Source organism: Heterodontus francisci, chromosome 1, assembly GCF_036365525.1.
Source record: "Heterodontus francisci isolate sHetFra1 chromosome 1, sHetFra1.hap1, whole genome shotgun sequence".
NCBI classification, from domain to species: domain Eukaryota; kingdom Metazoa; phylum Chordata; class Chondrichthyes; order Heterodontiformes; family Heterodontidae; genus Heterodontus; species Heterodontus francisci.
Genome location: NC_090371.1, coordinates 43244678 through 43388856, shown reverse-complemented (window position 1 = coordinate 43388856; position 144179 = coordinate 43244678).

The window sequence follows — 144179 nt, the reverse complement described above, 5'->3', positions numbered from 1 at the left end:
TGTACTGTAAATCTGTTTAATCTCAGACTGGAGAACTCCTCAGCCCTTTCCTTACTAAGTGTGCAGCTACAAAAGAAACCAGCCAGGGAATGAGATAGTCTCTTTATACTGTCTTTTTGATGTAATCATGAAACTGGCATCTGGTACAGTCCGCTTTTCTTTTTTTCCAATTGTGAAAAGTTTTGAATTCTCTTCTCTGAATGCATCTGGCTCGAAGGATCAGCCCATTGGGGGTAGAAGGATGAATCTGGCTGAAGTTTAGTGTAAATAGGCCATCAGCTCCCACATCAGCCTCCTTGTTGGCCAGCCTGACATTGTCTGCATCAGATGACTAATAATTCATTTTCAATAGCGTTCGCCTATTCCATGTCATCATGAGAAAAACAGCGCTACTCTGTGATGTCAGCATACAGAAGAGGTACAAAGGCCGTGCAGTAATGCACGTGTGTGGCACAGAATGCGATGAGCTGAATGGAAGTGGAGACACCCCATGCAGAGATCTTGTCATGTAAATGGGAAACATTTTGCCAGAAGGAGCCAGTGCAAACAATGTAATCGAGTGCACTGGAGACGTCAAAGGCATTTGCTCAGCTCGAAAACACATTAGTTTGGGGACCTGATGAACTTAGTACTGCTGAATGGTTTCTTTTGCTGGGATATTTCAATTCAGATAAAATGCCATTAATTTCAGTGTTCGTTATTGCTTGTGCTCATGCCACAAGTATTTGATTTCATATATTGATAGTTATTGGAAAGCTAAGCACATCCTAACCCAAAGCATATTCTTTTAGTTACTATAATGATGGGAATTTGATTTTTTTCCTTTCTTTTAAAGAAATGCCTTTACAACAAAAAATTTACAACTTCAAAAGAATTCCGACCCACCCTCTTAACTAAAATCTGAATGTTCATTTTCTTAATAGGCTGGCATCTGTTTGTTTATAGATTTGCATTTGATTAACCTGTGCGCTTTGATACAGGTCACTGTTCCCATGGGCTGTCAATTCTGTGAAGGACAAATCTATTCGAAATGGAAGCCACTGCACTTCACCAGGCTGATCCTTCCCATCAGAGCGAGAATCTGGTTGCTATGGCACTTGCCCTTATTACATGAATCACGTGAAACTTTCCCTTTTATTACTGGTCCTCATTGGGCTGCAGCCTGGAATTTGGGAGTCTCCCAAGACCCCTCACATTTAGACACCCCACAAATGTGGCACAGCAATATTTACTCTGATTAATAAAATGCAATGCAATAATAAAAGATCAAAGTTAAGATTTTATTGGACAATTTTAACAGTTGAGGCAAGGAAGTGAGAGATTTATTCAGATGGGCCAGCGTGGGTGAGAATGGTTTACTTTGGAATTTCACCAGTCAATCTACAAGCATTCTGCTCACAGGACAGTGCCAGAAATAAGTTTTGATTGACACCAGCCCCCCCCCCCCCCCCCCCCCCCACCCACCAGTCTAAAATCACAGGAGTGCTGCATACAATTGTTGTAATCTGTGATGCCAGTGTTAAGCTGAGCTCACTGGCCAGATGTACCAGGGGATCACAGCCACATTTACCTTTGATTTTCTGATCAGCCTATTGGAGGTGGTACACTGGCTTGGACACCACTCACTCTGTTCCCATAAGGAGGTAGTGAGATATTGTTCCTGTGAGAAAGAATGAAGCACAAGAGCCCTAAGTGTTGGCACGGAATGAAAGTTAATGCCTTACAACAAAAAGGAGTGTAATATATTACAGTTTGTCATGTCCATTTTAAGAGATATTGGGGGTAATGTTATGGTTCTTGCAAGAGCAGCTTTGGTGGTGTGCAGAGTGATTTAATCAGGCGTGAGATTTTTTTCCGGATTTCTGATGGCGGGTTTTTTGTATTGCAATTAAGTCAGCTGCTTGTTTGTGGTGGTCTGGGGCTTCCCCCGCGCCGTGGCAGATTGCAGCTTTGCATTCATTTCTGTACCATGTCTACTCATTACCCTACACTTAGTAAAATTTAAGTCCTACCTGCCAGATTATGTTAGCAGCAATACGTAACTTCCTGTACTTGCAACGTCAGCAGTCCCATAAGAAATTAGCTCAAAAATAGCTAGTTTTACAGCATCTTGCAGCACACATGATTTATGGACATGTGGCTCATGGTGCTTCAGAGTGACAGGGAGGTCATGTTGGAGTTGGACAGAACTTTGGTAAGACCACAGCTGGAGTACTGTGTGCAATTCTGGTCGCCACATTATAGGAAGGATGTGATTGCATTGGAGGGGGTGCAGAGGCGATTCACCAGGATGTTGCCTGGGATGGAACATTTAAGCTATGAAGAGAGGTTGGATAGGCTTGGGTTGTTTTCACTGGAGCAGAGAAGACTGAGGGGTGATCTGATCGAGGTGTACAAGATTATGAGGGGCATGGACAGGGTGAATAGGGAGCAGCAGTTCCCCTTAGGGTCAGTTACAAGGGGTCACAAGTTTAAGGTGAGGGGTGGGAGGTTTAAGGGGGACTTGAGGAAGAACTTTTTTACCCAGAGGGTGGTGACGGTCTGGAATGCCCTGCCTGGGAGGGTGGTAGATGCAGGTTGCCTCATATCCTTTAAAAAGTACCTGGTTGAGCACTTGGCACGTCATAACATTCAAGGCTATGGGCCAAGTGCTGGCAAATGGGATTAGGTAGACAGGTCAGGTGTTTTAATGCATCGGTGCAGACTCGATGGGCCGAAGGGCCTCTTCTGCACTGTATTATTCTGTGATTCTGTGATTCTGTGTGATTCTGTGACAGTGGGTTCCACCAATGAAAGTCTGTCCCTGCTGCATGATCGCGCGTGTCTCCTGCGCCAGTTGTTGCACCATTAACTTGCATGTAAAATTACATGCAAAACGGGAAAAAGGGCAGAAGCGGAAGTTCCACCAACTTCCGGTTCCACTGTCGGAAATGCAGCAGAGCTCATAAAATCCTGGTTATCACATTATATTGGCACGCTGGGAGCAAAGTCCCTTTCTCTACCATCTAATTTAGCAAATAAAAGAGTTTCTTTGTTATGTGTAATTTCTGGATGCAGGTTTAACACACTGGAAGACAGGCTCAGTGTGCAGTCAGATGTGTGATGGGTTTGATAGAGATTTCTTTGCCAGCTGTTTATCAGAGTTCCCAGCTGCTGTAGAGAGACAACTCCACATTTTAACTTTAAAGGAACCTGTGCCGGCGTTTGAAAAGTAAGTTTTAGCATTACTGCATTGGCTTTGTACCTTTTCTGTGTGCTGACATTTAATTTGAATCCTTTTTTTATGGATACAACCTGCCTCCCCACCCCTTCCCAGGTGAAGTAGTTACCCCTGTTGATCTATGCGATATTACAGCTCTGTGTGAAGAAAGTTCAACATTAAAGGTAAAGGCGATTAACCTGGAACAGAACCTACAAGCAGAAAGCATGTTCAATGCTCATAGAAGGTGAAACAAGATTCTCCTGTGATGTATATCTTTGCTTGCTTGGAACATTAGGAATGTTTGACCTATCATTAGTTAGGGAAACATTTCACTTATCCCCACATTTCAGACAACTCCTCAATGTTTAGCACCACCTTCCCCACCAACACTGCACCCCCTCCTTTACCATTACCATTTATTGGTTTAGGATATTTTGGGTCTAAAGGGATCAAAGGGTATGGGACGAAAGCAGGAACAGGTTACTGAGTTGGATGATCAGTCATGATCATAACGAATGGCGGAGCAGGCTCGAAGGGCCGAATGGCCTACTCCCACTCCTATTTTCTATGTTTCTATGTTTCTATATTTAGCTAAGAATTTGTCACATCTTTTATTATTTTTGCACTTGAAGAAGTACTAATTAAAATTTTGAAAATTAAGTGAAATTTGTGCATCGATCTTCACTTTTAATAAATCTGATTATTGATACTAAAATTCTCGTCGGGATTTCACAGGACTCAGCGGGAAAGGGAAGGTGGAACTGGAAGGTGTTGGCGAAGGCAGTGCTACTCCGACTCCCGTTCCCATTGGAATCTTGCGCTGGCGGGCCAATTAGCGGCCGGCAGGCAGTGTGGCCGACCACTTTTAGCAGGCTTGAGGCGACGGCTGCGTTGTCAGCTGATGCGGAAGGAAGTGCTGGAGCTTTTTAAAAGGCCCACCAGCACCCGAGCCCTGAATCAAACTGTGGCCAGCTGGAAGCCTGCGATCAGCGACCATCCTCTTCATCCAGCAACCAGACCCCTTCAGCCTGAGACCACCCGCTTCAACCCTCAAACAGACCCCTTCAGCCTCAGCCAAAGACTTGCATCAGCATGCATGATGCCCGTGCCATCTGAGCCCTGCCACTATAATGGGGCACCCTTCCGGTGGGTGCTGAAAGTCTACCCAGCCCACACACCCCGCTCTTCAGGCCACTCTCCCTGACAGTAGGAATAACCCCCCAAGGGGGCCTCGACCCCAAATAAATGGTTACCCTATGCCTTCCTTTCAATAAAAGTAAAAAGGCTCTCTGCACAGGTGCCAAATGCAGCAACACCAAAAGCTACCGCTATGTTGCCACCCTTTAAAAGCTGCCAAGGCTCTGACCCCCTGCACTACTCAAAAAATCAGAGGGGCCATAAAATCAGTTTCAATTACCTGCTTAATCATCTAAATTACTTTTTAATAGCTCGTTTTCAAAATGAGAGCCGAGTCCCCACGTAACTTAACTTCTGCCGTTCGTGAAATTGCATCCTGGTGTGATGAGGTTGGGGGTTCAACTTAATGCCATCTCTCTGCACCCTCGCCTCCATCATGGTCCATTTTTTCCCAGTAAAATCTTGACCTCTGTTACTGCAGGAGATTGGAGGAATCCTGCGGAACATTGGAAATCACTGCAGAGGTTCCACTCATGTTACTGTATCTCACCTCAGCACAGATTATTTTATAGAATATGTATAAAGAAGAGTGTGCAAAGCAATAATGAATAGAGATAATGTCATAAACAGGACATTATTTCAAACTTCATGTCATTTTCTTTTTGCTGGCACTGGCCTTCAGACCAGCCAATGACAAACAGAAGCCTCGACCCACTTGGTTCAAACTGTTGCGCTGTTGTATCCCATGATTTCAAGCTGCAGTGATACTAGGTTTTTATTTTACTGCACCTTACAATGAGAAAGCGCACAAGTGTATGGTTCATTATAGTGGATGGAATATTTTACGGTTCTTTTTGGTTCAAGTCAGGAATCTGCACCAACCACCATGTGATTTTCTAAAGACAGCAAAGATTACTGCATCACATGACAACATGGGGACAGAAAAGTAATTAAGCATAGGAGCATGACCAGGCTGTTTAGATCGTTGAGTGTGTTCTTCCATTTTGTTAGGCATGGCAGCTGAACAATAATATAAAAGATTTCAGATGTATCATGCACTGTCTGCAGTCTTGGGTGTCTATTTTCTTTCAAGCAAAGGTTTATTAGATTATGGAGTGCATTAGCACTATTGGCTTTTAGACCTGATTCAATCTCAGTATTTGCAAGGGAGTTAGATAAACAGTTGAAAGAAAAAAATGACAGAAGAGTGAGAGAATATCATTATTGCTGCAATAGCGCAGGTACAGTGAGCCAAAGTGGCCTCCTTCTGTTCTTACATGTCAATGATTCCTTGTTTATATGACATGTGTCAGGAAGAATCCAAGGCCAAACTTCTGCATAGCCATTATATATTATAATATCTTACATTGTAGTGAGTGTCAATTCTGCTGTGTATGGAAAGCATACTTACTGGAGATAATGTGAAATAGGCCCCAGTCTAAATCAGGGGAATTATCCTCAGTGTCCCAGCCAACATTTATCACTCAACCAACAGGACTGAAACAACTTATATGGTCAATTGTACATTCTTGTTTGTGGGATCTTGCTGTGTACAAATTGGTTGCCAAGATTCCTACATTACAACAGTGACTCCACTTCAAAACGTACTTCATTGGCTGTAAAACGATGGGGACATCCTGAGGTCATGGTAGGTGCTATATAAATGCAAGTCTTTATTTTCTTTTACTGTTTACTGCAAATTTGCATAATTCGCTACAAATCAAGTCCACTCAGAGGATCTGTAGCATTGGTTTTTTTGCTTTCTTGTTCCTTAATTAGCTTCTAGCAATATTCAGCAAACCACACACACCCCTCCCCCTCCAATATCCACCCCACACTCAGTATGCATGACATCAACTATTAGCAAACCATTTTAGTACCACAATAGTGGGACATATGCTACATAATTCCTCATGGATTTATCCTTGGTTTTACTGGCAGTGATATGCTGCTGGCCGGTGTTCAGTTTTGTCCCCATCAAAGGTTTTGGTTTTATGCCAATACAATCCCCAGCATGGTTGAAAAGAAAGTCCTGATATACACCCTCCTTTCTTGAATATTACTGCTTAAAGGCACTGTTTTGAACATTTTACACAGACTTTAGCCGTGGTAACATAAAACTGTAAGGCTTAACAATTAGGAAGTAATGGATGAGAAGCTCTGTATGGGTATCATCTGTTTGAATACCCAGTGTTTAAATTGCAGAAAAGGATTAAAGTAGATTTTGCTGTTATCATATGTCACAAATTGTGTGTTATTTTTCTTTTTCTCGCAACTTTTCTACCTCTACCTTTGAAAGCATTGGTCTCCTTAATGCAGTGGATTATTGAGCTGGGAAAATCGTCTGGTGCTACATTCAGGTCATTATTTAGGTGTGAGCCTTGACAGTGAGTAACGAGAGGCGAGTCCACCATGAAAGACATCACAGCTAAACCCAATCCTGACCTCAGTGAGCGCATAGGGGAGGTGGTGGTGTAGTGATAATGTCACTGGACTAGTAATCCAGAGTACCAGGCTAATGGCCCAAGGACACAGGTTCAAATCCCATTGAAACAGCTGGTGGAATTTAAATACAATTAATTAATTTAAAAAATCTGGAATTGTCTCAGTAATAGTGCCATGAAAATATCATCAATTGTTGTAAACACCCATCTGATTCACTCATGTCCTTTAGGGAAGGAAACCTGCTGTCCTTACCTGGTCTGGCCTACATGTGACCCCAGACCCACAGCAATGTGGTTGACTCTTAAGTGCCCTCTAAAAAGGCCTAGCAAGTCACTCAGTTGTCAAGGGCCTTGCCAGTGATGCCCACATCCTATGAAAGAATGAAAACAAATGCACACACTTCTTAAAAATCTAGGTTGCTGTATGTACATCGGGAGCAGGAACTGTGACCTCCCTTCCCAAACCCATAGATGCTGTGGCTAACTGTGCTGCCTCTACTGCTGGCCTGACTGAGATCAGCAAACTCAACACAGCCTGAAGTTAAAACTGGAACCTTTATTCTTGAATGTTGAGACATAAAGGATTGTATTGCCACTGAGATTCTCTCACTCATCCCCTATAACTTAGGTGGAAAAGCTGAGAAACCCACAGAAATTAGCCACCCCAAATCTTAACCTCTAATGTCCTCATTGCTGCTTGCCTATTCCAGGATTTAAGCTTGTAATCTAGGCTGACACTTCAATGCAGTTCTGATGGAGCTGCTGTCTTTTGGATCAGATTTTAAAGTGAGGGCCTATTTCCATGTATTCTGAGCTGGGTCTCATGGACAAGATGCGGGTGTCATGGTAGATCGGAAAGAAAAGGTTATGGCAAGGAGGAAAACTTGGTTACTATGTAATTATGGTATTGACACTGCAGGAATAATTCATTAACACTTGTGAAGTGGTTTGGCATGTCATGAGGATGTGATAAATTACTATATAAGGCCTTCTGTGCTATATGATTCGAGAATAAATTCAAGTTATTTTACTTTTGATTTGTATTAGATGCTAAAGCTTAAGAGGAGAGGAGATACAGTTTGGTTACATCACAAAGACAAAACCCCAGCTTGATTGTATGATTTCACATTAAGCACTAATATAACTATACAGTACATTGTTTATTCATAATACCCCAATGTTCAACTTCATGGTATGATTACAGTGTTGACCTCTAACGTGCATTCATCTCATAGCCCAGAAACCTTTGGGATAATATTTACTTTCAACATAAATCATTACTTACACTGAGTCATTTATCTTGCTTAATTGATATATATATATATAAAAATCTCTCAAGATGACACCGTCTCCTTGACATCTAGCTGGTTGACCCATGAATGGCAGAGTGGCCTGCCGTCAGCCACATGCAATTACAGCAATCGGAGTTAAATTGTAAATGCACAAAGAGAGATTTTTCCCTCCCCGCCGCCCCCCCCCCCCCCACCCCGCACCACCACCCCGCCTTTGACATTCCTTATTGATGCTGTCCATTTTAACTCCCAACAGAAGCAGAGCCCATCAAAGTGGCCTTTGTGCTAGAAAAACAGTTTATTATTCTCCAGCAAACATCATCATTTAGCTGAAGCAGCAGGAGTTGAAAGGCTTCAAGCTAGGAGAACCAGATGTATTTGGGCTTCTGTCAGGCAATTTCATCGCACCACCTGATCTATAGCAACAGACTGAAAAGGGTCACTCATATTCAAGTAGAATACACTTGCAGGAGAGCCACAAATCATTTGAGTAAAATGTTCTGCAGAATGTGGGTTATTGATATTCTGGGCTCATTTGTCTAAACTGTATATTCATTAAATAAACCAGCAATGGTCCAGATAGGTTTACACTTTAAAACAGACTGGTATGTGCATTAGATGCATTAAAAGGGAGAAAGCATGGTGTTTTAATTCAGAGTACTCTAATAATGTTGATCCAAATGGAAAGGCATAGTGCAAATGTGGCTTGTGTTTTAAGCAGAGGAGGCTATGCGGCCAAACCTTTTCGTCAGCAACATTCTTTTTTCAGTCTAATTTTCTTTTCTCCTTTTTGTTTCTTCCTATAACACTCCCTTATCACTGTGCACGCCGTGTGATGGGTAAATGGAACCTGTTCACTGTAAGCAGGTTGTGATCCCTGCACCAAGTTTTTAAGAGGTGTTTATTGCCAGCTTATGGACAGGAATGCTGCGTGAGATTCAATTTCACAACATATTAGGTACTTAGGGTGAATTTGCTCAGAGCTTCTCACAATTTCGCTGCCACAGTTTTATGTTCCACTTGCCTCAAAGTTATGGATCTGTGGATCTGATTAATTAGGGTGCTATTGTGAGTTGATATTCACAGTCCATTGAGGTGACAGGCCAAGCTGAAGTCAGTGAATTCCCTACCAGAGAGGAAACTTAGTCCTAGGTCTTTTCAAGCACCTTCAATTACCCAGTGCCAAACCCGGGAGTCTTTATGACCCCTACTCGTCCACAGATGGTGTGCAGTGCAAGGCAAACAAGAAGAGGAAATTTTAACTGCCTACCAGGCTTCATGTTGACTGGGTTGGGCAAATTTATGTCAGGTATGGAGATTTGGAAATATAAAATTCTAGTCAATCCATATCTGGGGTTCAAAAATTCTGACTCACTGCTCTGCTTCTGGAAGTATGGCAGAGGGGGTGTCCAATGGCAGAGGGGTAGTTAACTGATAGAACGGCCAGTAGAATGGTAGAAGAGGTAGTACAGTTGCAAAGGGGGGAGTCTAATGCTAGATGGAGAGTCCAAGTCACTTACTTCAGTGGACATTGATTCCATCCCGAATCCTAAGGGTGGGTTTTTTAATAGTTGGGGTGGGCAGCTTGCTATGTAGGATCGTAGGATGGGAACCCTGGCACTGCCGATAAGAGGCAGCAAGAGGCACTTGAAGGCCAAAGACTTAAATTTTAAAATGTTTATTTTCCCCATTAAAAAAGGGGCTTAGGGGCAGCACAGTGGTGCAGTGGTTAGCACTGCAGCCTCACAGCTCCAGCGACCTGGGTTCGGTTCTGGGTATTGCCTGTGCGGGGTTTGCAAGTTCTCCTTGTGACTGCGTGGGTTTCCACCGGGTGCTCTGGTTTCCTCCCACAGCCAAAGGCTTGCAGGTTGATAGGTAAATTGGCCATTGTAAATTGCCCCTAGTGTAGGTAGGTGGAAGGAGAATTGAGGGAAGGTGGGGATGTGGTAGGGAATATGGGATTAATGTAGGATTAGTATAAATGGGTGGTTGATGGTGGGCCGAAGGGCCTGTTTCAGTGCTGTATCTCTCTATGACTAGTACAAGCATATATTGCATTCCAATGTGGGACGGGATCAAACGTAGGATCTGTTTACCCTAAATCTGTGGGTGGAAGCAGCAGTGCACAGGGCCAGCCAAGTCCTTGGGTAGATAAGTGATGAATTTGGCACTGGAGAGGAGAGCAAAACTCCAACAATTAAGCTAAAGGATTTCACAGTCACATCTTTGAGAGAGTGTTCTTCTGTCTAGTTTACCAAACACGCTGTGTTTTGTAAACTACTACAAATTTGCAGCTCCTTAAAATAAAGACAAATAGTTGAAAGCTGGAGAAAATCCTCAACAGTAATACCAAAATTTCTGAAGAAGGGTCACTGACCTGAAATGTTAACTCTGCTTCTCTCCCCACAGATGCTGCCAGACCTGCTGAGTATTTCCAGCATTTCTTGTTTTTATTTCAGATTTTCAGCATCTGCAGTATTTTGCTTTTATATCAAAATTTCTTTGTTATCCTAGGGGAACTATATAAATGTAAGTTGTAAATTTTTATGGTGCATTGATGGTACGTTATTATCATCTGGTCATTACCAAACTGCTCTTTATAGGAGCTTGCTGTGCACAACTTGGCTGCCAAGTTTCCTATATATGACAGTGACTACACTTCAAAAGTACATCATCAGTCGTGAAGGCTTTTGGGACATCCCTGAGGTTGTGAAAGGCGCTATATAAATGCAAGTTCCTTTCTTGTTTTCTTTTTTCTTATTATTGCTGTCACAAAACCATTAAATGGTGGTGCGAACAAGGATGCAATTTTTTGGCATTGCTTCTTAATGTGCTGTATTTTTTGACTCATTTTTAAAGCAGGCAGCAGTTCTGAGCCTTGCACCAACTGATGGTAGCGAACTACCTCCTCAAATACCACTCTGTGCTGGCCACTGGAGAACTGTGGATTAAGTGAAGAATGTCCTGCCGACTTTCCCTCTCCATGTGACCAGCGCACAGGCTTCAGAAAGGCTCTGTCCTATTATCACCATTTGATGTGGTTCCCCTGCCACTGCAATCTTTAAAACCACAACACTGCAGATAGATCTTACTCATCGGCAAAATGTATAGTGGGCAACACTCACTTAATTAGAACCATCATTTGAATGAATTTCCTCTGCAGCCCTTTGCCATTGCTGGTGGAATTGTAAGACGACTCTTGGGATGAGTGGGCTTTCTAGACCTATTATCCATAATAGATAATGAGATTTCTACCTAACTACATAAAAGAGGGAGGGATAATGAAAAGCCAGCTAGCCCTTCTGGGTGGGTCCCTTTGGCATTTAAAGGGTAGCTAGAATTAATATAGATTAGTAATTAATCTGTCAATTGTCAGAATTAATAACAAAATATGATTTATACTCATATGATTGATACTGCCTAGTATAATCTTTTTTATAAGCAGCCTAAACTTTTACAAATACTAGTGCAATCAATTCAGAGTGCAGTAGATACAGAACAACTGAAAATGTTGGCAGCTATTTATGGATTAATTGGGTTCCTGATATACTCGCATCTCCTCCTGTCTCCCATGTCAGCACCCACTTCCCACGAAAACAGAAAATAGGACATGCTCTTTACTCCGACTTCAGCTAGAATGGTCTACTTTATTTTATTGGCTGTTTATTTAAGGCAGATTACCGTATTAATATATGGAAATACATACTAGCTCTGTTAGCTACTTCTAATTATGACACTATTACAGCAGCCACTCCAATGCTATAACTACATAGCTTTTCCAAAAGATGAAATTAGGTAGTCAGAAGGTTAATGGGTATGAAGATGGCGGGCTGAATGAAGTGAGGAGTTTGATGTAGCCCCGCTGTGAATGATTTTCACAGTCTTTTATTTCACAGACCTCCCTCCACAGTTTTGACCCTGGTCATTGACTTGGCAACCAGAAATGCAAGGCAGTTAAAATCACATTATAGCTCACTCAGGCTTTCCCATTGAATGTCATGGACTGAACTGCAAAAACGCATCTAACTATAATATGACCTGTGATTTAAAAAAAAAATTAAAGCTGTAAAACTTCTAAATAGCTGGCAGCAAAATTCAACTTCAACACAAGCCCAAAGCCAGGTGGTGGATTGGACATGCACCCTGGCCCATTTTCCTTTCCCGTTGACTTTGACACCTGGGGAATTTTAAGTCTTGGGTCTTCTCACCTGCCTGTTGATGGTCAGCTGTTGCCTGAAACAGGTAGAAAGTGGCAGTTGGCCAGCAGTTGGGGATGGAAGTTGCGGGGAGCGGGGGTCTTGGGAAGGTCTTGCAGTAGGGAAGGGGCTGCATCTTTCCTTCTGAAGCCTGTAGGAAAACTCTTGCTCCTCCTGGCCCCACAAAGGAAAGAGTCCGCTTATCCAGGAGGGTTCTTTGTCCTTCCTGACACTTGCCAACCCCCTGCACCTGCTGGGAAAGGAAGCCTAGTGGTTTTCTCGCTCAGGCCCTGGTTAAAATACAATCAGGGTCACTTTGACGTAATAGAACAACAATTTGCATCTATTTATGAACTTCATGCCAGCTTCCAGAAGGCACTTACACCATCTAATTGCAATTAAAATGGTGGTCAACAGGTCTCTCGTGGCTTCGGGGCAGCTAGGCTGGATGCCCCATTTTAAAGCTTCCTCTGCCCCATTCCTACTGGTACGTCATTGGCTGTGAAGCACTTTGAGATGTTGTCACGAACACGTGCTATGCCTAAAGATGATTTTTTAATCCAATGGCTGGATACCTGAATTCAAATTTCAGAAAAGGTGACTGCTAGCAGATAAAATGGCCACTGAAATTTGCATCAAATCCCTACATTCCAATGCATCGAGTGGGAGTCGAATTGTCTGGCCTGTCTCCTCCAGAACAATGACCTGGAAAGTTTGGAGTCTCTCACCTGGCCAGTCTCCATCAACAAGACACTTATAGGCAATCTTGGAATATTAAGAGATGAGCCACTCAAAAGCAATCATTTGAACAATGGGACTTCGATTGAGAGCAGGAAATTCCTAGACATGAACTAATAAAATTGCAAGAGGAAATACATACTGAGCCAATATATGACAGACCCACCATCTGTGTGTTTTAAGCTGGCTTTTCTGTCTCTGCAGCAAACAGGCAACTAGACACTGATCAGTAAAGACCGAAGTGGGGTCTCTCCTCTCTCTCTCTCTCTCTCCAGTCCACCTGGCAAGTTTCAAACCCTGCCTGCCAGCCATAATCACCTAAGCCGATCTCTGCAGATGACGTTGACCCCGTGAAGGAACTCATCCACATCACTGTTTCCAGGAGAACTACCGAATGTGCTAGCCACGTCTACAAGCTGGAAGCCTCAGGACCACCGAGTTCAGCCGAAAGACAACCAAGTCATCAAACTCCACAGACTGTATACCCCTTTTTGTTGCTTCAAACTCTAATCTGACCAACCTATCCTTCCTCATTCTGTAACCTACTTGTGTGTGTGTGTGACCCTCTAGTGTATGTGTGAACGTTGGAGTGGGTTTATTATTTCACTAGATCGGTTTAAGTACAATAAAGCTAACATCTTTCTTTGTTAAACTCTAGAAAACCTGTCCAATTGGTTGTTTTATGATCACAGCATGTAAATAGTAAAACATTCACTGAATTGGCAAGCATATCCACTTTAGAAAAAGATAAATGCTGTTGCGGTCAAGTAAGGAGAGAAACAAGAGGGAAGCCCTTCGACCCCTCCTCACCTGATTGTAACAATATGCTGTGGATGTGAAAGGCACTAGATAAATGTGACTTGTTTCCTCCTTCCTTTCTTACTTGCTTTCTTGCTTCTGATGGAATTCAAATCATAACCAGCACATCACTCTATATGTAGGGTTGCAACTCTGGTTGGATATATTCCTGGAGGATTCATCACATAACCTCCTGCCTCTACTCCTCCAGCCTATTCAAACATCCACTTGCCCTATTGCCAATATTTTTATAATTAATAAACATAAGTGTTCAAAACAGGATGTGTAAAACATACATTTTTTAAGACCTCTTTGATTTTTCTGCTATGTTGCTCGCAGCATTGTCCAGAAGATTAATCTTTCATTCCTGGAGACTAGAGAATAATCCTGGAGGGTTGGCAACCCCTGGATGGCCATACAGAGAAGAAATCAATAATGAACTGCTCTCAGGTGAGACGCTAAATTGAGGTCCCGTCTACTCTCACAAGTGGATGTAAAAGGTCCACTGGCATTATTTGAAGAACAGTAGGGGAGTTCTTCTGGTGTTTTAGCCAATATTTGTCCCCCAAGTAACACCACTGAAACAAATGATCTTGCTATTCATCTCATTCTGTCTGAGGAACTGTGCTATACGAAAATTCACTGCCATGTTTGCCTACATTACCACAGTGACTACACTTCAGAAGTATTTCATTGATTCTGAAATGCTTTGGGATGTCATGAGGATATGAAAGATGATATATAAGTGCAATTTCTTTCAATATATAGCAACACTGTCCATGTGTTTGTGCAGATCTTCTCGATGTAGCAAAATCATATAAACACACACTGAAGCTGTGGATTTAAGATTTTGCTAAACATACCAAGCAGTGGAAATCTTCACAGCTACATTTACAATGCGGTCAGATGAATTCTCACCCCAGATTGAAAATAAGAACAAACATAAACATACTGAAAGTAATTGGCGGCCAGACAGCAAAGCTGCAGTCAGATGAAGTTAGAGAACTGAGACACAATGAGCAGGCAGGATGAATGTGTGATGAAATGATTGAATAATGCTGTGCAGCAAGTATCCACTTGTATGCAATTGTCAATCCAATTCTTACATTTTGTTTTTTACCTTTCTCTTTTAATGCGTAGCAATTACCTTCAGGCACCAGACCTTCTTCAGGACCTTTTGAAGTCCATGCTGTGAATGTAACCTGGGGGCCCTGTAGAATCATCAGAGCTCTAGAGTGACAGGCCTGAGAAAAAAGTACTACATTTAATGTCTCCCTTTAGCTATGTTACTGCACCCCTCCTCCCGCCCCCAGGCTAGGCCTGAAAAATATAACAAACAAATATTGATTGTATGTACTTTTCTGAAATTCAGTGTATTCGTTAATGGAGCACACACTGGGAAAGACTGGCAGAAATTGTAGATTAACAGTATCCTATATGTTTTTTTGTTCGAATTTGAATTTGCCTTCATTCAATGCTTGCAAGCAGGAAAATATGCTGACCTTGAAATCGCTTTGTTAAATACTGCTATTTTAGCAGCGATGTTAACTCATTTATTTTAACATTGCCACTAAAATGATGGAGAGAAGAATTACAGATAACATTTGTTACGCATTTGTCTAATATCCTGCCGATAGTTTTGGAGTGAAGAATGGAGTGAAACAGAGTTGTGTTCTAGCCCCCACTCTGTTTGGCATCTTTTTCTCCATGCTCTTGACCTTCGCCTTCCCTTCAGATGTGGAAGGAGTCTGCTTGCGCACTAGGTCAGACAGCAAGCTCTACAATCTAGCAAGGTTGAAAGCAAAGACAAAAACACATCATGTCCTGATCAGAGAACTCCTCCACACTGATGATGCTGCACTAGTCGCTCACACGGAAACTCAGCTATGAAGACTCATGGGCTGTCTCTCCCGTGCCTGTAATTTGTTCTCCTTGACCATAAGCATCAAGAAAACCGTGGTCATGGGTCATGTGTTGCATCTCTGCCCCTGATCGCACTAAATAACATGCCACTGGAAGTGGTTAGCAAATTCTGCAACCTTGGGTCCACAGTGATAAACAATCTGTCCCTTGATGTAGAGCTCGATACAAGCATAGGGAAAGCAGCTACCACCTTTGGCTGATATGTGAAACACACATGGGATAACACCAAGCTGACCTTTAGGACCAAGCTGATGGTTTATAAGACCTATGCCTGTGCTGGGACGAGGGAGCAGTACCTCAGGACATGCGCGATGCCAATATCATCACCCTGTATAAAAACAAAGGTGACCGCGGTGACTGCAACAACTACCGTGGAATCTCCCTGCTCAGCATAGTGGGGAAAGTCTTTGCTCGAGTCGCTCCAAACAGGCTCCAGAAGCTGGCCGAGCGCATCTACCCTGAGGCACAGTGTGGCTTTCGTGCAGAGAGATCGACCGTTGACATGCTGTTCTCCCTTCGTCAGATACAGGAGAAATGCCGCGAACAACAGATGCCCCTCTATATTGCTTTCATTGATCTCACCAAAGCCTTTGACCTCGTCAGCAGACGTGGTCTCTTCAGACTACTAGAAAAGATTGGATGTCCACCAAAGCTACTAAGTATCATCACCTCATTCCATGACAATATGAAAGGCACAATTCAACATGGTGGCTCCTTATCAGACCCCTTTCCTATCCTGAGTGGCGTGAAACAGGGCTGTGTTCTCGCACCCACACTTTTTGGGATTTTCTTCTCCCTGCTGCTTTCACATGCGTTCAAGTCCTCTGAAGAAGGAATTTTCCTCCACACAAGATCAGGAGGCAGGTTGTTCAACCTTGCCCGTCTAAGAGCGAAGTCCAAAGTACGGAAAGTCCTCATCAGGGAACTCCTCTTTGCTGACGATGCTGTTTTAACATCTCACACTGAAGAGTGCCTGCAGAGTCTCATCGACAGGTTTGCGGCTGCCTGCAATGAATTTGGCATAACCATCAGCCTCAAGAAAATGAACATCATGGGGCAGGACGTCAGAAATGCTCCATCCATCAATATTGGCGACCACGCTCTGGAAGTGGTTCAAGAGTTCACCTACCTAGGCTCAACTGTCACCAGTAACCTGTCTCTAGATGCAGAAATCAACAAGCGCATGGGAAAGGCTTCCACTGCTATGTCCAGACTGGCCAAGAGAGTGTGGGAAAATGGCGCACTGACACGGAACACAAAAGTCCGAGTGTATCAAGCCTGTGTCCTCAGTACCTTGCTCTATGGCAGCGAGGCCTGGACAACGTATGTCAGCCAAGAGCGACGTCTCAATTCATTCCATCTTCGCTGCCTCTGGAGAATCCTTGGCATCAGGTGGCAGGACCGTATCTCCAACACAGAAGTCCTCGAGGCGGCCAACATCCCCAGCTTATACACACTACTGAGTCAGCGGCGCTTGAGATGGCTTGGCCATGTGAGCCGCATGGAAGATGGCAGGATCCCCAAAGACACATTGTACAGCGAGCTCGCCACTGGTATCAGACCTACCGGCCGTCCATGTCTCCGCTTTAAAGACGTCTGCAAACGCGACATGAAGTCCTGTGACATTGATCACAAGTCGTGGGAGTCAGTTGCCAGCGCTCGCCAGAGCTGGCGGGCAGCCATAAAGGCGGGGCTAAAGTGTGGCGAGTCGAAGAGACTTAGCAGTTGGCAGGAAAAAAGACAGAGGCGCAAGGGGAGAGCCAACTGTGTAACAGCCCCGACAAACAAATTTTTCTGCAGCACCTGTGGAAGAGCCTGTCACTCTAGAATTGGCCTTTATAGCCACTCCAGGCGCTGCTCCACACACCACTGACCACCTCCAGGCGCTTACCCATTGTCTCTCGAGATAAGGAGGCCAAAGAAGAGAAGAAGAAGATTCTCAGCACCTTGCTGTATGGCTGTGAAACGTGGGCGACTTACAGATACCAGGAAAAGAAGCTCAATAATTTCCATCTTTGCAGTCTGCGATGCATTATGGGTATATCCTGGCAGGACCAAACTGTACTTGTGGCAGTCCTCTCAAAGGCAGAGTTCCCAGGTGTGTCGGCACTAATCAAACAGAAGTGGCTTCAGTAGATTGGACACGTCCTCAGGATGGAAGACGGTCGCATACCCCAAGGACCTTCTGTGTGGTGAGGTAGCTGGGGCCTGATAACCAATGGGGTGCCCAAAGCTCTGCTTCAAGGATGCTTGCAAATGTAACATGAAGGATCTAATTGTCGACCAATGCACCTGGGAGTCACTGGATGACGAATGAGGGAAATGGCGACACATCCTGTGGACTGATGTGCACTACCACAATGACCAGTTACTACAGCAGCTTGGCAACAGGCGCCACCATCAAAAACAACAACTCACAACATCACTTGGGAGCTTCATGTGCAGCATGTGACAGAACCTGCCTCTCGAGGATCAGCCTTCACAGCCATCAGCAAAGGTGCACCAAGAGAAGACACTCCACTTAAATGGATTGTTTGTTGCATGTCCATCATCTTTTGTAGATGGAAGAATGCCAACCAGCCATTATTCCACAGTGTCATTTCAAGGTAGAGCTTTCTTTAGTGCAAAATAGCATCCCAATGTGACCTTGTAGAATCCACAGAAGTTGTACTGTTCCCATTAGCCACAATTGGCAATGACTGTAGACATGTCAATCTCTGGAAAAGGGGCTGGATGACTTGAACCTGGTTCAAACTGAATGCAAATTCCCTAAACAAGTGATGTGGCAAGTCCATTTAAACCGTATCAACCACATTGCCCTCATCAACCCTCTCTGTTACCTCATCAAAAAACTCAGTCAAATTAGTTAAACATGAGACATGGGAAGAAGAGGCATTTTCCTGACATCAGTCCAATTTACAATTTTTGCACTGGAATGAATGTGCCCTATTTGCACAGCCGATAATGAAGTTCTATGCCTGGCTCCCCGACCCAATCCTGTGAAACTGTTTTCCCACAGCCATGGTCAGGTAGGTGTGCCATGGAGAAATGGTGGCAGGATGTATCACCATCAAATTAATATTTAAACAAAGCTCCTGCCTGTTTGAGGCAAGTTATCTGAGGCCAATGTGATATAAAGTGGATGGGGATCTGACATAATGGATATCTGCCCACTTTCCAATCAGACAAAGTCAATTGGAAAATCCTCAATAAGACCATGTTGGTAACCTGATGGGTACAGCCAATATGCCAACCGCTGGTCAGCCTGGCAAGTCTTCTTTCATGCAATGCCACTGAAAGCAGTCCATACTGCGATTGGGATGGTTCCGAGAAATCATCTAACATTACAAATAGTCAGACATCCTTATTTTATCATAATGCCATCCAATCTGCTATCCTTTAGAAATAAATACCTCAGCCTGCATTTATCATCTGCTAAGTGAGGCGTGTTCATGCTATCTCCATGTGCAGATGGAGCTGAGCACCTCTCGTGCAGCAAAACCTGTCTGACTTTTATCAATTGGACCTCTTCTCTTCTTGCAAAGATGGAGGAGACACTCCTGAGAAGCCCATTGGTGCCAGTAATGTTTCGATCAGCAGCAAAGGATCGGTCACATTGACACAAATTACTATTATAAAGGCATTCCTTTTCTGGAATGTTCTGTCTGAAAGGGAGGTAGAAGCAGTTTCAATAATAACTTTCAAAAAGGAATTGGAGAAATACTTGATTGGTGGAAATTTCCAGGGCTATGGGAAAACAGCAGGGGAGTGGAACTAATCGCATAGCTCTTTCAAAGAGCCAGCACAGGCCTGATGGCCCGAATGGTCTTCTTCTGTGCTGTGTCATTCTGTAATTCAGTGGTTCTTAGTCTTTCTTTAGAGGCTCATGAGAACCTTAGTGTCAACAATGGGTAAGAAATGAACTGTTTAGAACCACCAGTACAGCACAGGAATGAAAGAAAACAACTTTATTTCATTCCTGACAGTATTGACAGTATTTTGCAGGCTGGCCTGCTTGAGAGCAAAAGCTGGTGTGTATGTGTATGTGTGCGTATTGCATTTTACTTACCGTCTTGTTGGTATTGAATGGATCCACGTGTGTGAAAGAAATGACTGAAATGCATTTAAGTTAAGATTACTATGTCCTTTCCATAACCTGCTTCACGCTTATTATTACTTAGCAACCCTGGATGTCCATCCCACATTGGTGCAATTTAAAAGTTATATCCTGCACACCAATGTGAAATGGCATTCACAATGATCCTACCCACTCTGTCTGTTTTCAGGTGAATTCTTTTACGTGAGCATCCCCGCCCACGGGAAAGTGAATGTGATATAAAGTGGATGGAGATCTTGCAGAACAGATTTCTGCCAATTTTTCCAATCGGGCAATGTCAATCAGAAAATCCCCACTAAAGCTTTTAACCCTCCAGCCTTTTCATGAAGATAATCATTTACTGTTTACACTGACAAAGGAAAAAGAGATTTAGCACCTGCTCCTTCCTACTAACTCTATCAATGTGGGAGCAGAGGAGGGAGAGGTCAAAAGAGTAAAGGTGACAGTTCATACATAGCTCCAGACTTTTTCCCAGCCCCCTGCTTCAGCTCCTCTTTTAGTTATTGTTTACTCACTGAAACTTTCACTGAAACTGAAAACCATCTGCTCTTAAGACTCAAGAGCAGGGATTCTAGCCCAATGCTAGAAGACAGGACACTCAGAATTTCGTCATCCCTTCAGAAAAATGAATCTGCCTCAGTGTATCAATTTTATTAATGCTGCAATAAAAGTTATTTCACCTGTCTGCTTGGAAGGAGAGCAAAGAAAATTTCTCATCTGTGAAGGACAAAGTTATTGTCACATCCTGTGGCTTTTATTCATATGTCAACCGTTTCCAATCCAGGATGATTCCTGAATGAAATTTCATGAGGCTGTCAACACTGGACAGAATGTAAAGCAAGGATACCAACTCTGGTTGGACATATCCCTGGAGGTGTCATCACATGACATCTTACCTGTAACTACCCAGCCTAATCATACAGCTTTCTTCATTGTCTCTAACATTTTTAGAAATAATATATGTTCTAAGCAGATGAAAAAAAACACTTCATTTTTTAATCCCTCTGATTTTACTCCTTGGCTGATTGCAGCAATGTCCTGGAGATTAATCTTCAATTCCTGGAAACTCCGGGGCAATCCTTATTGTTGGCAGCCCAAATGAAGGGTGAGATTTCCAATATATATTACTGACTACCTGGGTGTGATAGTGTAGTGGTAATGGTACTAGACTAGCAACACTAGAGATTGTGAGCTCCCATCCCAGCATGGCAAATTGTGAGCTTGAATTCAATAATTCTGGTAATTTGTGGGCTAGAATCAGAAAAATGGCCATGGAAGCCATCAGAATGTTATTAAAGTCCAAAAGACCTGCTAATATCCTGCAGGGAACGGAACCTGCCACCCCTACACATGACACTGGCCCCATACTATGCAGTGTCAGCTGTGGTTCAGTTGCTAGCATTCTCAGTTCTGAGTCAGAAGGTTGTGGAGGGTTCAAGTCTCACTCTAAGGGCTGGATTTTGTGTGGCCCCCTGAGGCGGGCCACAGGAGGACCCGTCGCCAAGCGATCTTCTCGGGTGGAATAGGCCAATGACGACCTTCTGCCTATAGTTTTACCAGCGGTAGGGGGGGCCTCCGCCGCGTGGGGAGGACACCTTGCAACATAAGGCGCCCTCCCTGCAGGCTTGTGGGGCGGTCCCTCCTTTGTGGGAAAGTTGTGGCCCACAGAGGATGCCCACCGGGAACAACCTTACTCGCCAGGAACACACCACCAGTGGACTGCATGACCACCCCCCCTTGCCAGGGTCTTCTGGACTGGCCCCAGCAACCCTACCTCACCTACCCCTGTTCTGGGGTTCCAGCACTGGGCCTGGGTCCAAGGCCTTTGCAGTACTGGCAGTGGCCACCATTCCCGGTGGTGCTGCTGATGCTGTTTAAGCTGCCGGCCCTCTAATTGGCCAGCAGCTCATGGAGGCGGGATCCCCATCTTGAAAGGAATGGGGATCCCAGCTCGTGATTCTTTGAATTAATAAGACTGGAGGATCGCTCCAGGATTGGGTGACGGGTGGGAGGGGTGGGGTGGCAGGGGGTGTGCGCGAAAAGGCAGAGATGGTGTTGCTCCCACCTTTTTGGCCCAGTACTGGGAGCCCCACCTCCTATACAAGTGTTGAGCACAAAAAGCAAGGCTAACACTCGGTGCCGTGCTGAGGGAATGCTGCACTGTCAAAAGTGCTGTCTTTCAGATGAGGTGTCAGGTGGATGTAAAAGATCCCAGCACGCTATTTCAAAGAACAATAGGGGAGTTATCCCTGATGTTCTGGCCAATATTTATTCCTCAATCAACCTCACAAAAACAGATTATCTGGTCATTATCACATTACTGTTCTAGGAACTTACACAAATTGGCTGCTGTGGTTCCTACATTACAACAGTGATGACACTTCAGAAGTACTTCCTTGGCTGTAAAAAACTTTCGGACATCCTGAGGTCATGAAAGACACTATATAAATGGAAGTCTTTCTTTTTTCTTTTAGTGGACAGTTAATGCCCTCTCAAGTGACCTGGAAAGCCACTCAGTTGTATACACAATCACGACAAAGCAGAAAGACAGCAAACGCCCTCTCATTAGAATGCCTTCTTGGGGCAAACAAGGATGGGCATCAAATGTGGCCTTGCCAGCCTTTCCCACACTCCTGTGGCAAATTAAAAATAAAATCAGAATCCTTACTCCAGCAAGAATTAGTAACTTCAACAATCACGACAGAACAGAAGAAATAGAAGGAGGAATAGGCCAAATGACCCCTCAAGCATTCTCCACCATTCAATAAGATCATAGGTGATCTTCTAATCCGGCTCTACTTTCCCTCCCTATCCCCATCTACCTCGATCGCCTCCAAAGTTTGCAGTACCAAAGACGATTTTCCCATTCCCAACTTTGCGAGCTTGTTTCATTTAATTTATTTCACTGCAACTGATGGCTCCAAAATTCACTGCAGCTACTTCACAATATGAGTCATGATAGTCACCCTCCAAAAATAGAAACACGGAAAGTTCAAGGCTGCAGATGATCAATACTGATAGGGCGTGATCCATGCTGGATGTATGGCACCAGCCTGAAACCTCAAGCATTGAACCCCCTGTAACTTGTGGGGCGACACAGTGGCGCAGTGGTTAGCACTGCAGCCTCACGGCTGCAGGGACCCGGGTTCGATTCTGGGTACTGCCTGTGTGGAGTTTGCAAATTCTCCCTGTGTCTGCGTGGGTTTTCCCCGGGTGCTCCGGTTTCCTCCCACAAGCCAAAAGACTTGCAGGTTGGTAGGTAAATTGACCATTATAAATTGTCACTAGTATAGGTAGGTGGTAGGGAAATATAGGGACAGGTGGGGATGTGGTAGGAATATGGGATTAGTGCAGGATTAGTATAAATGGGTGGTTGATGGTCGGTACTGACTCGGTGGGCCGAAGGGCCTGTTTCAGTGCTGTATCTCTAATCTAATCTAACTCCTGGACTGATTTAATAATTAGAGCATGTTTCTGGCTTTGGAATTGCCTCTGAATCAGTGCTTGCATGTTGGGGGTAGCAAGCTGCTGTAGGATTATTAGAGAGGGCACAGAGCTTCCTACTTTGGAGATTCTGACTTTGAAATCACAGGATTATAGAAGAACAAAGAACAAAGAACAGTACAGCACAGGAAAAGGCCATTCGGCCCTCCAAGCCTGCGCCGATCTTGATGCCTGTCTAAACTAAAACCTTCTGCAACTCTGGGGACCGTATCCCTCTATTCCCATCCTATTTATGTATTTGTCAAGATGCCTCTTAAACGTCGTATTTCGTACCTGCTTCCACCACCTCCCCCGGCAGCAAGTTCCAGGCACTCACCACCCTCTGTGGAAAGAACTTGCCTCGCACATCCCCTCTAAACTTTGCCCCTTGCACCTTAAACCTATGTCCCCTAGTAACTGACTCTTCCACCCTGGGTAAAAGCTTCTGACTATCCACTGTGTCCATGCCACTCATAACTTTGTAAACCTCTATCATGTCGCCCCTCCACCTCCGTTGTTCCAGTGAAAATAATCCGGGTTTATCCAACCTCTCCTCATAGCTAATGCCCTCCAGACCAGGCAACATCCTGGTAAACCTCTTCTGTACCCTGTCCAAAGCCTCCCCGTCCTTCTGGTCGTGTGGCGACCAGAATTGCACGCAATATTCTAAGTGTGGCCTAACTAAAGTTCTGTACAGCTGCAGCATGACTTGCCAATTTTTGTACTCTTTGCCCCGACAGATGAAGGCAAGCATGCCGTATGCCTTCTTGACTAACTTATCCACCTGCGTTGCCACTTTCAGTGACCTGTGGACCTGTACGCCCAGATCCCTCTGCCTGTCAATACTCCTAAGCGTTATGCCATTTACTGTATACTTCCCACCTGTATTAGATCTTCCAAAATGCATTACCTCACATTTGTCTGGATTAAACTCCATCTGCCATTTCTCCGCCCAAGTCTCCAACCGATCTATATCCTGCTGTATCCTCTGACAATCCTCATCACTATCCGCAACTCCACCAACTTTTGTGTCGTCTGCAAACTTACTAATCAGACCAGCTACATTTTCCTCCAAATCATTTATATATACTACAAACAGCAAAGGTCCCAGCACTGATCCCTGCGGAACACCACTAGTCACATCCCTCCATTCAGAAAAACATCCATCCACTGTTACCCTCTGTCTTCTATGACCGAGCCAGTTTTTATGACATGGAAGGAGGCCATTTGGCTCATCGTGTCTGCGCTGGCTGACAAGTAGCATCCAGCCGAATCCCACTTTCCAGCTTTTGGTCTGTAGCTTTGCAGGTTATGGCACTTGCAGTGCGTATCCAAGTACTTTTTAAATGTTATCTGGGTTTCTGCCTCTACCACCCTTTCAGGCAGTGAGTTCCAGATCCCCATCACCCTCTGGATGAAAAAAATTCCCCTCGAATCTCCTTTAAACCTCCTACCTCTTACCCTAAATCTATGTGCCCTGGTTATGGACCCCTCAACCAAGGGGAATAGGGCCTTCCTATCGACTTTGTCTGGACCCCTTAGAATTTTATACATTTCAGTTAGGTCTCCCCTCAGCCTTCTCTATTCCAAAGAAAATAACCCCAGCCTATCCAATCTTGCCTCATAACTAAAATTCTCCAGTCCAGGCAACATCCTCATAAATCTCCTCTCTACCCTCTCCAATGCAATCACATCCTTTCAATAGTGCAGTGACCAGAACTGCATGCAGTTCTCCAGCTGTGGCCTAACTAGTGTTATACAGTTCCGGCATAACCTCCCAGCTCTTTTTCTGTGCCTTGGCTAATAAAGGTAAGTATCTTGTATGCCTTCTTGACCACCTTATTTACTTGCCCAGCCACCTTCAGGGATCTGTGGACATGTACTCCAAGGTCCCTCTGCACCTCTATACTTCTCAGCATCCAACCATTTATTGTGAATGCCCTTGCCTTGTTAGCCTTCCCCATTGAGTGCTGCTAAAGGAGGTTCGGGAAAGGAACCTTTTTGCCTTTTTTGCAATGAACAGATGCAGGGAACAAGGAGAGTTACTTAGGCGTGGTGAACTATTTAGACTGGACAATGAGTGCCAATTTAACCATTCCACAAACAGCTATTTACTGCTGCTAAATGTTCAATGATCTCATCAGTTCAGGTAAGGTAAAAGGAGTTAGCCACACCTCTTAAGAATACACTGGAGCAAGCAAAACAGCCGGTTACAATAGTAATCCCCTCGTCAGAATATGTTAAACTTCTTGAATTCCCCACCATCTATGTCCATGAGGTATCATCATGCCTTTTACAGACCCAGCCTTTACCTGGAAGTATTCAATCATTCACATCCTTACATGCATTCAGCCTACAAGAGCCTTACAAAGAATTTAATATCCTGATGCATTCACTTGTCATCACACTAATTATGAGGCTGTATGCTGATGCTGAGTTTCACTGTGTGTTATTGGAACAAAAGGTAATTTTTACTTTTTGCATTCTCCTGTAAGGAGAAGACAGTTTGTAATAGCTGGGAGAGATCAGCAGTAGGCGGGTTCCTCCCACGTTCTTCAGGTGCTGTGTGACTAGCCTGGAATTCCTTCCTTGAACTGCCTCTTCTTACAAAAGTCAAAGATGCAAGAGAATTTCCTATCTGAAACCCACTGTGCCCTATCTGAGATGGTGAACAGAGGATGGGTAAAGAACAGACCTACCACAAATGGCTTGCTACTCTTTTTGGCAACATTATAAGCCTCTTCCTTGATCTAATACTATCTTTAACTCCTCTTGTTAGCCACGGTTGGACCACTTTTTCTGTGGTTTTTTTTGTGCCTTAAAAGAATGTATATTTGTTGCAAATTATGCTCGTCTACCATCATATTGTATGATTGAACACATGGCTGGAGAACTGGTGTAGGAGGGAGGGCATCAGATTTCTGGCAGACCAGGGGCGGGGGGGCGGGTGGTGGTGGTTAGTGTATTGGTGGGTGGCCAGCACTTCAGGCAGGCTTCGTGGCCTCCATAGTGTGGCCTGGCTGCAAAAGCCATTTTTTAATTTCAACTTTGAAAACGTTGGAGACAGGGCGCCGCCATTTTGAAATGCTCTCTCCCTCACTTACCTGCCATTGCATCCTGCTGCCCCTTTCAAGTTGGTAGGTCTCTAATTGGATGGCGAGTCCACCCTCTGGCCATTATCTGGGGGATGATCAAATTGAGTGACTGTTTCCCATTTAAGCTTGATAGCAGGCTTCAGGAGCCCGCAGGGAAAATCCTGTCCTGGGATTGTTTCCTATACTCCTTGATCTTTCGATGTTCAAAATTCTCCTCAAAACCCACTTATTTGACTAAGCCGTGAGTTATTTTGCTAACTCTTCCCCTAAGTTTTACTTGGTCTGCCTGTGAAGATCCTTGAGAATCTTTGCTTCATTAAAAGTGCAAGATGTTTCAGTTTTTAACCTCTATGTTTATCTTTAGTGATTTTGCACCTGCACACTCTATGGTTTCCAAATTATTTCCTCATGCCTCTTCCATCCTTGGGGTGGAAATTTGTCTGGATCCATTGTTGGGTTCTAGAGTCTTTTGGATGAGACGTTAAAACGAGGCCCCTACTGCCCTCTCAAATGGATGTAAAAGATCACATGGCATTACTTTGAACAAGAGCTGGGGATAACTCCCCAGTGCCCCGGCCAATATTAATCCCTCAGTCAACATCACTAAAATACAGATTATCTAGTGATTCTCTTTGTGGGAGCTTGCTGTATATAAATTGGCTGATGTGTTTTCCTACATTACAACAGTGATTACATGTTAAGAAGCACTTCATTGGCTCTAATGTGCTTTGGAATGTCATGAGGTCATGAAAGACACGATATAACTGCAAGTTTTTCTTTCTTTCAATTGTGCTGGTTTTTCTAGGAAGCGAAATTGGGTCAGAGCTTCTCATTGTCATTAAATGTGAGAAATTAGAAAAATAACAGTGAAGGATAAATAGAATCTACAATTCCAATTTTTAGGAAATAAAGTGGATGATGGATTTATGTGATGAAATGTTAAAGGCAGAAATTTTGAATGCTAAATTATATCTTTCTAATTATTCTGGTAATAACTCTCAACTTCATTCCTGTTCAGTTTGGAACTTCTTTCATACTCTAAAAAACAGCACTGCCTCATTAGATGTTTACTAAATTCACTTTGGTAACATTTATAGACAGATAGGATAGACAACCATTAAAAAAATGTCCTTGTCGCCCAACACTCTACTTCAGTCCATCAGCTAGGTCTCCTGCCACATCAGCCCTCCGGTGAAGTCTCGATGCATCATTGTGTACTGTACCCTGGTACTTTCAGATTCATCTCAATCAATGGCTTAAAGCTTTGCTTTGGCACTGAAGTAACTCAATCGAAAATAAAACTGAAGAGGAAGTAAGAAAGAGGAGGAGCTAACAAAGAGATTGAAAACTACAAGTAAACATTGTTTTCAAAATTACATTGTTATATCCAGATACGATAGAACCATTTTGCTCAGGGAGATTACTGTTACTCTTTGGGGTTCCTCTCATATTGAGCAACACCAACAGTAGGGTAAAAATGTACAGATTGAATTTGTTCTTTTCATGTCTACCTGTCATTGTTGTGTAAACTGCAAAAGCCGAGTTAATCGAAGTTAACCATTTTCTAGAAAACATTGAGCTCAAATAAATAACATTTTAGGAGTTGAGAATGTTGGGCCCAATCCACAAACATCCTTTGAACAATAAGTTTGTAGTTGCTAGATTTGTAGCTACCAAGCAGGTCATCAAAATTCATATGTTGACCAGGGTGGGGGATAGTTAAGCACTGCAGACAATTAGCGCTGAATAATATGAGTGGGGTCCACTTTAACTTTTGGGTGACTGGAGGTGGCCTCATTTAAATTCGATATATGAGCTATGGGGTGTCAAACAAATGTCTTGGTGCAGCTCATCAGATTGAGGCCTCAAAATTGGGCTGGGTTGGCCCACTAGCAAGGAATGGTTTGATGGAGAGGTCAGGATGGTGGGGGGTCCTAAGTGGCAGGTTATTTATCGAAACTTACATTTGTCAACTCTCTTGGATTCTATCAACCATTTACAACCTAAAATGGCAATTGGGGCTCCTTTAACATCATAGGACCTTGATTTTAAGTTTTAAAGGGACTTATCGCCTGAAACAGGCAGGCTCTTTGGACACCAAATGTTAGGCCTCTTTCAGTTGGAGTTGGTTGCTTTGACACTATCAATAGGGCAGTAACAGCCTCAAAATAGGATCAGTAGTAGCCTTACCACACCTTTACCATCAGCTGAAGGCAGTTAAAATCAACACTAATGAATCAATAACACACCAAGATAAACATTGTTCAATACAATGGTAAATCAGTGCTCTTTGTGTTATGTGTAACCTTGAATATCAGGCAGTTGTAGAGGAATTGCAGATATGTTTGCTGCCTGGAGCTTGTACATACACCAGGAGTGAAGCCAAGAGAGTTTGTATACAAAACAGACTCCTGTCTGGATCTGTAATTCATTCCCCAATATGTTGAGGTAAACTTTCCTTTGGTACCTGGGATGCAAAATGTCGGGGTGGGCCATTCAGGTAGAGGTAAGGAGGCTGAGGCATTATGTCAAAGATTGCATTTACTGTAAAAGTTAGTGTAAATGTATTGTTACCCTAAAGCCAATTTGCTAATATTTATCTCAGCTTCAAATCATTGAAGGTGGCAGGTGGGCTGAGAATGTGGTTATGGGATCCTGGGCTTTATTCTGTCCAATTCTGGGCACCGCATTTTAGGAAGTATGTGAAGGCTTTAGAGAGGGTGCAGAGAATATTTATGAGAACGGTTCCAGGGATGAGGGACTTCAATTACGTGGATAGATTGGAGAGGCTGGGGCTGTTCTCCTTAGAGAGAGAAGGTTGAGAGGAGATTTGATAGAGGTGTACAAAATTATGAGCGTTCTAGATGGAGTAGATAGGGAGAAACTGTTCCCATAGGCGGAAACAGAGGTCACTGATTTAAGGTGAATGCCAAAAGGACCAACAGTGACATGAGGAAAACTTTTTTATGCAGCGAGTGGTTAAGGTCTGAAATGCACTGCCTGAGAGTGTGGTGGAGGCAGGTTCAATCATGGTCTTCAAAAGGGAATTAGATAAGCACCTGAAGGGAAAAAAATTGCCAGCCTACAGGGAAAGGGTGGGGGAGTGGGATGACCTGCATTGCTTTTGCAGAGAGCTGGCACGGACATGACAGGCTGAATGGCCTCCATCTGTGCTGTAATCATTCTATGATTTTATGATTCTATGTAAAGGGAACCTTGTCATCTGCTGTAAGGGAATAGAATATTCAGAGAGTTAAAGCGTGAGAGGATCTGTATACCCAACAAACATCATTACTTTCCAGTAAATATTCAGTTACACAACAGGCCTATAAGAAACAGATAGATCATTTATTATATAAGGTGTTATCGGGTTTAAAAGACAACTTAATTGAAATAACTTCTAATTGATTACACTACAGTAGGAAACAAAGGGCTGGTTGCCAGTTGACACAGCCTGCTAAAATAGCAGTCTCCACTGCTGCCCTTTTCACATGGAGACTTGGCATTAAATCCAGTTCAAGGAATGGAGCTGACTGTCTTCTCTCACTGACCACTTGGCAGATTCCATTTAGTCTACAGTAAACGTTGAGTCCAGGGACTCATGGAGCTGACTTTCATTTGAGAGCTGACATCTTTTTTCCATTGGGCTATTCCAGCAATTAGACCTCCTTTCCATAAACAGTGAGGCATCCTGTTCCATGGTTACCTGTCCAATGTGTAGGGCACTGTTAGAAGCAAAGCCATTGGGAGTCGTTCTAGAAAAACTATGCAAAACTGGATGGAAGTGGAATGGTTCAAGACTAACAACAGAAATGCAACTATATATCTTTATTATGTCTCTGTTTCTTGTGAATTAGCATGCTATACTTTTTAACAATCTGATTTGTATTATGGATCTTTACTAGAGTTGCCAATTCTGGTTGGGTTTATTCCTGGAGCTATTGTCACATGACCTCCTGCCTCCAACCACCCCACCCCCACATTCCTGCCATTGGTCACCTGACACATCCATCCTCACAGTGCCTTGCCTTCCCATGCCAACTGGAAAACGAAAAGACTCTCTATTACCCGATTGGATTAAATCTTGGCTGCCACTAATCTGCCTTTATTCCCAGCTCCAATATTTTTATAAAATTGTTCAAAGGAAATGTAAAAAAAACATTTTTTTTAATGCCCCTATGATTTTTCTCCTGGATGGGTGCAGCTCCAACAACACTCAAGAAGCTCAACACCGTCCAGGACAAAGCAACCCACTTGATTGGCACCACCTTCATCATTCACTCCCTCCACAACGACGCCCACATCCCATGAACGAATTAAAAAAAAGTTCAATTCAGGAATGTCCCTTGATGGTTTCAGGATGGGCACTGATGGCACTTCTGAGTCTGGAAGGTATTCTTTTGGCCTTTCAAGAAAGTGGGCTGAATTTTATGAGGCCTGTACTGTCAGGGGTCGTGGCGAGGGGGCCCAGAAAATTCTTCATGGCGAGGCCCACCATGACCCTCGACGCCGAGAAGGCCCTGTCACATTTTACTGGCGGCGGCGAGGCCTCAGTGCTGCCACCTCGCCACCAAGCAGCAGGGCCTTCATTTGCCTAAAAAAACTTATGCAAAAAAATGTTAATTAACTTACCTGGACCGGGCAACTGTCCTGCGCCGATATTCAGCCGGAAGTCCTGTGCCTTCGGATCCCCGTTTGGGGATCTGAGGTGAGACACTGGTGGGGAGGGGACAGGAGTGTAATTTTCAGGTCTGGATGGGGGTGGGGGGAAGCAGAGAAAGCTGATTCCATTGGCTGAGGTGATGGTGAGAAGAGATTGAAGGGTAAAGATGACTAAATTCGGTAGGGAAAGTTAGGCTTGGGAATAAAGGTTTTTTCTGGAGGGAAAGGCCCAAATATAAAGTGTGTGGTCATTGAGGGGTTGGTAGAGGGGCTTCCATCTTTTTTTGAATCTTTTACAATCAATGTTGCAGCAATGTTTCTTTAAAAATGTTAATTCGGCAGAAGGGCTTGAAGCCCTTTAAAAATGGTGCTGGCGCCTGCGCGGTGGCACCAGATGCCATTGCCGGGGATGGAACACCGCCCCCTCTATGTCATTGGGGGCGGCCGTTCCACCCCCTCCATTTAAATGAGCCCCCACACAAAATATCGCGGGGGTTCACTGACGGCCAATCCACACGATTGACAGCGCACCCATAAACTTCAGTCCATCGAGTCTGGAGGTAACCAAGCCATGGATGGTGGTTTCAGCATCAGATCCACTGCTATAGGGGCAAAAACAGGTGATTTTATGCAGATGGAAACAGACAGTCGGTGATGGAGAGGAAGCTCAGCTCAGCATCAAATACGACACTGATGTTGCAAACAGTCTGATTCAGTCTCAGTGTCTAGAGAACAAGGTTTATGTCAGGGACCAAAGACAATGGTTTCGGTCTTCCCAATATTTAATTTGTCCATCCATTGCTCAATGTCAGACAAGCAGGACCCAGAATTCAGCTGGAGGCTATTGTATAATGTGATAGATCATAGCTTCAGCAGGCCATTGCAATCTGCAAAAATGGACAGGTCTATTAAGACTTTTACAGTTTTGTAACTAATACACCACAATTTATGGTAAATTTATTCAGAGTTATTTCTGTCCTGTCGAAAGATACTATAATCTGACAGCTTGTATCTCTGAACTGTGGGTGCAAACTTTTATTGATACGATGATTCCCATATTTGAACTTCACACAGCCTGCACAAGATTAAATCTAAAATATTTATGCAAACAATGACAGATTTTTCAGTTGTCCAGAAAACTATTTACAGTTTATGGAATCTGTGCTGATTTTTTCCCCTTGTGAAATAGTCAAAGAGAAATGTAAATAAACTAGTAGGTATCAGAATTAGTCATTCAGCCTGGTAAATTGACAAAATACAATATGGCACTGAGCTAAAGCAACCCTGTGAAGAAGGAATTGTAACTTGCTATAAAACATTTACTTCATCACTAGCTTGCTTTTTTTTCAAGTTGATACAAGCGTAACCACAAACTACTGCATTAATATGAGATGAGAAAAGGGGAATATATGAGACTAGTGTCCAATCAACAATTCTGTAAGCTACGGGATCTCAGCGAAAGCACGGAAGAAGAGGCTAGATATTTTTTGGAAAGCATCTCAGTTTGGCACAGTTACTGGAGTGTTACTGAGTCAGTTTGTTCAAGCCCCACACCATTGAGATCATAAATACATATAAATTATTTGGACTCAGAAATTGGAGATATTGTGTTGAGTTTCACAGATGATACTGCCATGCCCAGTAGAGGCATGTTCTATTCATAACTTTAAATATGTACTATATTCAGCAGAGCATTGTCTGGATCTGAATTTTCATTTTGTTTTAAATCAACCACAATGGACATTAAAAGTGGACATAGGCTGCAGAGTTGGCCAACGAAGGTCACCTGACCTGACCTGTATATTCAAGAACTGATTCATTGGGCTGAATTTTATAAGCTCGCTGCCAGCTTTAAAGAAGGTGCGGCGCACGCGCGACTTGTGCTCCGTTGATCCCCTGTGATATTACGCGTGGGGGCTCATCTAAATGGAGAGGCTGGAACGGCAGCCTCCATGACATAGAGGAGGCGGCCGCCCAGTCCAGGTAAGTTCATTAATATTTATTAGCATGCATTTTATTATGCAAATGAAGGCTCCGGTGCCATGTGGCCGGGGGAGGGAGGGGAGGGGAGGGGTTGGCAGCGCCAAAGCCTTGCCTCTGCCTTAAAAATGCGGCAGGGCCTTCTTGGCTTCAGGGGTTGAGGCGGGCCTCTCCCGGAAGAATTTTCCGGGTTCCCCCGCCACAACCCCTGCCATCGGAGGGCTGGTAAAATTCAGCCCGATGATTCCAATACACGCTTGGCCAGCTTCAGCTCAACTAAAACTCTGATGCCATGTCCTAACTTGCAACAAGTTCTATTCACCTATCACCCCTGTGTGTGTTGACCTACATTGGCACCCAGTCCAGCTACACCTTGAATTTAAAATTCATATTCTAGTGTTCGAATCCCTCCACGGCCTAGCTCCTCCCTATCTCTGGAACCTCCACAGCCTCGTCCCTCCCTATCCCTGTAACCTCCACGGCCTCGCCCCTCCCTATCCCTGTAACTTCAGTGGCCTCGCCCCTCCCTATCTCTATAACCTCCATGACCTCGCCCCTCCCTATCTCTATAACCACCACGGCCTCGCCCCTCCCTATCTCTATAACCTCCATGACCTTGCCCCTCCCTATCTCTATAACCACCACGGCCTCGCCCCTCTCTATCTCTATAACCACCACGGCCTCGCCCCTCCCTATCTCTATAACCACCATGGCCTCGCCCCTCCCTATCTCTATAACCACCACGGCCTCACCCCTCCCTATCTCTATAACCTCCATGACCTCGCCCCTCCCTATCTCTATAACCACCACGGCCTCGCCTCTCCCTATCTCTATAACCTCCATGACCTTGCCCCTCCCTATCTCTATAACCACCACGGCCTCGCCCCTCTCTATCTCTATAACCACCACGGCCTCGCCCCTCCCTATCTCTATAACCACCATGGCCCCGCCCCTCCCTATCTCTATAACCACCACGGCCTCGCCCCTCCCTATCTCTATAACCTCCATGACCTCGCCCCTCCCTATCTCTATAACCATGACCTCGCCCCTCCCTATTTCTATAACCTCCATGACCTCGCCCCTCCCTATCTCTATAACCTCCATGACCTCGCCCCTCCCTATCTCTATAACCACCACGGCCTCGCCCCTCCCTATCTCTATAACCACCATGACCTTGCCCCTCCCTATCTCTATAACCACCATGGCCCCGCCCCTCCCTATCTCTATAACCACCACGGCCTCGCCCCTCCCTATCTCTATAACCTCCATGACCTTGCCCCTCCCTATCTCTATAACCACCACGGCCTCGCCCTCCCTATCTCTATAACCACCATGACCTCGCCCCTCCCTATCTCTATAACCTCCATGACCTCGCCCCTCCCTATCTCTATAACCACCATGACCTCGCCCCTCCCTATCTCTATAACCTCCATGACCTCGCCCCTCCCTATCTCTATAAACCACCATGGCCTCGCCCCTCCCTATCTCTATAACCTCCATGACCTCGCCCCTCCCTATCTCTATAACCACCACGGCCTCGCCCCTCCCTATCTCTATAACCTCCATGACCTCTCCCCTCCCTATCCCTATAACCACCACGGCCTCGCCCCTCCCTATCTCTATAACCTCCATGACCTCTCCCCTCCCTATCTCTATAACCACCACGGCCTCGCCCCTCCCTATCTCTATAACCTCCATGACCTCGCCCCCTCCCTATCTTTATAACCACCACGGTCTCGCCCCTCCCTATCTATAACCACCACGGCCTCGCCCCTCCCTATCTCTATAACCACCACGGCCTCGCCCCTCCCTATCTTTATAACCACCACGGTCTCGCCCCTCCCTATCTTTATAACCACCACCGCCTCGCCCCTCCCTATCTTTACAACCTCCACCATCTCTACAACCTTCCTAGATCTCTGCATTCTTCTAGTTTTGACCTCCTGGACATTCTGGGTAGTATAGTGCTTATGTCACTACACTATTAATCCTGAGGCCTGGACTAATTACCAGAGACATGAGTTCAAATCCCACCATGACAGCTGGGGAATTTAAATTCAATTAATTAAATAAAATCTGGAATACGAAAATATGAATTAGGAATCAGGAGTAGGCCATTCAGCCCCTTCGAGTTTGCTTCACCATTTAATCAGATCATGGCTGATCTGATTGTGGCCTCAACTCTACTTTCCTTCCTACCCCTGATAGTCTTTGACTCCCTTGTTAGTGAAGAATTTATCTACCTCTGTATTAAAAATATTCAATGACCCTGCCTCCACTGCTCTCTGGGGAAGAGAGTTCCAAAGACTCACAACTCTCTGAGAGAAAACATTTCTCCTCATCACTGTCCTAAATGGGCGACCCCTTATTTTGAAACTGTGTCCCCTAGTTCTAGTCTCCCCTACAAAGGGAAACATCCTTTCAGCATCCACCCTGTCAAGTCCCCGCAGGATCTTCTATGTTTCAATAAGATCACCTCTCATTCGACGAAACTCCAATGGATACAGACGCAATCTGTCCAACCTTTCCTCATGAGATAACCCTCTCATCCCAGGTATCAGTCGAGTGAACCTTCTCTGAACTGCCTCTAATGCATTTATATCCTTTCATAAATAAAGAGACCAAAACTGTACACAGTACTCCAGATGTGGTCTCACCAACACCCTATACAACTGTAGTAAAACATCCCTACTTTTATATTCCATTTCCCTTGGCAATAAACGACAACATTCCATTTGCCTTCTTAATCATTTGCTGTATCTGCATACCGACCTTGTGTGATTCATGTATCAGGACACCTAAATCCCTCTGTACCTCAGAGTTCTGCAATAAAATATAAAAATAAAAAACTAGTCTCAGTAATGGTGACTATGAAACTACCAGATTGCCATAAAAACCCAACTTGTTTACTACAGTCCTTCAGGGATCAAAATCTGCCGTCCTTACCCAGTCTGGCCGACATGTTCGGGCCTGTTGATTCGGGCTTTGATGCTTGAGCCTGTTGATTTGGGCTCTGATCTCAGATCTGTTGATACCAACTCCAATCCTCAGGCCTGTTGATTCGGGCTCTGATGCTCAGGCCTGTTGATACTGGCTCCGATCCTCAGGCCTGTTGATTCGGGCTCTGATGCTCAGGCCTGTTGATACTGGTTCCGATCCTCAGGCCTGTTGATTCGGGCTCTGATGCTCAGGCCTGTTGATTCAGACTCTGATCCTTGGGGTTGTTTATTCGGTTCTGATGCTCAAGGCTGCTGATTCGGGCTCCGATCCTCAGGCTTGTTAACTTGGACTCCGAATGCCAGGCCTAATAGCTTTGGCGCTAATGTTTGGGCATGTTGATTCAGGCTTGGAAATTTGGAGTCAATTGATTCGGGCTCTGATACTCAGGACAGTTGATTCAGGCTCTGATACTCAGGCCAGTTGATTCAGGTTCTGATCCTTGGAGTTGTTGATTTGGGCTCTGATGCTCGGGTCTACTGATTCAGGCTCTGATCCTCAGGCCTATTGATATGGGCTTGGAAATTTGGGCCTGTTGATTCAGGCTCTGATCTTCACAGAATTGTTAAAACCCAGAAGGAGGCTATATGGCCTATCGTGTAAGCACTGGCTCTCCTAATGAGCATTTCACCTAGTGCCACTCCCCAGCCTTCTCCCCGTAACCCTGCACAGTCTTCCTTTTCAGATAACTGTCTAATTCCTTTCTGAATGCTTCAATTAAACCTCCACCACATTCTCAGGCAGTGAATTCCAGACTGTAACCACTTGCTGCTTGAAAATTGTTTTTCCTCATGTTGCTTTTGCTTCTTTTAACAATTACTTTAAATTTGTGCCTTCTTGTTCTTGATCCTTTTATGAGTGGGAACAGTTTCTCCCTATCTACTCAGTCCAAACCCCTCATGATTTTAAATGCCTCTATCAAATCACCTCTCAGCCTTCTCTTCTCCAAAGAAAACAGTCCCCACTTCGCCAATATATCTCCATAACTGAAGTTCTTCATCCCTCGAATCATTCTCGTGAATCTTTTCTGCACCCTCTCTAACACCTTCACATCCTTCCAGGACTGGACGCTCCGGAAATGACAACGGCAAACCCAGTCCTGTAGCCCCTGCAAAGTCCTCCTTACTAACATCTGGGAGTTTGTGCCAAAATTGGGAGAGCTCTCCCACAGACTAGTCAAGCAACAGCCTGACATAGTCATGCTCACGGAATCATACATTGCTGACAATGTTCCAGACACCACCATCACCATCCCTGGATATGTCTTGTTCCACCATCAGGACAGATCCACCAGAGGTGATGGCACAGTGTTATTTTCAAGCTGATGACTTGTAACTAGTGGGCTGCCACAAGGATCAGTGTTAGGGCCTCAGCTATTTACAATCTATATTAATAACTTAGATGAAGAGACCGAGAGTAATGCATCTAAGCTTGCTGACAATACAAAGCTAGGTGGGATTGCAAGCTGTGAGAAGGACAAAGAGGCTGCAAAGAGATATAGACAGGTTAAGTGAGTGGGCAACAAGATGAAAGATGTAGTATAATGTGGGGAAGTATGAGGTTATTCACTTTGATAGTAAGAACAGAAAAGCAGAATATTTGTTAAAAGACATGAAACTTCTAAATGTTGATGTTCAGAGGGACTTGGGTATACTCATTCAAGGAACACAAAACATTAGCATGCAGGTACAACAAGCAGTTAGGAAGGCAAATGGCATGTTGGCCTTTATTGCAAGGATATTGGAGTACAAGAATAAAGAAGTCTTCTTACAATTGTACAGAGCTTTGGTGAGACCACACCTGATCTACTGTGTGCAGTATGGAAGGATATACTTGCATTGGAGGCAGAAAAGCGAAAGTTGACTAGATTGGTTCCTGGGATGAGACGGTTGTCCTTTGATGAGAGGCTGAGTAAATTGAGCCTATACTCTCTGGAGTTTAGAAGAATGAGAGGTGATCTCATTGAAACATATAAGATTCTGAAGGGGCTTGATAGAGTTAACACTGAGATGTTGTTTCCACTAGCTGGGGAATTTAGAACATGAGGGCATAGCCCCAAGATAAGGAGTAGATCATTTAGGACTGAGATGAGGAGAAATGTCTTCACTCATAAAGTTGTGAATCTTTGGAATTCTCTACCCCAGAGGGATGCAAATGCGCCATCGTTGATTATATTCAAGGCTAAGATAGACAGTTATTTAGTCCCTCAGGGCATCAGGTGATATGAGAAGGAGGCGGGAAAGTGAAGTTGAGGCAGAAAATCAGCCATGAGTGGCAGAGTAGGCTTGAGGACCATAAGGTCTACTCCTGATCCTGTTTGGGGTTTTTATGTTCTTATGTGAACACTGGCATACTTAATTTCAATTCGGACAAAAACATAGCACCCTGAATTTTCTCAAGGGATTCCACCAGACCTCTGATGGAACACAGTGGATAATGGCAGAAACCTGGTTGCACTACATCCTCACCATTTCTATAATTTTACAGTCAGTCATCGAGGGGTGAAACCCCTGCATGCCTTTTATATGGCTAATAATGTCAGAGCATGGGAACTTCCTCTGCCACATATTCCTATTTCCCTGGTACAATATGAAGCAAGCATAGACTGGAATATGGCCATGTGAAATGATCCATAACAACCTGCAGATAATTGCAAGAGGGCCTCACTGGGACTGCCAAGTGAGGATAGTGGTCAGGACCCCAAAGATTTGTATTAGCCTGATTACAGAGAAGGCCTGAGAACCTCCTACCATTCTCATCCCAAGGAATGGTGAGCAGGCAGTGATGTTATATCCTATATTTTGTGCAGCAAGATTGGAATACTTTACAAGGCTGGCCATTGTTTGAAGTGAATTTGATTGTGCTTTCTATTATTTGATGAGATCAGCCATTCATCAGAATATAAGCTAAACTGGAGAACGCAACACTTCTGATGAATGTATAATAACATTACTATTTCTCCCAGAGTGACAGGTAAAATTAAGTGTCTGTCCTTTAATCATAGTTTGAACCTTTGATGTCCTTTACTCCCCTAAGGGACCTCCTGAGATGTTAAGCCTCATGCTGTTTCTATGAACTACTATTTCTAATGAAAATATACAGAACCTTTAGCCAAGCATTGCCCTGTTCTTCACAGGACAGTTTGGCACAGGAATCATGGCGTGACCGCCTGACCCTGTGCTGCCTTTCCATAGTACAGGAGTTAATAATTATGTCTATGGATGGGAAGAGTAACTGCATTCTGGAGACAAGAGCAGCTTTGAGACAGCAGCATAAATTAACGTGAGGACTCCAAAATTCATGGGGACTAGAGACGGCTTTTTTTTTATTAATTCACAGGAAGTGAGCATCGCTGACAAGACCAACACTTATTGCCCATCCCTAATTGAGATAGCGATGGTGAGCCATCTTCTTAAACTGCTGTAGTCCATCTGGTGTAGGCATACCCACAGAGCTGTTAGGGAGGAATTCCAGTGACAATAAAGGAACTGCGATCTAGTTCCAAGTTGCTGAATCAAAATCCTGGAACTCCCTCCCTAACAGCACTGTTGGCGTACCTGCACCAGATGGACTGCAGCAGTTCAAGAAGGCGGGCCTTGCCAGTGACGGCCACATCCCGGGAAACAAATCAAAAAAATGTCAAAATGATGTATGATTTGGAGGGGAACTTGCAGACGATGGTATTCCATGTGTCTGCTGCTCTTGTCTTTCTTGGTGATAGAGGTCGCAGGCTTGGAAGGTGCTGTCAAAGGAGACTTGGTGAATTGCTATTGTGCATCTTGTATATAGTAGACACTGCTGCCACTGTGCGTCGATGGTAGAGAGAGTGAATGTTTAAGGTGGTGGATGGGGTGTAGGTAGTAGTTACAGATGGTGGTGGGGGGGGAGGTCGTGGAGCTGGAGGAATATAGGTAGGATACTAAATCTAGTGGTATCCTGCTACATTGAGCATGGATTGGTGATGAGCACATTTTCTGAGTGTCTGACTGAGCTCCAAGATTTCTCCAAGAAATTCCTTCTAAAGGCCTCAGAACCTTTACTACATTAAGATCATCAATTTAGTTGGAGTGGCCCCAATGGGAGCTAAAGAGTTGAAAGAAAATGTTTTTCTTTAGGCCAGTTGGACCTCCCTTGGAAGGATGGACTGGCTCAAGCCAGATTAGGAGTCACTGAGGAGCCACTGACGTGCCCCGGCAAGCCCCAGCTATGTAAATGACTCTATCACTGCAATTTGGAATGGGGTGTTCAGCCTTGGGCACAGGCAGGTGCAGCTTCCACTTTGCTGCACTTACAGCGAGGGATCGGGGCCCCAGAAAATCCCATGCCACACTTTGGGTACAATGAATGCTAAGTGGACGAGTGCTATGTAGTGCAGCAGGTTTTAATCATTTCATTCTTGCTTTTACTGAGGCACAACAAAAACTAAGGGGTTGGAAGTGGAGAAAACGAAAAGGTTGAACAAACTGAAGTTGAAATTACTCTTGTGGTATTAATAGCAAACTAAAGAATTCTCTACTTGGCTGTTCTAATGAAAAGATGAGCCTTTTTAAAACAATCCATTACAAATATGTAGGAGAATGACTTAAAATATTGGGCAAAGTTTAACACCTTCCTATATTGCACAGTGCAATTTCAAGAAATTGACACCAATTTTAAGAAGTAGAAGATCAGCCACAATCTAACTGAATAGCAGAACAAGCTCGATGGGCTGAAAGGCCTACCCTTGTTCTTATGTTCCAGAAGACACAGAGCTGTGCACAGGATTATTCAGACCATGAATAGTCCTGCCTGAAGTAAAAATTAGTAGATTTAAAAGTACCTGAACATAAATTTTGATGGAAACTTTTTCAATCATTGTCTTCCTTCATTAAAATGAAAGTGGCTTTCAGTTTTAATCACTAAATATGAAAGGGCATGTACATTTCGAATGAATAATTGAAATGACTTAACATGTTGCCTGATGAAGGTTCTTTGATAAATACATTATTTGCTACTATAGCAAAATATTGTCCAGCAGCCTAATTGTCTGCTAAAATTTCTATGAGACACAATGGGAGATTTTTAACCTTTGCCCATATTGGGTGGACAGTGGACAGAGCATCAAAAAGACTCCTGATTTGCAACAATGCAGGATTCTCCTAGAGTCTCCAGGAATTAAAGATTAATCTCTAGGACACTGCTGAGAGCAACCCTTGAGGCAAGTCATAGAGGCATTAAAAATATTATGAAATATTGAAAATGGCCTGGAACGTCATGGTTGAAAAAGAAGAGAAAAAAATCAAGAACAGAAATTTATATAATGAGATATATAGAAAAACGACTCTGGAGCAAAGGACATCAGCGTAAAAAAGATCAATCAATGAACTAAATGAAGGTATCAGGAATGGTGTCAGGGAAAAGTAACTATGGCCTACGCTTTGCATAGCAGCTAAGTTAAAATAGAATAACAGGATTCGATTAATGTTTGACTGCTAGGCCTAGCAGCAACTAACATCCGCATTAATGTTAACCTGATTTTCTCTTTCAAACATTGGTCGACTGCTGCTTTCCTGATTTTGCTTCAGAGATTTTCAGCATTGACAGTTTTTTTTACTGGGTTTCTAATGAGATAGAATTAAAAAGTGAGAATAAGTTGATGCCAGCATATAAAGTGCACTCTTAATTACCTGTTGGTATAAACTGAAATCATTACAGAGAAGAGGTTCCGAATTAATGTTTTATTTTGTGGGGAATAATTTCAAGTTAACAGGAGTAGGATGTATCTAGGTGAATTTATTCCGCTTTGCGAGAGCTGGTATTTAAATGTATTGTTTCATTGCGATGTTGGTATACCTAATTTTACCAGACCATAATTTCTTTAAAAATTAATTCAATGCAGATCAAAAATATTAGCGATTAAGTTGTAAGATTGGCAGATCAGTGCTTCACACATAGTACATCACACAGTTTGCAAACTCTGTAAAGAATTCTAATATAGATCTGCTCTGAAAAGTAAGCCAGTCCTGCTTATTTTTCCCATGACATTATGTCTCTCAGTTAGCCGGAGGCTATGCCACTGGATTTCCACACAAAGCAGATCTTCTGGCTGAAAGGAGCAGTTTACCTCAATATTTTGGCCTGGCAATCAGGTTTCTATACAAGCAGTGACAGATGCTTAATGTTTTTATTCTTGGTCGGAATGGAGATAGAATCATAGAGGGTGAATGTTAAATGTACCATAGATTAAACAGGAAAACAGTCTCAACATGCTCTCTGTGATTCACATCAGTGCCTATTTTCGCTGCTGGTCAAAGGTTCACGAGCTGCCAATGGTTCCCAAAGATTGGAGGCCTTGACAAATCTTGCAGAAGAATTGTGTGTTTGGTGTGAAAATTGAATTACAGTACGCTTGGCCTGCGGTTGTGAGCCAGTTTCTGGTGATTTTTCATTGCGTCTTGAAAACTGTGAAATCAAGACTCAGTGGGTTGCTGCCTGGGACAAGGTCTTAGTTTCAATTTGTTCTTTAATGGACATGGTACACAGGAGAAGCATGGAAGACAGGGTAAATTTGTGTGAAATAGATATGACAAAGCATGTTGATTTTCAAACAATTTAATTGATGGCTGCATCACATTTCAGCTCCCTTTATTCTTGGCTCTCTCTCTCTCTCTAACTATATATTTATATACGTTTATCATCCTTGGCCCTCCTAAATCCATGTGTGGGCTAAATTTTATACAACAGCTTAATCCAGTCTCTTTTTTTCTCTGATAAGTTCTGGGACTAGTATAGTGTCAGGTTGTATTTCAAAATATATAGTTCACAAAATTCTCTTTGAACTTCTTTGAAAGCTGCTTCTATATTGGGATAACTGCTGTTTTTGTACCCCTGTCTCCTTGGCTGCAGGCCTTAACTAATCCAAGTTTACTTTGGAGTTCCTGCCAGCTGCACGAGCATTGGTCTCATACAATATAAAGGCGCCTAAAGAAATGGTCGGACTGTAGGTGCTGGCCTGAGACAGGTTTCTGAAGAAAGAAAGACTTGCATTTATATACACCCCACAGCCTCAGAATGCCTCAAGATACTTTGCAGCCAATGAAATACGATTTGAAATGTAGTTGCTGTTGCAATGTAGGAAACCCATTAGGCAACTTGCACACAGCAAGGTCCCACAAACAGCAATGTGATAATGACCAGATTTTTTTTTAAATGATGTTGGTTGAGGGATAAGTATTGGCCTGGAGACTGCGGAGAATTCCCGGCTTGCCATTGTCTAAAATATTGCCTTAGGATCTTGCATATCCACCGAAGAGGACAAATGGGACCTCAATTTAATGCCTCATCCGAAAGATGGCACTTCTGACACTGCAGCATCCCCACAGTACTGCACTGGAGCGTGTGTTCAAGTTTCTGGAGTGGGATTTGAAATCACAAACTTCAGACTTGGAGGCAAGACTGTTACCACACTGAAGGACTGTGGAGCTCTGGTAATAGCTGATCCCTGACAAATATTTCTATATTACCTACTGCAAACGTGCCTTTACATGAGGATATGTGTGTGGATCAGCCACAAGAATCAGTAGGTTGAATTTAGTGTCATTATCTATGAAGAGCCCCAATCCCAACCAAAGCACGTGACTCTCTGCGAGGCAAATACCGCTCTTGCTTGGAGGATCAGCTATCATGACTAACAGCGATGATCCCCCATTGCTCTCCAGCCAAAATAATTGGAGCTTTGCTTGGAGGCTGGCTCTCTGTAATCCAAATTGTTAATGTTGCCGGACTGCCCGGCTCCCTCCCTGATGACATAAAAAATATTTTATACTTCACTTTTTCTAAAAGTTTCTACCTGGGAGCCTTGTGTCATAGTCACACTGCAGTTCAGTGCATACTCAAACAGTGCGGGACTAGCTTGATGAGACAATGCTACATCTGATCTCTAAATTGGATCCAGGTGACAAATTACACTAATTGGCCCTGAAATGATGTTGTAAGATATTATCATTTGAAGACAAAATGTATTTGTCTGAAATTTTGAGCCACAGTTTCAGTCAAGAGAAGACTTAAACCATCTTGTATCAGCACACACTGAGTCGTTCTAACTGGCATATGACTGAAAATGAAAAGCCCTGTGTTTTCAGAAGCTAAATACCTACTGATAAACTGTGCCTCACATACAAGGCCTGTGCTGTATATCAATCTAGTTGCAGCATGTTCACTAATTGGAAGACAGTGAATGGATTGAGCTGCTACACAGCAATAAACATCATTTGAAACTGTTATGGTTGGATCAGAATTACATGTGAGTCAGGGCTTCTATGGGAGTATAGATTTGGCCAGTGCTTGAAATACACTCCCTTTATTCGGCAATTCAACCACGCTATAAAAAGAACAGGGGGTACTAAACTGGACCATTGAGTTGACACAAAAATGAAACGATTAATTTTTCAAATGATGCTAATTCAATAACTGCCTCTTCACCTTAGTTCTCTTTATGCCAATTTCTAATTACCCCTTCACCTGAAGGTATTGCAAAATTATCATTCCATAAGCACTAGGATCCCTAGCTACTTCATCTGTGCCCATTATCTATGTCTGAGCCTCGAAAATAAGTGTGGTCAGGTTCTTCGACTGGCGAGCAATGCGGGGGCAAGGCGGGAGGTGGGTGGGAAATGACAGTGGCGTAATGGTAATGTCACTAGATTAGTAATCCAGAGCCCTAGGCTAGTGCTCTGGTGACAAGAGTTCAAATCCCACCATGGCAGATGGTAGGAATGCACATTCCTTATGGGGACGAAGACCCTTCTTCACACTGAGGGTACCCACCATCGTGTTGTGTGGCATTACCACCATGCTAAATGGGATAGATTTCAAACAGATCTAGCAACTCAAAACTGGGCATTCATAAGGCGCTGTGGGCCATCAGCAGAAGCAGAATTGTATTCAACCTCAATCTGTAACCTCGTGGCCTGGCATATTCCCTACTCTAATATTACCATAAAGCCGGGGGACCAACCCGGATTCAATGAAGAGTGTAGGAGCAGCACCAGGCATACCTAAAAATGAGGTGTCAGCCTGGCGAAGCTACAACACAGGACTACTGCCAAACAGCGGAAGTAGCATGCAATAGAGTTATGCGATCCCAAACCAATGGATCTGATCTAAGCTCTGCAGTCCTGTCACATCCAGTTGTGAATGGTGGTGGACAATGAAGCAACTGACAGGAGCAGGAGACTCCACAAACATCCCCTTCGCAATGATGGGGGAGCCCAGCACATCAATGCAAAAGATAAGCCTGAAAGAGTTTCATCCATATTCAGCCAGAAGTGCTGAGCGTCCTCCTGAGATCCCCAGCATCACAGATGCCAGTCTTCAGCCAATCCAACTCATATCCACTTGATATCAAGAAACATCTGAAGGCACTGGATATTGCAAAGGCTATGGGCCCTAACAACATTTCGGCAATAGTACTGAGACTTGTGCTCCAGAACTAGCCGCACCCCTAGCCAATCTGTTCCAGTACAGCTACAACACTGGCATCTACCCGGCAATGTGGAAAATTGCCCAGGTATGTCCTGTGCGCAAAAAGCAGGACAAATCCAAACCGGCCAATTACCGCCCTATCAGTCTACTCCCAATCATCAACAAAGTGATGGAAGGGGTCGTTGACAATGATATCAAGCGTCACTTGCTCGGCAATAACCTGCTCATTGATGCTCAGTTTGGGTTCTGCCAGGGCCACTCCGCTCCTGGCCTCATTACAGCCTTTGTGCAAACATGGACAAAAGAGCTGAACTCAAGAGGTGAGGTGAGAGTGACTGCCCTTGATATCAAGGCAGCATTTGACTGAGTACGGTATCAAGGAGACCTAGCAAAACTGAAGTCAATGGGTATCAGGGAGAAAACTCTTCACTGGTTGGAGTCATACCTAGCACAAAAGAAGATGGTTGTGGTTGTTAGAGGTCAATCATTTCAGTCCCAGGACATTACTGCAGGGGTTCCTCAGGACACTGTCCTAGGCCCAACCATCTTCAGCTGATTCATCAATGACCTTCCCTCCATCATAAGGACAGAAGTGGGAATGTTCGCTGATGATTGCACAATGTTCTGCACCATTCATGACTCCTCAGATACTGAAGCAGCCTGTGTCCAAATGCAGCAAGACCTGGACAACATCCAGGCTTGGGCTGATAAGTGGCTAGTAACATTTGTGCTACACAAGTGCCAGGCAATGACCATCTCAAACAAGAGAGAATCTAAACATCTCCCCTTGATGTCAACTGAATGCTGAATCCCCCACTATCAACATCATGGGGGATCACGATTGACCAGAAACTGAACTGGACATGCCACATAAATACTAGGGCTACCAGAGCAGGTCAGAGTCTGGGAATTCTGAGGCAAGTTACTCAGCTCCTGACTCCTCCATGCCTGTCCACAATCTACAAGGCATGTCAGGAATGTGATGGAATACTCTCCACTTGCCAAGATGTGTGCAGTTCCAACAGCACTCAAGAAGCTTGACACCATCCAGGACAAAGCAGCCCACTTCATTGGCTTCCCATCCAACCCCTTCAACATTCATTCCCTTCACCACCGACGCACAGTGGCAGCAGTGTGTACCATCTACAAGTTGCACTGCAGGAACTCACCGAGGTTCCTTAGACAGCACCTTCCAAACCTGTGACCTCTACCACCCAGAAGGACAAGGACAGCAGGTGCATGGGAAAACCACCGCCTGCGAGTCCCCCTCCAAACCACACACCATTCTGTCTTGGAACTATATCGCTATTCCTTCACTGTCGCTGGGTCAGAATCCTGGAACTCTCTTCCTAACAGCACTGTTGGTGTACCTATACCCCAAGGACTGCAGCAGTTCAAGAAGGCAGCTTACCACCACCTTCTCAAGGGCAATTAGGGATGGGCAATAAATGCTGGCATAGCCAGCGACGTCCACATCCCCGAACAAACTAAAAAAAAGTTAATCTCCATCCTGACCTCATCCATTGTTCATCCAAACACACATAGACTGGTACCAAGGATCAGAGACTTCAGTAGCCTGGAGAGACTAGAGAAACTGAGGTTGTTCCCGTTAGAACAGAGAAAGTCAAGGGGAGGTTTGATAGAGATGTTCAAAATCATGAAGGGTTTTGATGGGGTAAATAAGGAGAAAATGCTTGCACTGGCAGATGGGTCAGTATCAAGAGGATGCAGATTTAAGGCAATTACAAAAGAACCAGAGGCAACAGGAGTTAAAAAAAAAATTGCACAGCGAGTTATGATGATCAGGAATGCATTGACTCAAAGGGAGGTGGAAGCAGATTCAATAATAATTTTCAAAAGGAAATTAGATAAGTACATGAAGGGAAAACATTTGCTGGGTTAAGAGAAAAGGAAGTGGGACTAATTGATTAACTCTATCATGGAGCCGGCACAATCATGACAGATGAATGGCCTCTTTCTGTGCTGTATTATTCCATAATTCTAATCAGCAGCGATCACTGGGTAGTAATCAGGAGCAGTAAACGGCAGATTTTCACCTTCCTAACACAGGGATACTGATGCTGATGGTGGACACCTCTACAACTGCCCTTGCGAAGGTCAACAAAGCAGCTGAGCCCTGGGACCTGGTCAAACCTCAGACTTCTCTCATCTATAGTTTTAGGAATTCACTGGATAAATGTACTGAGCTATTAGGTGAGCTCTAGTTGTCTTTCTGTTTTCCCAGTTAGCATGTTCACTTTTACCTGTTGATCTCCTGCAACTCCAGGCTGAATTTTATATGTCCCCTAGGGGTGGGAACTGAGGTGGGGAGGCTCGTAAAATTGTGTCAGAAGGTGGGGGGCAGAATGCCCGTCGCTGGAGAGACAATCAAATGGGCTGCTTTGTCTTTGATGGTGTCAAGCTTCTTGAGTGTTGTTGGAACTGCACGCATCCAAGCAAGTGGAGAGTATTCCATCACACTCCTGCCTTGTAGATGGTGGACAAGCATTGGGGAGTCAGGAGGTGAGGTACTCACCACAGAATTCCCAGCCTCTGACCTGCTTTTGTAGCCAAAGTATTTATGTGGCTGGTCCAGTTCAGTTTCTGGTCAATGGTAATCCCCAGGATGTTGACAGGGGGGATTCAGCGATGGTAATGCCATTGAACATCAAAGGGAGCTCGTTAGATTCTCTCTTGTTTGAGATGGCCATTGCCTGACATTTGTGTGAGTATTCTGGAGGGCGAAGGTGCACAGTCAGAGGTCATGGTCCACATTGATACCAATGATATAGGTAGAAAAGTGATCAGGTCCAGGAGGCTGAGCTTAGTGAGTTAGGAAATAGATTAATAAGCAGGACCTCAAAGGTCCTACATTCACGGAGAAGACTCGGAGGGCGGAGTTCCAGACCGGAAAGTACAAAAAACTTACCTCGGGGATTCGCGGCCTACATTCACGGAGAAGACTCGGAGGGCGGAGTTCCAGACCGGTAAGTACAAAAAACTTACCTCGGGGATTCGCGGCCTACATTCACGGAGAAGACTCGGAGGGCAGAGTTCCGGACCGGTAAGTATAAAAAACTTACCTCTGGTAAAAAAAAAACTGAAAAGTGACATCACAGGAAAGCTGTGACCTGATTGGCTGGTAGGGAATTTGTACTGTATTTGAAAATAAAACATTGGTAGATAGATGGGTGACCGCTAGAAGGGGCAGGCAGTCAGTGCAGGAATCCCCTGTGGCTATCCCCCTCTCTAACAAGTATACCGTTTTGGATACTGTTGAGGGGGATGGCCTATCAGGGGAAAACAGCAGCAGCCAGAGCAGTGGCACCACGGCTGGCACTGTTGTTCAGCAGGGAGGGACAAAGTGCAGAACAGCAATAGTTATAGGGGACTCTAAAGTCAGGGGCACAGATAGGAGCTTCTGTGGACGTGAAAGAGACTCCAGGATGGTATGTTGCCTCCCTGGTGCCAGGGTCAAGGATGTCTCTGAACGGACAGGGGGCATTCTGAAGGGGGAGGGTGAACAGCCAGAGGTTGTGGTACACATCGGTACCAACGACATAGGCTGGAAGACTGATGAGGTCCTGCAGGGGGAGTTTAGGGAGTTAGGTAGAAAGTTAAAAGACAGGATGTCTAGGGTTGTAATCCCGGGATTACTCCCTGTGCCACGTGCCAGTGAGGCTAGAAATAGGAAGATAGTGCAGCTAAACACGTGGCTAAACAGCTGGTGCAGAAAGGTAGGTTTCAGATATCTGGACCATTGGGATCTCTTCAGGGACAGATGGGACCTGTACAAGAAGGACGGGTTGCATCTAAACTGGAGGGGCACAAATATCCTGGCTGCGAGGTTTGCTAGCGTCACTCGGGAGGGTTTAAACTAGTGTGGCAGGGGGGTGGGAACCAGAGCAGTAGGACAGTGAGTGAAATAAATGAAGGGGAACTAGTAAATAAGGCCAGTAAGACTAAGAGGAAGAGCAGGCAGGGAGATGTTGCGGAGAACAGCAGGACTGGTGGTCTGAAGTGCATTTGTTTCAATGCAAGAAGTATAATAGGTAAGGCAGATGAACTTAGAGCTTGGATTAGTACTTGGAACGATGATGCTGTTGCTGTTACAGAGACTTGGTTGAGGGAAGGACAGGATTGGCAGCCAAATGTTCCAGGATTTAGAAGCTTCAGGCGGGATAGAGGGGGATGTAAAAGGGGTGGGGAGTTGCATTACTGGTTAAGGAGAATATCACAGCTGTACTGCGGGAGGACACCTCAGAGGGGTCATACAGCGAGGCAATATGGGTGGAGCTCAGGAATAGGAAGAGTGCAGTCACGATGTTGGGGGTTTACTACAGGCCTCCCAACAGCCAGTGGGAGGTAGAGGAGCAGATATGTAGACAGATTTTGGAAAGATGTAAAGGTAACAGGGTTGGAGTGGTGGGTGATTTTAACTTCCCCTATATTGACTGGGACTCACTTAGTGCTCGGGGCTTGGATGAGGCAGAATTTGTAAGGAGCATCCAGGAGGGCTTCTTGAAACAATACGTAGATAGTCCAACTAGGGATGGGGCCATACTGGACCTGGTATTGGGGAATGAGCCCGGCCAGGCGGTCGAAGTTTCAGTAGGGGAGCATTTCGGGAACAGTGACCATAATTCCATAAGTTATAAGGTACTTGTGGATAAGGATAAGAGTAGTCCTCGGGTGAAGGTGCCAAATTGGGGGAAGGCTAATTATAACAATATTAGGCAGGAACTGAAGAATTTAGATTGGGGGTGGCTGTTTGAGGGTAAATCAACATCTGACATGTGGGAGTTTTTCAAACGTCAGTTGATTAGAATCCAGGACCAGCATGTTCCTGTGAGGAAGAAGGATAGGTTTGGCAAGTTTCGGGAACCTTGGATAACGCGGGATATTGTGAGCCTAGTCAAAAAGAAAAAGGAAGCATTCGTAAGGGCTGGAAGGCTAGGAACAGACGAATCCCTTGAGGAATATAAAGACAGTAGGAAGGAACTTAAGCAAGGAGTCAGGAGGGCTAAAAGGGGTTCTGAGAAGTTATTGGCAAACAGGATTAAGGAAAATCCCAAGGCTTTTTATATGTATATAAAGAGCAAGAGGGTAACCAGGGAAAGTGTTGGCCCACTCAAGGACAGAGAAGGCAATCTATGTGTGGAGCCAGAGGAAATGGGCGAGGTACTAAATGAGTACTTTGTATCAATATTCACCAAGGAGAAGGACTTGGTGGATGATGAGTCTAGGGAAGGGAGTGTAGATAGTCTCAGTCATCTCATTATCAAAAAGGAGGAGGTGTTGGGTGTCTTGCAAAGCATTAAAGTAGATAAGTCCCCAGGGCCTGATGGGATCTACCCCAGAATACTGAGGGAGGCAAGGGAAGAAATTGCTGGGGCCTTGACAGAAATCTTTGCATCCTCATTGGCTACAGGTGAGGTCCCAGAGGACTGGAGAATAGCCAATGTTGTTCCTTTGTTTAAGAAGGGTAGCAAGGATAATCCAGGAAATTATAGGCTGGTGAGCCTTACGTCAGTGGTAGGGAAATTATTAGAGAGGATTCTTCGGGACAGGATTTACTCCCATTTGGAAACAAATGGACTCATTAGCGAGAGGCAGCATGGTTTTGTGAAGGGGAGGTCGTGTCTCACTAATTTGATTGAGTTTTTTGAGGAAGTGACGAAGATGATTGATGAAGGAAGGGCAGTGGATGTTATCTATATGGACTTCAGTAAAGCATTTGACAAAGTCCCTCATGGCAGACTGGTACAAAAGGTGAAGTCACATGGGATCAGAGGGGAGCTGGCAAGATGGATACAGAACTGGCTCAGTCATAGAAGACAGAGGGTAGCAGTGGAAGAGTGCTTTTCTGAATGGAGGGATGTGACTAGTGGTGTTCCGCAAGGATCAGTGCTGGGACCTTTGCTGTTTGTAGTATATATAAATGATTTGGAGGAAAATGTAGCTGGTCTGATTAGTACGTTTGCAGACGACACAAAGGTTGGTGCGTTCCGGACAGTGATGAGGATTGTCAGAGGATACAGCAGGATATCGATCGGTTGGAGACTTGGGCGGAGAAATGGCAGATGGAGTTTAATTCGCACAAATGTGAGGTAATGCATTTTGGAAGATCTAATGCAGGTGGGAAGTATACAGTAAATGGCAGAACCCTTAGGAGTATTGACAGACAGAGAGATCTGGGCGTACAGGTCCACAGGTCACTGAAAGTGGCAACGCAGGTGGATAAGATAGTCAAGGAGGCATACGGCATGCTTGCCTTCATCAGTCGGGGCATGCAGTATAAAAATTGGCAAGTCATGCTGCAGCTGTACAGAACTTTAGTTAGGCCACACTTCGAATATTGCGTGCAATCCTAGTCGCTACACTACCAGAAGGACGTGGAGGCTTTGGACAGGGTACAGAAGAGGTTTACCAGGATGTTGCCTGGTCTGGAGGGCATTAGCTATGAGGAGAGGTTGGAAAAACTCGGATTGTTTTCACTGGAACGACAGAGGTGGAGGGGCGACATGATAGAGGTTTACAAAATTATAAGCGGCATGGACAGTGTGGATAGTCAGAAGCTTTTTCCCAGGATGGAAGAGTCCGTTACGAGGGGACATAGGTTTCAGGTGAGAGGGACAAAGTTTAGAGGGGATGTGTGAGGCAAGTTCTTTACACAGAGGGTGGTGAGTGCCTGGAACTTGTTGCCATGGGAGGTGGTGGAAGCAGATACCATAGAGACGTTTAAGTGGCATCTGGACAAATACATGAATAGGCTGCGAATAGAGGGATACTGACCCCGGAAGTGCAGAAGGTTTTAGTTTAGGCAGGCAGCAAGATCGGTGCAGGTTTGGAGGGCCGAATAGCCTGTTCCTGTGCTGTACTGTTCTTTGTAGGAACCTCCCAATGCCATGTGCTAGTGAGTATAGAAATAGGAGAATACACCAGATGAATGCCTGGCTGGAGAGATGGTGCAGGAGGGAGTCTTCAGATTTCTGGGGCATTGTGACTGTTTCTGGGAAAGATGGGACCTGTACACGCTGGATGGTCTGCACCTGAACAGGACTGGGATGAATATACTTGCTGGAAGGTTTTCTAGTGCTGTTGGGGATGTTTTAAACTGGATTGGCAGGGGGATGGGAGGCAGATAGGACAAATTCAGGGCAGGGAATGGGAGGCAGAAAATTGGCAAGTGACTCTGAAAGACAGAAGAAGCATAGATTAAAAAGTGTACAGCACAGGAATTTGGCAGTGTTAAAAGGTATTCATTTAAATGCAAGGAGTATAGTAAATAAAGCCCATGAGCTGAGGGCACAGATAGACACATGGCAGCATGATATCATTGCTATAACAGAAACCTGGCTTAAAGAGGGGCAAAAATGACAGCTCAACATCCCTGGATATAGAGTTTTCTGGTAGGATAGAAAGAGGGATAAAAAAGGAGGGGGTATAGCATTATTGGTTAAAGAATCAATTACAGCTGTGAGGAGGGATTATATGCAAAATGAATCATGAAATAAGGCCATATGAGTTGAGCTCAGAAATAAAAAAGGAGCAGCCACACTACTAGGAATGTACTATGGACCCCCGAATAGTGAGAGGGAGACAGAAGAACAAATAAGTAGGCAAATTTCTGAGTGCAAAAACAATAGGACAATAATAGTTGAGGATTTCAACTACCCCAATATCAACTGGGATACAAACAGTGTGAAGGGAACAGAGGGCACAAAATTCTTGAAGTGTATTCAAGAGAACTTTTTTAGCCAGCATGTAACAAGCCCAACGAGAGGGGGTGCAATTCTAGATTTAGTCTTAGGAAATGAAGCTGGGCAAGTGAATGACGTAGCAGTGGGTGACCATTTTGGAGATAGTGACCATAATACAGTTAAATATAGAATTATTATGGAAAAGGACAAAGACAGAACAGGAGTAAAAGTTCTAAATTGGGGGAAGGCAAATTTTATGAAGCTGAGAGGTGATCTGGCGAATGTAGACTGGATACAGCTACTTGAAGGAAAATCAGTGGCAAACCAGTGGAAGGCATTCAAAAGTGACATTCTACGGGCACTGTAGACATGTCCCACAGAAAGGGTGGTACTGCCAAATCTAAGAAGAAGAAGAAAGGGTAAGATAAAGCAGAAAAAGAAAGCTTATGACAGTCATAAAAATGTAATACTTTCAAAAGTCTGGAGGTGTATAGAAAGTGCAGGGGTGGGGTAAAAAAGGAAATTAGGAAAGCAAAGAGAGGACATGAAAAAATATTGGCAGGTAAAATCCAGGAAAACCCAAAGATGTTTTATCAGTACATTAAGAACAAAATCCTAACAGGACTGGACAGACTAGATGCAGGAAGGATGTTCCTGATGGTGGGGGAGTCCAGGACCAGAGGTCACAGTCTAAGGATAAGGGGTAAGCCACCTAGGACTGAGATGAGGAGAGATTTCTTCACCCAGAGAGTGGTGAACCAGTGGAATTCTCTACCACAGAAAGCAGTTGAGGCCAAATCATTAAATATATTCAAGAAAGAGTTAGATACAGTTCTTAGGGCTAATGGGATCAAGGGATACGGGGAGAAAGCAGGAACAGGTTACTGAGTTTGGATGATCAGCCATGATTGTATTGAATGGCAGAGCAGGCTTGAAGGGCCGAATGGCCTACTCCTGCTCCTATTTTTCTATGTTTCTATGTTTCTCTAACTAAGGACAGGTTAGGACCTATCAGATATGTGCAAGGTATGTGGATGCAGAAGATTTGGACATGGTTCTTAATGAGTACTTTGTCTCTGTCTTCACAAAGGAGAGGGATGATGCAGACATTGTAGTTAAAGAGGAGTGTGAAATATTAGATTCGATAAGCATAATGAGAGAGGAAGTACTAGAGGGCCTGACATTCTTGGAAGTGAATAAATCACCAAGGCCGGATGGATTGTATCCCAGGCTGTTAAAGGAAGCCAGGGAGGAAATAGTGGATGCTCTGAGGATCATTTTCAAATCCTCACTAAATACAGGCGAGGTACCAGAGGATTGGAGGTCTGCAAACATTGTACCATTGTTTAAAAAGGATGTGAGGGATAGACCAAATAATTATAGGCCAGTCAGTCTGACCTCAGTGGTGGGTAAATTATTTGGAATCAATTTTGAGAGATAGGATAAACTGTCACTTAGAAAGGCACAGATTAATCAGGGATAGTCAGCATGGATTTGTTCAGGGAAGGTCGTGTGTTACAAACTTAATTTAAATTTTTGAGGAAGTCACAAGGAAGATTGATGAGGGTAGCACAGTGGATGTTGTCTACATGGATTATAGTAAGACATTTGACAAGGTCCTCCCCAGCAGACTGGTCAGAAAAGTAAATGCCAATGGGATACAGGGGAATGTGGCAAGTTGGATCCAAAATTGACTCAGACAAGAAACAAAGGATGTCAATGGATGTTTTTGCAAATTGAAAGTGGTTTCCAGTGGCGTTCCAAAGGGCTCAATGTTGGATCCCTTGCCGTTTATGGTATATATTAATGATTTCGACCTAGAGCAAGACCAAGGCAGATCTGTAAGGAGACAGGCGAGCGGGAGTTCCAGCGGCATAAAAGAGGCTGCGAGAGACCAGGGAAAGAGTGAGACCAAGGCGGACCTGCGAGGAGACAGGCACCAGCAAGTGGGAGTTCCAGCGGCGTAAAAGAGGCATACAGGTACACTCACAGGTACAGCGAGAGAGTTTCAGGACTGACGTGACAGATCAAAAAGTGATGTGTTGCAAGGGGAGGCAGCTGATTGGTAAGTAGGTGAGTATTTCTACCCTTTTTTACTACTTTCAATAGCCAAAGTAAAAGTAAAGGTAGGGAATTTAGATTGTAGTAGGTAGTGTTTGGAGTAGAATAAGGTCCCTATCGTAATTAGTACTCAAAGTTAAAGGGAGTAACTAAGGAGCTTAATCTAAGGCTAAGTCATGGCAGGAGAGCTCAGCCCCATGGCATGCTCCTCCTGCGCTATGTGGGAAATCAGGGACAATTCCAGTGGGCCTGGCGACCATGTGTGCAGGAAGTGTGTCCAGCTGCAACTACTAGCTGACCGCATTGCGCAGCTGGAGCTGCAGATGGAATCACTGTGGAGCATCCGCGATGCTGAGGATGTCACAGATAGCACATTGAGCAAGGTGCTCATTACAGCAGGTAATGGCTGCAGAGGCAGAAAAGGGATGGGTGGCCACCAGGAGGAGTAGTAGGCGCAGGCAGGTAGTGCAGGGGTCCCCTGTGGCCATCCCTCTTTCAAACATATACTGCTTTGGATACTGTTGTGCGGGATGGCCTCCCAGGGGAAAGCAGCAACAGCCACGTTTGTGGCACCACGGATGGCTCTGCTGCTAAGGAGGGGGTGAAAAAGAGTGGGAGAGCCATACTGATAGGAGATTCAATCGTAAGGGGAACAGACAGGCATTTCTGTGACCACAAACGAGACTCCAGGATGGTATGTTGCCTCCCTGGTGCTAGGGTCAAGGATGTCTCGGAATGGCTGCAGGACATTCTGAACAGAGAGGATGAACAGTCAGAGGTCGTGGTACATATTGGTACCAACAACATAGGTAGAAAGAGGGATCAGGTCCTGCAACAAGAATTTAGGGGGCAAGGTAGCAGATTAAAAAGCAGGGCCTCAGAAGTTGTAATCTCTGGATTACTCCCAGTGCCACGTGCTAGTGAGTATAGGAATAGGAGGATAGAGCAGATGAATGCGTGGCTGAAGAGGTGGTGCAGGAGGGAAGGCTTTAGTTTCCTGGATCACTGGGTCTGTTTCTGGCGAAGGTGGGACCTGTGCAAGTTGGACGGGTTGCACCTGAACCGGAACGGGACAAACATCCTGAATGGGAGGTTTGCTAGTGCTGTTGGGGGGGCGGGGGGGGGGGGGGGGTGGGGGTGGTGTTTAAACTAATTTAGCAGGGGGGGTGAGATACAGAGTGGAGTTACAATAGGGGGAGATGCACAGTCAAATATAGAAGTGAAACTGAATCAGTCTGGAAGGCAGAGCAAATATAGACCTGTTAAGGCACAAGTGAAAAATGCAAGGCTGGATTGCATCTATTTTAATGCAAGGAGTCTTACTAGTAAGGCACATGAATTGAGGGCATTGATCAGCACATGGCAATATGATATTATTGCTATCACAGAGACATGGTTGAGGGAGGGGCAGGACTGGCAGTTCAATATTCCAGGGTATAGAATCTTCAAGCATGACAGGGGAGGGGGTAAAAGAGGAGGCGGCATTGCACTGTTGATCAAGGAGTCAATTACTGCAGTAAGGAGGGATGATATCTTAGAAGGTTCCTCAAATGAGGCCATTTGGATAGAACTTAAAAACAAAAAGGGGCCAATCACTTGGCTGGGAGTATATTACAGGCCTCCAAACAGTCAGGGAGAGATAGAGGAGCAGATATGTAAGCAAATCTCAGAGAGGTGTAAAAATAATAGGGTAATAATAGTAGGGGATTTCAACTTCCCCAATATCATCTGGGATAGTCTTAGTGCAAAAGGCTTAAAGGAGGCGGAATTCCTAAATTTCATACAGGAGAGCTTTTTGAGCCAGCACTTAGAAAGTCCTGCAAGAGAAGGGGCAGTACTGGACCTAATCCTAGGGAATAAAGCCAGACAAGTGGTAGAAGTGTCAGTGGGGGAAAATTTTGGGGATAGTGACCATAACTCTGTAAGATTTAAGGTAGTTATGGAAAAGGACAAAGATGGACTGAAAAATGGGGGAAAGGCCAATTTGAAGATGATAAAACAGGATCTGGCCAAAGTGAACTGGGAGCAGCTACTTGTAGGAAAGTCGACATCAAATCTGTGGGAGTCATTCAAAGAGCCAACATGTACCCATTAAGGTGAAGGGTAGGACCAACAAGTCCGGGGAACCCTGGATGTCAAGGGATGTAGAGGATTGGATCAGTAAAAAAAAGGAGGCTTATGGCAGATTCAGAGTGCTGAAAACAGTGGAGGCACTAGGGGAGTATAGAAAGTGTAGGGGGGTACTTAAAAAAGTAACTAGGAGAGTGAAGAGGGGACATGAAAAAACACTGGAGGGCAACATAAAGGAAAATCCTAAGGCGTTTTATAAGTATATTAAGGGCAAGAGGATAACCAGGGAAAGAGTAGGGCTCATTAGGGACCAAAATGGCAATCTGTACGTGGAGCCGGAGGATGTAGGTGAGGTTTTAAATGATTACTTTTCATTTGTGTTCACTATGGAAAGGACAATGTAGATGTAGAGATCAGGGAGGGGGATTGTGATATACTTGAATATAGTAGCATTGAAAGGGAGGAAGTATTTGCTTTTTTAGCAGGCTTAAAAGTGGATAAATCCCCAGGCCCAGATGAGACGTATCTCAGGCTGTTGTGTGACGCAAGGAAGGAGATAGCATGGGCTCTGACGTAAATTTTCAAATCCTCTCTGACCACCGGAGAGGTACCAGAGGATTGGAGGACAGTGAATGTGGTACCATTATTCAAGAAGGGTAGCAGGGATAAACCAGGTAATTACAGGCCAGTGAGTCTAACATCCGCGGTTGGGAAACTATTGGAAAAAATTCTGAGGGGTAGGATTAATCTCCACTTGGAGAGACAGGGATTAATCAGGGATAGTCAGCATGGCTTTGTCGGGGGACATCGTCTCTGACTAACTTGATTGAATTCTTCTAGGTGGTGACTAGATGTGTAGATGAGGGTAAAGCAGTTGATGTCGACTATATGGACTTCAGTAAGGCTTTTGATAAGGTTCCTCATGGAAGATTGGTTAAGAAGGTAAGAGTCCATGGGATCCAGGGCAATTTGGCAAATTGGATCCAAAGTTGGCTTGGTGGCAGGAGGCAGAGGGTAATGGTCGAGGGTTGTTTTTGCGAGTGGAAGCCTGTGACCAGTGGTGAACCGCAGGGATCGGTGCTGGGACACTGGCAATTTACAGTGTACATTAATGATTTAGACGTGAATATAGGAGGTATGATCAATAAGTTCGCAGATGACACGAAAATTGGTGGTGTCGTAAATAGTGAGGAGGAAAGCCTTAGTTTACAGGACGATATAGATGGGCTGGTCAGATGGGCAGAGCTGTGGCAAATGGAATTTAATCCTGAGAAGTGTGAGGTGATGCATTTTGGGAGGACCAACAAGGCAAGGGAATATACAATGGATGGTTGGACCCCAGGAAGTACAAAGGGTCAGAGGGACCTTGGTGTACTTGTCCATAGATCACTGAAGGCAGCAGCACAGGTAGATAAGGTGGTTAGGAAAGCATATGGAATACTTGTCTTTATTAGCCGAGGCATAGAATATAAGAGCAGGGAGGTTATGATGGAGCTGTATAAAATGCTAGTTAGGCCACAGCTGGTGTACTGTGTACAGTTCTGGTCACCACATTATAGGAAAGATGTGATTGCATTGGAGAGGATGCAGAGGAGATTTGCCAGGATGTTGCCTGGGCTGGAGCATTTCAGCTATGAAGAGAGACTGAAAAGGCTAGGGTTGTTTTCCTTAGAGCAGAGAAGGCTGAGGGGAGACATGATTGAGGTATTCAAAATTATGAGGAGCATTGATAGGTCAGATAGGAAGAAACTTTTTCCTTTAGCAGTGGGGTCAAAAACCAGGGGGCATAGATTTAAGGTTAGGGGTCGGAGGTTTAGAGGGGATTTGAGGAAAAGTTTTTTCACCCAGAGGGTGGTTGGAATCTGGAACGCACTGCCTGGAGGGGTGGTAGAGGCAGGAACCCTCACAACATTTAAAAAATATTTAGATGAGCACTTGAAACGCCATAGCATACAAGGCTACAGGCCAAGTGCTGGAAAATGGGATTAGAATAGTTAGGTGCTTGATGGCCGGCACAGACAGGATGGGCCAAAGGGCCTGTTTCTGTGCTGTATAACTCTATGACTCTATGACTCTAAATGTGGGAGGCTTGATTGGGAAATTTGCAGATGACACAAAAATTGGCCATGTAGTTGATCGTGAAGAGGATAGCTGTAGACTGCAGAATGGTTTGGTTGAGTGGGTGGAAAAGTGGCAAATAGAATTCATTCCGGAGAAGTGTGAGGTAATGCATTTAGGGAGGGCAAACAAAGCGTGGGAATACACAATAAACGGGAGGATATTGAGAGGGATAGAAGAAGTGAGAAACCTTGGAGTGTATGTTCCCAGGTCCCTGAAGGTGGCAGGACAGTTAGATAAAGTGGTGAAGAAGACATATGGAATGCTTTCCTTTATTGTTATTTACATGATGGGCCGAATGGCCTCCTTCTGCGTTGTAATAATTCCATGATTCTGTGATTGGCCGAGGTGTAGAGTACAAAAGCAGGGATGTAATGCTGGAACTGTATGAAAAGTGGTTAGGCCACAGCTGGAGTATTGCTTACAGTTCTGATCACCACATTACAGGAAGGACACAATTGCTCTGGAGAGAGTACAGAGGAGATTTACAAGAATGTTGCCAGGGCTGGGAAAATTGCAGCTATGAGGAAAGATGGGATAAGCTAGGGTTGTTTTCCTTAGAACAGATGAGGCTGAGGGGTGACTTAATTGAGGTGTACAAAATTATGAGGGGCTGAGATAGAGTAGACAGGAAGGACCTGTTTCCCCCAGCGGAGAGGTCAATTACCAGGGGGCACAGATTTAAGGTGATTGGTAGAAGGATTAGAAGGGACATGAGGAAAACTTTTTCACCCAGAGGGTGGTGGGTATCTGGAATCCACTGCCCGGATCCGTGGTGGAGGCAGAAACCCTCAACTCATTTAAAAGTTACCCGGACCTGCACCTGAAATGCTGTACCCTATGGACCAGGTGCCTGAAAACGGGATTAGTTTGGGTGGTTAGTTTTTCCAGCCAGTGCAGGCACATTGGGCTGAATGGCCTCTTTCTGTGCTGTAACATTTCTATGGTTCTATGGTCTATGTGTGGCATGAATGTTACTTGCCACTTATCAGCTCAAGCCTGAATGTTGTCCAGGTCTTGCTGCATCTGGACTCAGGCTGCTTCATTATATGTGGAGTCGTGAATGGTGCTGAACATTGTGCAATCATCAGCGAACATCCCCACATCTGATCTTATAATGGAGGGAAGGTCATTGATAAAACAGCGGAAGATGGTTGGGCCCAGGACACTCCCTGAGGAACAGCTGCAGCGATATCTTGGGACTGAGATGATTGACCTCCAACAACCACAACCATTTTCCTTCATGCTAGGTATGACTCCAACCAGCAGAGAGTATTCCCCTGATTCCCACTGACTCCAGTTTTGCTAGGGCTCCTTGATGCCATACTCAGTCAAATGCTGCCTTGGTGTCAAGGGCAGTCACTCTCACCTCACCTCTGGAGTTTAGCTCTTTTGTCCATGTTTGAACCAAGGCTGTAATGAGGTCAAGAGCTGAGTGGCCCTGGCGGAACCCAAACTGAGTGTCAGTGAGCAGGTTATTGCTGAAGAAGTGCCGCTTGATAGCACAGTTTTTGCAGCGGCGACAGGGAGAGCGAGGTGGCAGCTGGGTAAGTAAGTCTTATATATTTGGGCAGCGGCTGAACCCGAGACACTACACCTGTAGTATCTCCCACCCGCCCTCCTCCTCTAACCAAAAAAAAAGGACTCGGTGGTGTGCAGATAAGGCAAGGTTTTTTCTATTTTTTTTTCGTGTGATTGGTAAAAACTTTTCGTTCCTTTTTGATTTATATAAGTTAAGACTAAGTTAAGCTTAAGATTAAACATGGCAGGAGATCTCAGACCCGTGTTATGCTCCTCTTGCTCAATGTGGGAGCTCAGGGACACGGCTGATGTCCCTGACTCCTTCATGTGCTGGAAGTGTGTCCAGCTGCAGCTCTTGTTAGACCGCATGACGGCTCTGGAGCTGCGGATGGACTCACTTTGGAGCATCCGCGATGCTGAGGAGGTCGTGGATAGCACGTTTAGCGAATTGGTCACACCGCAGATAAAGATTGTTGAGGGTGAAAGGGAATGGGTGACCAAAAGGCAGAGAAAGAGCAGGAAGACAGTGCAGGTGTCCCCTGCGGTCATCTCCCTCCAAAACAGGTATACCGTTTTGGATACTGTTGAGGGAGATGGCTCACCAGGGGAAGGCAGCAGTAGCCAGGTTCATGGCACCGTGGCTGGCTCTGCTGTTCGGAAGGGTGGGAAAAAGAGTGGAAGGGCTATAGTCATAGGGGATTCGATTGTAAGGGGAGTAGATAGGCGGTTCTGTGGTCAAAAACGAGACTCCCGAATGGTATGTTGCCTCCCATGTGCACGGGTCAGGGATGTCTCAGATCGGCTGCAGAACATTCTGAAAGGGGAGGGTGAACAGCCAGTTGTCATTGTGCACATAGGCACCAATGATATAGGTAAAAAACGGGATGAGGTCCTACAAGCAGAATTTAGGGAGTTAGGAGCCAAGTTAAAAAGTAGGACCTCAGAGGTAGTAATCTCAGGATTGCTACCAGTGCCACGTGATAGTCAGAGTAGAAATGAAAGAATAGTCAGGATGAATGTGTGGCTTGAGAGATGGTGCAGGAGGGAGGGGTTCAGATTTTTGGGACATTGGGACCGGTTCTGGGGGAGGTGGGTCTACACCTGGGCCGGACTGGAACCAATGTCCTTGGGGGTGCTTTTGCTAACGCTGTTGGGGAGGGTTTAAACTAATGTGGCAGGGGGTTGGGAACCAAATGAGGAGGTCAGTGGACAGTAAGGAGGTAGTAACTAAAGCCTGTAAGGAACTAGATAATGATGTCAGCATGACTAAGGGAAAGAGTAGACAGGGGGCAGATGATGAACGCAAAGGGACTGGTGGTCTGAGGTGCATTTGTTTTAATGCAAGAAGTGTAGTAGGTAAGGCAGATGAAAATAGGGCTTGGATTAGTACCTGGGAGTATGATGTTATTGCTCTTACTGAGACTTGGTTGAGGGAAGGGCATGATTGGCAACTAAATATCCCAGGATATCGATGCTTCAGGTGGGATAGAGAGGGAGGTAAAAGGGGTGGAGGAGTTGCATTACTGGTCAAAGAGGGTATCACAGCTGTGCTGAAGGAGGGCACTATGGAGGACTCGAGCAGTGAGGCAATATGGGCAGAACTCAGAAATAGGAAGGGTGCGGTAACAATGTTGGGGCTGTACTACAGGCCTCCCAACAGCGAGCGTGAGATAGAGGTACAAATATGTAAACAGATTATGGAAAGATGTAGGAGCAACAGGGTGGTGGTGATAGGAGATTTTAATTTTCCCAACATTGACTGGGATTCACTTAGTGTTAGAGGTCTAGATGGAGCAGAATTTGTAAGGAGCATCCAGGAGGGTTTTCTCAAGCAGTATGTAAATAGTCCAACTCGGGAAGGGGCCATACTGGACCTGGTGTTGGGGAATGAGCCCGGCCAGGTGGTTGAAGTTTCAGTAGGGGACTACTTTACAATTCCGTAAGTTTTAGAATACTCATGGACAAAGACGAGAGTGGTCCTAAAGGAAGAGTGCTAAATTGGGGGAAGGCCAACTATACCAAAATTCGGCAGGAGCTGGGGAATGTAGATTGGGAGCAGCTGTTTGAAGGTAAATCCACATTTGATATGTGGGAGGCTTTTAAAGAGAGGTTGATTAGCGTGCAGGAGAGACATGTTCCTGTGAAAATGAGGGATAGAAATGGCAAGATTAGGGAACCATGGATGACAGGTGAAATTGTGAGACTAGCTAAGAGGAAAAAGGAAGCATACATAAGGTCTAGGAGGCTGAAGAAAGACGAAGCTTTGAAAGAATATCGGGAATGTAGGACCAATCTGAAATGAGGAATTAAGAGGGCTAAAAGGGGTCATGAAAAATCTTTAGCAAACAGGGTTAAGGAAAATCCCAAAGCCTTTTATTCATATATAAGGAGCAAGAGGGTAACTAGAGAAAGGATTGGCCCACTCAAGGACAAAGGAGGAAAGTTATGCGTGGAGTCAGAGAAAATGGGTGAGATTCTAAACGAGTACTTTGCATCAGTATTCACCGAGGAGAGGGACATGACGGATGTTGAGGTTAGGGACAGATGTTTGATTACTCTAGGTCAAGCCGGCATAAGGAGAGAGGAAGTGTTGGGTATTCTAAAAGGCATTAAGGTGGACAAGTCCCCAGGTCTGGATGGGATCTATCCCAGGTTACTGAGGGAAGCGAGAGAGGAAATAGCTGGGGCCTTAACAGATATCTTTGCAGCATTCTTAAACACGGGTGAGCTCCCGGAGGACTGGAGAATTGTTAATGTTGTCCCCTTGTTTAAGAAGGGTAGCAGGGATAATCCAGGTAATTATAGACCGGTGAGCCTGACGTCAGTGGTAGGGAAGCTGCTGGAGAAGATACTGAGGGATAGGAGCTATTCCCATTTGGAAGAAAATGGGCTTATCAGTGATGTGCAACATGGTTTTGTGCAGGGAAGGTCATGTCTTACCAACTTAATAGAATTCTTTGAGGAAGTGACAAAGTTGATTGATGAGGGAAGGGCTGTAGATGTCATATACATGGACTTCAGTAAGGCGTTTGATAAGGTTCCCCATGGTAGGCGGATGGAGAAAGTGAAGGCACATGGGGTCCAGGGTGTACTAGCTAGATGGATAAAGAACTGGCTGGGCAACAGGAGACAGAGAGTAGCAGTGGAAGGGAGTTTCTCAAAATGGAGATGTGTGACCAGTGGTGTTCCACAGGGATCCGTGCTGGGACCACTGTTGTTTGTGATATACATAAATGATTTGGAGGAAAGTATAGGTGGTCTGATTAGCAAGTTTGCAGACAACAGTAAGATTGGTGGAGTAGCAGATAGTGAAGGGGACTGTCAGAGAATACAGCAGAATATAGATAGATTGGAGAGTTGGGCAGAGAAATGGCAGATGGAGTTCAATCAGGGCAAATACGAGGTGATGCATTTTGGAAGATCCAATTCAAGAGTGAACTATACAGTAAATGGAAAAGTCCTGGGGAAAATTGATGTACAGAGAGATTCGGGTGTTCAGGTCCATTGTTCCCTGAAGGTGGCAACGCAGGTCAATAGAGTGGTCAAGAAGGCATATGGCATGCTTTCCTTCATCGGACGGGGTATTGAGTACAAGAGTTGGCAGGTCATGTTACAGTTGTATAAGACTTTTGTTCGGCCACATTTGGAATACTGCGTGCAGTTCTGGTCGCCACATTACCAAAAGGATGTAGATGGTTTGGAGAGGGTGCAGAGGAGGTTCACCAAGATGTTGCCTGGTATGGAGGGCGCTAGCTATGAAGAGAGGTTGAGCAGATTAGGATTATTTTCACTAGAAAGACGGAGGTTGAGGGGGGACCTGATTGAGGTGTACAAAATCATGAGAGGTATAGACAGGGTGGATAGCAAGAAGCTTTTTCCCAGAGTGGGGGATTCAATTACAAGGGGACACGAGTTCAAAGTGAGAGGGGAAAAGTTTAGAGGGGGATATGCGTGGAAAGTTCTTTACGCAGAGGGTGGTGGGTGCCTGGAACGCGTTGCCAGCGGAGGTGGTAGACGCGGGCACGATAGCGTCTTTTAAGATGTATCTAGACAGATACATGAATGGGCAGGAAGAAAAGAGATACAGACCCTTAGAAAATAGGCGACATGTTTAGATAGAGGATCTGGATCGGCGCAGGCTTGGAGGGCCGAAGGGCCTGTTCCTGTGCTGTAATTTTCTTTGTTCTTTGTTCTTTGTACAGTCGATGACCCCTTCCGTCACTTTGCTGATGATTTTGAGTAGACTGATGGGGCGGCAATTGGCTGGGTTGGATTTGTCCTGCTTTTTGGGTACAGGACATACCTGGGCAATTTTCCACATTGCCGGGTAGATGCCAGTGTTGTAGCTGCTCTCTGTGGCGCTGCCTGTCCTGCAGAGCTGCCGGCCTTCCGAATGGCCGGCAGCTATTGGAGGCAGGAGCTCGTCCCTTATACGGATGGTATCCCGGACGGTGGGTAGTTAATTGCCTGCCCACCGTGAAATAGCAACGGGGGTCCAACGGAGGGCCGAGGCAAGGTCTCCCCCACCTCCCAGCCTGTCACTGGGACTCCCATCACCAGAACATAATTCAGCCCTTTGTGTTTTACTTTGATCCATAGGAGGATTTTACTGTCTTTCTCTATAATCTCTGTGGGCACGTCAAAGAAGGAAAGAACTTGAATTTACATAACACCTATCACAATCTCTGGACATCCCAAAATACTTTTCAGCCAATGAGGTACTTTTATAAGTGTAATCACTGTTGTAGTGAAACAGGGAAGGCAATTTGCACAGCAAGATCCCAGAAACAGCAATAAGATAACTGAGCATATAATTTGTTTTAGTGATGCTAGTTGAAGGCTCAATGTTGGCCAGTCCACTGGAAGAACTCCCATGCTCCTTTTCATAATCGTGCCATGGAATCTGTAATGTCCACCTGAGAGGGCAGATGGGGCCTTGTTTAAACATCTCATCGGAAAGGTAGCACCTCGGACACTGCCTCAGTAATGCCTTGAAATGTCAGCTCCAGGTATGTGCTCTATTCTCTGGAGTGGGCCTTCAACCCATGATGTTCTGACTCAGGGGACAGAGTGCTAACCACTGAGCCACAGCTGACACTATCATAATGAGCAAGTGTTGCATTGTCCAAAGTGCCACGTTTTAGGTGAAACAATAAACAAAGCCCCTGCTGCCTGTTGAAGTGGATGAAAGGAATTGCACGGAGTTTCCTGGCCTAAATATAATCCCTCAATCAGCAGCATCAAAAAACAGGTCAACTTGCTTCATTTGTTTGTGGGACATTTGCCACATGAGAATTGTAATTCAACCATTTTGGGATAGTCTGAAGATGTAGAAGAGATTGTATAAATGTTTCCTTTCCTATAATGTGCCTCCATTAGACAGGCTGGGATGTTTTTCTCAGATGCTGCAAATGCATTTCCAACATAAATCCAGATTGCCAGCAGTAGATTTTTATTCTCTTTTTAATCATTTAATGATACCGCTAAGGATAACATTTGGATGTAGTTTCACTGCATTTAGTGTGCTGACCATTCAAAACTGGTTTGTAAACATTTTATACTTGAATCAGGATTTTGTATTGAAGTGTTATGCTTGGATCGGGTTATCTTTATAATGGGAGTGAATGACTGGCGCTTGGGGCATTGGAACTCTATACTCGGAGCCGTGTTTTGTTTGGATCAGGTATATATATAAATATATATCATGCATTAATACATTGTTTTCAAAGAAATAAAATCTTGATCTCTGATGGGATTGGGTCTTACTACATATTGGTATTTTTACGAAATAAGATTGAAGGGAGATCAAATCCATTTGTGGTGCAATTGGAAGTTGTTGGCTCAGCAGGGAGGTGGGCCATACACTGTCAGGAACATCCTAAACATGATTCCCACAGGGCTCTGAGCCAGCTCTTCTCAACTGGGGTGGCATTCAGGTTACTAAAAGTAGCCTTGGAGCCTAGACCAGAGAGGGGAATATGCAGGCAGGGTTCCCGCTCCTGATGATAATGACCCAGACTTAAAAGAGCACAGTTGTGGCTATTGGGCGAGGACAGGATTGGGCTCGTTTTGTCCATGATGTATCTTCATAGAATTATAGAAATAACAGCGCCTGAGACCAACATTCTTTCTAATTTCTTTTTGTTGTGCACGGCCTATTCAGTTAAGTGTGCAAGCTGTTTAAACTATTTTGCAAGGCTTCACATGCACAGTAACGTAAAGGGCCTAGTGCTCCGTCTGCATGGGAACTTCTGGGTTTCTGCACAGCTTAGAGGGAATGTTGCCAGAGACCATTTGACCCATTGTCCCAATGCCTGTGATAGTACAAACTGTTAATTGGGGACATCTACCTCAATCTCTTCTCCCAGCATTTTCCATGGATATGTTAATATCCTTACTTATTAAGTACTTCCTTTAAATGACTTTATAATCTCCTCGATTTGTGGTTAATTATTCCATCTTCCAATAATGGCCATGAAATTGCCTCCCACAGTGTTGCTTTATGGAGGCCTTGTGCCACTTTTCATGTGTGGCTTGTGCTGCTGGCCACTTGCGTTGAGGTCCGCACAACGTTCTCTGAGGTTAAGGGCGCATGCAGGTACGTCCCCTGCTTGATTTGGCACTATCCTGATATCACACAGCTCAGCCAGCTGATGTGAAGCCAGGATCCCAAATTTGGGCAACGAATGTGCAGGCAGTTACTTTGTTGTTCACCAAAGAGAAAACAAAGGTGAAGCTGCAAGATTGGCCTGCACTAATGTTATTTAAAGGGCCTTGCAGCCTAATTGCAGGTGAAGTAACTTTTTGGAAACTTTTTCTGTTGCAAAGTGTCAGGAGGTACTCTGGAGTGGCTACAACAGGTGAAATGCAGGTGGGGCGCAGGGGCAGCAGTAGCAGCAGTGGCAGCAGTGGCAGCAGTGGCATTGTCTCCGGATCTGCAGCATGACTGGGCAATGGAGCCGAGGCTGCGGAGAGGGCAAGCTCCACGCCGTGCCCTCTGCCAACTTGGAGCCGTATTTCTTCAAGCTCATTGACAGTGACAGGAGGCTGTCTTGCAGGCCAGCCAATACACCCAGCATCTCAGTGTACATGCCCATGCTGCCCCACCAAGGTCCTCATCTGAATCCTCTCTAGACATACTCGTCTGCCACCCTGCCCTCCAGTAAGCTGGCAAATGAACCATCCTTTACTATTGACCTGGCTGCAGTCCACTCGTGCTTGATGACTTACCGTGTGCTGACCCCCACTCTAGACTAGCGTCCACGGTTTGTCCTTTCAGGCTGTTGGTCAACTTCTGGCTATTCTTTATTTTTGTTTCCTATTTTCTGCTTTCCAAAAATGATTTCTGACTTCTTCTCAGATGGTTTTGTTGTTGCCGGACTGCATTTGACTCCCTTCACAACAGTTTTAGTGCAGCTATGAGTGGACTGGTAGGTCTGCCATTGGGAGTGGAGGACAAGAGGGAGCAGCCAAGAAGATAGGAGAGTGGAGGAGAATCTGTGAGAAGAGGAAGAAGGAAGTGGGCACTATGCAGGAGGCCTAACCCACCGTGGGTCATCAAGGAGCACTTCTCTTACCTCATCTTCTTTGAAGATCAAAGTCTCGGGCACCATCACTTCACCAATAGGCTGTCAGTGAGCTATGTCACCTGCTGTAGCTAGAGCCCGAGCCTTGAAGCAAAGCATAAGTAGCATTGTCTATGGGTGTCAAGGTCATCGTAGCCCTCACAGTTATGCCATTGCAGTAATCCCAATCTGCAGGAAGTGACATTGGCGACATCTCCCCATTTGGTCTTCACCGTTGTATTGGGGAGGTGATCGCGACTCTTGACACCAGGAGGTACAGCTACATTACCTTCTGCACAGACTCACTAAGGCAGAATGAAGGAGCAGCAGGCTTCACTCGCATTGCAGGTGTTCCCAGGGCACAAGTTGCCTTGTGTGCTCCTCATCACCACCTTTCTTAATAGGAAGGCATTCCACTCCCTTAACATTCAGCTTGTTTGTGGCCACAGGCACTGCACATCTGTGCCCAGTTTCCTGGCAGCAGTCATGATTCATTCATCCGGCGCCAGTCCTCTGTGCCTCCTTTATTCTAACGAGACCGTCAGGTTACTTGCTGGCTACTAGACAACAAAGACTAGCCCCTTCAGACATGGCCTACGACTCCTGACAGGAAACTGGGCACAGCTGCAGAGTTGGCCTACAAGAGCCACAACACCACCCGAAACATTATTGAGCAGATAGCCGGCGTGCTCAAGCAATACTTCTGCTTCCTGGATTGTTCGGGGAGAGCTTTCCAGCCTATCCAGATTTGTGGTAATTTGCCACATGCTGCATACTTTGCAGTAATGAGGGACCAGCCATTAAGACCACCTGGGCAACAAGAGGAACAGGAACAGGGGAGGAGGAGCAGCATTGAGCACTGGGGCTCAGTGCCAGAACTCTTACAAGAACAGTTCACCTGAGCCATCCCTCCCATCCTCAATAAAACAACTCTCTGCATGCCCGTGATGACCAGCACATTTCCTTCAGCAGGGGAAAGGATGTGCAGGTGGACTTGGCCTTCTCTAGTTGCAGTTAACCACTGTAAGTCATTTCCAGCTTTCATCTGGAAGAAAGAAGTGAGCATCCTTGTGAGGTGTTCTGAGAATATGGTTGTCATAGTTGAATTCTTTCTTTTGGGCCTCCTTATCTCGAGAGACAATGGATACGCACCTGGAGGTGGTCAGTGGTTTGTGAAGCAGCGCCTGGAGTGGCTATAAAGGCCAATTCTGGGGTGACAGGCTCTTCCACAGGTGCTGCAGAGAAATTTGTTTGTCGGGGCTGTTGCACAGTTGGCTCTCCCCTTGCGCCTCTGTCTTTTTTCCTGCCAGCTACTAAGTCTCTTCGACTCGCCACAGTTTAGCCCTATCTTTATGGCTGCCCGCCAGCTCTGGCGAATGCTGGCAACTGACTCCCACGACTTGTGATCAATGTCACACGATTTCATGTCGCGTTTGCAGACGTCTTTATAGCGGAGACATGGACGGCCGGTGGGTCTGATACCAGTGGCGAGCTCGCTGTACAATGTATCTTTGGGGATCCTGCCATCTTCCATGCGGCTCACATGGCCAAGCCATCTCAAGCGCCGCTGACTCAGTAGTGTGTACAAGCTGGGGATGTTAGCCGCTTCAAGGACTTCTGTGTTGGAGATATGGTCCTGCCACCTGATGCCAAGTATTCTCCGGAGGTAGCGAAGATGGAATGAATTGAGATGTTGCTCTTGGCTGGCATACGTTGTCCAGGCCTCGCTGCCATAGAGCAAGGTACTGAGGACACAGGCTTGATACACTCGGACTTTTGTGTTCCGTGTCAGTGCGCCATTTTCCCACACTCTCTTGGCCAGTCTGGACATAGCAGTGGATGCCTTACCCATGCGCTTGTTGATTTCTGCATCTAGAGACAGGTTACTGGTGACAGTTGAGCCTAGGTAGGTGAACTCTTGAACCACTTCCAGAGCGTGGTCGCCAATATTGATGGATGGAGCATTTCTGATGTCCTGCCCCATGATGTTTGTTTTCTTGAGGCTGATGGTTAGGCCAAATTCATTGCAGGCAGCCGCAAACCTGTCGATGAGACTCTGCAGGCACTCTTCAGTGTGAGATGTTAAAGCAGCATCGTCAGCAAAGAGGAGTTCTCTGATGAGGACTTTCCGTACTTTGGACTTCGCTCTTAGACGGGCAAGGTTGAACAACCTGCCCCCTGATCTTGTGTGGAGGAAAATTCCTTCTTCAGAGGATTTGAACGCATGTGAAAGCAGCAGGGAGAAGAAAATCCCAAAAAGTGTGGGTGCGAGAACACAGCCCTGTTTCACACCACTCAGGATAGGAAAGGGCTCTGATGAGGAGCCACCATGTTGAATTGTGCCTTTCATATTGTCATGGAATGAGGTGATGATACTTAGTAGCTTTGGTGGACATCCAATCTTTTCTAGTAGTCTGAAGAGACCACGTCTGCTGACGAGGTCAAAGGCTTTGAATAGTTCATATTTAATGTGTAAGATGTGAGGATGTGAGGTGTGGGGAAGTGAGGGATAGGAGAAAATTGGGGAACGGGGGAGGCGTATTGTGAGTAGTGAGGCTGGAGGTATGAGCATGGTTCTTACCTTCACAATGCTGGTGAGGTAATTGAACATTTTTTTGCATTACAGCCATGTCTTGGGAGCTACACTCCTGGCATCAATAACCTCTTTCCATTGCGGGGTGGCGGGGGAGGGGGTGGAGGGTTGGTGTGGTAGGGGCAGTGGTAGAGATGGGTCAAGGTGTTGCTAGGAGGGCTTTCAGCCCCCCAAGACAAACAGGATCTGCCTCCTATGCACTGCCTGGATCAGGGTCTCAATGCAACATTAGAGAACCCTGGGGGCCTAATCCACAGGTTTTGAATTCCAGGCACTTGAGCAGAAATTCTAGGCTGACACTTCAGTGGAGTACTGAGGGAGTACAGCACTGTCAACTGTTCCATCTTTCAGATTAGACTAAACCAAATCTGTCCTCTCAGGTTGTCATAAAAACTATTCCCAAGAAAAGCTGGGGCATTCTTCCCAGTGTCCTGGCCAATATTTATCCCTCAACCAACATCACTAAAGCAGATTATCTGGTCATTAACACATTGATGTTTGTGGGAGCTTGCTGTTTGCACATAGGCTGCCGTGCCTCCTTTATGACAACAGTGACTACACTTCAAAAGTATTTCATTGGCTGTAAAGCACTTTACATTGACCTGACATTGTGAAAGGTGCTATATAAATTGTTAAGGACAGGTGGAAAGGGGTGTTCACCTCCCAACTGCCTGCAATTGTGTTTTTTTAAAAACTATGTGTTAGCTGAGTGTCTTTCGGGTCAAATAAGCAGACAAATGACAGCTTTACTTGTAGCTTAAAAAAAAACTAATTTTACACAATTTCTGAAATGCTTGCAACCTCACCCACATGAACAATCACTCACACACATATGCACAACAACAGATAGATCGAGAGAAAAGGGTAGGATACGGTTTAAAGTCCAAAGTGAGGTAAGTGTTTGTGGTTTATAGTAAACCTGCTGAATCTTCTTAGGAGGAAGGTCTTTTTAAAGGCTCAGGTCTGGGTGTTTATCGTCTTGAACTTGCTGAGGTGTTGAAGATAACTGATGGTAAAACTTCAGACTGGAGGTGGTGGTCACTTTAAGTTCCCTGTTGTAGCAAGTTGAAGTGCAGAATTAGCAGCAGGGCTTCTTCTTTGTGCTTGTCCGATCTCACAGCCTTTGGGTGGACTACTTTCTGAAGGTGTTGGCTTTCTGGCCCCTCTCTCTCCAGAGGGCTACATTTTAAAGATAAAAATTCACCCCATTAGAGTTCCTGTTAGGAGGCACATGGGCCTCTCCCCTGTTGTAACCACACAATGGACCAGGATGTGGAGACCATAGCAATCGATTGATGTCTGAATGGGGACTCAGTGCTATTTCACATCTATTCAATTTAGGTTTGGGCTGTGAGTCCATATATCTCCAGAATCCTTTGTTAGCTCATTCATGTTGATATGAGTTATTAATATGCAATAATGCTCCTTTCAATTTCCCCAGAGCTATTTCAGATGATGGTAACGAGTTTTACCTTTGCAGACAGGTTTGTTAATTTCCAGTACAGAGGGGTCACGTGACTGCTACTCCATTTTGACTGTGGTACAAGTGTCCATGTTGTCACATGCACAAGAAGGTGAGGGAGGGCTCTGCCCCTCCGGGAGGACACCTTGTAAAATGAGGCCCCTTCCCTGCAGACTTGGTGGGGCCCTCCTCCGTGGGCAATTTGTGGCCCACGAAGGACCTCCACCAGAAACCAATTCATGCGCCAAGCCACCCTCCCCTGGACCGCAAGACTACCCACCAACTCCCCATCACCGGGATCTTCCGGACTGGCCCAGATGACCCCGCCTCACCTACCTCTTGTCCGGGGTTCCAGCGCTGGGCCTGGGTCCACGGGCTCTGCTTTACCGGCAGTGGCCACCACTCCTGGTGGTGCTGCCAATACTGCTGAGCTGCTGGCTCCTTGTTTGGAGAGATCCCCATCTCTTTAAAGGGAAGGGGATCCCGCCTTCTGAAACTTATGTTTAAAAATACCGGAGGATCATTCCAGGGTGCTGCGAAAATGCAGAGGTGGGGCTCCCCCATCTTTTCGGCCCGGCATCGGGAGCCCCGCCTCCTATACAAAATCCAGCCCTACCTGTCTCTTCTCGTGTCTGTGTGGGTGTCTGTGTGTGTGTATGCGCGTGTGCGAGCGAATGTGTGAGTGGATGCGGTTGTACCAATTTCAGGATTATTCATATTGATCAATAAACAATTAATTTTCTGTATTAAATCAATCAGAAAACCTGTCACTATCTTTTTATTTGACAAATAAAACACCAAGGGATTAAACCCTAAACATAAAACACACTTGCTGTGGTCAGGTGAGAGTTAAACAGTGGAAACCAGCCAAACCCCTCACCACATGGCATAACAATATTCATGTGGGTTTGTTTAACAGTTGATTTTTAAAATTCATAATTCTTCCATTTCATTGTTTATTTCATTACAGCTCCTTCCATGCATGTCAAAATAATTATTCTTTCTTTCTTTCTTTCCTCGTCTTTTTTTGTTTCTTCAGATACCTTCCTTTCTGTCTGTAGACAGACTGTACCTCCCCTTGAGGAGATATTAGCCACCTTTAAATGGTGTCAGTGAAGCCCGATTTACTGCCCTCCCCAGCAGATTAATGAATGGTGCTGGCTGCACCAATCTAGCGTGGTCCCTGCAGCCCCATGAACAGGGGGCGGAGACTGTGTGCCCTGAAGGCCCATTTTTGGGGTGCAATCAAATTTCTCAGACAGTGTCTTCACAGAAGCATACGAACATACAAATTAACAGCAGGACTAGGCCACTCGACCCGTCCAGCCTGCTCCGCCATTCAATAAGTTCATGGCTGAACTGATTACTCCACATTTCCACCTACCCCTGATAACCTTCCACTCCCTTGCTTACCAAGAATCTATCTACCTCTGCCTTAAAAATATTCAAAGACTCTGCTTCCACTGCCTTTTGAGCAAGCGAATTCCAAACACTCACGACCCTCTGAGAGAAAAACGTTCTCCTCATCTCTGTCTTAAATGGGCGACCCCTTATTTTTAAACAGTGACCCCTAGTTCTAGATTCTCCCACAAGGGGAAACATCCTTTCCATATCCACCCTGTCAAGACCCCTCAGGATCTTATATGTTTCATTCAAGTCACCTCTTACTCTTCTAAATTCCAGCAGATACATGCCTAGCCTGTCCAATCTTTATTTTTTAAGGATCTTGAAAGAACCATTCGTCATCTTTGTTACAGTGACACAATGTAGCTCGGAACAATTTACACAGTGTGTTGTTACAGTCTGAGTCAGTGCCCTGAACTAGGGAGGAGGAGAAAATAAGCTAGCGTTCTTACTGCTGATATCCAGTGACCTTGGCTGGAGTGCGCATATGTATGGACATTGGATGAGAGAGCAGAAGCAAGCCGGAGTGCGAGTGGAACTGCCCACACGCTCTCTCCAACTTGGGCTCACATATGAAGAGTGTCACTGGGGCGAGGTTGTTGAATTGTGCCTTACCCTGAGTCACTGCCTTCAGCAGAGGAGGGGAGGAGAAAATCAAAGTTAAAGAAATCCTTTAAACCCAAACATAATCTCTTAATTGATACCATGCCTTATGAGTAAATGAAGAGTGACATGATGCAGTGCTGTTTGTATCCTAGTGCCAGCTTCAATGTTTAGACCTGTTCACTGGCCTGAACAATATTATTAATCAATGTAAATCCGCCACATGACCAAACCAGTAGACTAGAAGTCAGTGGTAGTTGTAACCAAACTGACCAATGCTCTGGTCAGACTACATCTTGAGTACTATGTCCAGTTTTGGTTAACAACAACAATCTGCATTGATATTTCCCTTTAACATAGCAAAAATGTTCCAGAGCACTTCACATAAACGTTATCAAACAAAATGTGACAGCAAGCCACAGAAACACATAATTAGACAGGTGACCTAAAGCTCAGTCAAAGAAGGAGGTTTTAAGTAATGAGGAAAGGAGAAGGGAGTGTTGAAGAAGTGGAGAGGTTTACAGAGGGAATTCCAGAGGTTAGGGCTTCGGCAGCTGAAGGCACGGCCAGCAGTGGCGGAATTATAAAAATCGGGGATGTGCAAAAGGACAGAATTGAAGGAGAACAGAGATATTGGAGGGAAGGAGGAGGTTTCAGGGATAGCGAGGACATGGAGGGATTTGAATGCCAGCATGTGAATTTTAATATCAAAGCGTTGCCAGACTGGGAGCCAATGTAGGTCAGCGAGTACAGGGGCAATGGGTGAGCAGGACTTGGTGTGAGTTAAAATGCAGGCAGCAGAGTTCTGGATGAGCTGAAGTTTACAGAGGGTGGAAGTTGGGAGACTAGACAAGAGAGATCGATTTCATAATATAAGACTTAAAAGTATTATGGATTTGTAACACAGATGATTGCACCTGTAATATGTGACTTGTGCACTGTTGCTGTGCTACTTTTACAGTTCAGAAAAATTCTGTATCTTTTTATGTATCTGAATCCTTAGGAATTGTTCCCTCCAGCATGGTATTGTTATGGGAAGGAACACCAAGCAAACATGAGAAGGACTAACACACCTTCCCACACGAGGACATCTGAGGATAGCATTTGGGAGGTGGAAGAGGAAAACAACAAAATCAAAGATTTCATTAAAAAGGTAGCAGTTCCTGTTGAATATTCAGACAGTGGAATAAAGGGTCAGGATCTTTCCAGTTAAAGCCGTGGTCTTATTAAATGATTAAACATGTTCAAACTGCACGCAGGAAGCAAGTAGTATATTTGTCCCATGGAAATATTTGTAAATTAGACTTTTATGTGCTATGTAAGGCAACCTTCATGCACAAGGCTCAGAATGAATAGTTTTCCCATATATCTGTCAAACCTTCTTTTGCGAGAATGTCACTTATGTTTTCTCAACGTGCTGCAGGTAATTCAGTGCAGGGAGACAAAGCTTACTTTTATTCTAATGGTGTTTGCACTAGCAAGCTATGGCAGTGCAGATTAGCATCTTGTTGCAAAAGGACAAGCCTGAGGGTTCAAGTGAGATGTTGAGATTATCTCTCAGAATCTATAGGCTCCCAGTAGGAAATTGGGATGGTATTAAAAACCCATGAAAACTGCTCAGTCTGCAAGAATTTTGACACATTTCCACACATTAAAAGGACAGAAAATCCTTTGACGGGATAAGTGAATATAAAGAGGATTATCTCCACCCGCTCCCCTCCCCCAGCCCTTCCTGTTAAAAGAGTACCCCGAATAAAGGGAAAATGTTTTTAAAAGGACAATTGAAGGACAAGGCATATTGTTCCACAGTAGTATGTTCTTAAAATAATTCTTGCCTGCCTTTTAATCAGGATTTGCTTGATGATTTCTTCATCATGGTACCTTGAACAGTGAAATTCTAATAGACCTGAATTAAAAACAAAAAATTAAGAAAGCAAAACACAATTTTGGCAAAACTTACATTTTATTCATCTCTATTAAACAACACTGGCTTTCATTTTGTTGTTAAATAGAAATACTAAACTGGCAGGAAGTATGAAACTTGGTCATTTTAAAATGATTTAGGAGCACTAGCAGGAAAATAAGCATCCAAGATTGGACTGAGTGGGGATGCGACAGGAGGCGTGAGTCCTGTCGTCTCCAGTCCACTGTCACAATGTGTTGGCGACTCAGTCCGTTGAATAATTGTGAATTGTGTTGTTCTAAAGTCAATATTTACAAATAGATCCTGGCTCTAATTTTCCCCTTTTCTCGTGCTCGTAAATTCAGGTGCAAATGTGTTCTTCCAAATTCTGATCTGGAAGCAGAGTTTCCGGGGCCCAAATTCCTCACATAAATTTGTGTTAAAACAGTAATCTGGATGGAGAGGATCTGCAATTTTTGACTGGCAAATTTTCCCTTCGATTTCCCGAAATATTGCTACCCACCTGTGGCCAGGTATATCAGGAGGAAACATGCCATAAGTCTATATTATCATTTGAATTGTATGCCTGTACAGCTCTAGCAGGCAGCGTTGCTAAGGAGCCTCGGTCGTGAGGGGCAGAGGGAGGAGCTGCCTTTTAAATGAAAGAGTCATTATTTCCATTAGGAAGAACAACAAAATTTAAAAATGGGCCAGTTTTTAAAAACGTTTTTAAATCTACCAGTGGCACAGCCAGCCCGATTACACTGCAGCAAGGCAGCCCCATAAACATCCCCCTCCACCTGTTGGAGGTATCCCAGTTCCATCATAAATAGTGTGGGTACCCGCACAAAATACGTAAATGCTACAACTCTGGAGAGTAGAGGCAGAGACACAAATTGCGTGTGGGTGGAAGTACCACCCTGCTAAGGGAGTCGGACCGAATACAGCGGAGAGAAATTTCAGGCCCCCTATAGTCAGGCACCTGCTTGTGGTGGTCAAGTTAAGTGCCTCCCTCATCTTTTACCCCATTGACATTTTTTCACTGTCAATAGTTGGCAAGGTTGACATATGCCCCACAATGTGTCAATTGACATTTTTATTAGGAGAGCTCCCAGCTGCAGTGACAGAAAATCAAATAGAAATTTCTGACATGATTGGATTATCCAGTATCCCAGTCAAGTATGCTGCAGTCATATTATTAGGCATTTTCAGAAAGTAAACTGAGAAAATGTGATTGTCATACCAAAGGAAGTATTCAATGGGAGTTATTTTAAAGGATTTTGCTGTTAAAAGTTTTGGTTTAGTTTTAACTTTTTTCTCGTTTTGTTTTTATTTGTGTTCAGTGACTCACTCCCTATGTTGTGGAGAATGCTTCAACTTGCTTAATTATGTGGGAAAATTATTAACAAGCACAGATAAACCTACCTTATGTTATTTTGTTTTACTGGTTTTACCGCAAACCCTCACCTAATCCTCCTTGACTTTGGAAGGCAACAGAACTACACAACACTAGTCTGTGACTTAAACTGTCAAACAAATATCTTCAGCAGTAAAAGAAAAAATAATTAGTAGCAATGACACAACTTGAGTTTTAAAGTGGTTATTAAGTTCAACTATTTCCTAAGCTAAGTAAAAAATAATGAATGGCTGTTACTGCTGCACTAAACTATAATATATTCTTACATTACTTGTCAATCTCACACATGGGGAGTAAAAACCAAGTGCACCCTTGAGGTTGAGTAAGATCAGCGGTCAGGGCAGATAATTGGACTAAGGTGAGGTAAGGAGCAAGAGGAGGGGTGAGCCAGCAGTGGGGCTGTGGTTAAAGAAGGTATAAAGGGGAGGGGATGAGGAAGGGAAGTGGAAAGGGGAGAGGGAAAGAGGAGGAGAGTGAGGAAGGGGTAAGGAGATGAGGGGTGAGAAGATTGGGAGGGGAGGAGAGGGGTGGAGAGGGAGAGCAGAGGAATGGGAAAGGTGGAGGGATGGGAAAGGGAAAAAGAGGGATGCGGGAATCGGGACGAAAAGTGATTGGAACAGAAGATGAAATGGGGGAGGAAGATGGGATAAAGATGGAATAAAGTTAGGGAAACTACCTCTTCTACCTGATTGGGGGCAGCATGTGGGTATTTACAACTTCATTTTCCCCCAAGGAATGAAAATCTCCAGTAGGCAGTAGCAAACTGGGCATACCTAAAAAGAACGTCTTGCATTTATATAGTGCCTTTCATAACCACCGGACATCTCTAAGTGCTTTCGAGTAAATGAAGTACTTTTGAAGTGTAGTCATTGTTGTAATATAGGAAACGGGGCAGCCAATTAGCGCACAGCAAACTCCCACAAACGGCAATGTGATAATGACCAGATAATCTGTTTATTGTGATGTTGATTGAGAGATAAATATTGGCCAGGAACCTGCATGGGCATCCAAGTTTTTGGAGGAATTTCCAAAGTCCATCTCTGCTCACAGTGTCGAATGCCTTGGTGAGGTCTACGAAAGTGATGTACAGGCCTTTGTTTTGCTCACGACACTTTTCTTGTAATTGTCTGAATGCAAATACCATGTCTGTGGTGCCTCTGTTTGCTCTGAAACCACACTGGCTCTCTGGGTGGTTTTCTTCCGCAATGGTAGACACAAGGCTGTTCAGAATTATTCTAGCCAGGATCTTCCCAGCAATAGAAAGGAGGGTGATCCCTTGGTATTTGGAGCAATCTGATTTTTCACCTTTGTTTTTGTACAAGGTCACAGCTAACATGTTGTTCCAGAGCCACCTAGTGGTCAGGGTATGGAACACAATTGAGAATCAAAGGGCTTGTTTACGGTAATAACTAACGTTACATGACAGAGCTTCAGAATATTCTATTGCCCCATCACAACACCACCTGCAGGTGTAAATGGCTATTGACAAAGTCTGAAGTAGGTTTTTGCAATGTATTTTGAGATGAAATGTTACAACCCACTCAGTATTTTGGTTCATTCAAAAGTGGGTCTCAGGCCTCTAGCTTCTGATATACGCTCAAGTGCATCAACCATTTTGTGCCTGAAAACAGGCCTAAACAAATTTTTCTCTCTTAGTGGCCAAAGGTCTGAGTTATGAAAAAAAATTGAAGAACATTGAGATTTTCAGTTTGGAAAAGAGGCATCATTAGAGGTGATGGGATCTCGATGTTGTGGCCATTTCGGAGACATGGGTAGAGCAGGGGCAGGAATGGATGTTGCAGGTTCCGGGATTTAGATGTTTCAGTAAGAACAGAGAAGATGGTAAAAGAGGGGGAGGGGGGTGTGGCATTGTTAATCAAGGAGGGTATTACAGCGGCAGAAAGGACGTTTGAGGACTCGTCTACTGAGGTAGTATGGGCCGAGGTTAGAAACAGGAGAGGAGAGGTCACCCTGTTGGGAGTTTTCTCTCTATAGACCTCCGAATAGTTCCAGAGATGTAGAGGAAAGGATAGCGAAGATGATTCTCGACAGGAGCGAGAGTAACAGGGTAGTTGTTATGGGGGACTTTAACTTTCCAAATATTGACTGGAAATACTATAGTTAGAGTACTTTAGATGGGTCAGTTTTTGTCCAGTGTGTGCAGGAGGGTTTTCTGACACAGTATGTAGACAGGCCAACCAGGGGCGATGCCACATTGGATTTGGTACTGGGTAATGAACCCGGCCAGGTGTTAGATTTAGATGTAGGTGAGCACTTTGGTGATAGTGATCACAATTCGGTTAGGTTTACCTTAGCGATGGGCAGGGACGACAAGAATTATAGCTGGGGGAAAGGAAATTATGATGCGATTAGGCAAGATTTAGGATGCGTAGGATGGGGAAGGAAACTGCAGGGGATGGGCACAATCGAAATGTGGAGCTTATTCAAGGAGCAGCTACTGCGTGTCCTTGATAAGTATGTACCTGTCAGGCAGGGAGGAAGTTGTCGAGCGAGGGAGCCGTGGTTTACTAAAGAAGTTGAAGCGCTTGTCAAGAGGAAGAAGAAGGCTTATGTTAGGATGAGACGTGAAGGCTCAGTTAGGGCGCTTGAGAGTTACAAGCTAGCCAGGAAAGATCTAAAGGGAGAGCTAAGAAGAGCGAGGAGAGGACACGAGAAGTCATTGGCGGATAGGATCAAGGAAAACCCTAAGGCTTTCTATCGGTATATCAGGAATAAAAGAATGACTAGAGTTAGATTAGGGCCAATCAAGGATAGTAGTGGGAAGTTGTGTGTGGAATCAGAGGAGATAGGGGAAGCGTTAAATGAATATTTTTCGTCAGTATTTACAGTTGAGAAAGAAAATGTTGTCGAGGAGAATACTGAGATTCAGACTACTAGGCTAGATGGGATTGAGGTTCACAAGGAGGAGGTGTTAGCAATTTTGGAAAGTGTGAAAATAGATAAGTCCCCTGGGCCAGATGGGATTTATTCTAGGATTCTCTGGGAAGCCAGGGAGGAGATTGCAGAGCCTTTGTCCTTGATCTTTATGTCGTCATTGTCGACAGGAATAGTGCCGGAAGACTGGAGGATAGCAAATGTTGTCCCCTTGTTCAAGAAGGGGAGTAGAGACAGCCCTGGTAATTATAGACCTGTGAGCCTTACTTCGGTTGTGGGTAAAATGTTGGAAAAGGTTATAAGAGATAGGATTTATAATCATCTTGAAAAGAATAAGTTCATTAGCGATGGTTTTGCTAGTCAGCACGGTTTTGTGACGGGTAGGTCGTGCCTCACAAACCTTATTGAGTTTTTCGAGAAGGTGACCAAACAGGTGGATGAGGGTAAAGCCGTGGATGTGGTGTATATGGATTTCAGTAAGGCGTTTGATAAGGTTCCCCATGGTAGGCTATTGCAGAAAATACGGAAGTATGGGGTTGAAGGTGATTTAGAGCTTTGGATCAGAAATTGGCTAGCTGAAAGAAGACAGAGGGTGGTGGTTGATGGCAAATGTTCATCCTGGAGTTTAGTTACTAGTGGTGTACCGCAAGGATCTGTTTTGGGGCCACTGCTGTTTGTCATTATTATAAATGACCTGAATGAAGGTGTAGAAGGGTGGGTTAGTAAATTTGCGGATGACACTAAGGTCGGTGGAGTTGTGGATAGTGCCAAAGGATGTTGTAGGTTACAGAGGGACATAGATAGGCTGCAGAGCTGGGCTGAGAGATGGCAAATGGAGTTTAATGCGGAAAAGTGCGAGGTGATTCACTTTGGAAGGAGTAACAGGAATGCAGAGTACTGGGCTAATGGGAAGATTCTTGGTAGTGTAGATGAGCAGAGAGATCTTGGTGTCCAGGTACATAAATCCCTGAAAGTTGCCACCCAGGTTAATAGGGCTGTTAAGAAGGCATATGGTGTGTTAGCTTTTATTAGTAGGGGGATCGAGTTTCGGAGCCACGAGGTCATGCTGCAGCTGTACAAAACTCTGGTGCGGCCGCACCTGGAGTATTGCGTGCAGTTCTGGTCACCGCATTATAGGAAGGATGTGGAAGCTTTGGAAAGGGTGCAGAGGAGATTTATTAGGATGTTGCCTGGTATGGAGGGAAGGTCTTACAAGGAAAGGCTGAGGGACTTGAGGTTGTTTTCGTTGGAGAGAAGGAGGAGGAGAGGTGACTTAATAGAGACATATAAGATAATCAGAGGGTTAGATAGGGTGGATAGTGAGAGTCTATTTCCCCGGATGGTGATGACAAACACGAGGGGACATAGCTTTAAGTTGAGGGGTGAAAGATATAGGACAGATGTTAGAGGTAGTTTCTTTACTCAGAGAGTAGCAGGGGCGTGGAACGCCCTGCCTGCAACAGTAGTAGACTCACCAACTTTAAGGGCATTTAAGTGGTCATTGGATATGGATGAAAATGGAATAGTGTAGGTCAGATGGTTTCACAGGTCGGCGCAACATCGAGGGCCGAAGGGCCTGTACTGCGCTGTAATGTTCTATTCTATTCTATTCTAGGTGTGTAAGATCGGCCAGGAAATGGAAAAGACAACTCCAGAATCTTGCTTTAAATTAACTGAGAGAGTTGGCCAAGGAGACACAGATTCAAACTGTAAAAATGTAATTTTTAGGTCTGATGTTAGGAAGTTCTTCTTCACAGAAAAATTGATCAACATATGAAATAAACTTCTAGGAGGAGTAATGGAGGCTAAAACTGCTAGGATCTTTTAAGAAACAATTAGAATCCTGATATAGGTGGACTTTAAGATCTGACTGGATGAACGGATTAAGATGGGCCGAATCACCCCCGTCACCTGCAATCTTCTTGTGGTATTGTGAGTATTGTGAGCATTGCACAGCAATTAAGAAAAGTATTTGGCTATAAAACTTAGTATTTTTAAATGCAGAAAGTTAAAGATATGTGATACAGAAATGAACATGGAATTGAAAATCTGGGTGAAAGGCCAAACCCTATAATGCAGGCTCCCATCCAGCTTAAAATGAGTAGAAGAGAAGATGTTGAAAATCAACAAGATGTGGTTAGGTGGCACCAAGCTTGGATTTTGTTTTTTAGTTTCAAACAACCTGTACTGAGAGATTTAGTCCAAAACAGCAACATCAACTGGCATTTATATAGCACCTTCAACATAGTAAAATCATAGAATCTTAAAATCATAGAATGGTTACAGCACAAAAGGAGGCCATTCAGCACATCGAGTCCGTGCTAGCTCTTTGCAAGAGCAACTCAGCTAGACCCATTCCGCCACCCTTTCCCCATAGCCCTGCACGTTTTTTTCCCCCTTCGGGCACTTTTGAAAGCCACAATTGAATATGCCTACACCCACCCTCTCAGGCAGTGCATTCCAGATCCTAACCACTCATTGTGTTAAAAATCTTTACCTCATAACACCTTTGATTCATTTACCAATCATTTTAAATCTGTGTCTTCTGCTTCTTAACCCTTCCGCCAATTGGAACAGTTTCTCTCTTTCTATGATGTCTAGACCCCTGATAATTTTGACCACCTCTATCAAATCTCCTCTGAACTTTCTCTTTTCTAAGGAGACCAACCCCAGCTTTTTAAATCTATTCACGTAACTGAGTGAGGTTCCAGAAAGTGAAAAGCAGTAATTACCATTTGTTTGCAAACTTAGTCCTTCATCCCTGGAACCATTTTGTAAATTTTTTCTGCATTCTCTCTAAAGCCTTCACATCCTTCCTAAAATCCGGTGCCCAGAATTGGACACAATACTCCAGTAGAGGCTGAACCAGTGTTTTATAACAGTTCATCATAATTTCCTTGCTTTTGTACTCTATGCCTCTATAAAGCCTAGGATCACGTATGCCTTTTCTCAGTCTTCATGCCTTCAATGATTTGTGCACATATACCCCCAGGTGTCTCCATTCCTGCACCTCATTAAGAATTTTACCCTTTATTCTATATTGGCTCTCCTCACCTTTTCTACCAAAATCTCTCCATTAAATTTTATCTGCTATGTGTCCACCCATTCCACTAGCCTATCTATGTCCTCTAAAGTCTATGTTTTTACGTTCCAATCCTCCTCACAGTTTCAAGTATTTTGTCATCTGCAAATTTTGAAATTGTGCCCTGTACATCCAAGCCATTAATATAGATCAAGAAAAGCAGTGGACTTAGTACCGAGCCTTGGTGAACCCCACTGGATACCTTCCTCCAGTGTGAAAAGCAACCGTTCACCACTACTCTGTTTTCTGTCACTTAGTGAATTTTGTATCCATGCTGCCACTGTTCTTTTTATTCCATGTGCTTCAGGTTTGTTGGTAAGTCTATTATGTGGCACTTTATGAAATGCATTTTGGAAGTCCATCTACATGGCATTACCCTCATCAACCCTCTATCAAACCTCAATCAAGTTAGTTAAACATGATTTTCCCTTAACAAATTTGTACTGACCTTCCTTAATTAATCCACACTTGTCCAAGTGATTGTTAATTTTGTCCTAGATTATCATTTCTAAAAGCTTTCCCACCACAGAGGTTAAACTGACTGGCCTGTAGTTGCTGGGATTATCCTTGCACCCTTTTTTGAACAGGGGTGTAATATTTGCAATTCTCCAGTCCTCTGGCACCACCCCTGTATCTAAGGAGGATTGAACAATTATAGCCACTACCTCCACAATTTCCAGCCTTATTTCTCTCAGCATCCTCAGATGTATCTCATCCAGTCCTGGTGACTTATCAATTTTAAATGCAGCCAGGCTTTCTAATACCTCCTCTTTATGGTTTTCTAGCACATCCAGTAGCTCAACTACCTCCTCTTCCACTGTAACTTTTGCAGCATATTTTTCCTGTCCATAGGCACTTCGCAGGAGTGTCATGAAACAAAATTTGGCACGAAGCCACTTAGGAGATATTAGGAGAGATGAGTTTGGTCAAAGAGGTAGGTTTTACGAAAGTCTTAAAGGAGTAAATCTGACACAAGTTAAAAATAACAAGGTGAATCTCGTGCCTTATTGTTTTTAAAGTGCCAAGATTCCTAGCTGAATCCTATTGTGTGAAATGCGTCAGCAACATCTTGTGGAATTGCAATTTCCACTTATCTTAACAAAGAAGACCAGAACAAAGTAAGGCTGCCCTACCCATCATTCAGTGCACTGACCTTTTGAATATCAAGCTGAAGAATGAAGTATCTGTCTACACCGACGGGAGTTTGGAGTCCTGAAAACATTTCAGGATAGCTCCCCATAAACTGTGTTTATCTATTGCTTTGAAAATATGAGGAAATTAGACAGCCATTTTGTACTTTCCTAACTTGTGCTGAACTTTTATGTTTTTATTCAGGAATTTCCGAATAGCAGTGCCCGATGTCCCAGTACAGGTATATCAGGAGTTCCGGATGAAAAGAAAATATTTTTAACCCAGCTCTTTATACAGAGTAAGTCTATAACGTATGAATGATGTTTTTATTTCGTCTAATCTTTAAAGTGATTGAATGCTGCTTGTTTTGTTTACTCTCTGGTACCTCATTTTCATTTTTATTGCTCCATTTCATCTACCTTTCCGCAGAATCCTGATTCATTCTATTTATAACAACTACTTGTTTGTTTAAGAGCCAAGGTTCTGTGGAAAGTTACACAGCACATCAAGGAAGCGAAGGATGGCCATGGTGATAGCATCTTACCTAAAATGGGGACCGATGTTTGATGTTTTTCAGACTTAAAGTACAGAGCTCAGCTTCAGAGGGTCTAAAACTCAGGTCCACCAGAGGCAAATGCTGAAGCTGAAATCCGAATGTTAAAGTTGCATTCCATCAGTTGAAATGCTAGTCACAGAGTCATAGAGTTATACAGCACAGAAACAGGCCCTTCGGCCCATCGTGTCTGTGTCAGCCATACAGCACCCAACTATTCTAATCCCATATTCCTGCACTTGGCCCGTAGCCTGGTATGCTAAGGCATTTGTTAGTGTTTGTCATCAGTGTTTATTAAAACGTGGAATGATTCTTCAAGTTTCAGCAACTTTCACTCATTTACAGCACCATTAATGTAGTAAAACGTCCCTGGGCACAAGTTCCAAGTTATTGTGTGTAGGCCATAGGTGTAGAGTTGCCAACTCTAGTTGGATAATTTCCTGGAGATTTTATAACCTCCTGCCTCCAACCAGTCAAATAGCCTTTCTCCCATCTCCAATATTTTTGATCACCAATTAACAAAAGATTTTCATAGAAAATGAAAAGAACACTTTTCTCCTGGGTTTTCTCACAGCAGTGTCCAGGCAATGAGAGATTGCAGAGTTTTGAGATGCAGAGGGATCTCGGTGTTCTAGTGCATGAAATGCAAAAGTATGCAGGTACAGCAAGTAATTAGGAAAGCTAATAGAAGCAAAATCAAGGTGAACCCAAAGATGTTTTATCAATACATTAATAGTAAGAGGATAACTGAGGAGAGAGTAGGGCCCATAAAAGACCAAAAAGGTAGCCTATGTGTCGGGGCGGAAGATGTTGGTAATGTTCTTAATGAATACTTTGCGTCTGTCTTCACAAAAGAGGGACGCGATGCAGATCTTGTCATTAAGGAAGAGAAGTGTGAAATATTGCATGTGATAAACATAGGGAGAGAGGAACTATTCAAGGGATTAGCATTCTTGAAAGTTGATAAATCACCAAGGCCAAATGAAGTGTATCCCAGGCTGTTAAAAGAAGCAAGAGAGAAAATAATGGAAAGTCTGACCCTCATTTTCCAGTCCTCACTGGATACAGGTGTGGTGCTGGAGGATTGGAGGGGTGCCAACGTTGTACCTCTGTTTCAAAAGGGAATGAAAGATAGTCCGAATAATTACAGGCCAGTCAGTCTAACCTCAGTAGTGGGCAAATTATTTAAATCTATTCTGAGAGACAGGATAAACTATCACTTAGAAAGTCACAGATTAATCAAGGATATCAGCAAGGATTTGTTTAGGGAAGATCTTGTCTGACCAACTTGATCGAATTTTTTAAAGAAGTAACAAGGAAGATAGATGAGGGTAGTGCAGCTGATGTGGTTTACATGGATTTTAGCAAGGCTTTTGACAAGGTCCCACATAGCAGACTGGTTAAAAAAATAAAGTCCCATGGGATGCAGGGAAATGCAGCAAGGTGGATCCAAAATTGGCTCAGTGGCAAGAAACAAAGGGTAATTGTTGACAGGTGTTTTTGTGACTGGAGGGCTGTTTCCAGTGGTGCTCTGCAGGTTTCAGTACTGGGTCCCCTGCTTTTTGTGGTCTACATTAACGATTTGGACATAAATGGAGGGTGCATGATCAACAAGTTTTCAGACGACACAAAGACTGGCCGTGTGGTAGATTGCGAGGAGGATAGCTGTAGGCTGCAGGAAGATATTGATGGTCTGGTCAGATGGGCAGAAAAGTGGCAAATGGAATTCAACCCAGAGAAGGGTGAGGTGATGCATTTGGGAAGGTCAAAAAGGCAAAGGAATACACAATTAATGGGAAAATACTGAGAGGTGTAGAGGAAGTGAGGGACCTTGGAGTGAATGTCCACAGGTCCCTGAAGGTAGCAGGACAGGTCAATAAGGTGGTTAAGAAGGTATATGGAATCCTTTCCTTTATTAGCCGAGGTATAGAATACAAGAGCAGGAAGGTTGTTGAACTGTATAAGTCATTGGTTAGGCCACAACTTGAGTACGGTGTACAGTTCTGGCCACCTCATTACAGAAAAGATGTAATTGCACTAGAGAGGGTACAGAGGAGATTTATGAGGATGGTGCCGGGACTGGAAAAATAGGGTTGTTTTCCTTGGAACAGAGAAGGCTGAGGGGAGATCTGATTGCATGTACAACATTTTGAGGGGCCTGGATAGAGTGGACGTGAACGGTCTATTTACCTTAGCAGGGAGGTCAGTGACAAGGGGGCATAGATTTAAAGTGATTGGTAGAAAGATTAGAGGGGAGATGAGGAAAAATGTTTTCACCCAGAGAGTGGTAATAGTTTGGAACTCACTGCCTGAAAGGGTAGCTGAGGCAAAAACCTTCAACTCATTCAAAAGGAGTCTGGATATGCACCTCAAGTGCTGTAATCTGCAGGGCTACAGACCTGGGCCAAGTGGCCTCTTACTGTGCCATAAACTTTCTATGATTCTATGAATGTTATCATTTATTGTGAGGGGAATTGAACACAAAAGTAGCGAGTTTATGCTTCAGTTATACAGGGAATTGGTGAGACCACATCTGGAGTACTGTGTACAGTATTGGTCTCCTTATTTAAGGAAGGATGTAAATGTGTTGGAAGCAGTTCAGAGAAGGTTTACTAGACTAATACCTGGAATGGGCCGGTTGTCTTACGCGGAAAGGTTGGACAGGCTGGGCTTGTATCCGCTGAAATTTAAAAGAGTAAGAGGTGACTTGACTGAAACATATAATATCTTGAGGGGTTTTGACAGGGTGGATGTTGAAAGGATGTTTACCCTCATGGGAGAATCTAGAACTAGGGGTCACTGTTTAAAAATAAGGGGTTGCCCATTTAAGACAGAGATGAGGTGTAAGTTTTTTTCTCTCAGAGGGTCGTGAGTCTTTGGAACTCTGTTCCTCAAAAGGCAGTGGAAGCAGAGTCTTTGAATATTTTTAAGGCAGAGGTAGATAGATTCTTGATAAGCAAGGGGGTGAAAGGTTATTGGGGGTAGGCGGGAATGTGGAATTGAGGTTACAATCAGATCAGCCATGATCTTTTTGAATGGTGGAGCAGGCTCGAGGGGCCAAGTGGCCTCCTCCTGCTTCTACTTCATATGATCATATGAGATTAATCCTTAATTCCTGGAGACGCCTGGGCAATCCTGGAGGGATGGCAAACCTACATAGGTGATATGAATGCATCACAATGTCAAGTCAACTGATTTTCCCTCCCTGACCCTGCCCCCCTAGGTTATCAGGGATTGTGTGGATAAGCCCACATCACACTGTTACACATGCTTTTCCAACTATAATATTTTGAATCAGACAGACTCATCCTCACTCTATGGTAGGCTATTTAAGATGGGACAGATTGATCACCTCGCAAGGACACATAAATACCTCCACACTAGACTGGTAGGGACCCAGACAGCCTCATCACTCATCGTCTCCAGGATTTTCCCCGAGGCCAGGTACATCTTATTGGGGCATTGAAAAGCTTCATCATCCTTCATTATTACCTTCAGAACGATGCAATACCAAAGTGCTCTTGGGATTCACCGTGTTGTCATTTCAAAGTAATGGAAAATACAGATTGATATTTAAAACCTCACAACGTTCGGTGTCTGAGTTACATTTTTGGAGTGCTCACAGACAGTCTACTCAAAACTTGGCCTGCCAAATCTGTAATAACACCCTGAGTTGAAAATATTCAACAAATGAACCTGACCCAGTCAATTTTAGGTCAGGTTCTGAATTGAGTTGGGATCATCACTGTCCAGTATTCATGGTATAAAGAAGAATCAACTGTAATCTCCCCACCCCTCCCAGGGTGCAAACAAGCAACATTCCCATTTGACTTTCCGTAAAGGCACAGTAACACGTCATTGAGGGACAGGAATTTTGTTTGCAAACTATTTTTGAAATTTCTGCATGTTTAAAATCTGGCTGCATTTTCTTTGAAGCTCCCAAGTAAACTTTGCTCAGTTTTTCTTGGTTTATAGTCAATTTAAAATTCCCTATTTAATTTCTAGCAAGACCTATGACTTAGCAGAGCACTAGGGATCCTAGCATTCCCTAGGTAGTGGAATTCTGATGTGCGAGTAGAATGGAAAAATGTACACAACTCCCTGCTCCGAGGGACATAATCATTTTATGAGTTTTTCTTTGGTTTTGCAGTGGCCAATTTAGCCTTTAACAGCATCTAATGTAATAATTATGATTGATTATTTGAAGTTTTTTTTCCCAGTTCCACTGCCTTCTTCCAAAACCTTTATTTTCCTAGATCAGGTGGTGATCGATTATTGCCAAAAGGCTAGTTTAAAACTTGCAATAGCTTTAATCACAATGCTTTGTGACATTTCAGAAATGAGGAATGTTATTATATGTGTGTAAAATCCAATCCCTGAGCACCCTCTCATCAGAGGCTTCTGCATAATTGAATTTATTACAGTTTAACATGTTAAACATGATTCCATAACTTCGATCTTTCTCTACATGTCGACTCGTTCAAAACCAAAAAAGCAACACAGCTATTGAATTCTGTAATACCCTCAGCATACAAATGTCAAATTGACTGGTGAACAATCTATGTATGTTATCTAATGGCTGTGGTAATCAATTATTTAATGCTAGGTTGACTGGTCTATAGATTGTGTGAGAGAGCCACATAAAGATGATAAATTAACTCCTTGGAGGTTACAGTTGTAAGTTAAGAGTTGCTTGACAAACTCAAAGTAATATGGCAATGGAAACAAGACAAATCCGAGGTAAAGGAGAAGCAAATTATTAATTAAATAAAAAGTATTGTTGTAGTGTGAGGTTGCTGGAAATGTCAGACATTATTGCTCCCATGGGCTGTGATTTGTAGGATTTCCACCATACAAAGACATGAGACAAAGAACAGAGGGTCTGTACTTATAAGCAGTACTCAGTGGTTTCACACATATGAAGCAGAACCAGGAAACATGCTCGAATGCATTTCCCTTACCGGTTATTACCTTCCAGCAGCTGTGGTCAATATTCAACCATTTACTGTGAATTATGGATCACTTTTGCAAACAATCAGCCAAGCTGTGGTCTGGGTGTTTCAGTCAATTAGGAAGCTGGTCCTTCAGTAAATAGACTGCAGAAACTACTTCAAAATCAAAGGGAAATGGCTGGGTGTATACACTATAGTATTGTCCAGATACTTGTTACAAGACAGCAACAACACATAAAAGATGTAAATTGGGGACAATTTCTGTGTCTGGGCATGAGTCAGATGGAGTCCACTGTGGTATAAGGGTATCAAAGGATTAATCTTGAGAGAATGTAAAGATTACATGTCTCATGTTTTCGTTGGAGAGAAGGAGGAGGAGAGGTGACTTAATAGAGACATATAAGATAATCAGAGGGTTAGATAGGGTGGATAGTGAGCGTCCTTTTCCTCGAATGGTGATGGCAAACACGAGGGGACATAGCTTCAAGTTGAGCGGTGATAGATATAGGACAGATGTGAGAGGTAGTTTCTTTACTCAGAGAGTAGTAAGGGCGTGGAACGCCCTGCCTGCAGCAGTAGTAGATTCGCCAACTTTAAGGGCATTTAAGTGGTCATTGGATAGACATATGGATGAAAATGGAATAGTGTAGGTCAGATGGGTTCACAGGTCGGCGCAACATCGAGGGCCGAAGGGCCTGTACTGCGCTGTAATGTTCTAAAAAAAAAATTTAAAAAAAAATTACCGCCCACCAGGTTGAGGTAAGAGATCATGTGGGAGAGGCTCGAGAACAGTTACAGCGTGGCTTTTGAAGGAGACACACAGGCTAGTGTGGAGTGTATATAGTCACTATACAATAACGATTAATGTTTAAACACTACAGTCTAAGAACCTCTCTGGCTAGACTCTATACGGTGGCAGCATAAAGAACCAAATATATAACATGGTGCACAGAGCTGGGATCAAAGACCTATACCCAGAAGAGAAAATCTGAAGCAACAATCATCCTTCAGCCAGAAGAGAAGAAATTTTAAAATAAGTAGCTGAAGGAAAAAAAAACAAACTACATACCTTAGAATGCAGAGAAAAGCTCCATAGAACGGAAGCGTGGCTAAAAAGCAAACGGTCCGGTGAGCCATTGTGCCAACGATCGAAAAATCCCGGTTAAAAAAAAGCCTTTGAAGAGTTTAAAAATTTAATTTTCTAAAGGCTCCGCGTGAGAGAGAGAGAGAGAGAGAGAGAGATAAAAAGAGGAAAACCCAATCCCTCACTTGGGCTGAATGCTCGGGCGGAGAACGGGAAAACCCTGAAAAGTGTGCAAAGTGAAAAAAAGTTCAATAGTGAAGAAAAAAAGCGCAGAAATCCCCGAACATAGCAGCGTGTCTATTATTGCAGCCAAGCTGAAAAAAATCATTAAAGCAGTCAAGAAAAAGTGGTTAAGAATAGAGAGGTAAATGAAGTTAAGCAACCTCCTCCAGCAGACCAATCAAAATAATTTCTGGGCGAGATAAATGATCCTAAACAAGCATTTTCGTCAGCAGACGTATATGTTAATGGACATATCACTAATTTCAAACTCAACACCGGAGCAAGTGTGACGGTCTCGTCAGATAAAGAGCCATGGCTGTCTACACACATTCTGCAACCAACAGAAACTCAGTTACATGGCTCAGGAGGTGTTTTACTTGAAGTAAAGGGGAAATTACAAGTGACACTTCAGTATAAGGGAAAGCAGATATTATAAACACTGTATGTCCTAAGAAATCAGGAGTTCTCACTCTTAAATAGAAGAGCTTGTATCGACCTTTAACTTATAAAGAAAGTTGGAGCCAGGACAGAGGGAGAGCCACCCAACCTTACCTGAGCACTGCAGAGAGTCCGATTTCCACCAGAGAGCCCGCACAATGCAGAGAGAACCTACACAACACAGCACAGCCTGTCACGCCACTCAAAGGTTGCCAGAGAGAGAAAGAGAAATGTAGAAAGTTCCTACAGCAGTGCTACATGGACAGAGAACTTGGGAAGAAACAAGTCCAAAAAAATTGTCAGGTTCACAGACAAGATCAAAGAGAACCATTAATTTCAACCCAATTCCCAACTAGATTGTGGTAACTGTTGGCAATGGATTTATTCTTCTTTGAGGGAAGATCCTATCTAATTATAGTCGATTACTTCTCAGGATGGATCAAAGTTAAGCAGATGTACACAACAACAACTGAAACAGTCATCAGATTTTTACAAGAAGTTTTCACAAAACATGGTACACCTGATTAGATAGCATCTGACAATGGACCACAATTTGCAAGCGCACTTTGCAGAAGAATGTGGATTTGTGCAACTAACAAGCTCTCCTAAATATCCACAATCAAATGGAGAAGCTGAGTGAGCAGTCAGAACCATTAAAACTATGTTGATGAAAAATCAAGATTTCCAATTTGCACTGACATGCAGAACGACTCCATTATTGTGCGGATTAGCGCCATCAGAACTCTTAATGGGAAGTAAAGTTCAAAGCCAACTTCCAATCCTACCCAAGAAATTACTTACAGGATTGCCAAGCAAGGATTATCAGAAAGTACAAGACAAAGAAAATTCGTATCAAACAAACAGACCCATAATTATAACAGAAGAAACCTACAGGAAACCTACCAAAGTTGTCAGAAGGGCAAAAGGTTTGGGTACAGGACCAAAATAGAGAAGGGGTAATTATCCAGAAAGACGAGAATCAATAGCGATCTTATCGAGTACAAACTCAAGAAGGTTCTGCACGGAGAAATAGAAGGAATCTTATTCCTTTACATCAAAGACGTCAATCAGTCATACATTTAGACAACTCAGATGATGAACCGAAAATTCAAAAAGCACCGAGTGCTACAAATCTCAACGAAGGCCGTCCAAGTCACGAGGGATCAGAGAAAGATTACCAATCTTCCACATCTGATGACAACAAGATCAGGGAGATTTGTGAAGCCTCCTGACAGGCTGAAGTCTTGAAGTCAGAGACTTGGGGGGCGATGGAGTAGCAATTAAATAAAAAAGTGAATGTATGTAAACATATATTGCGATAAAAACTTGGGAGGAGAAGTAGTGTAAGGGTATCAAAGGGTTAGTCTTGAGAGAATGCAAAGATTACCGCTCACCAGGATGAGGTAAGAGATCATGTGGGACAGACTCAAGAACAGTTACAGCATGGCTTTTGAAGGAGATACCAAGGCTAGTGGGGAGTGTATATAGTTACTATACAGTAAAGATTAATGTTTAAACAATGCAGTGTATGAACCTCTCTGGCAAGACTCTATAAGATGACAGCATAGAGAACCAAAATATGCAACACCACCAGAAATGTATTCCCCCTGACTTGGCCTGAACCTGCCCCTATTTGAGTTTCAGATCACTGCCTTTGTCACAATACACCCCACGCACAAGCTCATTACTGGCCTGAGAGACCAGAAAGCCACTTTTCGATGCCCATCCTGTTAGCCCTGAAAATAAAAGAGATTTACTGCTTTTCCATCTCTAACCTTCCAAATGAGGAGGGGTTGAGTGCTCGGCCTCACATCTACCTCTTCTGGGTGCCCCTCCAATTGGGAAAACTTCCAATGTTGGAAAAGGAAAATAAGATGGAAGGATCAGTTATACCCACTCCCACCTAGTTTCCCTGTGTGTCTTCTGGGAGCGTAAATGTTCCATTCCACGCCTACACCTGGGATTGGCAGAAAATCCATGATCAATATGAAAAGATTGGAGACCTGGTGTTTTGGATTAGCTCAATTTGGGTCAAGTTATCCCTAAAGGTATCATTGAGATACTACTCAACCTGCTCAACAATTTCCCTCTCGCCTTTAGGAATGTTGGGAAACGTTGTGCCATCTCCATGAAATATGGCAGGCACTATAATAAGCCAGATTGGGAATGGCTGGAAATTGTTTCAGAAAATTGTTCTATTTATAAGGTTTGCTGGAAGATAATGTGTTAGATATCAGGGATTGGCAAACAAGCTTGGTATTGGTGATCCTTTTCATCTTGGTATGAACCCTGCCCATGATGGGCATAACACTTCCAGCCGAAATGTGAGTGTGCTTCCTGCCCATCATATTGGGAACTTAGTAGGTCAGTTGGCACCCAAAAAATGGGCGCTGTGCAGCAGACTTTATCAGCTGTGGTGTTTTAAGGAGGAAATTTGAGTGCATGGAACCAAAAAGAACAAAGTCATGGGACAAAGGGATGGGATAGAGTCAGAGGAAAAAAAAGTTTGGAAGGGGTTTATAGGGTGGAGGAGGTTGCACATATAGGGAGGAATGAGGCCTATGAAGAAATTAATTATGAGGATTAGAGATTTACATTGGTGGCATTGAGGACAGTGTGACAGAAACCACACCGGCCAAATGGAAACATATTAACTTCGTCATATGGAACACAGCTTGAATCCTTTTTACCAGACATTGAACATAACTTGTTTAAAAGGACCACAGAGCTGAACAGCCAAAACATGGCTGCACATTTGCATTCCAAGAGACAGTTGCATAGAGAGACAATGGGAGTGCTCGCTGATTCAATTAGCAAGATGGGTTTTGCAAATAATGGTGATCAAAAGACATTGAGAGCCATTGACTTTGTAAGAGACAAATCTCCACCCGCCCCACTCCCCAACTCCCCCCAACTGAGTGTGAGTGGAGAACTTTTGAAATCAACAATCCTCGCAGATGATGCTTTTTCAAACAAACAGCTGGTCACATGACTAACCTGCTGGCCAACCTGGGGGCTTTTTGAATTGTGCCACACAGAAGGGGCAGATGCAATTTGAAGACAAAAGAAAAGGAAGCCATCTCCCCCCCTCTCTCTCTCTCCAGCAAAGTCCCAAGGACCTACAGAAACAACTTAAGCCTCAAGACAAAGGACCACTTTAGCCTTCTGGTACCAGAGAAGCAAGTTTGAATGTGTGCATTGGGCCCCAGCGAGAACTACAAGACCTCAATTCCAACCAAAGACTTTACAGCAAAACTAAAAACAGTAACTGAATTCCATTTACTACTCCAAACCCTCTCCCTTTAATTCTTTCTCCTCCTCTGTATCTATTTGTGTGTGTTTATCACATCTGCATACTAGCACGAATGCATCGCATGTTTATAATAAATTTAACTGAGTTAGAGTGATAAGGTTAATAAATATACACCTTTCTTGTTTAAACCTAAGAAAGCCTGTCTGATTGGTTCATTTATAATTACAATTAGAGAGCAGTGAGTAAGGACTCACTGAGCTGAAGCTAAAACACTGTGTTTTTAAAAATTAAACCCTGTTACGGTGAAACCAGGAAAGGGGCCAGAGGGGTGCCTGAGACCCGTTTCTCACCCAGTTGTAACAACGGGAAGCCAATGTAGGTCCGTGATGGCATGTGGGACTTGGTGCAGCATAGGATATGGACGGCAGAGTTTGGAATGAACCTCTGGATAAACCTATGAAGTCTACAGAGGTTAGAGGATGGGAGATTGGTCAAAATACCATTGGATTAGTTAAGTTTTGATTTGTCAATGGTTTGAATGTAGGTTTCAGCTATGGTAGGGATATAATTAAGTGATGTAAGGGAAATGATTGTAGATAGTCTTAATGATAGAGAAGATAGGAGGCGGTGGCGTAGTGGTAGTGTCACTGGACTAGTAACCAGAGGTCCAGGCTAATGCTCTGGGGACATTGGTTCAAATCCCACCATGGTTGGTAAAATTTGAATTCAATTAACAAACAAATTAAAAAGCTAGTCTAATGGTGACCATGAAACCATTGTCGATGGTTGTAAAAAACCATCTGTTTCACTAATGTCCTTTAGGGAATGAAATCTTCCATCCTCACCTGGCTTACATGTGACTCCACTGCAATGTAGTTGACTCTTAAATGTCCTCTGAAATGGCTGCTCAGTTCAAGGGCAATTAGGGATGGGCAGTAAATGCTGACTTAGCCAATGATGCCCACATTCCATGAACACATTAAAAAAAAATGGGGTTAGCAGCTCAGTTCAGGATGTAATAGGATGATTATGTTATAAATAGTCTGGTTCAGCAGGACATGGTGGCCAGGGAGCGAGATGAAATCCTTGGCAAGAGTATGGAGTTTGTGGTAGGTGTCAAAGACTATGGCATTGGTCTTCCCAAAGTTTCGATGGAGGAAATTGGAGCTTATCTAATACTGGGTGCTGGAAAAGTAGTCTGGCAGTGAGAGATGGTGAAGAGGTAGAGCTGAGTGTCAACAGAGTACATTTAGAAGCTGAACCCATGTCTGCTGCTGATGTTCCTCGTGCTGTCCAAGGCAACAAGAGGGGCCAAGGACTGATCCTTTGGGGATTTTGCAGGTAATGGCATGGGGGTGGGAAAAGCAGCCATGGCAACATTTTGGTCTTGTAATTTTTTTTATTCATTCTTGGGAAGTAAGTGTTACTGGCTATTGTCCATTTATTGTCCATCCCTAACTGCCCTTGAGAAGAAGGCCTTCTTAGACCGCTGCAGTCCATGTGGTGTAGGTACATCAAGTGGGCTGCTTTGTCCTGGATAGTGTCAAGCTTCTTGAGTTTTGTTGGAGCTGCACCCATGCAGGCAAGTGAAGAGTATTCCATCACACTTCTGACTTGTGCCTCGTAGATGGTGGATAGGCTTTAGGAAGTCAGGAGGTGAGTTACTCGCCACAGAATTCCCAGTCTCTGACCTGCTCCTATAGCCACAATATTTATATGGCTGGTCCAGTCAGTTGCTGGTTAATGGTAATCCCTGGGAAGTTGATGGTGGGAGATTCAGTGATGGTAATGATGTTGAACATCAAGAGGAGATAGATTCTCTTTTGTTGGAGATGGTCATTGCCTGGCACTTGTGAATGTTACTTGCCACTTACCAGGCCAAGCCTGAATGTTGCCCAGGTCTTGCTGCATGCGGGCAGGGACTGCTTCAGTATCTGAGGAGTTGTGAATGGTACTGAACACTGTGCAATCATCAGCAAGCTTCCCCACTTCTGACCTTATTTTGCAACGAAGGTCATTGATAAAGCAACTGAAGATGGTTGGGCTTAGGACACTACACTGAGGAGCTCCTGAAGAGATGTCCTGGGGCTGAGATGATTGGCCTCCAACAACCACATGACTCCAATCAGTGGAGAGATTTCCCCCGATTCCCATTGACTTCAGTTTTGCTAGGGCTCCTTGATGCCACACTTGTCAATTGCTGCCTTGAAGTCAAGGGCAGTCACTGTCACCTCACGTCTGGAATTCAGCCCTTTGTCCATGTTTGTTCCAAGGCTGTAATGAGGTCAGGAGCTGAGTGGCCCTGGTGGAACCCAAACTGAGCATCAGGGAGCAGGTTATTGCTGTGTAAGTGCCGCTTGATAGCACTGTCGACGACAACTTCCATCACTTAACTGTCACTTTACTGATGATTGAGAGTACACTGAAAAGGCAGTAATAGGCTGGATTGGATTTGTCCTGCTTTTTGTGGACAGGACATACCTGGTCAATATTCTACATTGCTGGGTAGATGCCAGTGTTTTAGCTGTACTGGAACAACTTAACTAGGGGTGCGGTTAGTTCTGGAGCACAACTCTTCAGTACTATTACTGGAATATTGTTAGGGCCCATAGCCTTTGCTGTATCCAGTGCCTTCAGCCATTTCTTGCTATCACATGAAGTGAATCGAATCGGCTGAAGACTGGCATCTGTGATGCTGGGGACTTCAGGAGGAGGCTGAGATAATTCATCCACTGGGCACTTCTGGCTGAAGATGGTTGCAAATGCTTCAGCCTTATCTTTTGCACTGATGTGCTGGGCTCCCCCATCAATGAGGATGGGGATATTTGTGGAGCCTCCTCCTATCGTTACTTGTTCAATTGTCCACCACCATTCACGGTTGGATATGTGGCAGGACTGCAGAGCTTTGATCTGATCCATTGCTTGTGGGATTTCTTAGCTCAGTCGATTGCATGCTGCTCCACTGTTTGGCATGCATGTGATCCTGTATTGTAGCTTCACCAGGCTGGCATCTCATTTTTAGCTGTGCCTGATGCTGCTCCTGGCTTGCTCTCCTGTACTCCTCATTGATCCAGGGTTGGTTCCCTGGCTTGATGGTCGTGGTAAAGTGAGGGATATGCTGGGACATGAGGTTACAGATAGTGGCTGAATGTAATTCTGTTGCTGCTGATGGTCTACGGTGCCTCATGGATGCCCAGTTTTGAGCTGCTAGATGTGTTTTGAGTCTATCCCATTTAGCACGGTGGTAGTGTCACACAACACGATGGAGGGTATCCTCCGTGGGAAGACAGGACTTCATCTCCACAAGGATGGTGCAGTGGTCACTCCTACTAATGCTGTCATGTATCTGTGACAGGTTGATTGGGGAGGATGAGGTCAAGAAAATCTTTCACTCTTGTTGGTTCTCTCACCACCTGCTGCAAGCCCAGTCTATCAGCTATGTCCTTCAGGACTTGGTAAGCTCAGTCAGTAGTGGTACCACTGAGCCACTCTTGGTGAAGGACACTGAAGTCCCCCCCTCAGAGTACATTCTGTGTCCTTGCTGCTCTCAGTATTTCTTCCAAGTGGTGTTCAACATTGAGCAGCACTGATTCACCAGCTGAGGAGGGGGCGGGGGGGGGAGAGGTAGGTGCTAATCAGCAGGAGGTTTCCTTTCCCATGTTTGACCTGATGCCATGAGACTTTGTGGGATCTAGAGTCAATGTTAAGGGCCATTCCTTCCCAACTCTATGCCACTGTGCTGCCACCTCTGGTGGGTCTGTCCTGCCAGTGGGACACCACATACCCTGGGATGATGATGGAGGAGTCTGGGACATTGGCTGTAAAGTATGATTCCGTGAGTATGACTAAGTCAGGCTGTTGCTTGACTAGTCTGTGGGGAAGCTCTCCCAATTTTGGCACAAGCCCCAAGATGTTAGTGAGGAGAGCAAAATACTGCGGATGCTGGAAATCTGAAACAAAAACAAGAAATGCTGGAATCACTCAGCAGGTCTGGCAGCATCTGTGGAAAGAGAAGCAGAGTTAACGTTTCGGGTCAGCGACCCTTCTTCGGAAGGGTCCGAAGAAGGGTCGCTGACCCGAAACGTTAACTCTGCTTCTCTTTCCACAGATGCTGCCAGACCTGCTGAGTGATTCCAGCATTTCTTGTTTATGTTAGTGAGGAGGACTGGGTTGGGTATACCTTCGTTGTTTCCAGTGCCTAGGTTGATGCTGTGTAGCCCATCCAGCGTTATTCTTATTTAACTTTTCTGTTGTGGTTCAGATACAACCGAGTGGCTTGCTAGACTGGAGGACAGTTAAGAGTCAACCACATTTCTGTGGATCTGAAGTTACATGTAGGCCAGACTAGGTAAGGACAGATGATTTCCTCCCCTGAAAGGCATTAGTGAAGCAAATGAGTTTTTACGACAATCCAGTAGTTTTATGATTATTAATGAGACTAATATTTTATTCCAGATTTGTTAATTAATTGAAGTTAAATTTCTCCAGCTGCTGTGGTGGGCTTTTGTCTCTCGATCATTAGTCTAGACCTCTGGATTACTAGTCCTGTAAATTTCCCACTTTGATGAAGTGTTGCAGTGGAAATGTTAACCTCTCTTTTCTCTTTTAAATGCTGACTGACCTGCTGTGCATTTCCAGAAATTTCTGTTTTTACTTCTAAATTTCTACTTTGTGTATTAAGGTGCAATTTGGAACCACTCGAAGATCAAACCAAAAAAAAGGCTTCTTTCGCAGAGCCTGTTTTCACTGAGGAAGTGGTGGTACTTTGCACTTTCTGTCCTCATGCCACATTGACTAGTTACAGATTCCAAGCCTCAACACAGTCCAGTATTTTTCACTCTCACAGCAATAAGCACAGCAGCAAATGCTCTTGAAACCCTCTGTCCCCTGTCCTTCCTCCAAACTCTTCAATGAACAACCCTCAACCTCCAAGCTTGTGCAGATGTGTCAACAATACAAATTGATTTTTTTGGAAGTAAAGAATTAACAGTAATGTTTGGCTGATGCTTTTCAAGGGGCACAAAATACACATTCTGTCTGGTCCGTGCTGCGTGTGCTCTCATGTACAGGAATGTATTCACTCTGTGCCTCCAAGTGATGTATAGGACTGAAGGGGTGGGGTGGGGGGGTTTATGGGGGGGGGGGGAGGTGGTGTGGGTTATTCAGTCCACATGCTCCTTTGACGGATATACAAAGATCTATTATGCATGTCACTATGAAATACGTTAAGCTGTGGGCAATGTAAGCACAGCATGACGCATCTATTTGTCAGACTAGGCTATCATTTACCACCTTGTTGTATGCCTTTATTTGCCATAGTAGTCACAGTGTCAAAAGATAACTATGTGCGGACCAACGTGCCAGGAGTTGTGGCGATTCCCTGAATATATTTCTATGAAGTGAGCTGTTCTATTGAAGGAGTAATGGTTTCATCCTTGGCTCAGTGGTAGCATTCTTACTTCTAAGTCAGAAGATTGTGGGTTCAAGCCCCCCTCCAAAGACTTAAGCTGGCACTCCAGAGTGGTACTGTCAGAGGCGACCTTAAACCAAGGCCCCTTCTGCCCTGTTAGGTGGATATAAAATGCCCCTGCGTCCTGGCCTATACTTGACCCTCGATCAACGTCACTAAAACAGATTATCTGCTTTGTGGAATCTTATTGTGTGCAAATTAACTGCTGCATTTCCTGCATCACAACTGTTCCTGTATTGCATTGGCTGAAAAGCATTTGGGGACACTCTGAAGTCATGCAAGACGGTATATAATTGCACATCCTTTCTTTACCACTTGAAAAGACAGAGATTGACTGCTTTTGGCCGCAAGTTTCTTTTCTTTATAGGTTCCATAACTCTTTAGAAGCTCCTAGTCGAACTTTCATCATTCATAACAAATTAATCTTCTATATTGCAACTCTTTTCATTTGAACATTCTTGTAAATCTTATTAATGGCTTCTTTCTGACTTGGGGAAAAATGAACTCTCAGTAAGGCATTTGGAATCACATTTTACACAGCTATCCAAGAATCTCAACAATTTGGCACCATTCAATATTTATATATTTTCTTTTATACAGATTATCAGCAAAAATACCGGAGTTTTTTTTAATAAAGAGTACTTTGGACGGGTAGAGCAGTTTCCTTCTGATGTAACACACCCATCATCATCTGCCTTGGAGGATTTTTTGATTTTTCTTTTGATTTTTGGATTCAGCCTGCCTCAGATGCACAATGCTACATGCCCCATGACCAGTGGTGAGTGCACTCGGACCTTGTTTTGGCCATTTACGTTAGAGTAGCAAGATATATTATCTAACTCTTTAAAAGTGGCAATAAATGATCCTGCAGTAAGCTTTGAAAAATGCATCACAATTATAATTTGATTGAAGGAATTAGTTCTCAGGTAAGAGTCATTTCAGAAAGACTGGAAAAGACTACAGGAGGGAGGGGAGAGCAGTCTGTCCTCATGCTTTACATGACGGCTTGCCAACCCTCCAGGATTGCCCTGAAGTCGCCAGGAGAAAAGATGAATCTCCTGGACACTGATGCAAGCAAATCAGGAGAAAAATTATAGAGGCATTAAAAATGTGCTTTCTTCATTTTCTTTGAACACTTTTGTTTAATAATTTTAGAATGATTGGAAATGGGAAATAAAATGGCCATTTGATCATACAGGATCATTAGAGGTGGGAGGTCTTGTGAAACCTCCAGGAATGCATCCAACCAGAGTTGGCAACCCTATCTACATGGAAGCCAATGATACACTGTCATTTCCTAAATTACTACAGTGAATACACTTCAAAGAACTTCATTGGCTTGAAAACACCTTGGAGTGTCCTAAGGTCCTGAAAGGCGCTGGATAAAGACAAATTTTTTCCTTCGTTCTTTGTATATGAAAGGAAAAGCCGAAAGTCCTGTAAAAAGAGTTTAGATGACTAGAAATGTAGGGCTGAATTTTACGAGCTCTTTGGAAATGGGAAGGATGGCAAAATGGCGCGGGAAGGCATCAGGCAGCCGGCCTGTCGCTTTCCACTGCCAGGTCATTTTGCCAGTGGTGGGAAAGTTGACAGACATCCTGCCCACCCGGAGCCCACATAAGTGGCTAAATAAGGGACTGTTCCCGCCTCCGCTGGCATTTTACCAGCAGCTGGGGGGCCCTGTCACTGCAAGGCATTTGATGCACCCTCATGCTCCAGGTGCAGTCCCCAGCAGAGGCCACCACTAGCGGTGGCGCTGCTGAGGCAGCAGAGCTACCTGTCCTCGGATTGGCAGCTCTTGGGGGCGAGCCGCCATCCTTAATAGGGCTGCCACCGGCAAAATGCGTCCCAGGTTCCACTGTTCACACCTTGGCTTTCGATCCCAGAGGCGGGAGCCCTGCTGCCTGCCCGTAGATCTCATGGAGATTGTCACAGAGACTTCAATTGTCTTTATTATGGATCATATCTTTTTGCCTCCTCTGTCAAAGGAGACCATTCTGCCGTCTGCCTTTCTCACCAACTGTCAGTTCCAGCAGCCACGTATCATCTAGAAACTCCTCCGCTTCAGCGTTAGGAGCTTATGGTGATAATATCGCAATCATTCCCCTTGTGATTTTCTATAATAGGGAAGGATAAGAGCATAAGAAAATGAAATTAGGAGCTGGAGTAGGCCATTCAGCCTCTCAAGCCTGCTCTGCCATTCAATAGGATCATGGTTAATCTTCTATCACAGTTACACCTTCCTGCATTATCTCCATATCCCTTGATTCCCTTTGTGGCAAAAAATCAGTCGATCTCTGACTGAACATGTATCACCTCATTCCAGTGACTGAAGAGCTCTTTCTGGAGTCGCAGTGCAGTTTTCGCCCATCGAGAGGAACCACAGACATGATCTTCACTGCACGGCAAATCCAAGAAAAATTCAGGGAACAACGCCAACTGCCGTACATGGCCTTTTTAGACCTCACGAAATCCTTTGACTCTGTCAAACCGCAGAGGCTTAAGGAGCATAATGCTCAAATTTGGCTGCCCTCAACAATTTGTCATCATCCTCTATCTTCTCCACGATGACATGCAAGCCATGATCCTCACCAACAGAACCATCACAGAGCCTATCTCAGTCAAGACCGAGGTCAGGTAAGGCTGAGTCATCGCACCAACCCCGTTCTCCATTTTCCTTGCTACAATGCTACACCCCAACTCCTGTAAACTACCCATAAGCATGGAAATAATCTACAAAACAGATGGAAAACTGTTCAACCTACGCCGCCTTCAATCTAAAACCAAAATCACTCCATCTCAGCCGTCGAACTTCAGCATGCAGATGACACTTGCACGTGTGCTCACTCTGAAGCTGAGCTCCAGAGCATTGTTGAGTCCTTCTCCGAAGTATATGAGAAAATGGGTCTTTCACTAAACACTCAGAAAACACTCTTCCAACCAGCTCCCACAGCACAACACCTCCCCTCTTAATCAAGGTCAATGATAAGATCCTGGAAAATGTAGACCATTTTCCATATCTTGGGAGCCTCCTCTTGATGAAAGCAGACATAGATGGTAAGGTTTATCATTGTCTCCAATGTGCCAGCTCAGCCTTCGGCCGACTGAGGAAGACAGTATTTGAGGATCACAATCTCAAACCTGAGACTAAGATTATGGTTTACCACACAGCAGTAACCTACTGTGTCCCTGTGCATTTAGAAATGCATATCAAGATACTTAATAGAGCTCTAATCCCTGTGCCCCTATATGCTTCGGAGGCTTAGACAACCTACAGTAGGCACCTCCATGCACTGGAGAAGTACCACCAAGATCCTCCAAATGCAATGGCAAGAAAGGCGGTCCAACAGCACCGTCCTTTCCCAGCATCGGGGCACTAATCACCCAAAACTAGCTCCGCTGGGAGGGACATGCCGTTTGCATGCCTGACACCAGACTCCTGAAGCAGCTGATCTACTCAGAACTTGGTTGCGGCAGGAGCCTCCCAGGAGGACAGAGGAAAAGCTTTAGAGAAGTCCTCAAAGCATCTCTGAAGAGATCAAACATCCCCGTCGTGGGAGTCCCTGGCCCATGACCGTCCCAGGTGGAGAAAGCTCATTCAGGAAGGCATCGTACACCTCAAGAGACTTTGTCAGGAACATGCAGAGGCAAAGTCGAGGCATTGGAGGTAGCGCACAAATCTCCAAACTACTCATCTATCTGGCCCTTCAAGCACCACCTGCCCCTCATGTGGCAGAATCTGCAGATCACACATTGAACTTATCAGCCATCTCAGAACCTATTGAACTGGAGTGGAAGCAAGTCACCCTCAATCCCAAGGGTTTGCCAAAGAGACTCGATGCCTGATCATCCACAGAGAATTTCAAAGGTTCATAAGTTCATAATGGTTCATCTCAGTCCTAAATGGTTGAACCCTTTTACTGAGACTATGACCCCTTCTTCTAGACTCCCCAGCCAAGGAAAACATCCTTTCAGCATCTACTTTATCAAGTCCTTTAAGAATTTTAAATGTTTCAAATAGATCACCTCTCATGTTTCTAATCTCCAGGGAATATAGGCCTCGTCTACTCAATCTATCCTCATAAGACCATTCCCTCATCCCAGGAACCATCCCTCTGTTTGATTCTCTCACCACTTGCCACAACCCAGTCTAGCATCTATTTCCTTAAGGACTTGGTCAGTAGAGGTAGGTCTGTCCTGCCGGTGGGACAGGAGGTCCCAGGGATGGTGATGGTGTCGTTTGGGACATTGTCTGCAACGTATGATTCCGTGAGTATGACTATGTTAGGCTGTTGCTTGACTAGTCTGTGGGACAGCTCTCCCAATTTTGGCACAATTCTCCCTGATGTTAGTAAGGAGGACTTTGCAGGGTCGACAAGGCTGGGTTTGCCATTGTCATTTCCAATGCCTAGGTCGATGTCAGCTGGTCCATCTAGTTTTATTCCTTTTCTCAGACCGCGTAGCAGTTTGATACAACTGAGTGTCTTGCTAGGCAATTTCAGAGGGCATTTTAAGAGTGAACCACATTGCTGTGGGTCTGGAGTCACATCCAGGCCAGACCAGGTAAGGACAGCAGATTTCCTTCCCTAAAGGCATTAATGAACCAGATTAATTTTTACAAGTATCGACAATAGTTTCAGGTCACCATTAGACTAAATTTTTATTCCAGGTTTATTAATTGCATTCAAATTCCACCATCTGCCATGGTGGGAGTCAAAACCATATCCCCAGAGGCTGTTGGATTAGTAATCATTACTACGCTGCCACTGCACAGCCCTCGTAGAGAGATCGTCACACTGAGGATACCCACTATCGTGTTGTGTGGCACTACCGCCTTGCTAAATGGGATAGATTCAGAACAAATCTAGCAACTCAAAACTGGGCATCCATGAGGCACTGTGGGCCATCAGTAATAGCAGAATTGTATTCAACCACAATCTGTAAACTCATGGCCCAGCATAACCCCCACTTTACTATTACCATCAAGCCGGGGGACAAACCCTGGTTCAATGAAGAGTGCAGGATGGCAGGCCAGGAGGAGCACCAGGCATTCCCAAGAATGAGATATCAGCCTGGTGAAGCTACAACACAGGACGACTTGCGTTCCAAACAGTGGAAGCAGCATGCAATAGATAGGGCTAAGCAATCCCACATCCTACGGATCAGATCTATGCTCTGCAGTCCTGCCGCATCAAGTGCTATCAAGTGGCACTTGCTCAGCAATAACCTGCTCCCTAACACTCAGTTTTGGATTCCGCCAGGGCCACTCAGCTCTTGACTTCATTACAGCCTTGATCCAAACATGGACAAAAGAGCTGAACTCCAGAGGTGAGGTGAGAGTGACTGCCCTTGACATCAAGGTAGCATTTGACCGAGTATGGCATCAAAGAGCCGTAGCAAAACTGGAGTCAATGGGAATCAGGGAGAAAACTCTTTGCTGGTTTAAGTCAAACCAAAAACAAAGGAAGATGGTTGTGGTTGTTGGAGGTCAATCACCTCAGTCCCAGGACATCATTGTAGGAGTTCCTCAGGGTAGGGTCCTAGGCTGAAACATTTTCAGCTGCTTCATCAATGACCTTCCGTGCATCATAAGGTCAAAAGTGGAGATTTTCGTTGATGATTACACCATTCGCGACTCCTCAGATGCTGAAGAATCCCATGTCCAGTTGCAGCAAGACCTGGACAACATCAGCTTGGGCTGATAAGTGGCATGTAACATTTGCACCACACAAGTGCCAGGCAATGATCATCTCGAACAAGAGAAAAGCTAACCATCTCCCCTTGATGTTCAATGGCATTACCATTGCTGAATCCCCTACTATCAACATCCTGGGGGTTACCATTAGCTAGAAACTGAACTGGACCAGCCACATAAATGCTGTGGCCACAAGAGCAGGTCAGAGGCTGGGAATTCTGGAGCGAGTAACTCACCTCCAGACTCCCCAGTACCTGTCCACTATCTACAAGCACAAGTCAGGAGTGTGAGGAAATACTCTCCACTTGCCTAGATCAGTTAAGCTCCAACAACACTGAAGAAGCTTGATATCATTCAGGACAAAGCAGCCCACTTGATTGGCACCCCATCCACCACCTTATGCACTCCCTTCATCACCGATGCTCAATGGCAGCCTATTGCACTGCAGCAACTCACCTTCGACAGCACCTTCCAAACCCACAACCTCTACCACCTAGAAGAACAAAGGCAGCAGATGCATGGGAATACCACCACTTGTAAGTTCCTCTCCAAGCCACACACCATCCAGACTTGGAACTATATTGCTGTTCCTTCACTGTCACTGGCTCAAAATCCTGGAACTCGCTTCCTACCAGCACTGCAGGTGTACCTACACCCCAGGGACTGCAGCGATTCAAGAAAGCAGCTCACCACCACCTTCCCAAGGGCAATTAGGGATGGGCAACAAATGCTGTCCTAGCCAGCAACACTCACATCCCACTGTCTCTAAGGCAAGTATATCCTCCCTTGGGTAAGGAGACAAAAACTGTACATAGTATTCCAGGTGTGGTCTCACCAAGGCCCTTTAAAATTACAATAAGTTTTTTTTACTCCTATAGAATAGAACATAGAACATTACAGCGCAGTACAGGCCCTTCGGCCCTCGATGTTGCGCTGACCTGTGAAACCATCTGACCTACACTATTCCATTTTCATCCATATGTCTATCCAATGACCACTTAAATGCCCTTAAAGTTGGCGAGTCTACTACTGTTGCAGGCAGGGCGTTCCACGCCCCTACTACTCTCTGAGCAAAGAAACTACCTCTAACATCTGTCCTATATCTATCACCCCTCAACTTAAAGCTATGTTTGCCATCACCATCCGAGGAAAAAGACTTTCACTATCCACCCTATCTAACCCTCTGATTATCTTATATGTCTCTATTAAGTCACCTCTCCTCCTCCTTCTCTCCAACGAAAACAACCTCAAGTCCCTCAGCCTTTCCTCGTAAGACCTTCCCTCCATACCAGGCAACATCCTAGTAAATCTCCTCTGCACCCTTTCCATAGCTTCCACATCCTTCCTATAATGCGGTGACCAGAACAGCACGCAATACTCCAGGTGCGGTCTCACCAGAGTTTTGTACAGCTGCAGCATGACCCCGTGGCTCCGAAACTCGATCCCCCTACTAATAAAAGCTAACACACCATATGCCTTCTTAACAGCCCTATTAACCTGGGTGGCAACTTTCAGGGATTTATGTACCTGGACACCAAGATCTCTCTGTTCATCTACACTACCAAGAATCTTCCCATGAGCCCAGTACTCTGCATTCCTGTTACTCCTTCCAAAGTGAATCACCTCACACTTTTCCGCATTAAACTCCATTTGCCATCTCTCAACCCAGCTCTGCAGCCTATCTTGTCCCTCTGTAACCTACAACATCCTTCGGCACTATCCACAACTCCACCGACCTTCGTGTCATCCGCAAATTTACTAACCCACCCTTCTACACCCTCATCCAGATCATTTATATAAATGACAAACAGCAGTGGCCCCAAAACAGATCCTTGCGGTACACCACTAGTAACTAAACTCCAGGATGAACATTTGCCATCAACCACCACCCTCTGTCTTCTTTCAGCTAGCCAATTTCTGATCCAAAGCACTAAATCACCTTCAATCCCTTACTTCCGTATTTTCTGCAATAGCCTACCATGGGGAACCTTATCAAACGCCTTACTGAAATCCATATACACCACATCCACGGCTTTACCCTCATCCACCTGTTTGGTCACCTTCTATACTGCAATACATCTGTACCATTTGATTTCCTAATTTCTTGATGTACATGAATGTTTCTGTAATTTGTGTATAAGGGCACCCAAATCACTCCGAATACCAGCATTTCCCAGTCTCTCATCATTTAAAAAATAATTCTGCTTTTCTCTCTTTCCTACCAAAGTAGATAACTTCACATTTGTCCACATTATCTTCCATCTGCTAGATTCTTGCTCACTTATTCAATCTGTCTAAATATTTTTGCATTCTCTTTGAGCCTTCCTCACAGCCTACTTTCCCACCTAACTGTGTGTCATTTGCAAACATGGATACATTACATTCGATCCCCTCAGCTAAGTCATTGACATAGATTGTAAATAGCTGAGGCTCAAGCACTGATCTTTGTGCCAACCCAAAAATGATCCATTCCTATTCCTTGTTTCTGTCCATTAACCAATCCTCAATCCATGCTAATACATTAGCCCAAATCGCATGAGCCCAACCATAATCTTATATAACAGTGTCTTGTGAAGAACGCAATTGAATGCTTTTTGAAAATCCAAATACACTACATCCACTAGTTTTCCCTTTATCCATCCTACTCGTTACACATTCAAAAAACTCTAACAGATTTGTCAAACACAACTTCCTTTCCATAAATCCATGTTGACACTGCCCAATCATATTTTGATTTTCTACGTTCCCTGATATTAGATTCAGTCCCAAATAATAGATTCACTGAGCTCCAGGAATGTTGTCAGGAAGAGGGTTTCATAGGCAGAAAATTTGGGGAAGGTAAAAAGCTATGCCACAAGGATGGGCTATATCTGAACTGGAAGAAAGCTAACAAACCAGCAGATAACTTAGGTAAATAGAGTAGTGAAGAGTCATTCACATTAGGGGAGGTGCACAAAGAAAGTAAAAAAAGGCAAGTAGAGATTATAGAATTAGATGAGTTAAATATAAAAATAAAAATGTAACAAAAAGAAGGAATTCTTTCTGCAGAAGGAATCCTGTAGAAGCAAATATGAAACAACAAAAAATTAAGTGTGTGTATTGCAATGCTTAGATTTCGGGAAATAATCTGAGGAAATTCAATGCAATTATATCACAGGGAAATATAGACTGGGAATTTCCTCAGAGCTGCTTTCACTTCAGCAGCATAACTTTGCTGTAAGTGTGGCAGAAACTCAGAGAGCTGAAGGATTTGAGGGTTTAAGGTATGTGAGCAGCAATCTTCAATCACTGATTGAAAAACAACAAAATACTAAACAACTCCTACATTAGAACAGAAGTACAGAATGAAAATGGTCAAAACTACCTTTCACAGACCATTTATAATGTATTACAACCACGGACCCTAACTAATCTTCTTAGCGACATGAATGAGGCAAGCAAATATAGGTACAAAATCTCCAAGACAAATCTCGATAAGATGTCTTTCTGACTTCAAGGTAATTGAAGTTATTTTTGCCTCGACCCTTAAAAGTAAGTGAAGCTCCAGCGCATCAGCTGAATCAACCAACACACGTTCATCAACTGTGGCTAATAACTCATTCATGGCCCCAACAGCACAGAAACATTGCTTTCTATGGACCATCTCATCACCTATATTGTCCTTAAAATGTTCACATTCACTTCCTGAACAGATACTTTGTTTCTTAAAATTCATTGAATCGCAGAAATAGGTCAATAATGTAGTATTTTTAGGGAGTCGTACTGATATGAACAGGAGGAGGCCATTCAGCCACTTGAGCCTGTTTCACCCTTCAATTAGAAAATGCCCATTTTGTATCTTAACTCCATTCACCCACTTTGGTTCCATATCCCTTGATACACTTGCCTAACAAAAATCAATTGATCTCAGTTTTGAAGTCTGCGATTGACCCAGCTTTGACATCTTTTTGGGGGAGTAAGTTCCAGCTTTCTACTACCCTTTGTGGGATGAAGTGCTTCTGGACAATACCTTGAATAGCCCAGCCTAGATTTAATATTATATCCTTTGTTCTGGACTCCTCCACACGAGGAAATAGTTTCTCTCTCTCCTCAATCAATTACTTTAATCATATTAAACATCTCAGTTAGATCACTGCCTTATCTTCTATATTCAAGGCAATACAAGCCTAGTCTATGCACCCTGTCCTCATAATTTAATGCTTTGCGCCTGATATCATCCATTGTAAAGTTGCCTCAATTTTAACAGTGACAACACTTCAAAAGTACTTAATTGACTAAAAAGCCTTTTGGGACATCCTGAGGTCATGAAAGGCATGAAGTAAATGCAAGTCTTTCTTTCTTTCTGTTTCTTATGAATTCTAGTCTTGTTTGGGGCAGCACAGTGGTGCAGTGGTTAGTATCACAGCTCCAGCAACCCGGGTTCAGTTCTGGGTACTGTCTGTGTGGAGTTTGCAAGTTCTCCCTGTGACCATGTGGGTTTTCGCCGGGTACTCTGGTTTCCTCCCACAGACAAAGACTTGCAGGTTGATAGGTAAATTGGCCATTGTAAATTGCCCCGAGTGTAGGTAGGTGGTAGGAGAATTGAGGGAAGGTGGGGATGTAGTAGGGAATATGGGATTAAATGTAGGATTAGTATAAATGGGTGGTTGGTGGTCAGCACAGACTCGATGGACTGAAGGGCCTGTTTCAGTGCTGTATGATTCTATGAGGCTTATTAATTCAGTGTTTATGTCTTGTTGTCCTCAGATCACAAGCTAAGTAAATAATCTGCTTGCATCCACTCGATCCTTCCTCTCATTCATTTATAAACCTGGATCGTGTTCCCCTCGTAATCTTGTTTTTCTCAAATGAAAGCATATTTAGCTCTGTCAGTCCCTCGAATTTTAACGTTGAGCTCCAAGTACTGGAATCATTCTTCTTCTCCTCTGATTTCATTCAAATGCATAAATGTCCTTTTGAAGATAGACTGCCTGAAAATTGTTATAAGGCACTATTTAAAATGTGGCATGGTCAATTAGTTACACAGGAATAACATAATCAGTTTTCAATGAACCGAATTCCCTTGAGGTGAAGATGTTTTCTTTTTCTGCATTATTGCCAACAGTGTCTGATGAGCCTAATCATACTAACTATAAGGGATTTAGAATAAGGGGCAGGAGAAATATCTTCACACAGAGCATTGTGAGGCCATGGAAATCAATTTCAGGATTAGTTGGTTGAGGCAGAAACTATGTCAACATTCAATATTGGATTTGATAGGTGGAGGAACATGGGAACAGGGTGGAGAAATGTGATTGGAACCATTTGCTCAAGTGGAAGGTAAATGTGGACACGGAGTAATTGAGCTGAATGGACTGTGCCCACGTTGTAACTTTCATATCTAACTTCACCAGTCAACCTTGTTGCAGTGAAACGGGTGGCTCTTGTGGGCTTTCTGACTTCTGATTCAATTTTCGTGAACTGTTACAGGAAGAGAGACATTCATGAATGAGGGGCAAATGACTTGTCACAGCAAGCAGCCTATTACCACTCAGATATGCTTGTCCTTGGACTTTTTATAGAAAATATGTTCGTCAGGCAGCAATTGCATCACACACAAAAGACCTAAGCTGCAGAATTCTCTCCCTACATTTCTCCACCTCTCTACACCGTTTCCCTCTTTTAAGATGGTCCTTAGAACCTACATCTTTAACCAAGCTTTTGGTCATCTGATCTAACATCACCTTATGTGGCTCAATGTCTAATTTTGTTTGAGAACACTCCTGTGAAGTACCTTGGGAAGTTTTGCTACATAAAAGGTGCCTTATAAATTGCAAGTTGTTGTTGTAGATCTTAACTTCAAGGCAGCTGACCAGCAGATTGTTTCAGGTGCCCACCCATTCCTGACAATGGGAAGCTGGGCTTCTTGTCCAGCAGTGAGCTACAGACCCCAAGCAATTAACAGTGTATGACTTGCAAGCTCCAGGCCACTGCAGTATCAGGTGACTCAGACACCTTGCGAGTTTCCAGGTGAGTTTGGGGGAGGTGGAGGGAGAGGAGCAAATGAGGCAAGCGTGGAGTAAGTGATCAGTGCCCTGCTGATAATAAGGGATGGGATCAGTACCTTTGTAAGGGAGATCTCAGATCGGAAGAACAAAATGTGGGATCTGTTCAGGTGCAGCTAAGGAACAGCAAGGGGCAGCAAACATTGGTAGGATTTGTTTATAGGCCACAAAACAGTAATGGGAGTGTGGGGCATGGTATTAGTCAGGAGATTAGAGAGGTATGTGGCTTAGGTAATACAATAATCATGGGTGACTTCAATCTACATATCGACTGGGTAAACCTAATGAGCACAAACACTGTGGAGGATGAGTTTCTGGAGTGTGTTAGGGATGGCTTTCTAGGGCAGTATGTTGAGGGACCGACTAGAGAACAGGCTATTTTAGATCTAGAATTATGTAATGAGAAAGGGCTAATTAATAATCCTGTTGTAAAAGAACCTTTAGGGATGAGTGACCATAATATGATAGAATTTTACATTATGTTTGAAAGTGAGGTAGTTCAATCTGAAGCTAGGGTGTTAAATTCGAACAAAGGAAATTATGAAGGTATGAGGGGCAAATTGGCTGAGGTGGATTGGGAAAATACATTAAAAGGTATGACAGTACAGAGGCAATGGATCGTCTTTAAAGAAATATTACAGAGTTTACAGCAACTATACATTATATCAAGCCACAAAAACCCCAAAGGTAAAGGCAGTCAACTGTGGATAACAAAGGAAGGTAAGCATTATATAAGATTAAAAGAAAAGATCTATAAAGTTGCCAGAAATAGTAGTAAACCTAAGGATTGGGAGGATTTTAGAATACAGCAAAGGAGGACAAAGAAACTGATAAAGAAAGGGAGAATAGAATATGAATGTAAGCGAGCAAAAAATATAAAAATAGAGTGTAAAAGCTTCTATAGAGGGTAGAAAGGAAACGTTTGGCTAAGACAAATGTGGGTTACAGGTAGAGTCAGGAGAATTTATAATGGGCACAGTGGCGCAGTGGTTAGCACTGCAGTCTCACAGCTCCAGGGACCCGGGTTCGATTCTGGGTACTGCCTGTGTGGAGTTTGCAAGTTCTCCCTGTGTCTGCGTGGGTTTCCTCCGGGTGCTCCGGTTTCCTCCCACAAGCCAAAAGACTTGCAGGTTGGTAGGTAAATTGGCCATTATAAAAATTATCACTAGTATAGGTAGGTGGTAGGGAAATATAGGGACAGGTGGGGATGTTTGGTAGGAATATGGGATTAGTGTAGGATTAGTATAAATGGGTGGTTGATGGTCGGCACAGACTCGGTGGGCCGAAGGGCCTGTTTCAGTGCTGTATCTCTAATCTAATCTAATCTAATCTAATAGCGAAATGGCAGAGAAGCTAAATGATTACTTTGTGTCTGTTTTCACTGAGGAAGATACAAGACATCTCCCAGAATTAGAGATCCATGGGATTAGGTGGAATGAGGAATTGAAGAAAATCAGTATTAATAAGAAGGTTGTATTGGAGAAATTAATGGGGCTGAAGGTTGGTAAGGCCCCAGGACCTGATATTCCACATCCAAGAGTGTTGAAAGAGGTAGCTATGGAGATAGTGATGCATTGGTGATCATCTTCCAAAATTCTATAGATTGTGGAGCGGTTCCTGCAGATTGGAAGGTCACAAATGTCACCCCACTATTTAAGAAGGGAGGAAGAGAGAAAACAGGGAATTGCCGACCAGTTTGCCTTACATCAGTCATTGGGAAAATGCTAGAATCTATTCGAAAGGATGTGATAAATGGACTCTTGGATGATAATGATCTGATTAGGCATAGTCAACATGGATTTATGAATGAGAAGTCATGTTCGATGAACCTGTTGAAGTCTTTTGAGGATGTTACTAACAGAATTGATAAAGGGGAGTTGGTGGACGTGGTATACTTGGATATTCAGAAAGCTTTTGATAAAATCCCCAACAGGAGATTGGTCAGCAAAATTAAAGCACATAGGATAGGAGGTAATATACTGGCATGGACTCGTCTTCTTCTTCTTTGGCCTCCTTGTCTCAAGCGACAATGGGGATGCACCTGGAGGTGGTCAGTGGATTGCGAAGCAGCACCTGGAGTGGCTATAAAGGCCAATTCTAGAGTGACAGACTCTTCCACAGGTGCAACAGACAAAATTGGTTGTCGGGGCTTTTACACAGTTGGCTCTCCCCTTGCGCTTCTGTCTTTTTTCCTGTCAACTGCTAAGTCTCTTCGACTCGCCACACTTTAGCCCCGCCTTTATGGCTGTCGCTGGCAACTGACTCCCATGACTTATGATCAATGTCACAGGACTTCATGTCGCGTTTGCAGACGTCTTTAAAGCGGAGACATGGACGGCCGGTGGGTCTGATACCAGTGACGAGCTCGCTGTACAATGTGTCCTTGGGGATCCTGCCATCTTCCAAGCGGCTCACATGGCCAAGCCATCTCAAGCACCGCTGGCTCAGTAGGGTGTATATGCTGGGGATGTTGGCCGCCTCGAGGACTTCTGTGTTGGAGATATGGTCCTGCCACCTGATGCCAAGGATTCTCTGGAGGCAGCGAAGATTGAGACATCGCTCATGGCTGACATACATTGTCCAGGCCTCGCTGCTGTAGAGCAAGGGACCGAGGACACAGGCTTGATACACTCGGACTTTTGTGTTCCGTGTCAGTGCGCCATTTTCCCACACTCTCTTGGCCAGTCTGGACATAGCAGTGGAAGCCTTTCCCATGCGCTTATTGATTTCTGCATCAAGAGACAGGTTACTGGTGATAGTTGAGCCTAGGTAGGTGAACTCTTGAACCACTTCCAGAGCGTGGTCGCCGATATTGATGGATGGAGCATTTCTGATGTCCTGTCCCATGATGTTCATTTTCTTGAGGCTGATGGTTAGGCCAAATTTGTTGCAGGCAGCCGCAATCCTGTCAATGAATCTCTGCAGACGCTCTTCAGTGTTAGATGTTAATGCAGCATCGTCAGCAAGGAGGAGTTCCCTGATGAGGACTTTCCGTACTTTGGACTTCGCTCTTAGACGGGCAAGGTTGAACAACCTGCCACCTGATCTTGTGTGGAGGAAAATTCATTCTTCTGAAGACTTGAACGCATGTGAGAGCGGCAGGGAGAAGAAGATCCCAAACAGAGTAGGTGCGAGAACACAGCCCTATTTCACGCCACTCAGGATAGGAAAGGGGTCTGATGAGGTGCCGCTATGCTGAATTCTGCCTTTCATATCGTCAGAGGGGCATCTGTTGTTCACGGCATTTCTCCTGTAGCTGGTGAAGGGAGAACAGCATGTCAATGGTGGATTTCTCTGCTCGAAAGCCACACTGTGCCTCAGGGTAGACACGCTCAGCCAGCGTCTGGAGCCTGTTTAAAGCGACTCGAGGGAAGACTTTCCCCACTATGCTGAGCAGAGAGATTCTACGGTAGTTGTTGCAGTCACCACGGTCACCCTTGTTCTTATAGAGGGTGATGATATTGGCATCGCGCATGTCCTGTGGTAATGCTCCCTCGTCCCAGCACAGGCAAAGCAGTTCGTACAGTGCTGAAAGTATAGCAGGCTTGGCACTCTTGATTATTTCAGGGGTAATGCCGTCCTTCCCAGGGGCTTTTCCGCTGGCTAGAGAATCAATGGCATCACTGAGTTCCGATTTTGTTGGCTGTACGTCTAGCTCATTCATGACTGGCAGAGACTGGGCTGCATTGAGGGCAGTCTCAGTGATAACATTTTCCCTGGAGTACAGTTCCAGGTAGTGCTCAACCCAGCGGTCCATTTGCTTGCGTTGGTCAGTGATTGTGTCCCCTGATTTAGATTTGAGGGGGGCAATCTTCTTGATGGTTGGCCCAAAAGCTCTCTTAATGCCATCATACATTCCTCTGATGTTTCCGGTGTCTGAGGCCAGCTGAATATGACTGCATAGGTGTTGCCAGTCGTCATTTGCATAGTGTCTGGCTGTTCTTTGTGCAGTGCTTCTGGCTGCTTTAAGTGCTACGGATGTTAACACACTGGGGGCTTTCTTGTAGTTCAACAGTGCAATGCGCTCAGCGGCTATGACAGGTTCCAGTTCTTCAAAGTGAGATTGAAACCAGTCTGCATTCCACTTCACACGTTTGCCATAGGTGGTCATTGCTGAGTCACAGATGGCGTCTCTGATGTGGGCCCACTTGGTCTCTGCATCCCCTGTAGGAGTGCTTTGAAGGGCTTTTTCAAGTGAATTTAGAAACTTATGTAACGGCTGTGGATGAGAAATTCTACTGGTGTTGATGCGCGGGCGGCCCTTCTGCTTGGTGTGATGCAGCTTCTTTGGTTTGAGTCTAACCTTGCTGCACACCAGGGAGTGGTCGGTGTCGCAGTCCGCACTTTGGAAGCTGCGTGTGATTTGAACAGTGTTTAAAGAGGCTCGCCCTGTGACGGAGGTCCAGCTGGTGCCAACGACGTGATCTTGGGTGCCTCCAAGAAACCTGGTGACAGGGTTTAGTATGAAAGAACGAGTTGGTGATGCCGAGGTTATGATAGGTACACAACTCAAGCAGTCTCTGTCCATTCTCATTCATCCTCCCAATGCCATAGCGCCCAAGGCAGGAGGGCCATGAGTCATGGTCAGCCCCAACCCTGGCATTTAAGTCCCCCAGCAGGAACAGATGTTCGGTATTGGGGATGCTATTAATGATATTATGGAGTTCCTCGTAGAACTGGTCTTTATCTTCATGTGGGGAGCAGAGTGTTGGAGCATAGATGCTGAGTAGGTGTACTGGACCAGAGGCGGTGAGCAGTCGGATGGACAGTATGCATTCTGAGCATTTGAGGGTGGCTCTATCATGCTGAGCAAAGAGTTTCTGATGGCGAAGCCCACTCCATGCTGTCTTGGTTCTTCAGAATCCCTACCCTGCCAGAAGAAGGTGTAGTCTTGCTCTCTTAGAGATCCGCTCGCAGGGAGGCATGTCTCCTGAAGTGCTGCAATGTCCACATTGAGTCTACTGAGCTCGTTGTTAATGATGGCGGTCTTCCGAGAATCGTTGATTTGTGTAAGGTCTTCCGACAGGCCAGGACACATAGTTCTGACGTTCCAGCTTGCAAAACGAAGGGTTGGTACCTTCTTTCCTTTTTTTGTCGTGCTGTTTGGTGCGGTGTTACAGTCCACTTGTCAGGCAATGACCCTGAACTCCAAGCACCCATTGAAGCAGGTGGACTGTGGCGGGACGGAACCTTACTGACCGGGGGGGACTGCCCCGTTTGAGGCAGGTTGTAGTTGTCCAGTGAGATGCGATGACTTCTCCCTCTGACAAAGGCAACCCGTGGCGCCCAATTTCTACGCCAATTGAGCTGGACTGAAAACCCGTAACTGCTGCCTTCCCTGTTGTTTTGGTCGCTGTGAGGCGACTACGGAGTGACCTCTCCATGGCGCACGCTTGGGCAGATGTATGGAGATTGTGAGTTGCCCAAGCGTCAAAGCCCCCCTCTCGGCCTTCCCGGTGAGGTCCAAAGGAGTGCAGAGCACAACATTTGGCACCAGTATGGCTGCAGGAACTGCCGGAAACATGCCAAAGGTGACACATGACCGCCTTCGGGGTTCCGCTCCGGATTTTCTGTTAGGGTTTACTCCCTTAGCCTTGGTCTCTCCAAGGCAGTGGGGTTGTTAGGGCCCCTGCTCAGGTGCAGGTGGATGTCGGTGGGAGGAGGTGGGGGGAAGGGGGTGCGGGAGGGGAGGGTGTGCGAGGGGGTGGGGTGCGGTGGGAAATGGTGGAGGGAACAGGGTGCGAGGGGGAGCTGGGAAGGGGGCTGCTGGGGGGTAGGAGAGGGGGTGCATGGGAAGGGGGTGTGAGGGGGGAGCTGGGAAGGGGGTGCGAGGGGGTGGGGGAAGGGGTGCGAGGGGGGTGAGCTGGGGGGGGAGCGGGGGGGGGGTGGAGGGGGTGGGGGAAGGGGGTGCAGGTAATAAAACATTTCATCAGCTCTTGTTTGCAGTGAAATGCTGCAAATAACCAGAGTCAAGGCTACAAACTGGATTTAGGCAGGTTTAATAAAAGTTTTAAAAAGTAAGAAGTTGAGGAGTCGCCTTAACCCTGGGGTCGCCTCTAGGTGCTGGAAAACCGATTTTGGATCTTGGGGTCGTCCATTGCTGCTCTCGTGGACGGGCTCCCCGACACAGCCATGTGGTCTTCCTGTCCTTCGACGATACCGATGCCGGATTTAAGATGAAGGAGCGAGGTCGCAGCTCCTGAGCCAGCAGGACACTCAGTTGCCCGTCCAGAGTGTCGGGCATGAAGGGCGGCACGGCCATGCCAGGCTCCAAGTCTCCGGAGGTGCAGAGGGAAAATGTTGACGGCTTCTGCTTCTCCTGAATCCAAGTATTTCCACTTTTGATCATGATCTGCTGGTAGTTGCCATCCTGCGGGTTGAACGTGACTATTAGCCTAAAGAAAACAGACGTGCTGTACTAACCACTGCCCCGAGGAAATTACAGTCTATCACAGATCAGCATTAACGGCAGCAATCTCCATGCAGTAGAGCAGTGTACCTATCCAGGCAGCATTATCTCAAAATCACTGGCATGGATTAAGGATTGGTTAACAGGCAGAAAGCACAAAGTAGGAATAAACGGGTCATTCTCATGTTGGCAGACTAGTGGGGTACCACAGGAATCAGTGCTTGGGCCCCAGCTGTTCACAATATATATCAATAATTTGGATGTGGGGACCAAATGTATTTCCAAGTTTGCGGATGACACAAAACTAGGTGGGAATAGGTGTTGTGAGGAAGACGCAAAGCGGCTTCAAAGGGATTTAGTGAGTGGACAAGAACATGGTAGATGGAATATAATGTGGAAAAATGTGAGCTAGCCACTTTGGTAGGCGGACTAGATGTGCAGAGTATTTCTTAAATGGTAAGAGATTAGAAAGTGTAGATGTACAAAGTGTCCTTGTCAATAAGTCACTGAAAGCTAACATGCAGGTGCAGCAAGCAATTAAGAAGGCTAATGGTATGTTAGCCTTTATCGCAAGAGGATTTGAGTACAGGAGTAGTGAAGTCTTGCTTCAATTGTATAGAACCTTGGTTAGACCGCGCCAGGAGTACTGTGTGAAGTTTTGGTCCCCTTACCTTAGGAAGGATATTATTGCTATAGAGGGAGTGCAACGACCTGTTCCCGGGATGGTGGGACTGTCCTATGAAGAGAGATTGGGGAAACTGGGCCTGTATTCTCTAGAATTTCGAAGAATGAGAGTGATCTCGTTGAAACCTACACAATACTTAAAGGAATAGACAGGTTAGATGCAGCTAACATGTTTCCCCTGGTTGGGAAGTCCAGAACCAGAGGACACAATATTAAAATAAGGGGGAAGCCACTTAGGACTGAGATGAGGAGAAATCTCTTTACTCAGAGGGTTGTGAATCTTTGGAATTCTCTACCCCAGAGGGCTGTGGAAGATCAGTCATTGAGTATGTTTAAAGCAGAGATTGACAGATTTCTAAATACAAATGATGTAAGGGGATATGGGGATAGTATGGGAAAAAGGCATTGAAGTGGATGATCAGCCATGATCATATTGAATGGCGGGGCAAGCACGATGGGCTGAATGGCCTACTCCTGTTCCTATGTTCCTAACCTGAGGCTAACTGTGATCTGTGTTTTTTTTTGTGGAGCTGGGAGGAGCACACCTGCTATTCCTGGATCAACAGAACTATAACACAGAAACCTTCCTATTGTTTTTAGAGTGGCTGATAGCCATCCCTTTCAGGACAAATGGTGAGGCCCTTCATCGTCAGGGAACATGGGCAAAGTACGCATGTCCCTGATAACTGCAATCGGGGTCCTGCCTGCCTTGTAGGGCCTTGATTTGCATAATCAAGAGACCTATCAACTGAAACAGATGTAGTGTTGTAGTGTTTTGAAATTGCAATTGCATTGTGTACACTAGAGGCTGCTGTAGAACACACCTGCTAGAAAAGGGAAAGTGAAACTAAAACAGAATAAAGAAGAAGTCTTTATGTTCAGCAGTCTGCAATCGTCTCTATCTTTGCCTCATATCCTATACTAAACTCGGCTAAATCTCACTCCAGTCCCGAAGACATCACAGGTGCTTCAACTATTCCAGACAAATAGAATTCAAAAGCAGAGAAATTATGTTAAACGTATATGGAACCTAGGTTAGACCACACTCGATTACTGTACACAGCTCTGATCTCAATATTACAAAAAGAATGTAGAAGCACTGGAGAAAGTGAAAAAGATTTGTAAGGATGATACCAGAAGTGAGCAGGTACAACTATTAGGAATGGTTGAACAGGCTCCTTTCTCTAGAATAGAGAAGACTGAGAGGTGAACATAGGAACAGGAGGAGGTCATTTAGCCCATTGAGCCTGTTCTGCCATTCAATGAGATTATGGTTGATCTGCGACGTAACTCCATATACCCACCTTTGCCCCATATCCCTTAATACCTTTGGATAACCAAAATTTATCAATCACAGATTTAAACTTTACAACTGCTCGAGCATCAAAGGCCATTTGCAAAACAGAATTCCAGACCTCCACCACCCTTTATGTTGTTACAACCAGGTGAGAAAAAGGTTCTAGGGTTCCCTTTCAGCCTTCACCTGTAACAGGGTTTAATTTTAAACACACCATGTTTTTAGCTCCCCCTTGGTGAATCCTTGTTCACCGTTTTCCAATTATAAGGCAAAGAAACCAGCACAAACATGCTTTCTTAGGTTTAAAGAAAAGTTGAAATTTCTTAAATTTAAACTCTAATTCGGTTGATGCCGATGGATAAATGATGCGCCCACGCTAGCATGCATACATGATACAGACATGCAAGTAGAGACAGAAAAGAGCTGAAGAAAAATAAAGTGGAAAGGTTTGAGAGTTGTATCTGAAGAGTTGTTGTTATGGTTCTTCGAGCTCACTGAAGAGTCCTTGATTGTAGGTAGATCTTGCTTTTGGTTGGGGCCCACTATTCTTCTTAAACCTTGTTCTCTGTAGGAGACTTTTCTCTCTTGGGGTTCATGTGTCTTCCGTGGATTCAGAGGCTTGCGAGAAAGAGCTGGGAGCAGACAGGAGAGAGATCTTCTCAGTCCAAGAGGAAACAGACTTTCTGCCCAAACTGTTTGTACAAATTCAAAAAACTCAGGTTGCCCAACAGGTTAGTCATGTGACTAGCTGGTTTGACCATGTCCATTTGTGTATTCGGCCAACTTAGCAGTCAACCTGGAATGTGAGCTCCCCCACCTTCAATGTCTGGTGATCAAAAGTCCATTGTGGGTTGAATGTGTCAGGGAATGGCTGCTCTGTTCTTCCAAACACTGTCTGTTAATATGCAAATGTCTTTTCCAGCCACAGCTGATCTGTTTAACAAGTCCTTTCTTCTCTCCAATAACAGTTTAAAATCAATGTTTATGACAAAATTAATGTGCCTCATTCTTGGCAGATGGGGGCCTAGCATGACAATGTGGAGAAGTGTTTCCTAATTTCACTCCTGAAAAGTCTGGCTCTATTTTTTATACTATGTCCTCGATTCCAAGACTCTCCAGCCAGCAGGTACAGGTTCTTTCTATCTACACATTTGGTTCCCCTTAATATCTTGAAAGCTTTGAACAAATCACCCCTTAAACTTTCTAAATCCTAGGGAATAGATGCCTAGTCTGTGTAATCTCTTCTAATTTAAGTTTTGGAGTCCAGGTATTATTCTGGTAAAGCTACACTGTACTCCCTCCAAAGGCAAAATATCCTTCCTAAGCTGTGGTGTTTTGAACTGCTCACAGTAACTCCAGGTATGGTCTAACCAGGGCTTTGTATAGCTGAAGCATAACTTCTACCTCCTTGTATTATAATCCCCTAGGTATAAAGGCCAGCATTTCATTAGCCTTTTTGATTATTTTCTGTACCTGTTCCGATTTTTTAATGATCTAGGTACGTGGACCCCCAAGTCACTTTGAACCTCCACTATTTCTAGCTATTCACTATTTAAAAATGCCCTGTTCTTTCCTTTTCAGGTTCAAACTGGATGATCTCACATTTGCTACAGTTCTGCCCATTTGCTTCATCTATTAATATCTCTTTGTAATTTTATGCTTCCATCTTGCTACAACACTGGCATCTACTCTGCAATGTGGAAAATTGCTCAAGTATGTCCTGTACACAAAAAGCAGGACAAGTCCAACCCGACCAATTACCATCCCAACAGTCTACTTTCAATCATCAGTAAAGTGATGGAAGGTGTCATCAACAGTGTCATCAAGCGGCACTTGCTTAGCAATAACCTGCTCAGTGACGCTCAGTTTGGGTTCCGCCAGGGCCACTCAGCTCCTGACCTCATTACAGCCTTGGTTCAAACAAGGACTAAAGAGCGGAACGCAAGAGGTGAGGTGAGAGTGACTGCGCTTGACATCAAGGCAGCATTTGACCGAGTATGGCATCAAGGAGCCCAAGCAAAACTGAGGTCAATGGGAATCAGGGGGAAAACCCTCCGCTGGCTGGAGTCATACCTAGCGCAAAGGAAGATAGTTGTGGTTGTTAGAAGTCAATCATCTCAGCTCCAGGACATTACTGCAGGAGTTCCTCAGGGTAGTGTCCTAGGCCGAAACATCTTCAGCTGCTTCATCAATGACCTTCCTTCAGTCATAAGGTCAGAAGTGGAGATGTTCACTGATGATTGCACAATGTTCAGCACCATTCATGACTCCTCAGATACTGAAGCAGTCCGTGTAGAAATGCAGCAAGACCTGGACAATATCCAGGCTTGGGCTGATAAGTGGCAAGTAACATTCGCGCCATGCATTGCCAGGCAATGACCATCTCCAACAAGACATAATCTAATCATCTCCCCTTGACATTCAATGGCATTACCATCGCTGAATCCGCCACTATCAACATCCTAGGGGCTACCATTGCCCAGAAACTGAACTGGAGTAGCCATATAAATACTGTGGCTACAAGAGCAGATCCGAGACTAGGAATCCTGCGGCGAGTAACTCACCTCCTGACTCCCCAAAGCCTGTCCACCATCTACAAGGCACAAGTCAGGAGTGTGATGGAATACTCTCCACTTGCCTGGATGGGTGCAGCTCCAACAACACTCAAGAAGCTCAACACCATCCAGGACAAAGCAGCCCACTTGATTGGCACCCCAACTACAAACATTCACTCCCTCCACCACCGATGCACAGTGGCAGCAGTGTGTACCATCTACAAGATGCACTGCAGCAGTGCACAAAGGCTCCTTAGACAGCACCTTCCAAACCCACGACCTCTACCAACTAGAAGAACAAGGGCATCAAATGCATGGGAACACCACCACCTGCAAATTCCCCTCCAAGTCACACACCATCCTGACTTGGAGCTATATCCCTGTTCCGTCACTGTCGCTGGGTCAAAATCCCAGAACTCCCTTCCTAACAGAACTGTGGGTGTACCTACCCCTCATGGACTGCAGTGGTTCAAGAAGGCAGCTCACCATCACCTTCTCAAGGGCAATTAGGGATGGGCAATAAATGCTGGCCTGGCCAGCAACGCCTACATCCCATGAATGAATAAAAAATAATTTACACTGCTTACAATGCTGCCTATCTATTAGGTGACCTAATAGAGGTCTTTAAACTAATAAAAGGGTTCAACAGGATAGACATAGAGAAGATGTGTCCACCTTGTGCAGGAGTACAAAACTAAGGGTTATAAATACAAGATAGCCATTTAAATCCAATACAGAATTGTGGAGAAGCCTCTTTGCTCACTGTAGATGAAGTAAGGTGGAAGGAGGCTCATGTGGAGTATAAACACTGGCATAGACCATTGGGCCAAATGGCCCGTTTCTTTGCTGTAAATTCAATGTAATTCTAGACAAAAAGCGATGACCAGGCTATCAGTGTACATAAAAACAAGAAATGCTGGAACCACTGAGCAGGTCTGGCAGCATCTGTGGAAAGAGAAGCAAAAGTTAACGTTTTGGGTCAGTGACCCTTCTTCGGAACTTCCAGCATCCGCAGTATTTTGCTTTTATATCATGGTTGATAGGTCTACTGACCCTGCTTTGGTACTGCCCCATTAACATCGATTTTGGTCAAGTTCAAATTGGCCCCAGTAAATGCAGGGATTTGTGGGGTTTATTCATCCTACCATATCAAAGTACTTCCTTTAATTATGAACTGTGCCTTCAGAACTGCTCCTAAATCTTCCATTGCACTGAAGCTAATGAATCTCACAGCTTATAAAGTGAGGAACTGGCTGCTTTTTGATTACATTTGGTTGCAGATGCAGCAGCTGCTTCAGTGGAAGATTAAATTGCTTCATAACAGTTTCTGTGTCTAGAACTTCATTGATGAAGGAATGTTCCATTGCATGCCATGTGCTTGCCATGTGGCAGTCAGCACAGCCATTTGCTATCACTGGGATGCGCCACACATCTCCAATGTGGCACAAAACCAAAGTTTTTACCATGTGAAGATTCGTACTGGCAGTCGAATGACATTGTTTGGACAGAAGCAGCAGTAGGCTGAGTAAATTCATTTTGCATATGCTACAAACATTTTTGGCTCAATATCCATTGGGCGCGTTACCAGGGCTGTAGGAGATGGGCAGTATGAGACAATCACTTCAAGAAATGTTTGCTGTGTGGCAGGTTATGAAGCTTATATTATCACTTTATTCTGTGTTGGAAGATTTGGATGCTGATTTGGTCACTATTAAAACACTCGTGAGTTGACATTAGGCAGCACAACATCAGCAACAAACCTATTGCCACCTATAAGAAACTCTTTTCTTCATTATTTTAACAAAGGGATTAATAGTTGTGTTTAAAATGGATTATTGCCATTGTTAAACTCGTAAACAGAGTGATTTCATAGTGAACATGTAAATAAATGCATGTGGGCAAAGAGCTGGGCAATGTGAATTATTTTGGATTGATTTTGCACAGAGCTGGCACAAACACATTGGGCCAAATGATCTCCTTTTGTACTGTAAACATCTATGGTATACTTGTAAGTAACATTGCACAGTGCAATTTCAATTGCAGGCCGATTTTCCATGTGCCTGCTCCCACTGTGGAGCCATTTAGAACTCAAATCAGGAAATCACGGGGCTTTCTGCAAGTTTATCAATCCATTAAAATTAATCTCTCGCCTGTGACTCAAACCACACAAGCAGTAAATATAGAAGTGCTTATTACATCAAAATGGCTGCTGTGATAAGCTTACTTTAAAGTAGCAAAGCCTTACAGAACATGTCTTTTCTTAAATAAAAACAGAAAATGCTGGAAATACTCAGCTGGTCTGGCAGCATCTGTGGGGAGAGAAACAGTTAACATTTCAGATCAACCTTTCATCAGAACTCAGTTTTTCTTTTAGATTTCCAGAATCCCCAGTATTTTGCTTTTATATTAATGTTTCTGTTAATTTAGTTTAACTTATTATCTGATAGTTAACAGAATCTTACATGAAATTCATTGAGACAGTGTTATTCCAAGTGATAGCAAAGATCACAAAGATACAGACAGGTTAGGGAGGCCATTTAGCCGATCTAGCTCACTCTTTTATAGAAAACTATGATCCTCATCCATTTACCTTCTCAATATCTCTGGAGTATCTTACTCTGCTGCCATATCCGTCAATGGGAATAACATTTGGGCTCTATAATGAGTGGGTGATCCACTCCATGGGTTGGAATTTCCCTACGGGTGCGGGAAACAGAATTCGGGATTGTTTCTGGGTCCTGAACCCACCCCTGGGAGGGAAACATTTACTGGGATTTTCACTGAGGCACCCCCTTAATTGGTATGGAGACAGGCTCCCTGTCCAATTAAGGGTGGTGGGTGGGCTCTTGAAGCTGGACGGCCAATCAGAGGGCTTCCAGCTTGAGAGGTGCAGCAGGCTGTAATGGAAGGTAAGTAACAGAGAGGGTGCTTCACCATAGAGTCACCCTCTCTCCAACTTTTAAAACATTTTAATGAAAAAATGGCCAGGCCGCTTCCTGTGAGTAGGGGGGTGGGGATGGGGGGTCATGGGGGAAGCCCCTCTACAGGTGACATTGGTCTTGCACACAGACAGGCAAGGAGGGCCTCTAGGCCTGCCATGAGCACTGCCCGCCCCACCCCCAGCAGCACCGGTATTTTCGGGCCCTGTCTGCCTCTGTTCCCGTCCCCAGCCGGGCCCAAAAATCTTCTTCATCAGTTTACCATCCAAGCATGGTAGTAGAAATGATCCCCGTGTTTCTTTTTAAGGATAGGGAATTGGATGGGGTACAATGTCTCCGTAAACTGGGTCAAGAGAAGGGTAGAATGCCTCTGTGAGCAGGATGGGAGTGGGGAAGGGGCGATGGTGCGTCAGGATGTGGATGTGGGAGAGTGATTGTTGAGGAAAATTTAGCAGAAGTTATGGCTGGGTTAGTCACTTGAAAATCTATATGTCACTTTATTTTACCTGTTCTACATTACAACATTGACTACACTTCAAATGTAACTAATTGGCTGTAAAGCATTTTGGGACATTCTGCGATTTTCAAAGGTGCTATATAAATGGACATTCTTTCTTCAATCTTTCTTAGAGCTAAAATATTCAGTTGTGAAATACAAAGGTGTTTAAACTCTGGATGCATATTTTGAATGTAAAATATGGAACTAATGTAAAATGACATGGCATTCTGGTGCACATGCCCTGGACTCATTACCCCAGTGACATACCACCAATTTTGTACCTTCAATATTTCGATTTCCCATTCTTTTAAAAATAGCACCACAGGATCTTTTACATCCTCCCAAAAAAGTAGGGCCTCAGTTTAATGTCTGATCCGAAAGACAGCATGCCCATCACTCCTTCAGTACTGCAATAGAGAGTCAGCCATGCTTCTTATACTCAAGCCCTGGAGGGGGACTTGACATCTGTGCAACCAACTGAGCCACAAGTGACACTGTTAAAAGGCAAGTTTTAAGAAGGGTCTGAAGGATACAAGAGTGGTGGTGAGACTGAGGTTTAGGGAAGGATCTCCAGAGCTTAGGGTTGAAAGTATGGTCACCAATGGCAGGGTGATGGAAATTAAAGATGCACAAGCATCCAGAGTTGGAGGAATACAGGATTCGTGGAGGGCTGTAGGGCTGGGACAAGTTACAGAGATATGAAGGGGTGAGGTCAGGGACAGACATGAACATGAAGATGGGAATTTTAAAGTTGAGGAGTTAGTGGATCCAGAGTTAATGGATGTCAGTCGGTGAGTGCAGGAGTGATGGGTGAATTGGACTTGGTACGGGTTAGAATACGAGCAGTAGGGTTTTGGATGAGCTCAAGTTTATGGAGGGTGGAAGATGGGAGACCAACCACAAGGACATTAGAATAGTAGAGTTCGGAGGTACCCAAAGCACCGACGAAGGCTTCAGTAGCAGATAGCTCAGGGACAGAGACAAATGATATTATTGAGGTGAAAGTAGGCATTGTTTATAATTGGGAGGATATGCATTGCAACACAGTGTCATAGGCACTACTTCTGTGTCTAATGGTTTCTTTGAGCTGCATCAATTCACTGACATCTTCTGCCAATACTATGAGATGTTCAGAAACAAGGACATTTGACTGAGTTTATTGTGATAGTCTCAAACCTGAATGCTGCCATTTGGTGCTATATGGTACTCCAATGTGCTGAGCTGTCAGATCTCTGTAAAAAATATAAGCCAACCAGTAGGAAGACTCAGAGAATTAGCCAAAATGGCAAGTATTGCTGACACGTTTAAATTGGGTAAATAGTTGATGAGAGCTGAATTATATATTGGTGATGGGGGTCCCGGCGACAGGCCAGAAGGCAGGGCGGCGACCCCACCTCAGACCTCTATCAGACCACCTGCCGAACTGGACAGTAGGCAGGCAATTAACTGCCCACCATCAGGGATGGAGTGTTTAAAAAATAACTTTGCAGGGGTGTGGGAACCGGGACATAACACACGAGACAAACACCAAGGTGCACAGAGAATTGGGAGAGACAGATTGCACCAAAGTAGGATATAGTGAGTTATTAGGTGGGGTCAGAGTGAGAAGGAAAGTAATAAAGTCTAAATTAGGGTTACTATGCATGTATGTGAATGCGCGGAATATGGTATGTAAGGTTGGTGAGCTGCAGTTGCAGATAGGCATGTGGAAGTATGATGCTGTGGTGATAACAGAGACCTAGCTCAAAGAAGGGCAGGACTGGGTACTAAATAATCCTGGATGCAAGGAGTTCAGGAAAGATAGGAGAGGAAGGAAAGAGGGAGGGGTGGCAGTATTAATTAAGGAGAACATTGCAGTGCTCGAGAGTGAGGATGTCCCAGGGGGGTCAAGGACAGACAGAATCTATTTGGCTGGAGCTGAGGAACAGAAAAGGTGCAGTTATATTGCTCGGTGTACATTAAAAGCCACCAACCAGCGGGAAAGATGTAGAGGAACAAATTTGCAAGTAAGTTACAGAGAGGTGAAAAATTATACAGTGGTTATTATGGGGGACTTTAGTTATCTGAATATACACTGGGATAGTAGCAGTGTAAAAGACTGTGAGGGGCAAGAGTTCCTAGAGTGTGTTCAGGAGAATTTTCTACACAGTATGTTTCAGTTCAATGAGAAAGGAGGCACTGCTAGATCTGGTTCTTGGGAATGAGGTGAGCCAAGTGGATCAAGGGGTGAATGTTATTCTGGCGGCAGGCATCTCACCATCTGGTAAAGGCGACGCCAAGATCCCTGTCTCGTCTCTTCTCCAGAAGGCCCGCCGAATCTAGTGCCAAATAGGCACTTAAGTGGAGAGTGGCGGCCTTCCACAGGATCAATGATCCCATCGCCAGAAGTCCTGCCCTTGGAGAGCTGCCAGCCAAACCAAAGGCTGGCAGCTGCAGCACCACTGTGGAGGTGGTGGCTGCTGCTGGAAGAGCACCTACCGGAGGCTGAGTAGCATCGCTGGACGTAGGCCATAGGTAGGTCAGGGCAGGAGGGGTCTCGTGGGGTGGGGCTAGGTGGTTCGGCAGCAAGAGCAGGGAGGTTGCTTTAGGCGCCTTTCAAATGAGGGACACCCCCCACCCCATCACCCCTAGAGCCAGGAAACAGCCCGCACGGCTTTCCAAGCTGTGCTTTCCGTGTGGCGACAGGGCTGCCCACTGCATGGCTAATTGCGGCTGTGGCAAGAAGAGGCCCTTAATTGGGGGTTAATTGCCCAGTTAAGGGCCTCAATTGGCAACAAGGAGGGAAGGCCGTTCACAGGTCTGGACAACATTTTGGCAGAAGTGGAAGCCCCCCGCACCCCCACCCCACCCCCCGCCACCCATCCCACCTGATTTTATGCTCTCCCTCTCCAAGCCTGTCACGGGGGAGAGCATAAAATTTCCCCCGAAGTGTCAGTAGGGGAACATTTAGGAGACGGTGATCGTTGGTTAGCTATGGAAAAGGACAAGGAATAATCCAGAGTAAGAATAATGAACTGGGGGAAAGACAACTTCAATGGGGTAAGAATGGATCTGACCCAGATAAATTGGAATCAAAGGTTGGAAGGCAAAACGGTAACTGAACAATGGGCTTCCATTAAAGAAGAGATATTTTAGGTACAGTCAAGGTATATTCCCAAGAAGGGAAACAAATCCAAAGCTCCCTGGATGACAAAAGAGATAGAGATTAAGATGAAGAAGAAAAAGTGTGCTTATGACAGATGCCAGGTTGATAATACAACCGAGAACCAGGCTGAATTTCGAAGATTCAGAGGTGAAGTGAAAAAGCAATTAAGAGAAGCAAAGAGAGAGCATGAAAAGAGATGGTAGCTAATATAAAAGGGAATCAAAAAGTCTTCTATAGGCATATAAACAGTAAAAGGGTTGTGAAAGGAGGAGTGTGGCCAATTAGTGTCTACAAAGGTGATTTACACATGTAGGCAGGGGGCATGGCTGAGGTATTAAATGAATACTTTGCATCTGTCTTTACCAATGAAGAGGATGCTGCAAAGGTCATGGTGAAAGAGGAAGTAATTCAGATACTCGAAGGGTTTAAAATTAATAATGATGAGGTATTGGATAAGCTGTTTGTAATTAAAGGTGATAAGGCACCAGGTCTGGATGAGATGCATCCAAGGATACTGAGCGAAGTGAGAGTGGAAATTGCAGAGGCAATGGCCATAACTTTCCAACCTGCCTTAGACTCGGGGTAGTGCCAGAGGACTGGAGAAATGAAAATGTTACACCCTTGTTCAAAAAGATTAGCCCAGCAAGGACAGGCCAGTCAGTTTAACAGCAGTGCTGGGGAAGTTTCTTGAAATGATAATTCAGTACAAAATTAATAGTCACTTAGGCAAATGTGCATTAATTAAGGAAAGCCAGCATGGATTTGTGAAGGGCAAAACATGTTGAACTAACTTGCTGGAGTTTTTTGATGAGGTAACAGAGAGGGTTGATGAGGGCAATTCTGCTGATGTGGTGTACATGGACTTTCAAAAAGCATTGTGCCACAAAACAGACTTGTGAGCAAAGTTATAGCTCATGGAATGAAAGGGACGGTAGCAACATGAATACGAAATGGCTGAGTGACAGAAAACAGAGAGTTGTGGTTAATGGATGTTTATCAGACTGGAGGAAGGTTTGTAGTGGAGTTGCCCAGGGATCAGTGTTCTGACCTGTGCTATTCCTGATATATATTAATAACCTAGACCTTGGTATACAGTGCACAATTTCAAAATTTGTGGATGATAAAAAACTTGGGAATATCGTGAACTGTGAGGAAGATAGTGTAGAACTTCAAAAGGACACAGACAGGTTGGTGGAATGGGCAGTTAAGTGACAAATGAAATTTAATGCATCTTGGTAGGAAGAATGAGGAGAGATAATGTAAAAAAAAAGGATGCAATTCTAAAGGGTGCAGGAGCAGAGAGACCTGGGTGTATATGTGCATAAATCATTGACAGTGGCAGGACAGGTTGAGAGAGGGGTTAATAGAGCATTCAGTATCCAAGGCTTCATTAATAGGGGCATAGAGTACAAAAGCAACTTGTATAGAACACTGGTTCAGTCTCAACTAGAGTATTGTGTCCAGTTCAGGGCACCACACTTGAGGAAAGGTGTGAAGACATTGGAGAGAGTGCAGAAAAGGTTCACGAGAATGGATCCAGGGATGAAGAACTTCAGTTACAGGAATAGATTGGAGAAGTTGGGCCTGTTTTCTTTGGAGAAGAGAAGGTTGAGAGAAGATTTGATAGAGGTATTCAAAATCCTGAGGAGTCTGGACAGAGAAGATAGGGAAAAACTGTTCGCATTGGTGGAGGGATCGAGAACAAGAGGGCACAGATTTAAGGTAATTGGCAAAAGAAGCAATAGTGGCATGAGGAAAAACTTTTCCATGCAGCGAGCAGTTAGGATCTGGAATGCACTGTCTGTGTGGTGGAGGCATTCAAAGGGAATTGGATTGTTATCTGAAAAGGACGAATGTACAGGGCTACGGGGAGAAGGTCGGGGAGTGGCATTAGGTAAACTGTTGTTTGGAGAGCCAGCACAGACACAATGGGCTGAATGGCCTCTTTTTGTGTTGTAGCAATTCTGATTCTGTGAAAATCCCACCTCGAACAGCTGCCAGCCGTCAGACAGCCGGCAGCTCTGCTGTGCCAGCAGCGCCACCAGGATTAGCCTGTAGGCTATGGGCCAAGTGCTGGCAAATGGGATTAAGTAGACAGGTCAGGTGTTTTAATGCATCGGTGCAGACTCGATGGGCCGAAGGGCGTCTTCTGCACTATTATTCTGTGACTATTCTGTGATTCTGTGATTGGTGGCCACTGCTGGTAGAGCAGGAAGCCTGGTGCAGCAGTGATGCAGGAGATCTGGGACCAAGGTAAGTGGGGTTGGGGCTGCTGCAGCCAGTCAGGTAAGCCCCAGCGAGAACAAAGAAAGAACAAAGAACAAAGAAAATTACAGCACAGGAACAGGCCCTTCGGCCCTCCAAGCCTGCGCCGATCCAGATCCTCCATCTAAACCTGTCGCCTATTTTCTAAGGGTCTGTATCTCTTTGCTTCCTGCCCATTCATGTATCTGTCTAGATACATCTTAAAAGACGCTATCGTGCCCGCGTCTACCACCTCCGCTGGCAACGCGTTCCAGGCACCCACCACCCTCTGCGTAAAGAACTTTCCACGCATATCCCCTCTAAACTTTTCCCCTTTCACTTTGAACTCGTGACCCCTAGTAATTGAATCCCCCACTCTGGGAAAAAGCTTCTTGCTATCCACCCTGTCTATACCTCTCATGATTTTGTACACCTCAATCAGGTCCCCCCTCAACCTCCGTCTTTCTAATGAAAATAATCCTAATCTACTCAACCTCTCTTCATAGCTAGCGCCCTCCATACCAGGCAACATCCTGGTGAACCTCCTCTGCACCCTCTCCAAAGCATCTACATCCTTTTGGTAATGTGGCGACCAGAACTGCACGCAGTATTCCAAATGTGAGGGGATGGGGGGTGGTTGGTGAGGATGGGTGGGGCTCTTGCCGTAGTGACAGCTATTGCCACTAGGGGGGCCTTCCGTGGGCCATGGATGCCTCCAGAGGAGTGACCCCGACCCCTCACTAGGAGGCCATCATACAGGAGCAGACCCCTCCGACGTTGACTAAATCTCAGCGGAGGCAGGAGGCAGCCCTTAAGGGGCCACTTAAGTGGCTTAATTTGCCTCTTACGAACTTTCAGTCTGCTGTCGCATGGGAGGCAGGACAACGTCGGGCACAGCACCTGATGCCACCTGCACCATTTTGTGCACCCCCCCCCCCGGCCTCCCAGCCCATCTCCAAGAGCCCGATAAAAACCAGCCCTGAATGTTCAGAATTGCCAATCATTGATAAAGTCCTAAGAGGGTGGTCAACATGGTTATTCCTCAAAGTGATGTTCAACAGGAGGTACATTCTTCTGTCTCTTATCATTATACATCAGAGAGCATTACTGTGGGACTTATGCACATGTACTCAATAGGGTATAAAAGGAGACAGCCGTTTCTGTACAGATCCAATAACAGGTCAGAGTCAAAGAGTCATTGACGGCACAAAAGGAGGCTATTCGGCCTATCAAGTCCATGCCTGCTCTCCACGGGGCTGGGAAGGAGATTTGTATTTATTTTACATAATTTCAATAGTGAAATGAAAGCCCCGCCGCTTTGCGACGGGGGACAGCACTGAGGCCTCGCTGCCGCCGCTAATATCCAACAGTGCCTTCTCGGCATCACAGGTCGCCCCCGCAAGTATTTTACAGGCCTCCCTGCTATGCTCCATGACGCCGAGGGACTGGTTAAATCCAGCACATAATCTCTATCTCCCTTGTCATCAAGAAGCCTAATTCCCCTAATTTTCACCTTTGTTGGAATGTTCCTAGCCTGGACCTGAAGCATCTCTTCCTTAAAGATAACCCATTGTTATAATGCAGCTCTTCCTGTCAGTCTTGGATACCATTCTACCCTGGCAGGATCCCTTCTCATTGCATTGAAATTAGCTCTCTTCCAATCTGGACGTTCTACCTTATTTCACTCTTTGCTTTTCTGCATTCCTAGTCTAAACTTTATGATATGATGATCACTCTTACCCAAGTGCACACCAACAGACACTTGATTCATTTGGCCCACCTCATTTCCCAGCACCAGATCCAGCATTGCCTCCTTTCTAGTTGGGCTGAAACATACTGATCAAGGAAGTTCTCCTGAACACATTTCAGAAATTCCTCCTCTTCCTTACCCTTTACTCCAACATTATCCCACTTGATATTTGGGTAATTAAAGTCCCCCAATATCACCACTATATAGTTCTTGTGCATCTCTGTGATTTCCCTGCAGATTTGCTCCTCTATCTCCCTCTCACTATTTGGAAGCCTATGGAATACCCCTAGTTGTGTGATCATACCCTTTTTGTTTTTGATCTGTGACTTTTAGTAAAGGAGTCTGAGAGTGGAAAAACATGAAACTGAGGAAGCTGATGATGAAATCATGAATGCACAAGTGTAAAAATATAGACATAAAGAGGTTCAAAGCTTTTCAATAGGAATTAAGATTTTTTTTGTTGGTTATCAGGATATGTGCAACCCTGCACTTATTGCCCAACCTCAGTTACCCTGAGGACTTTAAGAGTCAATTGTGTAATATGGGACTGGAGTTATATGTAGGCTAGACCAGATGGTAAGTTCATTTCCCAGAAGGATATTAGTGGCCCAATTGGGTTTTTACAACAATTCTGCAACTTTCATGATCATTTTATGTGATGCCAGCCCAGTTTCCCAACTTGTTATGGTGGAATTTGAACTCATAGTGGTGAATTTTAACCTGTCAGAGTGGTGCATTTCTGTGCGGGTGGCAGGTTAAAAGACCAGAAACTGCTGGTGTGTCGGGAAGCCAGCAGGAACATGCTGCCTCCCGCATTTAACTTGAGTCCACTCATTAGTGTGCAGGAAACCCCATAGGACAGGCGGATCTGAAATTTATATATGTTCAACGGAAATTACTGGGGTTCTAACCCTGGTTTCTGTCTTTAACTCTGAGCACACTAGTTTCCCAGACTTTCGGGAATTCATCAGGTTGAAAAGGCAATTGATGGGGCTGAGCAATTGACAGGCAACAACGGCTTTAAATACTGAGATATGAGAGTTGATTCTTTGCCTAAGTGAAAGGCATTTGCTCACAGAACTTGTTCTGAGACTGTGTTTTTGCTTTGGAGATGATTTCTAATACTTTGGAGGTCATTTCTGCTACTTTGGAGCTTTTGCCTTTCATCTTCACTTGCCTGCTCTCAGCCTCAATAGCAGCATGGGAGCCACTTGGAACTCTGATAAGAAACAGGTGTAACAGCACCAGCAGGAGCTGCAGCAGCCTTCTCCTCAACCACCTGCCACTCCATAGAACAGAAATGATGAGCACAGAGCATCAGTTTGCAGGAGGCAATACCCTCAAGGGTCTGCAGGCAGAGACTTTCCCGTCAGGTGGTTGCTGATAGTTGCAGCCTCCTGGAAGAAAACCTCCTGCCAAGTGGACCATGTGGGTGCGTATTGCCTGTGGCTGTCAAGATCACCACAGCCTCTGGCTTCACCCAGGGATCTGCAGGTGATGTTTGTAGAATCTCACAATCTGCTGGGCACAAGTACATTTTCCACGTTTGCCAGAGCCAGCACTCATGTGCAACTCGCCACTGATGAGGCCAGTCAGAATGAACATACGGACATACGAATTAGGAGCAGGAGTAGGCCACTCGGCCCTCAAAGAACAAAGAACAGTACAGCACAGGAACTGGCCATTCGGCCCTCCAAGCCTGCGCCGATCTTGATGCCTGCCGAAACTAACACCTTCTGCACTTGCGAGTCCCATATCCCTCTATTCCCTTCCTATTCATATATTTGTCAAGATGTCTCTTAAACGTCACTATCGTATCTGCTTCCACCACCTCCCCGGCAGCAAGTTCCAGGCACTCACCACCCTCTGTGTAAAGAACTTGCCTTGCACATCCCCTCTAAACTTTTCCCCTCGCACCTTAAACCTATGTCCCCGAGTAACTGACTCTTCCACCCTGGGAAAAAGCTTCTGACTATCCACTCTGTCCATGCCGCTCATAACTTTGTAAACCTCTATCATGTCGCCCCTCCACCTCCGTCGTTCCACTGAAAACAATCCGAGTTTTTCCAACCTCTCCTCATAGCTAATCCCCTCCAGACCAGGCAACATCCTGGTAAACCTCCTCTGTACCCTCTCCAAAGCCTCCACGTCCTTCTGGTAGTGTGGCGACCAGAATTGCACGTAATATTCTAAGTGTGGCCTAACTAAGGTTCTGTACAGCTGCAGCATGACTTGCCAATTTTTATACTCTATGCCCCGACCGATGAAGGCAAGCATGCCGTATGCCTTCTTGACTACCTTATCCACCTGCGTTGCCACTTTCAGTGACCTGTGGACCTGTATGCCCAGATCTCTCTGCCTGTCAATACTCCTAAGGGTTCTGCCATTTACTGTATACGTCCCACCTGCATTAGACCTTCCAAAATGCATTACCTCACATTTGTCCGAATTAAACTCCATCTGCCATTTCTCCGCCCAAGTCTCCAACCGATCTATATCCTGCTGTATCCTCTGACAATCCTCATCATTATCCGCAACTCCACCAACCTTTGTGTCGTCCGCAAACTTACTAATCAGACCAGCTACATTTTCCTCCAAATCATTTATATATACTACAAACAGCAAAGGTCCCAGCACTGATCCCTGCGGAACACCACTAGTCACATCCCGCCATTCAGAAAAACACCCATCCACTGATACCCTCTGTCTTCTATGAGCGAGCCAGTTCTGTATCCATCTTGCCAGCTCACCTCTGATCCCGTGTGACTTCACCTTTTGCACCAGTCTGGTGCACCATGCACCAGCGGGACCTTGTCAAAGGCTTTACTAAAGTCTATATAGACAACATCCACCGCCCTTCCCTCATCAATCATCTTCGTCACTTCCTCAAAAAACTCAATCAAATTAGTAAGACACGACCTCCCCTTCACAAAACCATGCTGTCTCTCGCTAATAAGTTTGTTTGTTTCCAAATGGGAGCAAATCCTGTCCCGAATAATCGACTGCCCTCGAGCCTGCTCCACTATTCAACAAGATTTGATTGTAACCTCAACTCCACATTCCCGCCTATCCCCAATAACCTTTCACCCCCTTGCTTATCAAGAATCCACCTACCTCTGCCTTAAAAAAATATTCAAAGACTTTGCTTCCACCGCCTTTTGAGGAAGAGAGTTCCAAAGACTCACGACCCCTTGTGAGAAAAAAATTCTCCTCCTCTCTGTCTTAAGTAAGGGCCCTTGGATTTGCTGCACTGGCTGGATTCCCACAGGACCAGGGAGTCATAGACTGCACACATGTGGCAATCAAGGAACACGCAAATCACCCACCCGACAGGAATTTCACTCCATCACTGTTCAGCTAGTATGTAATCATTGGAAGGTTTTCATGCATGCCATGAAGCCTTCATTTGGGGCCAGTTAAGTGTCCCACAGATAATCACATTTCAAAGCAGAGTCAGTGGAGGCTCCTTGGATAGAAGGACTACCCTCTAAGGACATGACTGAAGATATGTGATGTGCAGGAAATGTACAGACAAAGGCACATGAGCACAAGAAGGACTGGAGCTGCAGGAGGAGGAAGCTGATGATTGCTCTGCATCCTGGGATAAGGAGGAGGAGCAACAGGAGGAGCGGGGAGAGGGAGGAGGAACCTGATGTGGTGAAAGTACCTGCAGCGGCACACGTAGTTGCCAGGAATGCCTGGGACAGACTGATTTGGGCACACTTCAGTTCATCTGAGGCAGTGTAGCCATCTGGCACCAGTTCTGAATCCACTCCCTCTCCCACAGTCCCCAGCATAAAGTAGTCCCACAGTCAACAATCCATTCCTCTAACAGACACCCAATTGCTAGTCTTTTACTCTTGTCACACCATTATCCCATTCTTCACAAGGCAGAAGGCCACTTAGCAGGCAGCAGACAACAAGGGGAGGACTGGACAATGGAGCTTTGAAATGAAGCTTATCGTTGATAAGCATTGAACAGAAAAATGACAACGTCACACAGTGTTAAGCAAAGCCAAGTGAATACCCTAGTGCAACTACAAGCCCTTTCTCTTCCTTTACCTATTACTCCTATGTGGTGCAACCCCTGTGGCTTCAGCAGAGCTAGAGACTGACTGCTCGTTTCCCTGCTCTGGCTGCTCAGATGCCTCTTGGCTGATGTCCTCTGGGTTTTGGAGCCCGTGAGAGCCCCACCAAATACTGCCCCACCACTGCCTGTGCAGGGGCAGAATCGGCTATTTGGACAGGAAGCAGCTTGTTCAGTTCTGACCAGGCGGGATGAAAGGGGTCAGGAGTGGAAATGCTTTGAGCATGTTCCCCACTTTCATGTACCTTTTTCCCATCTTCCCTCTCATAGCCCATCCGCACTTCCCAACTAGCCAAGAACTTGAGAGCATTTTGTTCCACTTCAGTGAGCTGCTGAATGACCAAGGCAAGGCTTTCCTTTACTTTATGTGGCAGGATGAGTCTACAAACTATTGGTCGGGGACAACATACACTGCCTGCTGCATCTTTCCGATGAAGAGAGATTGGGGAAACTGGGCCTGTATTTTCCAGAGTTTCGAAGAATGAGAGGTGATCTAATTGAAACCTACAAAATACTTAAAGGGATAGACAGGGTAGATGCAGCTAAGATGTTTCTCCTGGCTGGGGAGTCTAGAACCAGGAGACACAATTTCAAAATACGGGGAAGCCACTTAGGACCGAGATGAGGAGAAGTTTCTTTACTCAGAGGGTTGTGAATCTTAGAAATTCTCTACCCCAGAGTGTTGTGGAAGCTCAGTCATTTGAGTATGTTTAAAGCAGGGATTGACAGATTTCTAAATGCCAATGACATAAAGGGATATGGGGATGGTGTGGGGAAAAGGCATTGAAGTGGATGATCAGCCATGATGGTATTGCAGGCTCAATGGCCTACTTCTGATCCTATGTTCCTATGTTTCTATCTGCTGCTCCATGCAAGTAATGGTTCTTTCCATGGGCATAGACTTCATGGCACTCATGCTGGAGACAAACTCCTCCAATCTCTCTCCAATCATGCAGAGTGCCTCTGGAAAGGCTGACAGAACCTCACATACTTTCTGCTGCTGCTCCAGAATATTACCCCATAACCTCTGCTTTTCCAGAATAGTCCTCTTCATTGGTTGGGAAATCCTGAAGTCAGATGCAAATGTCATGGCAGAATTAAAAAGCCACTGACAAAGGCGCTACTGAAATTTCCAGGTTCCTGACCTGCTTTTCCAGTCCAGTAACATAATCACTAGGCTACTAAACTCATGAAGGCTCACTGATTGACCAAAGAGAATAATTTTATAATAATGTGATGTTTGTAATCGCCATGCAGCAGTGCAAAATAAGACAGTAGGTCTGATTCAGATAAGTGTTTGTGTTGTTATTTATCTGGAACACAAATAAGGGCTTTTATGTAAGACTCTTCATAACTCAAAAAGTGCAGAGTGCAGCATGGTGAATTGCTATGTTAGACAGATATGATGTGCACTCAGTATTTGTCATCATCACTGTGTTTTGGTGTCAGACAGCTGAATTTCATCGCAGCTGCGGTTTTGCGGTTTGCCACTTTTTGCAGTTTCTTGATTGATTGAGCTCTCTAATCACAAAGTTCAATCCATCAGAATCCTCCCTCCCAGCAAAGAAGGAGCTTCAAAAGATCACGTTTACAAACGAGATCCATCAGCAACAGCTTACTGTCCTTCTAGCACGATGACAGTGCCCCTTTAGAAAATCAGAGAATCATGAATGGTTACAGCACAGAAGGAGGCCATTGCAAGAGCAAATCAGCGAGTCCCACTCCCCGCCCTTTCCCCGTAGCCCTGCAAATGTTTTCCTTTCAGGTGCTGATCTCATTCCCTTTTGAAAGCCATGATTGAATCTACCTCTCCTACATGCTCAAGCAGTGCATTCCAGATCCTAACCTCCTCTAAGGAGAACAGACAGCCCATCTTCTCCACTCCATCCAGGTACAGATTATAAGGCCAATGTTATCGCAAGCATTGAAGAACAAGTCCATGCTACATTGCATGTGAAGCTCTGAATCGGCAACTAGTGCGCGGTCATCGACAAACAGGAAATCGCAAAGTATGTCCTTGGAGACCTTGGATTTTGCCCAGAGTCTTCTTGGATTGAGCAGCTTTCCGTCCATGCGGTATCTGATTTCGATGCCAGGATCACCATCATGGAAGACGTTGCAGAACATGGTGGAGAAAAACATGCTGAAGAGGGTTGGTGCTTGCATGCTGAACTCCATTAGTGACTGGGAATGTGTCAGAAGATTCACCATCATCCAAGACAGGTGCGAGCATGCCATCATGGAATTGTCGAACAATTGTGATGATTTTCTCAGGGCAGCCAAATTTCTCCATTATCTTCCAAAAGCCCTCATGACTGATTGTATGGAAGGCCTTGGTTAGGTCAACAAACATGGTGTACAGGTCCATGTTCTGGTCTTGGCATTTTTTCCTGGAGCTGTCTGACTGCAGACACCATATCAATGGTTCCTTGATCTGTCCTGAAACCACATTGATTCACTGGCTATAGATCCTGGTCGAGATGTTGCACTAAGTGAATCAGAAGGACTCTGGTGAAGATTTTGCCAGCGTTGGAGAGGAATGAGATTCCTTTGTGATCGTCGCAAGATTGATGAGTTCCTCTCCGCTTGTATAAGTGAACAATGGAGGCAACTTTGTATTCTTGTGGGTTGAGTCCTTGCTCCCATATAGACTGAAGGAGCTCAGTGAGCTTCTTGACTAGGCATTGACCTCCAGCCTTGTAGACCTCAGCTCCTGCAGCTTTGCCATTAGACAAGAGTTTCATAGTTTTGTCATTTCTAACAGCATGACAGGGTCATCACGCGAACAGTTGATGGTAATCTGTGGCAGCCTGTTGATGGATGGAGGCCGATTGAGGATGTGCTTAAGGTGCTCTGCCCATCTTTCTGGAATTTGGGCTTTTTCTGTGAGCAACGTTAACCCATCAGCAATGAGGATTGCTGATGTACCAGTAGACTGAGGCCCATAAACAGATTTCAGAGCATCGTAGAATCTCTTCCAGTCTTTGTAGATTGCATATGACTGGAGGACGTCTGCTTTCTGATTCAGCCAAGTGTCTTGCATCTCTCTGAGCTGATATTGGAAATTCCTGAGGATGTTACGGTAGGCATCGTGCTTTGATAGTGATGGCTTGAGGTAAGCCCTACAAAGGCATTGTTTCTCCTCCAGTAGTGTCGGAACACCTCATTTCTTTTAGTCAAACCAAGCTTGATGCTTACAGCATAAGGCAAAGGACCTCTAGAGCAATGGTTTACACAATATCCCTGAAGGTCACCCAGTCATCCTCGGTGCAGTAAGTGTCCATTTTTGCTGTACGCAGGTGACTCTTGAGTTTCTCTGAGAGGGATTCCCTTATGACTGCCTGTTTGAGCCTTGAGACATGGAAACACTTCTGGACCTTCATGCCGTGGGGACATCTAGGGGGACGGATCTTGATATTTAGTTTTGAAATGATAAGACGGTGGTTAGTCCAGCAGTCAGTGCCACACGTGGCTTTCGTTACATGCACATCCTACCAATCCCTCTTCCTGGTGATGACATAGTCGATTAGATGCCAATGCATGGAACAGGAGTGTATCCAAGATGTCTTGTTGCGGTTAGGCAGGCAGAAAACTGTGTTGGTGTTTAAGAGCTCATCTTCAGCAAGAGGAGACCATTTCTATTACAACTGCCAACCCTGTTTTTTCTGATGACCCCTTCTCACGCCTGGTGATCTACATCAACCTTTGCAGTGAATCCACCAAGAATGATTAGCTTGTCTGACTTTGGCACAGCAGCAACCAAGGAGTGGAGGTTATCATAAAATGTATCCTTGTCTTCATCAGGATTGGTCATGGTAGGGGTGTAAACATAGATGAGAGTTGCTGCCTGTTGCTGTGCGGGTGGAGTTTAAGCACCATCAGACGATCATTAACACTCTGGTAAAGGCAAGTCAACTTATTGACAAGATAGTCATGACAGCAAAGCCTACAGCAGTTTCATGCCATTCTTCTTTTCCACGGCCACTCCTAAAGAATGTGTAACCTGCACCAATTTCATTGAGCTGACCCTCCTCAGGTCTCACTGAGGGAGGCAATCTGGATATTGTACCTAGCCAATATTCTATGGACAAGAGCAGCTCTTCTTTCAGGTCTTTTGGCTGTGGCATTGTCCATGAGGGTGTGCACATTCCATGCGCCAATGGTGACTAATGTCACCCTTACTTTCTTTTTTGAGATTGACTTACGATTGTGTTGATGGGATCCCTGCCAGCTGCAGCCTGCTGTCCAGGCTAGGTGAAGCAGACAACGTTTGAGGTACCTTTTCTAGCCCTTTCCTCATTCTAGGTGGCCCTGAAAAGGGCTGCTCAGTCACTCAGGGAGCTTCTGCGTTCCACTTCAGCTTCCTTCTCGTGAAAAATGACCCTATGGCCTAAGCCGCCTGTGTGTAGGTTCTCAGCTACAGTTCCCAGTGAATCCACACAAATCACCACAGGACTTGAAACAGATGGATAATGGATGACAGATAAAAAAAGATGAACATGATTTGTGTGTGAATTGACTTTTAGTGAGGGAGAGTTACAGATCGTCAGCCTCACTCTCTTGTCAAGCTCTACACATTCCACAACTCGTTGCTGAACCACCGTCAAGGTCGTTGGACCTTAGATAGGTCTCACCGCCCAATCCATCAGAATCAGTCTTTGCATGCTAGGGTAGGCAAACCTTAATTCATCGAGGGTAGGACAGCCAACAGCTACTCTTGCCCGGTTTGGCCCGCCCATCAATGCAGTCTATCGGGGTGTGGCCACTGTTGCATGCTAACAGCTGCTTGGAGCCATAGGTGAGAGCTGAGAGAAGGTAAGGACCAATAAAGGACGAGCCACTCCAAGGAATGTGACGACTGTTTCTGTGTGAGGTGCTACCCCTCCCTTGCACTCCTTACACCCCACAAAGAAAACTGAAGTTATATACCAGCCTGCTCCAGGAAAGCACAATCTCGAGCCCAAGGTTTCAGTCCTTGACAAGAGCCTGCCAGCAGAGGATAAGTTCATTTATCTTGGCAGCACACTCTCTCAAGCTGTCTCTAGCAATGATGAGACACATGCAAGAATTGCCGAAGTCTAGCATTCGTCAGACTTTGAACATCAGTCTGGGAATGAAGAGGAGTAAGTCTGCTGACCAAACTGAAAGTCTATAGAGCCTGGTCCTGCCCACTCTGCTGAATGCATGCGTGTCTTGGATTGTATACCAGCATCATGCCAAGAAGCTCAACCACTTTTACTTGAGCTGCCTTCGGAAGTTTCTGAAGATTACATGGCAGGACAAATTACCAGACACTGAGGTGCTCCCCTGAGTTGGCATGCAAGCATCTACACCATATTGAGACAGTCACAACTGAGCTGGACTGGTCATGTAACCAGAATGCGAATCTTCTATGGAGGGCTTGAGTCTGGGATGTGTTGTCATGGCGGTCAAAGGAAGTGCTACAAGGAAACTCTGAAGGCTTCGCTTAGGACTTTAGGCCTTGAAGGGTGTGGCCTCCTTCAAAAGCAAGTGCATTTCAGAGGCAGAGAGAAAATGCAAGGAGAGGAAATCCTGAGCTAGCAGCTCCTCCAAAACTCAATCATCTGCAGTATCCTGTCCTATTTGCAGCAGAACCTCTCGGGCGCAGACCAGCCTTCGCAGTCACAAAGGTACAGCACCCTACCGAACACCCCAGATGATGGACATGGTCATCTTTGCCTCAAAGGATGAACAAATTCTGGTAATTGAAGTTCCTCATTCCTGGAAATAATCTCGTAAATCTTTACTGCACCCTTCCAATGCCTTCACTTCCTTCCTAAAGTA